The sequence below is a fragment of the Anopheles coustani genome, chromosome 3 (assembly GCF_943734705.1).
Source record: "Anopheles coustani chromosome 3, idAnoCousDA_361_x.2, whole genome shotgun sequence".
Classification (NCBI taxonomy): domain Eukaryota; kingdom Metazoa; phylum Arthropoda; class Insecta; order Diptera; family Culicidae; genus Anopheles; species Anopheles coustani.
Window position 1 is genome coordinate 19,223,915 of NC_071288.1, and position 121,896 is coordinate 19,345,810.

General features: G+C 46.0%; 5 protein-coding genes across 6 annotated transcripts; 3 read left to right on the forward strand and 2 right to left on the reverse strand.

The window, feature by feature from the left end:
• Window positions 1-43,466: 43,466 nt before the first annotated feature.
• Window positions 43,467-107,996, forward strand: LOC131272375 (protein winged eye). Its single transcript, XM_058274093.1, has 14 exons — window positions 43,467-43,815; window positions 75,246-75,376; window positions 76,343-76,468; window positions 77,712-78,695; window positions 82,149-82,746; window positions 83,291-83,449; window positions 98,656-98,769; window positions 99,377-99,591; window positions 99,663-103,244; window positions 103,312-103,534; window positions 104,704-105,497; window positions 105,567-105,752; window positions 105,834-105,995; window positions 106,082-107,996. The coding sequence occupies exons 1-14, from the start codon at window positions 43,476-43,478 to the stop codon at window positions 106,394-106,396; spliced, it is 7,929 nt and encodes a 2,642-aa protein (XP_058130076.1). The 5' UTR covers window positions 43,467-43,475; the 3' UTR covers window positions 106,397-107,996.
• A 967-nt stretch (window positions 107,997-108,963) lies between these two features.
• On the reverse strand, window positions 108,964-109,905 carry LOC131258425 (proteasome assembly chaperone 2). Its single transcript, XM_058259738.1, has one exon. It carries the CDS (start codon window positions 109,800-109,802, stop codon window positions 109,068-109,070), a length of 735 nt encoding a protein of 244 aa, XP_058115721.1. The 5' UTR covers window positions 109,803-109,905; the 3' UTR covers window positions 108,964-109,067.
• Window positions 109,906-110,233: 328 nt separating this feature from the next.
• On the forward strand, window positions 110,234-111,345 carry LOC131271721 (dnaJ homolog subfamily C member 17). The gene is made up of 2 exons (XM_058273234.1): window positions 110,234-110,330; window positions 110,402-111,345. Exons 1-2 carry the CDS (start codon window positions 110,253-110,255, stop codon window positions 111,233-111,235), a joined length of 912 nt encoding a protein of 303 aa, XP_058129217.1. The 5' UTR covers window positions 110,234-110,252; the 3' UTR covers window positions 111,236-111,345.
• LOC131271720 (conserved oligomeric Golgi complex subunit 2) lies at window positions 111,251-113,821 on the reverse strand. The gene is made up of 3 exons (XM_058273233.1): window positions 113,607-113,821; window positions 111,783-113,527; window positions 111,251-111,708 (listed from the first exon to the last, which is right to left on the reverse strand). The coding sequence occupies exons 1-3, from the start codon at window positions 113,715-113,717 to the stop codon at window positions 111,393-111,395; spliced, it is 2,172 nt and encodes a 723-aa protein (XP_058129216.1). The 5' UTR covers window positions 113,718-113,821; the 3' UTR covers window positions 111,251-111,392.
• Window positions 113,822-114,229: 408 nt separating this feature from the next.
• LOC131271643 (WD and tetratricopeptide repeats protein 1-like) lies at window positions 114,230-118,169 on the forward strand. Of its 2 annotated transcripts, none has more exons than XM_058273136.1 (8): window positions 114,230-115,292; window positions 115,371-115,760; window positions 115,822-116,082; window positions 116,157-116,404; window positions 116,474-116,765; window positions 116,833-116,945; window positions 117,025-117,331; window positions 117,405-118,169. In XM_058273136.1, the coding sequence occupies exons 1-7, from the start codon at window positions 114,984-114,986 to the stop codon at window positions 117,314-117,316; spliced, it is 1,905 nt and encodes a 634-aa protein (XP_058129119.1). In that variant the 5' UTR covers window positions 114,230-114,983; the 3' UTR covers window positions 117,317-117,331; window positions 117,405-118,169. The 2 variants fall into 2 exon arrangements, with proteins under 2 accessions (XP_058129119.1, XP_058129120.1); XM_058273137.1 differs by having other exon boundaries at window positions 115,837-116,082.
• The last annotated feature ends 3,727 nt before the right edge of the window (window positions 118,170-121,896 follow it).

Consider the following 121,896-nt stretch of genomic DNA (forward strand, 5'->3'; position numbering starts at 1 on the left):
TTGTGTTTTGGGTCTTTGCTGCGTATTAACGACGATTTCCCTTATGCCGTTTGCCCATCGGTTCCCTCGGCAGTAAACAATCGACAGGCGAAACGCTCGTTAGGCGGCTCTGCGCGCCAAACACTCCACCATCCGGCGTGGTCATAAGATTCAGCCTCTTTCAGCGGTACTATGCCGTGATCCGAAGAGTTTCTTCAAGGCGCCATGATTCCACTTGGATTCCATTTTCGCACCCACCAAAAAAAACGTGGTTCTTTACCCAATGGGAGGATCAATTGCGCACATGATTGATTTCACTCATTCACGCGATCTTCCGAATCCTGGATATCCGTACCGACAGGTTTCGAAAGTATGCTGCCTGCCTAGGCTTAGGTCGAGTCCTTTATACCTCATCCCTACCCATCTACCGCTACGGATTTTTTGCTTATAGTTCCCAAAATACCAAATTGAAATTCACAGAAACAATTTTTGTAATACATACATAGGGTTTTTTAAACCCCCAACAAAACCATCCACAGCCGCTTGGCGATGACGGTTTGAAGAATGCTTCTGGTTTGCGAGTGAAGTGTGTGCTTTTCTCAAGATGCAGTCACAAGTGCATGCTCATCGACGCCTGTCAATGGTTACTTTCTTTGTCGTAAAGGCAGAGTAAATGTTGAGAAATATACGTTTTCTTTAAAGCTTTTCTAAAACGAAATGGTTTGGATCCACGTCTGACGTAAGGAATCATACATTCTTCTCTGCTTGATGAAATAAAGTAACGAAGTGATAAAGCTAGTAGCATACACTTTATGCTTCTGTTTTTATTATTCTGAGGATATATTGGATATTAGAGAATGAACTTTGCGCATTTCCTCGTTCCTTGAAGAACATATTCAGCAATATAAGTGACTCGCTAAATGACACTGACGGACAACACGCTTGTTCCACTCTCATTTCTATTTAAAGTTGACTGCAAACAGTTCGTAATCAGCTACTCGTAGAACGAAAACAATCTCTTGACTGATAAATGGGCACATTTTACGAAAACTTAAAGGATTGAATTTGGACTAGTAAACATGTATAAATTTCGTGAAATGATGAAGTCCTCCATAATAATTACAAGACTAATCTCGACGTTGTAGGATGGTACGATAACGAAAAGTAGACTACACCAATGAACTGGACTTAACCAAGTCCTAATGTATAATTTGACTTTTTTTAGTATTTAAAACAATATTTAACGGTACTTTTGCATTCACAAATATGGGCTATTCACTGATTATTTTGAGTCGATAGCAGCATTATGTTTCAGCCGAACATACCGCTTCACTAAAAATGATGAACGTTTAGTAAAGCGTGCCGACGGCATCAGGGATAAATAGAAGTGTTTCAATATATTTTTCAAATTAAAGGTTTTCCACCAGAGCTATTCAATTTAAGTTCGATAGACGTGTCGATTGGAGAAAAAAAAACTGTGTACACAAAAAAAAGTTACCATTCTATAGCATTACGCGTTTGAGTGCAAATGTGTGAAGCATTACTGAAACGGCGAATGAATGCTCCACCGTACGCTAATATAACGCAGTGCCCCGCGGAAAGGACACAGGGTAGGGCACGGGGCCATTTTTCCGCGATTTTCGCGTCGTCCTTCGAGCTTCCTTTCGCCACCATTTTCATCATCGTCGGCATCCGCTTCTTCTGTTGGGCCCAACAATGAAAAAAGGCCGCCCCGCCACGCATACACGTTTGCCGTGGTGTGGGGCGAGCTGCAAACAAAACACTTTTCCGTCGTCCCTCGTGGAAAGCTGGTTTTTTATTCAACATTTTCCTTTTCCCCCTTCGCCATCCTTGCCGTACGCCCCTTATGCCATTCGCTAAGGTGGTTGTTTTTTAATGTTTTCCTCTCTCTCTTCTCAGCGATGGTATTTGCGTAGTCTCTTCTTCGCAGATCCGAGAGGGATAGATAACTCAAATGTGAAAGAGAGAGAGAGCAAAAAAAACCATCAACATAGCACACATCAATCATCAGCTGTTTTGTGCGTTGATGCCACTGCCTTGAGCGTGAGCGAGCGCGGCTACAACTACGCTCTTCAAACACTCACCAGAGGAGTGAAGTTCTCTTTCCATTGAAGTTCTCTTTTCATCTGCGCTCTGTAAATCCCTTTCTGTAATCGCAGGCCTTCTCGTTTTCGCCACCGTAACCGCAAATGGAGAACAAACAGTGCAGCGCTCACTGGAAGCGGCTCGTTCGTTCTCTTTCACTTCTCATGGTTTCTCTTTCTCGGCTTAGTGCGATTTCTCAGAAATGTTTCTCTCTCTCGTGTAACCGACGAAATGCTGTCGTCGAACAAGCGAATCAGTTGCAAAACAACATTGAAGCGGTGCGGATCGTCTTTCACGGACGCGTTTCAATTGGAATCGCCATACATTCAGTGTGAAATGACATTAAAGTGTTCAGAAAGTAGTAAAGTTCGAACAAACGAAAGTTGACCGGTGGGGTACTTTACCAACGCCCGTCCATTTAATCACAAGTAATACACGTTACGAGTGCGTGCGTTTAAAGTGTCCGCAATTCATCGGATTAGAGTGATGCGTAGTTTTTCGGTTGGGAAAACGCAACGATTCCTAAGGGAGCCAATGTCATAGCCTGCTGGGAAAAGTGTAGTGGCGCGCTGACCGTGAACGTCGCCATTCAACAGGAATGGTTAAAGTGCGTAAAAAGTGATTCCGCTCAAGATTTACCGGCGAGGGAATAAATGTTGCTTACTGAAATTCAAAATACCATGCAGACTTGGTAAAATTGTGTCTGTGTTTCGGCAATATGCAATCTTTATCGCCGTTGTGATTTCCTCCCACTGTTGTGGAGCATTGTGAAATAGAAGTATAAAACAAAATAAGTGGAAGGAAAACCAGCCATCCTTCAAGTGCCGTAAGAAAAGCCGGTGCTACCCAGTTGATTTTCCCTGTTCACAACACAAAGGTTCGCAAAAGTGAAATCGTAAGGAAATCCGAGCGTCGGTCGAAAAGGTCGTCAAGAGCAGATATTTCGCTTGGATTAAAGAGTGCGTGGCGCGAATGTGCAAGAAGTTTCGCTGTTTAAAGAGTGTCTACTGAAAATTTGGTGGAAATTTCGTGCCCGGGGAGAACCCGGCAGTTGGTGTCAGTGAAAAATATCTAAACCAGTTGAATTGAGAAGGATTGCGTGGCTCTGTGATGCAGAAGTATCGTGGAAAAGGTAATGTTTGTCCCAGTGTGTTCCCTACTGGTTACGCTTTGAGATGAGAATGAAGCACCAAACGGCAATATCCAAGCAAGAAGCAGTTAAGATTTATTTTATATTCAAAGTGTTCCATATTTTGCGATGAAACGTACCTGTTGTCGGAATTCTGGGGGATTTTTGTTACGTGTGTTTAGTTTTTTAATCTACTTGAAAAACTAAAAGTGTCTCCACTTTAACTCTACTCTCCAAACCTTCCTTCCTGGACGTATTAGTTGCAAACCTTCGCCGCATCTGCATGGTGGGGGCCGCTCTTGATCAAAGTGTTGCCGCCCCGTATCGAACCCGACGTCGCGTTTGTCCGACGTGGACGGCTCTTATCTCATCCGATAGGTTGATTGTTGCTACAATGCCGCCAAACGCTGGATGGCGGCATGTTGTTGCGAACCGTGTACAACGTAACACACAGCGAAAAAGTTTGAAAAGAAAAAATAAAAAAAAAACTAAACGTAAGTTGAAAAATGCCTCCGTTCGGGGGAACAAAATATGGGGAGAAAAAAAACACAACAACTTCGAATCAACGGTATCACCCAAACGGAACCAACGGCGTTGCGGCATGTTTCTTTTTTGCCTTGCTTCGGGGCAGTATGACAAGCAACACAGATGGACATTTGGAGGCCATGACTTTTAGGCGGAACTTACATACCCTACCCTGGGGCTGACGTCGCCCGCCCCTCGCCCGAGGTCATTGGCCCTCGCCCACCGCCGGGCGTTCCTTCGATTTCGTTGGACGTGGTTCAAAAACACGGTTTCGGTTTCTTTTTTTTCGCACCAACCCGTCATCAAAACACAGCCTTTACCGCGTGGCGGAAATGTTGAAAATTTGGCCGCGAAACGTTCGTCCGAGGCCGCCAATTGTGCCGCCGGATGAACGAACGCGTGAATCGCGCGCGTGTCTCACCTTTGAATCCCGTGTAGGAATTGCGCGCGCTCTCACCTGGCCGGTTTTCCACGGGAAAAACGAGAGCAATCTTTCGCTCGGGCATCGCTCTCACCTGCTGTCACAAGGCGCAGGTGGGTGTTGACGTCTGCGGCTCGGGCAGAGGTAAATTGCGGTGGATTCGGCACTGAATCAAAACAAAACCCGTTGCCTGGTTCGCCCTTGCCCGCTGCGCCGGCCCGTCTTCTTCTTTGGGGGGCGAGCAATACTAATAATAATACCGGGTGCTCACCTAATGTAGGTTAGGGACAGGAATTAGAAACCACCTGTTTTTCCGAGTGCGTCTGGTGGTGTTTTGTTTGACAAGCCTGGAATTGTTTGAGAAGATTTTGGATGATGCTTATGAATTGTAATTGCTTGCGCTTTGAAGTAGGTTTCGGTTTTTGGGTGCTTTCGAAAGTGAATTTCCCTCACAAGTTTTTGATTGTTCTTTTTTGCTTTATTTTGCACAAAGTCGGCACCGTTTGCACGTGATTAACTGCGAATAATGAAACATAACTTGTCATCGCGTTGCCATTTGAACTTGTGTTTGATTGCTTTCTGCGAAATGATGGCCTGTTTGGGTTAAATATGGTTTGATGCATTAGCGTTCCCCGAAAGCCACACTCAAATGCTTCATTTGTTTTCTTCCCTCGTAGCACATTACTGTAATTGTAAACCACCAACATTTGCATTCCCGTTTCCCTCTTGTCGTATCCTGTTGACCCAACTCGCGCGATCACTTCTTCTGATACTTGAGTTTTGATAGCATTTCCGTGCTCCATTCAGGCGCGTTCCTCAGACCGCCTCCTGCCGTCTTTGATGCGCTTCTCAGCGCCAACACTGAGGGGATATCTTTTGCATCGGATGAAGCATTTGCACTTCATGCATGCGTTTTTTTCATCGTCTTCGATTGCATGTTTTATCCATCGGCACGTTGAGTCTACCCGGGTGGATGTGCTTTGAAATTTGAGCTGCTGTGTTCTGCTGCATCGATATGTATGCATGGCGTCCCGCATTCAAATGGACTTGGGAGGGATTTTTGATCAGGGGACATTAAATGTGATGTATAAAATACTATTCCAAGAGTGTTTCATCGACACTATAGTAATAAAAATGTAATACTCTTGCGTACGGATATCAAACTGACACTTTTCCAAGGGTGTTCCCAATTTCTTTAGTAAAATACACTGTAAAGCCATGAGGGAGTCGGTTTTTTCACGATCTGTAACTTGTGTAATGTTTAAGAATTTATGACACCTGCTTTCCATTCATCCCTAAACGAAAAAAAAAACTTGTTATATTGATTTCTCTGCCGGAGAGGTTTCTTTAATCTATCTCCCAGCCCATTTTCACCGCCACTTCCCGAAAAGGGGTCGATGGGTGATTTTCGCAAAATCCCTAATTGACAGCTTAACATAACTCCCCGCACGTCGAGCGCGGCACGAAGAAGAATTTGCTGAAAATTGTCCCGCAAACGAGCAGAAGCGCTTCTTCCTTCAATCAATGTTCATTACCCTTTTTTCGCATCGCTGTGTGTGTGTGCGCGTTTTTGGGCCGTTTTTCTCGCTTTCCCGGTGACTCACCGGGAGCGCCTTCAGTCGCGCTGGCAGTCAGTCGTCGCGTCCCAAATCAATGAGGTTTTTTTTCTTCATTTTGTCTAAATCTCCGTCGAATGTCTGCCGTGCTTCCCGGGAAAAACTTCGTTCACCAGCAGGGTTTACGGGCAAAGGCTGCCGCTGTCACTTTAATATGCTCGAGTAGAGGCAGAAGACAAACATGGTGGAGTGGAATGCCGGGAGCAGGGAATTGTGTCGTTGGAGGAGGAAACTCGTCTCTGAATTTCCTCTCTTTCCAAGGGAAACGCGCTGAAAGTTCGGGAAATTCGTCTCCCTTTGCCTCAAAATTCAGAGGCTAACGGTCGAAGCCTTGGAGAGTAAGTTCATCCAAAATTGATCTCATTGCTTCGGCTCTGTTCCGCTGGTCAGTGGTGTATGTTGGTGGAAGATACTAAAAGCACTCAGAAAGTAGAAAAAAACAACACGTAAAAGATATTCATCCAAACGTGGCGGTACTGCTCATTCTGGCCGAGGAACACATTTCCCGACGGACCTGTTCATCCCGCTCGGGTCAAAACACCGTAAACCGTCGTCAACTATCCGTGGAGCGAGGAATTGGTCAGCGACGGATTTACGGAACATGCCAAACGGGGCAGTGTTTACTTCATTTTGGAAAATTTATCGCCAAATCGAATTCGCCAAACCCCCTACAGATTGCGTTATGGTGCCTGCGTGTAGGTGTTGGCCGTCGTCGCTCGATGGAATGTTGAATTTATACCCTCCCCTGGGCTGGGATTTGCAACGCTTCCAACCTCAGCCGGTAGTGCCGGGCTCGCTCTCAGCTAGGCCTGTTTTTCTAGCTGATCTCATCGGAAGCTAGCACACAAAAAATAGGCCTCCCGTTTCTGCGTCGGAACAACTCGGACACCGTTCACTCGAATAACCCAGTTGGGGCAGAGTGATATAAACTAAGTCCGCGTGCGAGAGTGGGACAACGAGCTTTGACTGCAAGGATCTAGCCAAAACTATCATCTGCATCTTCTTGGGACCAGTTTTTGCCGCAAAAGATACGGCATGATGGTGTGTCCGGTACTTTAAGGCCCTCCCGAAGCTCATGAATATTCGAGCAGGCTTCGCACCAAACGCGAAGGATCCGTTTCAGCTGATTGTGTACGCAAATCGTACCGGACTAAAATGTGAAAAACTAATCCTACTCACCACGGTCTGGAAGGAGGTCAAGCTAAGCTACCCACGAGCAAAGTGTAGTTTCGGAACCTCCGATAAAGTATAACCAAACGCTCTGAGCGGACTTGGAAAATCGTACGCACTCTGCTACTGCCAGTAAGTATCTCTTCCAACTTTCATATACTTCTTGGCCATCGTTTGCCAAAGTTAAATGGAGTGGACAAGGGTCGATAAAGATAGACGCGCAGACTAAACAAAAAATTATCCAAGAGAAATTTTTTGAACGAGTTTTCCACACTTTTTTGAAGCTGAGGCTGCATATCCTGCTGATTGATGTGCAAATTTGTATGCTAATGCCTTAGGACTGTCTGCAAAAGTTCGATTTACAACTTTTGACAACAATACTTTATTTTTTCCCATAAAACATGGCGGTTGGTCCGGAAAAAAAACAAATTTTGCTTTAGGTTGGAACTTTCTCTGCAATATTGCATTATAATAAATTTGGTGGCCACGTCCTGTATACATTATTACCGATTTTCTATTTACAAGTTCAGTATTTAATGATTTTATCGTCAGTTAGATTGAGCAAAACATTTGATCAATGTCTCCCTGATTTTTTTTACCCTTTTCTACTCTCGAAATTAAAACTTTGGTTTTTTTTGGTTTTTTAAATGAGTTTATTTTCCATTTTAAAATCTTAATTTGTATGCTTTTTAACATATTTTTAAAACTTATTGTTTTAAACCTTCCATGGCCCATTTCACCGTGAAACCGTATCCTTCGACCAAACAAATCCTCCCAATGCCCTGGGCAGGTAACACATCCCGCGAGAAAAAGATTCGGCCGAAAAGGTTTGGAAAGCCAAGCAAAACAAATTCATCAAGTGAACGAGAAGGAACGGAACCAGGCAGGGAACGAAACCAAAGGTGGGTTGAGAGGCGAAAGAGACCATAATGAAACCGGTTCCGAAGAATCAGCAACATCTGAAGAAAAGTAGGACCAAATCTGGATGTGGGAAAACGCACGCAAGAAGAAGTGTGATTAAAATCTCTTCTTATGTTTTGCTTATGTTGCCTAGCCAGTGTTTCCCTTCTTCCCTATGCCCCCTTACCTTCTCCGTTGCTTCCCAGTTTTAAGGCCGCTGTCTCAAGAGGCTTGAGATGGCATATCCTACGGTGGATGGCCGGTGGTTCCGAAGAGGAACTGAAAAGGAACACTCGAAGAGGAAATCTTAGCGAGCAGGCGAAACAAGTTAAGAGTGGGAAAAAGTGGGAACAGCAGTGTAAGAGATAAAAAAAATTGTTAGAAAAACTTACATCTATACATTATCGAAATTCTCTCCTTCGGCTTCAGTTTGCTTCGCCGTCCGCATGCAGTTCGGCTTATTTACTTTCGATGACTTGCAATAATTCACCACCCGTGGCCGCAGAACAACCGCGCTTCTTCGGCGCTAAAGGCACGGCTAGAGGATTTGGGTTTGGATCCGGGTGTTTCTTGACTGTCTTTCTACGACCATTCAGGCCCTCCCGAAGACACACGGGGCTTTGGAGTGGAGCAAAGTCTTTTGTAAGATGATTGAGCCAGTGAAATTACAATGCGAAATGCTGCACCGTCACCGGACGAAGTTGCTTAACTAATTGGATAACTTTACGAGTGTAGCCTAGCTGGTGTGGAACAACAAAGCTTAGAAAAACGCAGGGAAAAAAACAGTGCTTCACAAAAAAAAAAACAAGTCCTAACCTAATTTTATTCCACCGAACGAAAATCATGGGGAATGTTTTCACTTATGAAGCAAAGTTTAGGCAAGATACTTTCACTGTTTTTATTGCGATGGATCCAAAGAGTAGCTATAGCTGCAGATGTACATGATAAAATCTAATCCCCTGAAAAACTTGTTTATTTATGATTTGCTTATTCCCGTCTATTATGCTATTAGGATTATAATTCAGCCAACAGGATTGCTTGTTTTCTTTACGTGTTTAAACAAATAAGCAGTAGCAATTAAGTATAAACAAATAAGTTCTGATCTATCTATCTGTTGGAAGCAAATAGACAGCAGCAGTTTCGAGAGGTTCAATCTAAGTATTTCCATTTTGGCCTAACCACGAGCGGCGGTAATGTTTGTTTTTCCTCAATGTTCTTACGATTTTAAAATGATCTTTTCAATGGAGTCTAAGGAGCGAGAAGTTGAAAAAATCCTTCCTTAATCCTGATCCTTTGCGAGTTTTACTTCACGTTTTATGCTTGGATGCATCAATTTTCCTCTCAACTGTCACCTTAAGAATATATGCCGTGGTTGAAATTTGAATTTTCGACGGATTTCCATAATAAACAGTTCGTGTTTTGTCGGGTTCGTTCAAGGGACGGAATATTTCCATCTTTTACGTTGAAGATTGCACTAGCATTGGCCAAAAAAGAAGGGCTTGCAAAAAGGGAAGCAATTTCTTTTCGGTACCCTTTTCTTTTCTTTTATTCAGGAAATCGCCCCTTTCCACCCGCTATTACGCATTGGACATTGGGCTGACCGTTTAGGGAAAAGGATAAAAAAAAGGTCGAGTGTGGGGAATCAGAGTCGGGTGTAGTTTCGTTAATAAATTCTAAAACGTTTCTCGATGGAAACACGGTAAAGGGGTTACGTGCAAAAAGGGTGGTTTGCTGTTTATCCTCTTTAAAGGTTATTATTTGTGGGCGTATACCGAAGAAGGCTGTTTACAGCCGTAAGCGATCGGGTCGTACACACCCTATGAAACGTTTGGGCACATACATTTCTTACTTCCAAAAACACATTATAAAGTTAAAGGTTTATCAATTTATTTGATAATGCATATTTTTATTTCTCCACAAACGTTCGCCCAACAAAAACCTGGATTAAAATAGCTCTCGTCGAAGCGAAGCAAAGATGTTATGATGTACGCTCATACGTTCATCTGCGGCAAGGTGTGCTATACATGCTAGTGTACGCAAGCCCTACATTCGCTGCTCGTGCATGGACGGGCGCACGCACCCGACGCGACGATGACGCGACCCGGTCTTCCCTCGCTCGCTGATCGATAACGTCGTCCCCTGTTGTGTCAGGCATTATCTCAAGGGAGCGCGATGGCGTTTGTGAGCGGAATTGCCTCGGTGGTGGGGCCGGAGCTCGGGACGGAAAAGGGTCTCCCAAAGTCTCAGCAGGCGGCCAGACATCCATTAGGAAGTTGGAAGTTTGAAGCAGTGGCAGCAGAAGCACCAGCACCAGCAGCAGCAGCTATATCCCAGCAAGTGGAGTGGAATGGAATGCTGCTGCAGCCTAGGCGACGACGGAGAGCAGCGGGGCTTGGGTGGTGGGTTATGTTATGCGAAGGGTGTATGTAATCAGTAAGCCAAATAGATGCACACACAACCACACACAAACACACGCATACTCATAGTCGGCTGCGTGCAGGGGAGCACATACAGCATAACGCGCTAGAGCCGGTCTTATTTGACTTTCAAAAACTTGACACAAACCGTTCCTAGAGTGGCCTCCTAGGAGTGACAGAGAGGGGGGGAAAGAGAGCGAAAGTGTAAGAAGGGCCATCGGTTGCAAACCTGTTCCTGAAGGACCACGGGAAGTTGTTGTTGCCGCGTTGGGTTCTGCAGTTGTCGACCGGCGGTAGTAAAAAAGAGACCGAACGCAACCGACGTGGCCGATTGGAGGAGAGAGGCTTGGCTCTCCATTGCCATGGGATAACGTGGATCCAAATTGTCAGCCTACCAGAGATTGCCTAGTCCCTCGGCAAAGGCTTCCGAACTCTGCTGTCACTCGGTGCGTTTCTCTTCGGACGAGTTTGACGGCAGGACCAAAAATCTTTGCCCAGCCTTAAAGTTATGGCCGAAAGCTGAAGTCCTGAACGTGCGTCCATGAGATATTTCCATTTCTCTGAAAGTGTTAAACCGAGTGACGGAAAAGGGTTTCACACAGGGTGGTGTAGTCGCTTGACCCGCTCGAAACTTTTCCTAGTTTTACCAAGAGCCAGTGACACTGGCGAGTCAATTCTTTCTATTTTGACCCAAAGAGATGACTATTATTTTATGTTTTCATTTGTAGATTACAAAAAAAAGAATACGCCTCCAATATTGTGCAGAGGAAACCGTACCGTACCGAGGCCGTTAACACCACCGTCGTGTCAGTCCTGTTGTGAACCATCGATGATGACGTTTGAGGAGGTCAAGGGTCAGACCCGGCACTAAGGGTTCAGCCGGGTGGAAGCAAAACATAAATAAATATGTTCCACATCTTCGCATAAACATTAACGGAAACGAATGGAAGGGGCAAGTGGTGGGTAGGAGAGGAGGTGGAGGGAGCACAATACAACAGCTGATATACGTAACCCGTAGCAGTCTGCAGGGAACCTCTCTCTCTCTCTCTCTCTGCTCACCAACCGATGGTTTGGAACTTTTGCCGTCGGCTTTTCTTTTCGGCTCGCTGCTTCGTGTCGAAATGGCTGCACTTGGTCTCTTGTGAAGGGAATCAGCTAGAGGATTTATCGGCGGGTCAAAGGGCAATGTAATTCAATTTAATTTCAATTTTTATATTTAATGTACCTTTGTTTGACGGCTTCGTTTCCTTTAACATCAGATTGTAGGGTTCAATTCGATTCCATTGTTGGTTGCCCTAATTCTTCACCTGCAAAATGTCATCGTAATGTATATGTATAGAAGAAGATCCAACATGCGTACGTGGTCCAGCATTTCACTCTCCGGACGTGAATATCCCTGAGACACATCGACGACGAGCCTGGATTTTAACAGGGTTTGCTTGAGTTATGGAATCTTGTACGGGACGGATTATGCGATTCGAATGGATAATGGTATTTTTCGTTCGGTATTTGGCTTTGTTTTCGTTCACCCCCCGACCTGACCGTTGTGCCATTGCGTAATGCGATGGTGAAAATCTTTATTGATTGCGACGTTTGTTGTCGTTTGTCGGATGAGTGTGACAGGTTGTTATCCTCCGGTTTTTGCAGCAGCCGACATTGCTGAGCCACGCCACGCAGCCGTTTTAAAAGTCAACAAAGTCAACGCATCACACTGCCGTTGTTTATTCTACTTCACACCCATCCCATTGCGGGATGAGATGAAGAAAAAGAACTTCTCCCAACCCCCCCGGGGCGCGATGGGAAATGGTTAGACATTTTTCTTCCAAACATTCTGCAAACATACATACACCTACGACAGAAAATGAAACGAAAAGGTTTCAGGTCTGTTTTTGTTCCAGCCTTCCTATCTCTTCTCCGTTCCGGCTCGCTATCAAAAGGTTGCAAATCTCTGAGCAAATACTTATCGCCGTTGATTATTGTCGATAAGCATCTGATGCTTCCTTCGGCGATGTGCCGTCCCGTACAGTCCGAGCGTACAGCTGAGTGTTTGTACGCTGATAAGAAAAATGGTTTCGGTGTTCCGTGGGGTTTGGTTTGCAGAGAAATTGTACATTTGAGTGTACACAACACGGAGGACGTTTTGTGTGTTCTTTGCCATTTTCAACCCGGTTTATGTACGGCCTCAAAGGATCTGAATTTATTTTCCCCTGTGAGACTTTGTAAGGGTTTAGTTTTTTAAAGAAAATGTATCCCCTCTGCAAAAAACGAAGAACCATTTATAACCAACCTAGGATAAGGATATGCTGGCCAGGACAGTTATTGGAACTCAACCCAACACCCACACTCCGGTCTCTGGGCTCCTCCCGGGCTCTCCCGGGTTGTCGTTTGGCCCATTAAAAGATGCAGTCTCCGCCGTGCGGTGGTGGCTTTCCGTGCACTTTAAAAACCATTCATTAAACCATTAGCTTCGGCACCGACAGTGGCTTCGACACCGCGCTCGAGGAGCGAGAAAACAAAACCACCAACCGAACCGAACTCGACCACACCGATCTATCTTCCACGACGGCCTCCCCCCCCGGTCGAAGGCCACGGCGGTTGTTTTGTGTGCGAGGCGTTGTTGCGGGCGGTAAAAGCAATTAATGAGCTGCTAGCTGAAAAATGACCTTCGCCACATGCAGCGAAACCCGGGACCGGTGTGTAGTCCCAAGCAAATCGACGTGCCAGGATGATGTGCAGCAGCAGCAAGAGCAGAAGCAGCATAATAATGTTCCAAAGGAAATTAATTTACTGCACTTCGGCTTCTGTACCCAAAGCAGTGCGAGTGAATGTTTCCCTACAAAACCTAGCTACACTTCACACAGAAACGAATCCACCCGAGTTTTCCCAAGGCCCTTGGAGGTTATGTTTCGGTTGTTTATCAGGGACAATAATTTTCCTTGTACTACTCTACCCCAGCATGTACAGTGTGTGTGATGTAGATGACCGGATAATAAAGCCACTAGAGACGATACCGCACGAAAGATTATCGATGATAGAAGACTTTTTGTTCGAACGGTAGAAAATGAATATGCTCTTTAAATTGTTTCGTTCGTCTTTTGGTGACGCGCATGCATTCTAGAGACAATCGCTTTCGGTATTAAATAAAAGCTAATCTACACTTGCAGTTATAGCCGGTATTTTCGTACAGTCTCCCGCGTTTGTAACGAGGTTCTACGTTTTGCTTCGTTCGTTTCACTCTACGAGGGTTTATTTTCCCGAAAGGCGTGAGAAGATACCTGTATTTCTTTCGGGCAAGGATGGCATGTTAGTAGGAAATATGATAATAATGCAAATAATAATAATAATGATAATATTAATGATAATAACGGCCTTCGAAGTAAACATGCCGGACCCGCATCTTGAAATGGCTTGACGGGGGCCGGTTACAATAAACTTCCTCTGAGGAGGTTTCCGATCAATGGTAGGTAGAAAGAGAAGGGTTTAACTCGTTCGACGACATCGTGGGATACAAGCGGGTCACCAATCAAAGGTTATAAAACCAGATCTCTGCAAAAACTCAAATTTCCGAATACACTACAAGCAAGTCTTTTTACGTACGCCAGTTACTCTTGTTTGTAGCTTTTTTATGATGTCGTTTTTAAATTTTTGACCAGTGGTTTAATATTATCGAACACCGGAAAAGTTTGTTTAAAGATCCACGCTCATTTGGACCGATCGTAAATCGTAAAATATTTTTTTACAATTGGTTTTTACGCAACTAGCGAGCTATTTTTTTTTGTTTGTTTTTTGAGCGAGGGCACACAATTTTATTTTCGTAGTGTTATATTTAACTTTAATATCTACTACCCGTCGTTTTAACTATCCGCTTTAGAATAAGCGACGCGCATATAGATAGCAAGCTACAGCAAATTTGGTTCACATTCCGGCAATCTAAACCCCGAAGTAATAAAACCCACTTCGCCCTCGCTGAACCGTATATATTATGCAAACGTTCATCCATAGTCAATGACGATTCGAACGGCTCGAAGAGGCGACGCAACCATCCGCGGGCCAGTTTTGCTGGAATTAAGACGAAATTAAAGCGCTGCTCTCGGCGGGGTTTGCCGCCGGTGCCGGGGCAACCAACCGGATCGTCCAAACATCCGGTCGGCCCGGCCGGTTTTGAACCCGGGGCTTTCACTGCATCTGGTTATCTTCGTCCGGCACTTTAGCACCTCGTTTTTGTTCTTTCCGCCGGTGGGTCCCATAAATAAACGTAATCACTTTTCTCCTCACACTCGTACGCCACTCTTTCCAGTGGGCCAGTGCATAATATCCTGCGCCGAATGGTGTGAAGTGCATCACCTCTTCGCCGACAATCAATTCGAATTACTGCCAGTTGATGCAAAGCAATCACTTGCGGAGATGCGGAGGAATCAAACGGACTGTCTGACGACTTCATATGTCCGACCGGGGGGATGGATGCTGCGGGAAATTAACAGCTCGGGAATATTGTACCGGGAAACTATCATCATTTGCTTTAAATCCAAAGTGTAGAAAAATTCGAAGTGAGTCGTTGGCTGTCCAAATAATATTTAATTCAAGTTTAACTCTTGGAACTCAAATTTATTCGTGTTTAAGAACACCAATGTTTGTGTTAAAGAACTCTATCAACTCTTTGCTGGAAACAAGGGGCAAATAATATTACTCCAAAGTTTTTCTCCATAAGTTTTCCATCGTCTTGAGATGGGCGAGCGTTCTTTTTTCTTCGGAAACTTGCGATTTCATCCGCATTCAGTGCACATAAAGTGACAAAGAATATATGGCAGTCATTAGTTGAAACCGTCTCGTGCGCCTTTTTGTTTCCGGAAAAGAGGAAAATTTTCCCTTCGACTAAACTTGCTATTTATCCCCGCCATCCACCTCAAGCATCTCCCGCCTGGTTCTAGACACTCTGGTACACATTAAAGCACAAAAATTACGAGACAGCAGCAGCAGTGTGCCTTTAATGGTGAGCCTTCCCGCATTTCCCGCCCATTAATGGGCAAGCCTAGGTCCTGGGGGCTGGGATGGTGAATCTGCTGTGCTCGTTCGAGGGGGGCGAGCAAATACCGGCCTGTGTCAGGGATTTTCGTGACTGAGCAAGTTTGTCTTCGGAGTAGGACTTTCGCTAGCGTGACTATTCCGCGTGGGTATCCAACGGGACTCAATCCCATTTACTGAGCCTGTCCAATCTTGGACTGGGATTAGAAGCTCTACTTCGTTAAGTCTTCGGTTAAACAAAAGTGAGTTTAAAAAGAGTAGAGTAGAGTAGCAATAGTAACAATGGCAAATTCTTTCGAATAAGACAAACAAGTGAAGCGTTAGTATTGTTCAAACTAGAAAATGTATTTAAAAACATGGTCACTACGAGAAGGAAGACGGGCGGAAGCCATTTAACTCGTACCAAATCGGGTTGTAAGCAGCGAAACAACTGGCTAAGTCCTCCTCAAAAGGAAGTTGCTGGCAAATGGCTCATTCGGGGGTGGGGGCAATGCATATTTGTCACTCGTACCTCAGCGCCTAATTTCCACCGCGCGCAGGTTCCCCGTTAAACTTGGTGCATTCCAGCTGCATTACTGCAGCAAACCATTTTTCGCGGCAACGAGATCTTCGCGTGGGTCGTGATGCGGTTCGCAATGAATAATAGAAACAATCTGCATCTTTAATTCACGAGCTCATACGCGCGCCCCTCGCGAGAGAAACCTTGGGCATGAACGCGCTTGACTTTGGACTCTGGAGCGGACTAAACTATAAACGCATCACCACACTGCCACAACGATTAGACTCGAGCGAGTTCACCAGCGCAGGACGCAAGGCCAAGTCTTGTTTGTGAGCGAATAAGTGTCAAAAAAAGTGACAAACCCGGCCGCTAGGCGGTACGAAGTCGTGCCGCAATCTTATGTCGCAGGCCTGGCGTTGATTTATGTAACTTTCCGGGAGTTGGAAATCAAGTTGACCCCCTAGGAGGGACAAAACAGGGCAAGGGAAAAAAAACCTCATACAGCACCAGCTCGCACAAAACGGTGTGTTCTACAAAGAGCGCAGTCATTAAATGGGCCAGTGGGGGAGAACTTGCCGCAAATGCAACACTTATTGCTTTTATTTCGCTTCCCAGCGGATGATCTGGCGAGCGGTCTTCCCAGGACCCAGGCAGTGCTGACTTTTGCATTCCACCGAGGAGGCAAGTGGTACAATATACATGGGCACTCGATTCTTGTTCCCGCGCCACTGGAGACCGGTTGTGTGTTTCGCTCGTCATAGCTATTTTTAATGCGGGGAATTTAAAATGCAAGTGCTTCCAAAGGGAGCCAAGCAGGGGAGGTCTTCTCACATAACATGTTTTCAAGTCGCTCAGTCGCTGTTGAAGCGTTTTGTACGCAGTCCTCCAGCGTTGGCCATTGTGAAATATGCAAATTGGGACTTTTCAATAACTATTTATTATTCCAGCACAAATCGAAGACCGGTCGATCGCGTTAGGCGCTCAGGAAAAAATCTTGATTGACGTGGGTTTTCGATACATTCCGAATCGTGTTGTATGATAAATAAGTGTCTTTTAAAATTGATTTTACATCGACGTAGGAGTTGAAAAGATTTGATTAATGGTTGAACGACATATATGTTCTGTCTATTATTTCCATCGGAAGTATGACCGACAGTACGTTCTCTTGGTGATTTTGTTGATTGGTGCTTCATCCGGGGTTGCTCGCCTAGTTGGTACCAATCTAACAGTTGCTTCGTTTTATTTCTTATCATTATCTTAACAGCAAGGTTTTTTAGGTCTACATCTCACCCCTGAAAGTGTTTCGGTGAATAGTGCTACAAACAAGTGAAAGCTCAATGTATGCAGAGAAGTGTTAGAAGTGATCGTCGAGAATTGAATTCGAAGTATGGTTAAAGTGTTGTATGTGTAAAGGAAAATTATCCTACGGGGCAAAAGTGAAGCTTTTGTAGAAGTGCGTGAGATAGGTAAACATATCGAAAGTACGTTTGAATTGAGTGAATAGCGCAGTGGAAATACGAAAAACATCCGGAAAACGTGATCAGTCTTAACTGCGATAAAAGAAACAACGAGAATTAATAACACGGAGAAAAAATCGTGGGTTTGCAAGAAAAATCGCCTTGCATCTATCCGGAAAAAATAATTTGCAGCAGTCGCATCCGGCACACAATCCTCGAAAAAGCTCGTTCTTTTCCCTGGTTCCCGTTGAATCGAATCTGGAATTTAAATTCACATCGAAGCGGGTGCTACTTGAACGGAACGGAAGGCAAAATAGATAGCCGAACCCAAACAACCCACCAAACGGAACACAGATTTTCGCCCACCGGAACCGAGACAAGACAGTTTCGCTCAGCATGAACGGATACATTCGTGGCGCATCGTCTTTCGAACATCTTTCTTTTGCTGCCGGTAAGACGCTCGGACAATTTTTCTTCTAGCATTCGATATTTCGCAGGATTGTCGCCAACCTGCTACCGGTTTTCCATCGTGCTGCAACCCATGGAAAGATCGACGTTCTTTCCCGAGTGTCAAACCGTTTCCGATAGATTCAGAAGGCACTGTTGACCGGATATCAGACTTCCGTTATCGTAGAAAATGACAATATCGTAGAAAATGACAATAACCCAATGAAGATTTAGTAGTTTGTAGAGACAAATCTCTTTTCTTCGGCGTTTTGTCCGGACCCTTTTTCCGGTCTGATACTCGACGCGCAAGTCTTGAAGGTAACGATTTTCGTACAAACACCCGAAAAAAAACTCAGCTTTGATGGCGTCACCCACACGAGAACTCTTGCTTTCAATTTTCCTTCGGCGTGATACATTCAACGCTTAGAATTTATCCTCTAAAAGCCGGGAATCCTCTTTCCATTGTTTCGAGCTGTAACAAATGTGTCTTCGAAAGCCAGACACCGGGCACACAGCCCCCATCCTTTACCTTCTGTTGTCCCTCAATCAAACGGCATCATTTGCAATCAATTGCCGGGACGACATAATCCTTTTCCGGAGTGTGGAGTCAACCGCCCGTCGGCCGAATTGTCCATTTGAATGTAGGAAAAACGGTTTCGCACCAGCCGAAGGCTTCGAGCTGCTTTTCCAATATTGTCGGAACTGGGAGGAACACCTTTCACGACCTTTGCCGGCGAAGGGTTTTACTTTGTTGTCCAATCGTATGGGGTTGGATAGCCGATGGGGAGGCGAATGGGAGAGCCGTTTGAACGACGTGACAATTGAACAATCTTTTTCCAAGAATCCTACAATAAAGGCAGGGGCCGACCTTTTCGTGAAGATTCTATGTCCTTCCGGGTGGCGAATGGGGCTTAGTCCGGCATTAGTCTTGTATTTCCCGATGCTACGGTAAAGATTGCGTGCGCCGTGTTAGTTCAGGAGTTCAGGTGCGAAAGGAAAGATCTTCCTTTTTGCGGGAAAAGGCAAAGAAAACCACAAATATAACATCGTTGGTCCGCATAAGTCCTGGCCTGGGTAAATGCTTCTCTATTCAAAACCACTAACGCCGATGTGGATTATTGAAATTTGTGAGCCGTGTCGTTCGGTTGATACCCATCGATGTTTTTGTTTAGTCTCTTGCTCTCAAGATTTGAAGATTCTAATTGATCATCGTACTGTGACTGTGGTTAAATTGTTGAGGTTAGGGATGAATTAGGAGTTAGCCCATTGGGCACGATCTGTCGCTTTCTAATTTGGCACACTCATCAGCCCAGTCTGTTGGACTTTGAGTATTGGACTTCAGAAGCATGTGTCTTATTGTAACAGTGTCTGACATATCTTTTATTGACTAATTTGGTTGTACTCATTTTGAACTAAGAAGATACTCGGTTTCCAAAATTGTCTGTAGTGTTCTATTCACTTTTTGATACTTTTGGCTGTAGTGAAGAGCAGACTTAAATTAATTTGCCCTGCTTCAGTTCTATTTTGTTGTTTTACTGAAAATCACAAAATCCAATAACAATAGTCTAGCGAGGACTTTGTCCATTAGATTTACTCTTTGACTGACTCTATGCCAATGGTATCTAATAACGATTTAAGCATCTCTTGTTTGCCAGAAGACCATAATCAGTATTACAAAACCACTCTCCTCTCATGGTCAGCGTAAGAGTGTGTACAGGACGGCGGTCAGTAAAGGATCGACCGAGAGGATCGAACGATTGTCGAGTCATCCTTTCCGTCGGAATCCACCACCGCTCTACTACCGCTTGGCCACTATCGGCTTCTACCGAAGAGCAACTCGTCGACGAAAAAGAAACGCCAAACCAGCATCTTTGCGTTGGCCGCGTGGAGCAGCGCGAAACGATGGAGGAAAATACGTAGGAAAATGTGGAGAGAATTAAAAAAAACAACAAAATATAAAATTGCTAGGCAACCGTGGCTCGAATTTCGAGAGGTTAACTTTTATTGCCTCCCGCATGGATTCCATTTACACTCCTTCTCTCTGTCCTCCTCGCTGCGTTTCTCTTGCTCTCTTCCTTTATATCCCGTCTCTCCCTCCCCCCCAACCAAGCTGGACGGTGAGACCCACCGGCCGAGAACCTGTTTTATGCTGCTGCGGCTGCTTCCATCCTTCACCACAATGCTGATCCCATCCTCTTGTTCGCCTCGCAATCTTGGGTTTCTTCTTTAGATCTCCGCTTTGGTGGAGACCTCCTTCTTCGCGGCTTCCTCGGCGCACGTAACCCGTTCGCCGGCGTGCGCTGATGTTTTCGCCAGGCGACCTAGGGGAGGGTTTGCTTTTTTTTCTTCTCTAAGGCCCCGCTTCTCTACACCACCGACGAAAGGAGGAGGTCTACCCCGGTTGTGAGCTATTGCTAAGTCAGCAGCCGGTCCGTGGGTATCCTCTTTCATGGGTTGATCGCGAACATTGCATTGAACGACTCGCTTACTCTTCTGCATGGGGCGGATTTTTTGGAGTCAGTTTATCTACCCTGCTCGTTAGATGAGAGTATTCATTTCATATTAATAACGATAAGAGGTTTTACACCATTAGAATAAATTATTAATGGAAATCTAAATGTGAGATTTTTTTAACAGCTTCTCTTTTCATGATTTACAGCGTACTTTAAAATGTTGGACAATAGTTATTTTAAAATTGCACAGCAAGTTTGAGTGGTAATGTTTAGGCCACTCCGGCACGTTGGATGACATATAATGTATCAATTAAAATGATCAAAGATGTACTATAAAACATCCCATTATCAGTGGAGCTCACTACACAAAGCCAAACTTCACCATAATCCTGCAACTTCGTCATGGTCGCTGAGGGCCAATGTTTTAAAGTGTTTTGATGATTGTGGCTTTTAAACAACCTGGTATGTCCTCTGGCCATACTTTCGACCTGGGAGAACTTCCGGCTTGGACTTACCTTGCCACTCGTAGTGTTCTCGTGCTGAATTTTATTTCCCAACAGTAATCGGCTTAGAGACGAGCTCGGCTTAGGGATGTCCTGTGTCAGGTTCAACCGTTCGCTTCTCGGCTCTGGGATACCGCCTGACGTGCTGATGATGGCCAGCATTTTCTAATAATGTTTTACCCTTCCGTCTGGCGCATGACACAAGGGGTCCTGTCAGGTGCAGCAATGCGAGGACCGAGTTACGAGACCCGAGCTAATACCCGTATTATTTATCCAGTGTGAGAAGGGTGCAGTGAGTAAAAAAAACTCGGTGGTATGGTTTGAGAAATAAAGTAGAATCCCTGTCGCTCGTCGCTGCATTATTATGGCCACTCATCTTCTGCAGCGTTCCGGACAGCACGTGACAGCTATGGTCTCGTTTGAAGTTTTTACCCTACTCCCCGTTTGGGGTGGGTTTTGGAAAATCTTTACGCAAACCAGAAGGACGGTCTGTGCCCGCCAACCCCTTCCTAGAACTTGGCCACAACCGGACAAGGTCGGATTTGTCATTTTCGCCGTCGTTCTGCGGTTGTGGCGACGGAAGGCTGCATAAAATCAAGTTGTTGTTTTGACGAATTAATTAAGCTGACCCGCTGCAGTAACTTGGTTGTCCTTCGGGGGGGTTTTTTTTCCTCTTATTTTGTGTCGTGAGCTTGAGAAATGACGTTTCGTTCGGCTTAGGGTAGAAACCGGTTGAGGTTTCGGGCGAGGATTTCACCCGAGAGAGTCCGACCGTTGAAAAGGCACAAAGTAGGCTCACGATCAGCAGGGGTCTAACTTTCTATTCCCTCGACTGTAGCGTGCGTACCGCGACACCGGCTTAACGTGGTTGGTTTCTTGTCGTAAAATTGGAACCCGACGAGATAGGACTATCAGCAGCCCTAGGCCGTTTTGTATTCAGTCAGGTGCTGATTAGGGGTCATAAAATCGAAAACTGTAGTACGAAGCAGCAAAGAGAAGAGTAAGAATTCAGAAGTTGCCATAAAACATTTCCAAACGCAAAGTTCTAGTGACGTCCCACAAATGTATTGAGTGTTGGGTTTTGGGATCGAGATAAAGTGAACGAAAGTGGATCGTTAGGAAACAACAGACAGAGTAAGTTCTGAACTGTTGGAATACAGGAAAACGTATTACTGTTTAGTTTTCTTGCAATTATTTTTGTGCAGTTCGTTTTTATCTGGTGCAGATCGCAAGAATTTCCGAAGAAGTTAGGATGCATAAGATTTATGATCAGCCTTCAACAGCGTTTGAAGTGGTTCTTAATGATTTGCGAATATTATCAAACACTCCATACCCTCGGCATTCGCCGTGGCCGGTGATTGCCTCTTTTTTTGCAACCGCTAGTTGCGTGCCCCAATACATCAATCATGCTCGATGATGATGATGTATTGAGAGCACAAAAGAAACCCTCATCGAAAGCCATTGGCAGCAGCTGCCTGTGAAGGAGATGTCCTTGAACTTTTTGGTCCAATGGAGATGTTAGGCGCGGCCTCTAAATTCTGCAGTCCACGGTACGTATTCGTTGCTTCGTATTCGGCATATGCAACAAAATAAATACACCACAAGAGTTAACAAATGTTCGGTACTTGATTTGCGTTTTGAAAAGCAAGGCGTGTGAGTTGAATGCTCAGAAATTTCACCGAATCGAGAATATTAAACATGATAGTTACATAACGATTAGTTCGAATCACTTGTGCAACGGATGGTAATATTTCTGCTCTTTCCGTCGGCTTTTTCCGCGCCGCTAAGTTCAGGCACTCGATCGACATTTACACTTCCACGCTGCTCCGTTCACGAGATTGGATCTATTTAAGACGATAAAGATAAAATAAATATGATTAATTGCACACTATAAATCATTCGTCTCCGCCCGGGAAATGGCGTAGTGTACGAAGAACTAGTTCTCTGAAGATAGGGACAGCTGCGCCGGCAATGGAACTTGCGACGGATGGATGGCGTTTTTAGGGCCACTTTTCGCAGGGTCTTCTAAGGGGCGAGGCAGGTTCTGTTTATAATAGCGACGCAAGTTTGTGATAGTTGAAAGATAGGCTCTATCAAGCGCAGACTTTTAGTGAGTAATAAACGTTCTAGCATTCTATGAATTCACCTAGAACATTTTAACCAACCTACCCTTAAAACTGTTCGTCAGAACTGTTTGTCACAACTTCGAATGCACCATCTATCAAGACACTCTTTTGGCAACTGGAAAGAATACACCGTCGCCCAGGAGCTTGACGACCCGTGAGATGAATATTCAGTTTAAACAAACGATGCATGAATTACGGTACATACTCTCGGCGAAGATGAATCGATCCGGAGTGGAAGGAACCGAATAGATTTAGAGTGTATCGCAATCGTTTGTTTTAAGCGGATTTGGAGACGTTTTTTTCTCCCATTTCCCATCGTGTTTCGTTGCCAGCGAAAATAGGAGCTTCTTCGTTAGCAGGAAATCCTTCTTTTATGTTTCATCGAACGACGCCCGGAGTCTACGAGGAGTGCATAAATTTCCGCACTTTTATCGCCCCGAAAACTGCTCATGAGATAGCGAAATGAATCCTCTGCTCTCATAATGATGATAATATCGACCGGTCGTCCGCATCTTCCGTTCTCTTTCTTGCGCACCCAAGATCGGGGTCCCGTCTCGCTGGTGTGGGTTGGAAAAACAAAAGAAAATTGATGACGCCGTATTATCGGGAAAAAGCAACGGCGGGCCCATCGTTCCTTTTTTTCCATTACGCTGTCAGGCTAGCTCGGGAGCAGGGTGGGAATGGATTACTCGAAAAATGTCTGCAAGAAGTGTCTTCGGAGGAGTGAGGAAAAGGATATCTTTTCCTTTCCTAGAGCCAGAGCGGAGGATGTGGAATAGATCCTCGTTTTTTTTGGTTGCTCGCGCTCTTTGATGGATGTTTGGAATAAATCTACATCCCGTTCAACGCACGACGCTGTATACATACGGGATGGGATTTGGAGGTTGTAAAATGGAAGACAAGATGGGCCACCATGTACTGTGACACCCGCTGAAAGCTTAAACAAGTTTATAACACGTGCTGTTTGGACCGAGTGTTAAACAAGGGGAGGAGGTGGTTGTTATAACGCGAGAGAAAAATGTTATCCAGCTCTGGAGGGCTTTCCAGAGTCTCTGTTTATGGAGTGCAAAACTGGTTGGTTGTTCGTTTTTCGAAGGGGATTTTTGGCCATCGAACCGCTGTGCCCGTACCACAGAGACTTAAGTTGGAATAGAACACTCTCTCTCCCCCGCCCTCCGCCCTCCACCGTCGCTAGTAGGCCCTTTGCAAGGGTACCATCGAGCGAGCTAAATCAATGTGAACAATTTATATTAATTGATTTATCATTATCATTTTATGGCGCCATGCCATCCCGGCTGAGCTGTGAACCGCTTTCCCGTTTCGGAAAGTCGCGGGCCCTGATCACGGACTAACATCGCCCTTTCTCGTGGGACCCATTAGGCGAAGCGGATGGGGAAGCGTTTTGAACCGGGTGCTAATGGAAAGCGGCGGCAGAACGGAAGTGGAATGTGGGGATTCTAGATTCCCGCCGTTCGTGCGCGGCGCACGGGGGAAAATGGACGCCATTTTCCAAAACTAGCCGATAATGACGCACCGCATACCGCAGCGGAAATGCATGGGCTATTATGTTAGGACCCAACTGTTTTGGGGGGCGGCGTGCGGGGTCGAAGCAGCGGGGTGGCTGCTGTCAGTTAGCCAAGCTGACAGTTTTCCATCGAGTGATGGAGATTGATTTTTCGGGATGCGTGTCCGTGCCGGTTCTGTCGCCAAACAACCAACCCAAACCTCCTCCCCGGACACCCGACGGCTCTCGTCCCGCACTCGTACCCCGGATTGAACCGAAATTCTATATATGTCTCGGTTGCTTTAACGTACAAGGGCAAGCTATACCAGGCGATGGTTGGGAGTAGCGTAGGGAGTGTAATGAAATTATTTAGTCAACGAGCCTTTTAAGCCTTAACCACCAAACTTTCGTACGGGGATTTACCCTCGGGCTCGGTGAGCCCCCGTACTTGTCATCCCCGCCTGAAATTATCCCACCAGCGCGTTCCAGCTATCGGGCTAATCAATCACTTGGAAAATACGTTTGGCCGCCAAAAAACCCGACCGCTCGTTATCGCCACCCGGCCAGAGCGCAGCGGCTTAAGCCCATCATTAGGAAGGGTCGGCGTTCCCATGTCCGGACGCGGGGGTATTTTTAATACACGATTAGCAAAAGCGATGTGTGCCGGTGGGTGAGGGTTTAGATTATGGAAAATAGCAAACAAATCATGTTTAACTTTTGTAGATCAGCGTAGGTTTCCAGTTGGATCCAAAGACGGATGCTATAAATTTAACGATAAATTAGAAGGATTTTATAAAATGAGAATTCTTAAAGAGAAGATAAGAGTATTTGTAGCAAGTTCGTTATACTGTAATTTATACATGCAAAAACCTGACTCGTGTGTTTAATATCTATAATGGCATCTAAACCCTAGGCTTACGTCTAATGAAAACATTCTTATACGGAGTTCCGGTTACTAATAATGGGTGCGAATCTTGAAACCCTTTTTTTCATGCGAGGAATTGAGGACATCGACATTGGTACTAGATTCCTTTAACCCTACGGAATGTGACCGTTGAGCCAAAGAAGGAAATTATTCCTAAATGTTTCTACTAAATATGAACCCGATTTCATGTGAACCGCAAAAAGGAGTTCAATTCTGCATCGAAAGGAAGGAGTTAAAACTAAAAACTAAACGCTCGAGCCATAGAATGTAGAGTAGATCTGCTTTCGCAAGTGTAGGACGGAAGGCTCAGAGACCATGTCAAGAATGTGAACCCTCGATCTCCGCTCAGCCGTCGGTTCAGACACAGGTTGTTCTCCAATGGTGGAATAACGATTGTCTTTCCGATAGGTAACCCAATGTCCACCAAACAGCGCAAAAAGGGCCACATCAAGCCATCCGACATCCGAGAACCGGAATCCGGTTTTTGTGTTGTGTCACCCCACCGTCGGCGTCTGTGGCGGCGGCGCGCTTACGCTTGTTGGTCATTTGTTGCTGCTGGTGCCTGCCCCACATCGATATCGGATATTATTATCGTGAAGCAGGCGGGTATCTTCTGCCACGCTCGTTTTGACCCGGACCGATTCGAATTCTGGCCGGGACCGCATTTCGGCCAGTCATCAATTTAATGAAAGTCATATATTTTTATCATAGGCCCTTCCGGGCGGAACCCACGGCTAGCTGGAGGGACAGCCTCAGGGATCAGATCAGGTCAGCTGTTTGCACCGGCGCTGGCTGGGAGGCAGAGGAGCCGCATTCAACAGGCGAATCGCAATAAATCACCGGAATTTGACAGTTTCAATTTGTGTGTTGTGTCTGCGGTGTGGAGATTTTTCTCCCAGGCATCGTTTGGCAGGTCCGAAGGTCACCCTTTAGGTCTCGTTGTGAGCATTGGTCAGTAGCTTTAATGTATTTTTTTTTTGTAAATTTTCAACCGTATTCTTGTTGAAAATGTGTATTTTTTTCATAAAAAATCTATTCCAGTGTTGTGGGTATTAGCAAGCTTATACAGGTCTTCAATTTAGCATGCATCGTTTAGTTCCACAATGGAAATTACATTAGGATTTTTTTTAAACCTCAAAGGAGTCATTCATTTTTTCATTCGAAACCTTTCATAATAAAAAAACAACCACTCTTTAGGATCTCGATGACATTTGGTAAATATGCTAAAATGAAAGGACGTTCATTAAAATCGGCTTTAATGCGAGAATTTGATGGTCGTCGCGGGCGAACCATCGACCGAGCGGCATTTGCATAGAATAATTTATAATGGTTTTGAACAATTTATGGCCACTTTTGATTCCCATAAATTCACCGTTCGGCGGTCCCCGCTGTCTCATCTCTATTTTCCCACATCGACTAGTTTTCCTTGGCCCCTAGGGGGGGCAATGTGCGCCAGTAAACGTTGGCGGGGAGGCGGCATGGATTGCATCGAAAGCCGGCAAAAATTTACGATCGAAATAGGCAAAGCATTAAGCTTAAATTTACTGTCCATTTTAACGCCTGTCGGACATCGTGGTCCTCTTGTCGGTGGGGGTAGCGGCGGTAGAGGTGATGGTGGAGGTGGCAGTGGCGATAACAAATCAGATCCAACCCGAACGACATCGCTTCCCTTTTCCGCTTGCACACTTTCCTTTCCACCTTTGGTGCGATAGATTGGCGCCTTCGCCTTTTGCCCTTGCCATCATCAACATCATCACCATTGCCATCATTTCAGTTGCACTTTTCGGAAAAGCAGGGAAAATGACTTCCTTACTGTGAATTCCGTGCACTTTTACAAACTCGGAAAATAAATTACCGAAAATCTTTTCCCGTCCCGAGTTTCCCTCCACTCACTCATGCCTCGCCGTTCCGTGAGGGGCCAAATTGTCGTCCTCGAAATGCCGCCATGGCCATCACCATAACTCACCCGGCCGTAGGCGTCAAAGGGAAGAAAGACCTTTGGCTATTTTCGCATTTGCCAGCCGGGTGTGTCCGTGTGTGCGAATGTTTAGTTCTGTTGCTGGGCCTGTTTCCTAAACTCGTTTCTTCGAAACTGAGAGTGAATTTAGACTTTTGAGCTCAGCATGACGAGGAGGGGTTTGCGAGAAAACGGTTTGCAAACAACGGCTATGGGGGAGAAAGTACGTAGTAATGGGCGATTGGAAGGACATTGGAAGCTTGATACACTGCGTCCCAAAATGATAGCCTCACCCAGTTTTTTCGCTCATATGCTATTTTAAATGATCGCAAGGTAAAATAAACGACAGAAACATATTCCTTAATCTAAAAGAAATGTGTTTCATTTCTAATTTATCAGAAAAAAAAATTGATTATAAAATGTTGGTCAAAAATTTAAAAAATGGAGTGTCCCATAATGATAGCCTCACTTCAAAAATCATTCAGATTAACAAAGCAACCCAGTTCCTAGCTTCGTTATCAGTTGCCAAAAGTAATTTTTAAGTTCTCTTACTTCAATTTGTAATTTAATTTGAACATTGGAAGCAGAAAACAACTCTAGGAACGAGAAAAAAGTCAAATTGATGCTTATCGCTTTAATGGTAAGTCAAATCATGAGATTGTTGTGCTAATAAATAGATTCACAAACGTAATTAACGATTATGTAAAAGATTCCAGTTAATAAGGGCTTCAGAAGTCTCCTGGTCGTCTTCAAAATCTTTCCTCGCGTGATAATCGGAGGATTTTTTAAGTTGCTTTCAATGCAACCAAAGGTTGCCATAGGACAAAAAACGATTTCTGGTTGAATGTGCACAAAAATGCTGTAATGCGAGCTTTGAATTCATGTTCTGATATTGTAAGAGAGTCCATGAAGAAAGTTTCTGCCCTCAAACTTCACCAAAAAGTCGCTAGATTGGAGTTTGCTACAGAACATATGACATGGAAGAATGAGTGGAGAAACGTAAGTTGTCACTTTGTAGTCTTGTTGAAATTTTAAATTATTAATTCATGTTAGGTGGATTATATTGATGAAAAAAAGTTAAATATTGATGGATCGGATGGTTACATCCATTACCGGCGATATTTGAGACGAAAGCACGATTTTTCTACCGTCGCAATTTTGAGGGTGAATCAGTCATGATTTGGGCTGCGTTCAGCGGTCACAGTAGAAGTGAATTGGCCATTATACCAACACGTATGAACAGCGATATGTTTATCGACATCCTGGACAATCATTTAAAGCCTTATCTGGAAAATCACAACACTCAACAGCTCATTTTTGAGCAAGAAAATGCTGCCGTGCACGCAAGCAAGACAACAAGAACTCACCATGCACGATCTAGTATCGAAACAATGTCTTAGCCAGCCGTTTCCCCAGACCTTAATCCAATAGAAAATGTTTGTGGAAGGCTAGTTCAAGAGATTTATGCAGATTGGAGACATTACGAGACCCCAAAGGACCTTAAACTTGCTATCCGAAATGCTTGGCGTTCCTTATCAGTAAATACGTTAGAAAAATTATCGGAGAGCATACCATCAAGCAATAAATCGTAATGGAGAACCAACTGATAACTAAATCATGACTTTACCCATTTATTCTATTTTTGTTGAAAATTCGATCAAAATCCTAAGTGAGGCTATCATTTTGGGACACCACTGATTTTAGTTTTTTGGACCGAAAGGGATTGTTCATTCGTTTTTTTCAACAATATTTATGCAAAGTAGTCGTTTTATACTTACAAATATTTGTGAATTTTTTGGAAAAATTTATATGCTCGATATTTGCCCTGCACAGAAAAAACTAGGTGAGGCTATCATTTTGGGACGCAGTGTATATTTATTGACTCCGCTCGCCGCATGCCCATTTAGTGAGTATATGGTGAGCATATTTATAGTAGGCGACGGTAACATTTATTTACAAAACGTGTGCTGACTAGAGTTGTGTAAATCTGATTCAGATTCATGAATCTGAATGAATCTCTGCCTTTTTTCATGAATTTTTCGTCGAGAGATTCATGAATCCCAAAGACACACCAACTGATGAAAAGCCAAAAATCGGTTGAGGGACCCTTTTTTTTGACAGATCCATCAAAGATTCATGAAGATTCAGTAAGGTAGGGGGGACCCTTTTTTTTGACAGATCCATCAAAGATTCATGAAGATTCAGTAAGGTTTTGAAAGATTCAATAAGCTTTGAAGATTCGAATCCGCAAAGATTCGATGAATCCATCTGAATGAATCTTTGGTGAATGATTCATATGAATGAATCTCGCCGAAAGATTCATTAAGCACAACACTAGCTATGTATATGGCTTACCTTTTTGTACTTAATGTTTTCTTTGATATAGCTACCTACCGGCACTATCTCTGTAATTCTTACCCGGTTCCGATCGCCATCCGGTTCGCGGATCGTATGATGGGTATTAATCATGCTGATTAGATATCGAACCTATTGCCCGTGGACACACGCATCTACAAACTCTTGTACAACGGTTTGTTGCGAGTTTCGAGGTACATCAGCAGAGTTCGGCTGGCTTTTGGGGTTTTATCGTTTCCACGAGCTACAAAATCTCGCCGCCTAAGGCGCGACTCGAAGTTGAAGAAGCAGTTCCTCTTTGTACGATGTACGCTGTAATCATGTTGTCGGGTGGATCCCTCGGGGTAAGTCCGGCACGAAACCGAGAGCCGAAGGCTGGATGTAATATGATTCCCATACCCATGGGCGAAACGAAAGAAGTTTTTGATAGACAACCATGCCCCAATCGTTGGTGTACCGTATCTGACGGGAAGCTCTGAGGGGTCCGTCAGACAACGAGTCAAAACTTGACCGTGTCACAGGCGTTGCTTCAACACTAGCCCACACCGGATCGCTTCACGGAAGGTTCTGCCGGACCGGTTTGTCGGTCCTTCTCCGATTCCGCTCATCTCCGCCGCCGGCCAGCAGTCGACCGAATTTCGGAAAGTGGGTGGGAAAGCGGAAAATGAGTTGGCTCCTCGAACAAATTTATATATATTTCAACCGCCGATGTGTCATTGCTTGTTTAGGTCTTTTTCCAACATATGGGGTTTCCGGAGAAAAACAGACCGGCGAACAGATCCGTTTTGACAGGTGTTAGTTTCAGCAAGCCGCCCCATTTCGGGAACTGTCCTTTTGCTCTCACGGCTGTGTTTTGGTGTAGTGTTGGCCTGGTTGGTTGTTTTTTAGGCAGCACGTTTTCTTAGCTTTTTTTATGTGTTTTTTAGTAGTGCAAGCCTAGCCCGAGTGTAGAGCTCCCTGAACCGGTTGTAGTTGTGAGCAAACACAGACTTGTTGCTTTAGGGAACTGTATCTTGTTTATTTGTCGAGCACAATGTTATCACGGACGGAGAGCTGCTCTGTTTGCATATTAGGCCAAAGTTTATTTATTTGCCGATTGTTTGTCCCTCTTGGTACAAGTTAAAGTTTGCGTGTGATCAAGCGCTGCCCTCGACGTCAACAGAATAGTTTTTTACGGTTTAATTTTGTTAACTTTATTTAAGCTAATTTGTTATAAATAAACCCTTCAAGTTGAGTTAAAACAAATGGCTTATAACATAAACAGTATCACTGTGTTTGACACAAATTTATACATTGTATTTCCTTCATCTTACTTTTGAGCATGATCGAAACACATTCGGAAGCTAGATAATCGTACATTTTAACACAACATGGCAAATGATACAATTAGTGGAAAGGTTTATAAGAAACGGGTGCTTTGGCGAAGAGGAAATAATCGAAAGATAAGGTTTTTTTTCCTTTTTCCTTGACAAAGAAAGTATTAAGCTAAAGGGAAACATGTTTTTTACCCTCGTTCGAGCATATTTCATGCGACGGACGCAATTTTGTGCATCGCTCCAGTGTCGCTCAAATTACGCACTTGAAAAACTTTCAACCGTATTTTATCGTTATGTTGTTCATTGTTTCCCTCCTGCTCTTCACAGTGTATTTAATTTGATTTTTTTTATATTCGTACTCGTTACTTTTTTCCGCTTTTCTCTCTCCACCCTGCCATGAGACGCAAAAAAGTAACACCAGGCATTTTGTATACGTGCAGCCTTCTTTAAATATTCGCTTATCTTCCGCTTGCCATCCGAGATGGATGGGAGAAAAATGGTGTTTCCGATCAAGAACCTGCCTGTGGCAAAGCGCCGATGGACCGATGGGCGTTTTGTACCATGATTTACAGTTAATTTGAGTTGAGAAAACTTTTTTCGCTGTCTCATGATGACGGCAGTGGAATGTCATCTGTGTGCCTAAAAGCACGTCTCGATCATGCGCAATCGGGAAATATGCTTTGATACTACAGAGAAGAAAATGAAGCAAAATTTTGTTAACAACTGGCGCTTGTAGCACGTTGTTGGAAGAAGTTAGCTGTAAAAACCATACAAATGACCATTGCAAGAAGTAAAAATTATAAAAAGCTTGTGAAAGAAAAGCCACAATTGATTGAAAATTTAACCAGGACGAAATTTTTCTGAGCCGCGTTCCAGTGATAACTGTGACGTAAGTGAAGGAAAAGTCATTCAGTTCCGCTTTGAAAGCGTACGTTATGTCCCGAAAGGACATATGGTCCGAAGGCGGATGGAAGGAGTTGAGATGTGTATAATTAAATCAGAAACTTGTGCGATTAAATTTCTTTTCCGGACCATTAATTTTGAAGTGCGGTGCTGCCGATGTGCGGAATTTGGGGCCAATCCCGCGCGGTTCCCCCCTATACCCCGGCACACCGGCGTCCTTTGAGGCAGCTTTATGCGCACCTCGCAGCAGCAGCATGATGTTGTCCCGCCCATCGGGGTGGTTCTCTTATCTTCGCATTGCTTTCACTCGTAGCTCGGTCTTTGGCTATTCTAGCGGCGCGGAACGAATTCCATGTGTTTCGCATGGGGTTAAGCTTTAATTGATGTGACGCAGTATGACGTGGTTGCGACAAAATAAACGCCACCAACGGAGCATTAATTGGAAAATAATATTCGCTCCCTTTCATGCTCTCGCTTGATACGGTCGGAAGAAAATCGCGGGTGAGAGACTAAACCTTTAAATATATTTGTTAAACCATATGGAAACACGTTCCGAAAGTCCACGTCATTTTTTTTTTCCTATGAATGGAAAAATTCTGTACATTTTCGAACTTCAGATACGCTCCGTAAAAATAAGATAAAACATGTTGGCTTTCCGTTTGCTCTATTCGCTGCCATTATTGAAATGAACGAAAACCGCAACGCCATACTGGTATTGCACACGGAATGATTGGATTCAGTGTATCGGCTCTGAATCTTGTATCGAGTCCGCACGTGCCCACGTCTGGCCACGAGTGATGCGAAAATATTGACTGAAGGAAGACAAAAAAAAACAATGCCGCCGTATCCAACGCCCAAAGAGATAACGTTACGGGTTTTGGTACAATTTTCGTAATTGGAAAAAAACCTGAATCGTGTGCCGCTGGACGCTAGGAACAAGCGACGACAGAAACCATTCGTTGATGGTCATCATTCCCTCTTTTTTTAAGTCTTACCCGCTCGCTCCACATTTTTATCGGAAGTTTTCATTTAGTTTATATTTTTATACATAAGTATTCGCAATCCTTTGCGCGATTCTCACCGCGTTGCTATGTCTTTCCTTTTATCAGTTTGATCATGCTTTTGCCCTTGCCTTTCTTTCACCATGCCAGATGGTTGGGGAAAAAAACACGTCGGAAGCGCATTGACGATGGTCATATGCAAATATGCAAAATTGGATCGTTATTTTATTCTTCTTCAGTTTTTTGCTTTATTTTGGCGGAGTTTTTTCTTCATTTGCTTGCTTTTCATCCGGGGGAAAAGGACACTCAAAAACCCTTTTTTTATAACTGGAGGATTGAAACATCCGTTCTATGCCATCAGTCTTTTCCGGATTGTTTTTCATTCTTCATTTCATCATTTTATGATGATAAAGTTGAGTGTTTACTTTCAAAATTAAAAATTCTACCACCAAGCGGATTATGAACCCGGCACGATGTGTCGCAATGGTCGCGGACAGGCACTGAATGAATGTGACAGAGGCGCAGTATAAACAAGTAAGCGCCAACCTTCTGAATGTCTTGGACAGAGACAGGCTTAGGGTTTCTCCACATAACGTATTTTTTCGCTTCCAATGAACGAATACTGAAAGAATAGAGAAAGTGATTTGAATGATGGTTATTTGAATTTTAGGTTTGAGCATAATAATTATTAATGTGTGCATAAGGATGTTTAAAATTTTCAATTGTCCATATGAATTCAGTAAATCAGTCGTTACTTGCAACGCTTGATATGAAACATGCGGAACGGAGCTAGATGTATTGAAAATTGTGTTTGTGTAAAGTTGTCACGTAAAGCAAACAAAGTGAAAACCCCAAAACTCTGCATGGATGCATCATCGACTGCCGTAAAACAAGGATTGCTTTATGTAGCTCGAAACGAACTCCCATACGGATCGTTGCCTTGCATAAGGTACCTTACCCATACTAGATGGAAGGTGTAGGAAAAACCTCTTCTTCTCCATCCCTTGAGGCAAAACGGGCAGACACCCATACTTCCGGTGGAAACCGGCGGGTCCAGAAAACAAAATCGACCAAGGGAGCCAGCATCGGTGGCCCGTAGCTGCCCGTGACGTGGATGAATTATCTCATTCCTCTGAACGGCTCCATTGGATGAGCTTTGAGAGAGATGCTATAAAAACCAGTCGCCAAGAAGAACTAGATAAAAAAGTACGCTGTTCTCATCCGATGTGGACGGAACAACAAATGTCTGCAGCAATTTCGTCTCGCTTACCAACAACACAGACCCTCTGCGATGGTCCGTCACCCTCGCGCTACCTTCGAGGGGAAACAGCGACCAAAAGAACTGCTACTCTCTTTCATCAGATGATCCCACGGTTCACAAGACACCAAGCTGCCCATTTTCGGTACCAAAACAACAGTTTGTCCCCGCTTTCGAAGGTCTCCTCTTCCGCCCCTAGAGTGGTTCTGGAGCAGCTACAAAGTGATGAAGCAGTGTACTGTTACAAAATCAATTTGTTCGGCCTTGCAACATTTTGCCGTCGCCCTCCACGTGGAGTTAGTCCTGTCCAAAATTACCAGCTTTTAAAGCTCTGGTCCTGCCTATGAAGCCAGCACACTGGCATCGCTTGATAGTGGAGGTTGCCAGAAGTCATCGGACAACGTCGCATGATCTGTTATAGACCATTTGTTATAGTTAGCCTGGTTTACTCGGTACAATCATTATTGTCTGATGCTGCTGGTGTCATGCTTGAGCTCTTCTGTCCTAGTTGGATATAAAACCATATTCTGGTAGCCTTTCTCGCGTCGTTGGCCAAACATTGGAAAATGTAAAAATAGGTCGAAGACAATTACAAACAAAATAAACTTATTACGTTGGAAAAGATTAAACATCTCTGCCATGTTGAAATAAGAAATGGCACCGCACTCCGTGCCTGTTATTGTCACATACCCTTATATTTTGCTATGATTCAGATATATTTTCCCCATGCGCTCATATGCTCAATTTCACAAGAAAAAAATCATTAATTCTTAACAGAACATATTTGTGTCAAAAATGTGTCCAGGGTGTGAGTGTGTATTGTTTTTCTTTTTCCCCACGTCCTGTGAAAATCGGAGCCCGTATTTTGGTAACCCCCGGTGTGTCGCCGCTGTCACTGACACAGCCATTAATTTGTGATACTTTTCAGATCATTATTTTCCATCGCTTTTCCGCCGTTTATGTACCAATGTTTCACAAATGGGAGCTACCCTTGGGGGTCTTTTACTCATGTGTATACTAGTGTTTTGGCTACAGCGTACGGTGGGTTCTGCCTCTGGTGTATAGCTGTGGGAAGAAAACGAACCCATTTGGGCATTTCTCCGTTTGCTTCGGTAGGGGAAGTTCTTTTCTGGGAAAAATGAGAGAAAATTATGACTGTTGTCGATGGCAATAAAACAAGATGAATGAATCGTACTCTGCATTGCACCGAAATGAGTTTGTATTCATTTATGTCATGTGTATTTCAAGCCAATGTGTTGCTTCTTGGAATTTTGGACAGTTTGAAAAGAATGTATCATTTTGTTTTTGAATATATTCACAGTTTTATGTTTAATCCATATACTGTAACAAGCATGATACTTTCGGTCTACGTTGCAAAATCTGGTTTAAAACTATTCTTTCTTAAGTAGGTGATTCAGGCCCACATGGTCGGGATGATAAATTATGTGATGACGAACCATAAAACCATTTCGGCGCTTCGCCAGTTGTGGAACTCTATTAAAACTTAACCAATTATGCCGTCGTTCATCAGTGCATTGTTTTCATACTCGATTGTACAAAAGGGTTTCGATTCGAGGCGCCCAACATAATGGAGAGCTAAACCATAGTTGATCTGCCAAGTACAGAAACAAGACTCATTCCGCACGTTGAATTTTCTTCAGAATGCCGACTCCTGCTTCATGATGAGTGGACAGTTTTTCCGTGGGTTTCTCGATGACGTAGCACAGTTTCGTTTCCATGTGTGGTTTGGAGCAGGAGAAGTCATCTAAAATTTAACAAATTCGGGATTATTTGGGGACAAATTAATTTTTTTGTGATGACAAGTGGATATAAGTTTTCGTGGCGTGTATAATTATTTTACAAAGAGTTTTTATGTAAATAAAATAAAACATATCATGCGTTGGATACAATGAGATAAGCGTAACTTTATCGTTATCCGGTTTACGGATGTTACCATTGAGCATATACTTCGCAACGTAGGTTGAAAATTTAAAAAAAATCTTCTATTATCTTTTTTATCGAAATTTTCTATTCACATTTTTTGGTCTGTTCCTTGTTTTTAACCATACTTTAATTTTCTTCCAAATATTTTTCACAGATATTTTACGTGTTCGCGGATAAACCCTTCTGTTCTAGCTATGTAAATGCTGGTAAGCATTTTTGATTTGCTCATATTTTCTATTCTTCTGGTCTGTGACGCTCTCGAGTGACTTCTTGGTTGTTGTAGTGTTTGTTTAATACTTTTATTGGTTATCGTGATTAGTTTGCCATACACACTCTGTTACATCACTTTGTTGACTAACTTTTCTCATAGTTGATTTTTTCATTAACATCGAGCATGTTGTTGGTAGATTTATTTCCAGTAGTCGGAAGCGGATTTGGCTGACAATTCGTTAGGAACGGATTTAGCTGATAGTTTAGGAACTAAGATACAATGCATACAATTTTCAGTGATTCACTTGTTTTCAATTATTCATTCGTTTTCAGTAACTCGTCTAACATAAATCAAAACATTGTGAAAGTCGCTATTAAAAACGAATGGTATCGTTTATTTTTTATGCAAAACGTGGATATCGGAGTTCATTCGATTGTTCATCTTCATAGTCCTCAAATCTCATCAACTTATGATTCATCAATATTACGTGTTTCAGACCACTTCGTAGAAACATAATTTGAAGTTTTCCTCCTTCGAATTGCTCACCGTTTGTTGTGTGAATATTTTTATTTTTGTCTTGTTTTATATACTCCTTTTCATAGTAAATCCTAAACATTTCACGCACCGTTGACTAGCAAAGATAGAATCATGCGTGGCTAAAGCGCATCCCATTTGAATAAAACAAATGAAATGGACAATTGATGTCATTTTCCCGGTTTCTGATCGGGGATTATTCAGTTGTTCGAAAGGGTTTCGTGCGATCAATGGCAGTTGATTTCAAAGTTTAAGTGCGAATCGCGTCACGTGGAAAATGTGTGTCTGACATACTCCCGCCGGACTCCTTTCGTTCACAGTGAGAGAAAAATAAATTTAGCTAGAATTTTCAATTTTCGAAATAAACAAAACATGTTCGGAAACGTTGTTTTCGCTACGTGCAGCTTTAACACTCTCGCGTATATTCCCAGCAAGAAAGAAAATTGCATTTCAACTAGCGATGTGAGTGAGCGGTTGGCAGCAGCGAATGCACCGATAGGTTCGCCAGTTCAGGCAAGCTTGGAAAATGGCTTTTGGGGGCCATATGTGTTTGCCGAGACTGAAGTGCATGCGCTCGTTCGGGCTGCTTTTCAGTGTGCCTTCCCGCATGCTGCCAGGCTGGCTTTTTGCCAGGCGCAAATAAATAATTCATACTTCAATTCCATACCAACCGTCGCGGAGCCACGTGCTCCCGGGAAAGAATAAAAAAACGAATGGACACAGATATTGAGCGCCAGCGAAACGGCGTTATTGGGATTTAAAATGTTTATTTTGTTTTGTCTTCGAGTTTTTATTCACAAATCGTACGATGCACTTCACCATCACATGCGCTCCGTTTTGGCAGCTGAGTTTATTTAGAGAGAGAAAACAATTAATGTTGAAAATACAAAATTTTAAGTTGAAACTTTACTATTGTTGCATCAATTTTTAACCTTTCAATGTATTAATTGATTTGAATTTCTAGAATAGAAATCTATTCTTAGGTCCACGTTATCGAACAGAGAATACTTTCTTAATGTCGGATAGGGATCCGGTGGACAGTAATGTAATGTTGTCCGTCATGTCTGGTCTTCTTTCAAAAGCTCATGTGCAAAGGTGGAAACCCCTTGAGTAACGTTCCCGGTATCGTTTATTGCCGGTTGGAGTAAAACAGCGTGTCCAGTAGCGTCAACAGTAAGTTCAACACAACCGGAATGTTCATGCTTCCACCACCTTGAGGCCCTCTCACGTGAGCAGATGCAAGCAACGTAAATACCTTTAAAACGGGAAAAGTTGTCAAAACGGTGACAACGACGACGATGACGACAGGCAACTGATAAACGGTTGTTTTGGTGAAAGCAAAAACGAAAAGGTGGAATTAACGAGCGAAGACTAAAAAAAAACGCATGCACTTCTGTAGCCCTCGTTGCATGATGCAGCACGGCTTCATGCAAAATTGGCGACAACGAAGCATAACACATCGCCGCACAGCCTTTGGCTTTTCCTTTAGTGGCAAGTTGTAGTACTTTGTGCTGATTACAGTGAGGCGCATCCAGCGAAGCCGGGGAACGAAAGAGAGCAAAACGACCCGAGAGATAGAGCTCGTCAGCATCAACGTGCCATTATGTTGCGAACGTTATGTCGTTCTCGATAAAGAACCGAGCATGTGTAGCCGCCAAGGGGACGGCAGCATCGAATGTCGGAAAACGAGGAGGAGAAAAACAAGACACTCTTCTCTACGAAAAGAACCGACCAACACGACGACAGGAAGTAAACTTAGTGTCCTTTTGATGCCTCCACTATTCTGGGAGCGTATTCCTTCAGAAGGGGGTGGGGATAAAATGCGAAAGTAGTCAGGTGCATGTCTGCTGTTCCGAAGGCCCGGTACATGTTTTGCGGTTGCTGGTTGCATTTTCTGCTGACGTAGATCCACCACGTTGATCCTACGCCCACCCGAGCGGCATCATCGACAAGGAAAAGGATGTACCAAAATCACGCTTAAAAACGTCGGAGGGTCGGAACCTCCGCAGGGCAACCGGAAAGACAACCCAACCCCGTAAGAAGCCTTCGTCATTAGGCAGTTCCGATAGAGAATTGCTTTTCGAAAGGTCGTTTGGTAAACATATTGGTTTCTGATAGTGCCCGGAAATCGATGTGTAGTTCCCCAGCGATCCTATCATATGGGGTTTTTGACTATGTAAGTTCGATGTGCTCCATGGGGAGGATGTTTGCGATACGCTTCAATAGCAAAGTTGATTGTTTCCTTCTTTGCCTTCTGTTTTACCTAAGCCTAAACGTAACTTCGTCTGTATTGAATTCGTTGAGAAAATTCAACAGAAATAATAGGTAACAAAAGGGGAAAAAACATCTCATTTCCAAGAGAATAGAAGAAAGATCTTTTCGGAATAATGTATTACCTTAATAAGCAACAAATAAGTATTATTACGATGCAGTTTGCACATTGCATGATTCCCTTCGCTTCTCCGATACAATGCAAATGACCATTGCAAAAGCTGCACTGCAGGAAACTGATTAATATATCTAGTTGGGCTTGCATGTTGAACGTAAGCTTGCCTTTGAAAAAGTATAACAAATTACGTATTCACCTAAGTGCATTTGCTTAACTCTTTTCCAGCTAATGAATATTCTGATGTAAATACGATGCATCGAATGCATTTCAATGCATGCATGAATTGCAAATTTAATATGCCAACTATATGCCTTGATGGAAAGTAATGCCGTGATTGATCTGATCGTTAATTATTTCTCGATAGAAAGATTAGTGAAGAACACCCTTAAGGTGAAAGACAACCGTTGTTGGAGTTGTGGGGCATCTTTCAATGGAATACTGCCCAGCGAACTGATAAATTGTTGCATTTGAAAACTATCAGAGGTTTGCTACATTTTTCCAGCAAGTCTACTCTTCTTATCTCCTCTTTTCTACGGAGCGACAATTAACAATTTAATCTTTTCTTGATTTGCACAACTTGTCGCATGGTGGCAAATTCGTTCTAAGTTTTTGCTCCAACTTGACCGAAGGCTTGCGGTTGCGAAGGAAGAATCGTTGGGTTTTTATTCTCCAAAACAGTATTCTTCTTCGGCTAGCAACACTGCACTGGAGCTTTTTCACTCCACCGGCCGAGGGGGTCCGGGTTCAGCTAGAGACCGTACCGCACAGTTCACGAGGTGGGATTTGGAATTTGCATTTCATCCACCGATGGCCGGGCACGGTTCAGGGGCCAACTCGAAAGCCGGATGGTGGCCCAGCAACAACAATAAACCGGGGGAAAAAGGGCACTCGGCTCGACTTGTGTGTGCCGCATTGTGCCGTTTTGAAATTAAACCTGTAGCATTTTTTTTTTTTTGTATTCGAGGCCTCTTTGTTTTCCACCGCGCCGCCGCCTGGCCTGGCGGTTGCCTGGGACGAAAATTGTGCACCCACTGGAAAAGAAAGCAAACATAAATTTCAGCGCTAACCATTATGCAAAAAAAGATAACGGCCACGAATAGGGCTTGGTTGGCCCGGGCCGGGGGATAAAGGGTTGCGGCCCTCAAAGGAAGGGTGGCAGCGGGTGGAAGCAGCAAAATGAGGGTTAGTCACGATTTTCTGCATTCAATGGCGAGTCGTTGTGCCTGTATCGCAGTGTGTGTGTGTAAGTGTGGATGAAGGTTGGGAAGAGGCTGTTTTTTTAACGGGGAAGCATTAGCTACCAATGAGGGAACATATTGGCCCCAAAACCGCAAATTTCACCATCGGTTCCAGGATGAGCTGGAAAAACAAGCCTAGTTAGAACTACCTTTTTTTGTAGGTAATAGTTTTCTTTCTCCGAATACTATTTTTAGAATAAAACAGTATCATTTTATTTGCAACTGAGCGCTTGATCTTTTGGTAACTTTTAATCACCTTCAGCTTTCTCTGTATGTTCCAGCCACATCTTACTTTTGGCGCACAAGCCAAAGCACAAAAAAAGTACACCCATTGTTTTAACGCCCGTTGTTGACGTGAAGAGCCAACAGGCCGAACAACGTAATGGTACTTGCAGCGAAAGATAACATCAACCTCGGTGCCGCATCCTTAGGCGATGTCGTTTTTTCTTCCTATGGCCACTTTTTCGCTATGCACCGCTTGCAGATGATTGCAGATAATTTGCGAACAGCAACGAACCGAACACACACACACACAGCAGCAGCACACCCACGTTGATGAGCTTATCTTGTCCAATCCACTCTTCTTCGTTCACGCTACAGGGGGCGGGAAGGGGGATGCAAAGAAGTGAGGAAAGGGACGGGAAAGCATGTTTACCTCAAGGCTAAAAAATTTCCACCCAGCCTTGAATGCCTAGAGAACCCGTTTTTCCCCGAGTCCAATTAAACCTGTCCGGATACGGCCGTTAAAGGCAAGGGTGGCGTCCTGTGCTTTTCCCGCCAGACCATTGGTCGGTGTGTGTGTGTGTGTGTGTGTATGTGCTTGGCAGTTTTTCTTTGAATTTCCATTATAATCCCTAGCCTCAAACGTGACCCGTGCCTGGTTTGGAACCCAGCGTCTTGTGTGTCTAGTCGACCCACCCTCCGAGGAGGAACCACGTTGACCCGGAGGGGGTTTTCCGAAAGGCAGCCAACGGACGGTTCTTCGGCGGAGACGTCGACGGGCAAGCAGGAAATTACCGGCAACAGTTTGTTTGACTTTCTGCCGGTTTCTTTGTGGTTTGCGATTAAAAACCCGAACCCTTAATAATAAGGAGGCAGAACACACCCCACGGGCCCTCGTGAAGCGACTCCGGTCGGCAACCCGGGAAAACGTATGGAAAGTGTTCGATTAAAACTGGAAATGATTGATCGTGGGAACTGTGGCGCACGTGTCGGCTGACGAATGTTTCCTTCGGGGGGTTGATTGGCAAGTCGTTCTTTCGTATGTGGCTCAACGGAATCATAAGCTCATTGGCTTCGCTTGGGTTGTCTTAATTTTGCTTCATTACACGATCCGGGGGTGTTTCTCTACCACTTCCTACTTTTCTTTCGGCTTTTTCTTCTTTTTTTTATATTTCCACTTTCCACTGAACGTGATGTCACAATTATAACCATATTTTCCCCTTAGACTATAATTTACGTCATGCGGCATCCAGCTGTGTTTTATTGATGTTTTCTTGATTTTCTCTTTTCGTCTTTGTAGTTTAGTGTAGAAGAGTTCTTTATTATCAATTTAAAATTAGAACTAATATTACACAACCTGAAAACATACATACAGTTGCGATATAAAAATTGTCATCTACTTTTAAGTGTGTAACAAGGGAAAAAGGTGCTTTTTCAACAATTTGACAAATGATGTGCCGACTATAAACATTGTTGGTTAGATGTTTTGAAGAGCCTTTTAAGCTCTGATGTATATCTTATTCAATTTTCCAAATGGTGTTTTTATTTGCCTGCCCCCTAGTATATTTCCCTCCCGAAGCGGTGACGTTTCGTTCGGTCGATCATTACTTGAATCGATTGCTTCTCGCATTATTTTGAGTGCTTGTGTTCCCGAGGTAGCGAAGGAGATACGCTCCTCGTCAACGTGATGGCCGTAGCAAATGTCCACTCAAATGTCCACCCGGGAGTGTGCCGTCCATTTTTTTTTTGTCCATCAATGACTTGTCTCTTTTTATCTTTCTCACCTCCTCACTCGTTCATATCCTTTGCTGTTCCGCTCGTTAAGCGATCCATTACTTTAATTAAACGTAAAGTCTTCCTCTCCGGACGGAGCGCGTAACACACATAAACGCACGCGGTCGGGCCGATCCTGGGCGGTTCCTTAAGCAGCATTTTTCCACTTTAAGGCGCGCACACATTAAAGGTGCACGGCCGGGGCGAGTTTCCGGAAGCAACGCGGGTTTCACCCGGGAGCCTTGCGACCTTCGCCTCCAACCTGAAAGGGAAGAAAATGCGGAAGCAACGAAAGGGAAAAAACAACAACTTAAAATGCCCCAAAGAAGCGTGGCCCCGTACGCTTCCCGAAAGTGTTTTGGATACATTTTCTTAAGCGATCGTTATCGTGTGCAATATTCATCATACTAAAGCATAATGAACCGAATCCCCTTTCCCATCGCGCTGCCTGCACCCTTTTTACCCTTGTTCGTTGGAAAGGGCCGAAAAGTTCTAAACCCCCCCTTAAGGCTGCCCGGAAGCAAAGAATTCCTACCGTGCCGTGCTTAAGCCCAATCTGGTGGGTCCACCTTCACACCATCCTCCTCCTCCTCCGCCGTTGGTGTTGTAGCGGAGAAAATTGTGAAAAACTCACGTTCACGCGTGAAAGGAAAACTTCTTTTCTTTGCATCGCCATCGCGCGTAAAGAAGAAGGGGACGTTGTTTGTACTTGCGAAAGACATAAATTCATTCTAAAGAAAAGAATCCCATCGGTGGCCGTGCTTCACTCGGGCCGTATATGCAAACAGCTTAAATGTAAGTTCAAATATTTGCCTGGAGTATTACACATAGCCGGCACAAGAAATGCTGACAAATCTTGTTCTTAGACCCGTTAGGAAAAAGGCCGTCAGGCTGCGGAGGATTCATAGTCATTTTGAAATTTAACATGGATACGCATGGTTTGTTGGACACGAAGAACGTTACTAATCGCAGTATTTTAAAGTATGAAATGTTTTTAAGTAAATTGGTAAAATTTGAGGTAGTATTAGAAAATAAAAACATAGGATGTAGTAAAATATAATCGATTAACATTTCTGCAGAAAATTTTACTTTTAAATGTTATTTTTTATCGAAGTAGAGTTGATTCTAACGAATTGTTCTTCACTTGCTCTATTTTCAGTGTGCCTTGCAGAGGCATGTTGGGCTCTACAGCTAATGGTCGTTTAATGGGCCCCGGTGTTGGTTCATCAACGTCAAGCTCGTCCTCGTCGTCGTCGATATCTGCCGCTGCGGCCGCAGCCTCCGCCGCCGCCGCCGCTGCCGCTCTGCACTACCAGCAGCAGCAGCAGCTCGGCCCCCATCAGTTTCCGGGTCTTCCACCACCGTCCCATCAACAGCACCACCCCGCCCATCACCATCAATCGCTGCAGCAGCAACATTCCGCACTGCATCCGTACCATCATCATCGGAACATATGGCCCACGCTAACTGCATCCAGTGGCAGAAGTGCATTCGACCTGCCCACCAATGGCGAAGGTAGGCTCTCATCCTCGTTTGTTTCTTTTTTGTGGGTTGTACTATCACTTGAGGGTTGCGTTTTTTCATATAGCAATTCGTATAAATGGCTCTAAAATAGGCACTGGCGAATGAAAAGGTTAAGTTTCATCGGAAATGAGCGGGGATCAGCAGAACAATCGACTTCAAGCTTCAAGCTTGGGTGGCCGAAGGTCACATTGCATTGACAGAACGTATTAAAACCTTTTACGGCACATGCATTCCCGCGTCCCGAGCCTTGTTCCACCGGATACGCTTAGAAATTTGAATAATTGCATCGCTTATGGACGCGCCAGGTGCTAACTTTCACGCCATTCTGTTAGATTTCGATCTTAGGCGATTGGACTGTTCACGGTGGATGTTCGTTTGGGGTCGGAGAAAAAGAAGCCTCATGTGGGGTATGAGTACCACCTTCACCAACCCGATGGAACCCTGGAATGCACTCCCTTTTTTCAGGGTGGCCAACGAAACTTCCCCCGTTGCATGTGAAAGCGAGCGTTTTTATTTTTTATTTTCGTATTTGGCCATCGATCGGATTGAGCCACTCCCAGGACAGTTTCCATTCCATTTTTCACTTGATACAAGCACAAAAAGTGTGTATATTCTTTTTTTTTACCCCCACCGACAAGCCCTTCCGATGATGCAGCAGGACGTCAGGGCACTCTTGCAACGAACCGTAGCGGGTGAATGGGGTGAAGGGTGAAGTAAGATTGGTACATTTATCATCGTCTGGTTTGATGGTTGCTTTTTCGCCTGAGAATCGTCCGGTTTGGGCCAAACCGTTCCGATTCGGAACCCCAGTTGGACTCTCCGGACTGCCCGCAGGAGGAGGAGGAGGACCGGCGGCATACTAAGCTCCGGAAAATTATTTTTATCACCTAGAGGTCAGGCAGATGTTTTACCCCCGGGTCGCACGGTCCGACATCGAACATTTCCGATTGGCAATTCCGACCGAGACGTTCTAGACAGCAGCTGCCCAAACACGTCAAACGGTTATTTCAAAATGTGCATAATTTCCTACATCGTCTCATCGATTTTTAAATTTTGGCTTGTTTTTCGTCAGATTTGTGTGCAGGAAAATTTTCTGAGCAAAACAGTTTAACTGCTGATAACGTTGCATTATTTTGGAATTCATAAAACATTGTGCAATCAAACAGAAAGCTATGGAACAATACGAAATCGAAACGTATCCCAGAATGGTATTTACTGGCCATATTTTTGCTACAAACCAGTCAAACCCTGTCCTTTCTGTATGTTCGGTAAAGAAAAATCATATGAAAGGATTGTTTTGAAACATTTCACATTTTACAATGGCTAACGTATTGCAACAACACCTCATTCATCTCTGTACGCTTCCGGTAAGCAATGTGATTTGACAAATTCAAATGAAAAGTAATAAAACTCCCTTCGGATCAATTGATGGATGAGGCACTATCTTTTATCTATCACGGAGTCATTGTACTATTTGTTTCGCCTGCGATCGGAACGGAAGTTGTCCGGGAGAAAATTTGGCAGATGCCTTCGATTAGAGTGATTAGAGTGACTGTGATGTTTTCTTTTTTCCTTCTCCCAAAGCATCCATTAATCTGCTGTCGAATAAACTCCCGGGGAGATCGTCAGGCCGATGACTTCGCCTTTCTTTTGCCGGCTATCCCGGGCGGGAAAATGGTTTCGGGAAAACACCGGGAGAAAGCTTCCACCCAGCAGCCCAATACATCACGCACTTAGCAGCTCTTATACCTCGGCCGAGTGCGCTTCCGGGGCTTTTCCGTATTCAATCGGCGTAAATGTTGACGCTACCGCTCCGTGCGAGTTCATAAATCAAACTTACCCCCCCACGAATTGGGCTCAAGCGTGGACCGGATGAGATGTGCCACTGGAGACTCTTCGGGAATCCACTTACGTACGGGAATGTTGTCAGTTTTTATCTAACAAATGCTTGCTGAATTCAAAAGCAAAGCATCTGCAAGTAGCTGCAGGCTTTAGTGGAATGAATATTGATGATATGGAACGGGGAGGCACTCCGAGGGAGGCTTTTCACTCTTGTCCTTTTTTTTAAGTATAGCATTTTTTTCAGAATCGTAAAAGTACCTTCATGAAAGGACATGCAATACTTTCCGTATCGGTCCCAGTTTCAGCTGTGCTGTCTTTTTACCATTCCATTCCGTCGAAATATTTAGAGAATGGTCCCCAAAAGAGCCATCGATTACTGCTGCGAGGATTAAATTGAATGATCTGTAGCACTTCGGGGCAGCAAAATTGACGCGACCGTCCGTTTTCCCGGTCGGTGTCCGTTCGCTCCCATCGAAAGCACTTGAAAAACCGCACATTTTAATCAAAAAATTGCAACTCCTCCCCGGGGCAAGCAGCCGGTCAACCGTTTCACTCGGTGCGCCATTTTCTTTCAGGGCCATCCTATGGTTTGGGGCGTTCCACATGCAGTCGGCGTTTTTTGTCTTTCGTGCAAAAATGTTGTTTTCCCATGGGCGAGCATGTGTGAGGTAGACACACACAAACACACACACACAGGGTCTCTTCCGCGCTGGGTAAGGAAGCGACATGAACTGCTTTCCCATCTTCCATGACTCTCTCTCTATCTGGTTGTCCTCGCACACTCGTCCTCACGAAACGATGATGAAGACCCGACCACAAGTTCGATGGAAAACCACAGCCCCTCGCGACGCTTACGTCGGTTTATACGGCTTTTGAGCATCGTTCCGTGTTCAGGCAAACCGTCCGGAGGTCGCCCGAGTCCAATCGAATGTCGTGTTCGGTGTCCAGGCAACCTTACCTTACCTTTGCCGGTCGCTGCAGCAGCGTTTAAAAAAAGGCAGTGCTCCAACTCGTCCTCCAACGTACTTACACCTAACATCCGATGCTGGTATCATTGAGTTACCAGATGGCACTGCGTTCTATCTGTCCGAAGGTAGAGAACCATTGCGAAGGCGAAAGTTTTGCGAGTAAATCATCTTTGTCTATTTGATTTTAATATGATTCCGGTGGTTATTTCGAGCGGCTTTAAATGCCGCAGGAATTTTTCTACTCTGTTAGCGTCTCGTATGTTGCGGTTCTTGGTCACTTTGGGCGTTTCATTTCGCAAATGTGCCGCATGTCTACTGGCCGTGAGCCAAAATGAATTTTGGAAATAAATTCTAAGAACATTAAATAGTTTTTTTCCAGATGTTACTCATTTACTAATATGGTATTCTATAGATTGGGATATATTATTTTATTATTTCCTATCACCAATGACCACTTTATTTAGAGACCTTACGGTGGTTACTAAAAATAAAAATGTTCGTTAATTAAAATACGATTCCTCAGGAATAATTTTCACCATCCTCCATCACAACACGCTGTAAAACGAATTCCACGGGAATCGATGCAACCGTCTCCATGCTCATGTGGGCACAGACCCATTCGACTGCGGCGTTTGGAGCCAAAATTAGAAAGAATGGCCAAAAGCCGGGAGGTATTACCCGTTCGGTTTTGAGTGGATTATGCGAGATTTTCCCGTAACTTATCGTTCTGCCTGTCAAACAACACCATGTTGGATCCCGAAAGGGAGGATTAGGTAGCACCAGCATGGAAGCCATTTGGTGACAGTTTTCTAAATGATTTAACATTAATTTAGGATGGCGGTTGCGGCGAGCGAGAAGATATACTGTTGCCGAGGCAACGTTTGATGAAATTTTGTGTCGCGTGTCGAACATAACGATCTTGTTTCTATGGATGTGTCAGAGGAACCGGTCGATTTAAAATGAAACCCCTTTAGCGTGTTCACGTTAACAGGGGCTACAACATTGGATTTTGTGAAGTAAATGAATTATCGTTGGTAATGTTTTTCTTTATATTAGAATATTGTGTTATGTAAGTCTGCTCTTGTTAGCCTACACTTCATCTGAAACGGAATAATAAATATGATCGACATAACACAAGATTTGTAAATAGCCGTCAGCAGCAAATTTAAATCCAAAAATTACCTGAATCAAACCTTTTCTTTGGATATTTTCCGGATTCAACAGCTCGAGCTTTTGTTAAAATTATTAAAACGATGCATGAATCCCCTTGTTGCTGAAATCATTCACAAGCTCTAAAGCAAGTGATGCAACAGATCGATGCACTTCTTGAACCCTACAATCCCTCATTCATGGCGAAATGCTCGGGAAAAACTCTGTTGCACTTCTTCCTGGGCTGCTGACAACATGCATTTTCTGAATGCATTTTCTGGACGCTGAAAACTGCAAACAAATAACAATAACCGTTTACAGCAATAGCGAGTTTTACGCTTCATCGTGAGTGAAATTTTTTTCTGTCCATTTAATTTGGTTTGTGGTGCAATGATTTTTCCCGAAACCCAAACCGATGAAAATGCCGAACCCCCCGAATGAAGCCGATGCGCTCTCGATTTATCGCCCGAGAAAGGCACTGCAGAAGTGTATTCGCCGCAAAGTGCATCCAAATGCATCCCTGCCGGGCTGCCAATAGTTGCAAGGTGCGCCCGTGTGTATGGTTGTGTGTGTGTGTGACTGTGTGCTCAAACCATGCCTAGTAACTGGGGTTGCAATGTGCGGGCTAAATGCGAACGATTATCGTAAACTAAATAATAAACACTTTTCCACTTCAATCGTTGGCTAGCCCTTTTTTGCCCCGAAAGCCCTCTTCTGATGCGTTCCCTAGCTGGGTTCCCTTTTGCACCAAGGGCCATGTGGTCATTCTCCGGAAACTGCAGTTGCAGCTGCAGCTCGACATCTGCAATCCAGATACAGATCGCCAATGCATCACTGCACACGCTGCGGATGCACCGAATAATCGTTATTCTAATTTTATCGCGACAATTTAAAACAATCAATCGTGGCAATCGAGTGGGACACTCGAGGGAGAATGTGCAGTGGAAATTGGGAAATTTCATCTTGCGGAAGTTACCTCGAGCCCGCTTGATTCAGGATATGATGCAAGTTAAATTGAAAGATAGCAATTCAATTGGCGAGGCTTCGGTCAGGATCTATTAATGCCGCTATGGGATTATTATATGCAGTTTTTCCGTAAGCAATTTGAAATTTCATTACATTTTTAGTCTTTTGAATTGTGACAACACCATCTGGCTTAACGGAATGGTTAAACTTTCTTTATCCATCGGATTTTCGTTCGGAATATTTTAGTGGGAATTATTTGAAAATTCTATTACCTCATCCCAAGCGATACGCCATGGTGTGAAGAAGGGCGCAAATGTAATTCGCCTTAGGTTTTCACCCCGTACGGTGTTTCCTTTTTCCAAAAGAATTTCATTCGAGCAACGTTCACAGGGTGGAGAAACGATTGGGGAATACTTTTCATTCCGTTCGATGCCTTCGCACCCCGCAACACCCAAATATTCTCCCGGTTAAAAATAAAAATAGAGCCCCACTGGCATCCACTTTTGCAACGAAACCTTTCCAAACCTGCCTGAGATCCAGGCCCTTCATTTGATCTCGCCTTTCGAGACTCTCAACGGAGCAGATTCAAATCCCCCGACGGTGATGGCGGGAAAATTTAAATTTATTCGCCAACGCCGCCAAAGGAAAAGTTTTTCCCTTCTTTAACGCGTGAAAGATCGGTGTTTGACGGAAGATTTTGCGAGCGTCGATGAAAGTCACTTCAAGGGAAAGATTTTTGAACCGAACCCGGGTAGAAGTGGATGCGAAATGGAAAAGTTGTTCCGCTTCTGCTTCCATTCACGGGGGCACTACGCGTACGAGCGCCGTGGATCCTGCGGGTTGGAAAAATTACTCGTCGCCTCGTCGAGCGAGCGATGTATTTTATGTTGAAATTTTAAATCAACTCTGGAGCAGCTCCAACAAGACGGCGAGAAAGACGGCCAGAGAGTGCGAGTGAAAAAAGAGATTGATTTATGTAACGGGCTCCTGTCGGCCGTTGTTGTAGCTGCGTATCCACTTTCCCTTGGCCGGCGGGAAAGTATGCACGGATCGGGTGGAAACTTTTTTGTCGTATGAAATATTTCCACATAATGGCTTTAATTTTTCGCACCAATTTTTCTTGTCCGGGCTGTCGTTTTACGGCCCAACGTTGCGCGCACCCCGACTGCTCGTCTTACGATTTTTCGGTGAGGAAATTGGTTAAAATTTCCGTGCAATCACGTCAGACCCCGGCCGATTTTCGGGCGCTCCGGTTAAAACGGGCCATTTTGGCCCTTTTTCAGACCTCGGGAGGGTTTCGAAGTTTCAGGCGTGAAAGTTTTTCGAGTACCCGTCGCGCACGTTAGCTGACAGTTTGAAAATTGGAAATCCGGCCAGCACAAGCCACCCCTCCATCGTATGGAACGGCCTTTGTTTTGGCGCTTTCCGAAAATTTAGAATGATGGAAGACATCGTAGAACAGCTTCTAGCTCGGAAATCCGTCTCAAAGATTGAAAGAGTTCGTTTGCGAGTTCAAAGTAAAGGCTTTACAAAAGCCTCCGAGAAAGTGTACGGATCGCAATAATCGAACCAAAATACATGAATATTGATGACACCTCAATCAATCGGATCGACGTGGCATTTTCGGCAGGAGTTTCTTGAGAGTTTATTTTTACAGGAAAGTAATGTAATACTGCTTGGTAGTTTTATAATAAAACTCGCTGGACATTTATCGAGATCAGGAAGAGTTATTTAGAATGAGTATTTAGATTATCACCAGTGAAAATCACATAGTAAAATATTTTATTCTAACTTAAATCGCTTGTTGCACCATACAATTCGGTTTAATTTAGGCAAATTTACGCAGAGTCAGAACAAAAGTGAATAGTTAACATAAATTAGGTTCTATTGCAGCATAAAATACTACACCGATTTAACCCATCCGGTTCATCAAGACTTCCACTCCCGGGCCCGTCATCAAAAACCCCTTTTTCAAATCCGTGAGAGTAATTTAAAATGCTTATTCAGCGCACCCAAAAACCCGGGGCGGTTCGCTTGAGTGAAAACAATTACGTGCCATTCAAATGGAAACCACCGAAAATGATCCAAAAATGCACCACCCCCATCCCACTCTCCCACTTTTCAATCAGTTTTTTTCGCTGTGTGTGTGTGTGTGCCCTTTCGCTTTTCACTCGTCAACCGGGATGGTTTTCCATAAGCCGCCGGCCTTTTGATTTTGATTGTCGAAAACGCTAGTTCTCGGGTAGTTTTCATGTTTTTGGTTTTTGTTCGTGGACGCAGGCCCTGATGAAAGGTGGAGATGCTTTCAATGGGGGGGGGGGAGGTGTGGGTCCTATTTAAACAAATTTCACAAACGCTCGGAAAAGTGAAGCACTTCCCAGTGAAGAGCGGGGGGGGGGGGGGGGGGGGGGGAGCTTATTGCAGTTTAACGATGGTGCATTTCGTTTGATTTAATGAGATGATTTCGGTGGCGACGCGTGAGGGCCGGGGGTGTGTGTGTGTGTGTGTGAGGTTTGGTTGGCTGGTCGCACTTCCGGTGCTCGTGAAAACTTGTAGTCAATTGGCGATAACGATAACACCGCCACTAAAACAGGGAGCACTCGTTAACAGGGCTCGCACACCTTTCGAAGCCGATGCCCCTTTCCGCCCAATGTTCGGAGATTCATTAGATAAAAGGGGAACGCAATTTGCATATATCGGTTTCGATGATTATCGCGGTATCCAAAGTAGCAGCCGACGGTTTGCTGTGGGTTTCAGGCGCACTTCCGGTGGTGCGTTGTGCATTATTCCGATGCGATAGAGCGGGCAAAGGGTGTAACGTGAGCACACGTAACCATTTAAAGCTCCCCTAAGCATACCTCCTCCCATCGGCCCTTCCCCCGAAAACGAGCTGTTCCGGTAGCGAAAGGTTAATCGGGGAACCCCTTTCCGGTTTGGCCCACTTTTGCGATCGGTATTGGTTCTAAAATAACTATCCGAAATCAAATTCGGGTGAACTCATGATGAGCCTCGAACTCGGCTCGAATGCAGATTTTCGTGGTAGGTGATCGGTGGTTTTGAATACTTCAAATATTTGTCCATCGCTTAATCGCATCAAAATCGGGTTCGGGGGACGGTGATTATCGGAACCTGCCTGCTTTTGTGAACTTAACACCACTAGGGTTGGATTTAGGAGATGGTGGATTGAACCACTACTGGATTAACGTTGGTCAGTATATGATGTTTGTACTGCAATCAACGTAGGTTGCGTGTAATTGGATTCAAAACCATAGCAAAACTGTGGTTCTTTTTTTAATGTAAATTTCGGTAGAAATATGATCCGATATTACTCCTTCAAATTTTCACCTAATGTGATGGAGCTGAAATCAATCAAATGAAATAACAAAACATATTCACCGGGGTTGTGGGGAATAAGTTCAAGTTCGATCACGTATCACCATAATGACCACGTTTTCCTTTGCTGGTGTGCGGACTGGAGGGCGTAAGAGGGGACGGGAAAAAAATCAGATACCAAACAAACGAAATTTTCCACACCCCGTAAAACAGATATTGCAGCGATTTGTTCTCCTATCCCTGTGCAACTCCCACAGTTTCCGATGGCTCCTCGGAACGGATGTTAGTTGCTGTTGCTTCAGGATGCGCATTGAGCAACACAGCAAAAAACAAAACTACAGAAGAAATAATGGCAAAAACCGGACCCGAAAAACCGTGTGCGATGGTAAACCAAGTTTATTTTCATTGCTAACCATGGGATAGTAAAAAAACGTGGCGTTTCCCTGGAGGCGCTCGCTCGTCGGCCACTAAAGTCCGAAGAAAATGGTCGATAAATTCGATTTGTTATCGGGTGTGAGCTTCCACCCCGCGGCAAGGCTAGCGAAATTGAAAGGAAAATCCCGCAGCACTTTCGCCCCGCCGGCGGCTCCCCCCGCCGGTTGTTGTCCGAATGCCGAATGCTCCTCCTGTTTTCGATCACTCTTCGTGTGGTTTCGTGCTTGTTGTTTCGTGTGCCGGAGAGGGGAAGGAAAAACTCGCGTGGAAATTCAATCGCATTGGTCAGCCAGAGCCCGTACGGCATTGCTTGGTAAGATGCACGGAACCGGGCGATTTTGTCTATCATCGCACCATAATTCATCCATTCCAACGACCCAAGTTGGGTTTGGCGAGCCAAGTGCAATGGCATTAATTTTTGGGAGCGAACGAAATCCGGGGTGCGGATTTTCCTCCCCTCATTGGGTTTGGTACATGTTCTGGGGTGGTGGTGGAGGAGCGCAGGGATCGCGGAAAGCAAACAGATGTGTGTTTGTGGAAGAAGTTTTTTGTTGTTGGTTAGTTCTTTCGAATTCCGTTCTTCGGCCCGTTTTGTATTGCCTGTGTGTGTGTAATGCGTAAACAGCAAACCCCGAAATGCTTCCCCGAGCGGTTGGATTAAACCGACCAAGAGAGAGCTCGAGGCGAAAGGGAAAACTGCTTTTTAATCATGGTGTGAATTCTCCGGCCACTTCCGGCCATTGACCGATGGGGGGTCGGAAAGAAGCATAAAGAAACACACCCGCACTCGGCTACAAGTCGATCCGATGACCAGCCATATCGTCTTCAGGCCGTCGGTGTTCGCCTGTTGGTTGTACCCCATACCGCAACAGAGAACTGCCAATCGAATGAACGGAACCCATTTCCAATCATACGAAATTGGCACTGGCCGGTAGCAGAACGGATGTGTGTGATGGCAAGAAAAGTGCGGTACGGGGGCGGAAACTTTCCCAAAGTAGTTGAACAAACAGTTTTCCCACTGCCTCCGCAACTTCGTTTTGGATGAATTTTCGTTTCTTCGCGCGTGAATTGAGTGTAAATACCCTACTACCAATTTTGAATGAACTCAGGCCTATCCCCGTGGATCGGAGCGAGACGCAGCGACTGACTTATGCTCCGTCGCATTCGCGCTGCAGGGCCGACAATTTTCGACCCGCCCGCGAGCGTAACTTATATGAAGAGTGAGCAAAACTTGTATGAAGCCTGAGCACGCGTGGATACAAACAAGTGCGCAATTCGCTCCATACAATTACACGCTCTCCACCGTACGGCAGTGCAGAGAGTGTACGCGGAGACCCCGCGAGAGCCTTAAATGGCCTGCTCTTGGTTGAGGCCTACGCTAGCGATCGCTAACGATGCATGCAAACGCATGTAGCTAGATATATATTGTACATTTAGCGCGCCATTCTCAAGCAAGAGCGCCGGTCTAGTGGTTAGCGTACACAGACCGGAGTTGGAGAGGTTGGGTTCGAATCCCGCTGTGTGCTCGAGGCATGAGAGTGTTGTAGAAAGCAGAAGAGAGAAGGGGGCCCATCAGGGCTCTCCTCTTTTTCGTTTTTGCCGGCTTTGCTCCGAATGAATTATCCCGGTTTAACTGGACGATCGTTGAGAGAACCGTTGACAAAACCGGGACCCATTTTGTATGGAGAAATGTTCATTTTGTGTTGGATGGGTAAGAACGAATAACTGCCCTGCTCCGTTGCTTGACTGCTGTGGGCAGATTGATTTTCTTCTGACCGCAAGTGATAGGAATGGAAAATCACGGAAAATTACTCAATCGATTGGAAACTATTATGCTTCTGTCTGAACTGTAGATCAAATGTATCTGATTTGTAGAGAACATCTTGTTTGTTGTGAATATTTTCTGAGTTGAAAAGATATACTTGAAAAATAGAATGAAAAGTGTTTGACAAATAAGGTCCTAATTTGAAAGCTTGGAAAACTATTTTCCCACTTTCAAACACTTTTGTGTAAAAGATCGTATGAAATGAAATCATGGAAATCATCATGGAAAACCGACATGCAGCCGACTTTAAACATTCCAGGCTGGAAATAATTTCATAGGAGAAAAGGGTTGCACATGAAATGAGCAGCATTAAAGCGCCGTATTCCACTGGGAACAATGTTGCAGATGCTGCAACAAATTCCTCTTCTCCCATGGTCGAGCCTGATTCGCGATGACGTTGCGAAAAACAAAAACCAAATGGACAAATAAAACGAGCTGCAAAAAAATGGGTAGCCTTCGGGGATACAGAAAAAAGCAACCATAATAATAAATGATAACACCGCAATCAGTGTCCCGTTTTGGGGTTTCGGTAATGAACTGCAAACAACCGAACGGAATAATCGGTCGCGCAATGGTGGCGCTACGAGGGCGATAATTCCTGAGGTGAGGGCGAACGACGGAACGCGAACGAAGTGAAAACAAAACGTGTGAAAAATCAGATCCCATCATTCGCGACAGTTTGTGCGATTGCTGGCGGACAGCGCTTGTTTGTGACTGTTTGGAGTAAATTATACTTTTAAATTACCCACGATCAGGTGATTGATTGCCATCGCATTATCAGGCTAGCTTCCAAAATCTGTCCATTTTTTCACTGCTCAGCTTTGGGAGGACGTATGTCGAGGATATTTTCGAGTGAAAATTCAACCAAAATTTCGAATCAATTCTAGGCATTCAACGGGGACTATATCGCTCCGGATGGAAAACATTTGAGTTGAAAAAAGGGTTGAGTTCCCGCTTTTCCACACGTTTTCTTGTCGAAAAATAACAAAAACCGTGTGTGGAAAGATAATGAAAATCACAATGAAAATAAATATAAATAAGCATTTTTCCGATTAATAAGGCTGAGCATTATTGGCACCAGGATGCCACCAGGATGCCATTCACCAATCGGAGCTGTTGCATTCGTTCGTTTCGTCTGACAAAATGCCATGACGAAATATTTTGACAATGTCGGCGGCTGATATTGAAATGAAATTTTTGGGGAAAATTATTTCCACCCCGACGAAGGAGGGATGCCCATACTGTCGCGTCGAGAGGGCTTGGATATTGAAATGCGGTTAAGGATAGTGATTTTTATTGTTTACTTTTTGCCTGTTTTTCCCATTTATATCCGGGGAATTTTTTTTTATGAGTTATGATAATTTTATTCCACCCCATTGTTTGTGTGTGTGTTTTTTTTTCCTGCATCCGGAAGCGCAGGGTTGGAGCTCGTTTCACGGTGCTTCAATTTCAATTAATTACGAAATCCCGGGCCTATCGAGTGCAGCATCAGCGGCAAAGTAAAAACCGAGGGACCAAATAAGCTCCCGTTGTCACCAGTTTTGTTTTCATCCGTTGACGTGGAGTAGGCAGGATTTATCAGATTTCATCCCGGTTTCATTTGACTCTCTGTTTTTTTCCTTGTACGCCATTGCCGGCACGAATCATTTAAATTTCATTGCCTTTTAAATGCTTTATTATTTCCATCCCGGCCCGGACAGCGGGAAGGGAATGGGTGGTGGGATGGTGCGCCCGTAGAAAAGTGCGGCAACAATAACAATAAACAAAAAATCGACACTTTCCGGGAGTGGAGCGGGGGAAAGGAAAATAAAAACGGGCCGGTCCGCAGTCTGTCCCAAACGTGTGATAATAATTTATTAACATTTGGTCACCGCACCGGGGCCATTTTTCCTCCGATTAACCATCGCTTAATGTCTCATTGTTACACGATACATTAATTACTTTATGCGGCGCCAATGTTTGCTTCCTGCTGGTATTGTGTCAATACACTAATCCCTTGCTGCTCTTAAGATTATTTTTTTAAATAAAAAATGCGTCGCTTCAAGTCACACATGATAATCTAAGATGCTATTTCTTGGCTTAAAAATATCCTAATAATACATATCCAAACGCATGATGGTTCATCCGTTATTGATTGGGAGCAATTGATGAATTGGTTAATTCGAAACTCTTGTATCCTAGTGTGGACCATTTCCGCCCACATGGAAACATCAAGACGCCTTCCCCCACCCAGCTCAGCATCATCATGAGCGTCATCGGTTTCATCATCATCGGTCGGATGGCATGAATAATGCATTCATCTCCTCCTGGTGAGAGGTAACGGCGAATAAACTAATTTTCCATCCTTCTGACGACTCTCGCACCCGGTTCGGAAAATATTCGTACACAAACAAAATCCTTACTCTGTCTCCCTCTCACGCAGCGTCGTTGTTGTTGTTGTTGTTTGAAACTTTCCCACTGAGAAATAAATTTCCTTGGTGTCCGTCCGGCGCTGACCGACACCTCCCACCACCACGAACACATCGTGCACCAAGCCGAGTTGAATAATCGCCCAAACAATCGTTTTCGTCATTCGAAATGCGCCTCCCGGTCGGCTGGTGGTGGGGGGGGGGGGACATAATCCAGCATAATACATTATTCACGACCATGGCCAGGCACGCCATTGTTGACGTCCATCGTCATTCGGCGGCCTTCGCAGGGCCCTCGGTGAATTGTGGCATCGTTCTGGCATGCTCCTGAGGAGGAAACTTTTCAAGACTGCGTCCGACACGCCGGGCTGGAGGGTCAGTGGAACAAGCGGAGGGTGGCTGTGTCTCGGTTTGGAACATAAAATTAACCACCCGCCGGGTCATTTTGGGGACGGTGCATCAGAGGGGGAGGCGTTCGTTAGAAACAGTGCATGTCCTGGCTCGATCTTTAATGGATTGTCTGGGCATAGTTTTGCAAGGATGCATGCCCACTCACACACACACAAACATGCAGCCCCTCCCCTTCTTTCTATTAGAGAGGGATCATCCGTTTTGGACGCCCATCATGTACGGTTTTCTTGCCAATCACTCAGTGATGCTGCACGGACGCACATCACAGGACATTAATAATCACAGCCGTTCCACTTCATCCTTTACCGCCTGCAACCCACCCCTCTGTCCAGCTAGTTTAACCTTAAGGGATCTTCTCTACAAACGAGAGGGAAATGGCGTTCTGATTATTGATTCTGAGCGCGGGATGCATGATCCGTACGTGCAAGGACATGCACGCAAGGCAGCAAATCGTAGGCAATGGTCATGGCGAGGACGAAAAGACGATGTCTGCAGGCGTGTCTGCTCCTTTTTCTGTGGCCACCTCGTCACTCTACCTTCCATCATTGCTCATCAGTAGCCGACGTTCGTCCGGCAATCAACAACTCATCATCAAACATCAGCAGCGATCATCGTGCCTGCTAGGCCATCGTCCATCTGGTGATACGAACGGCAAAGTAATTTCCTTCCCGACGCACACCACCATGTCCGGCCGGAGGCTTCCTCCCCTTCCCTATCGACTCATATATCAATATTTATCATCACACTTACAAATGTGTCAGGATCAACAATTCATCTTCGAGAAACCTTTTTCACTTACCGCGTCTCGCCGTATCTCACTATCCCAGATCAAATGCGCTTTTCGTTGGAAATTTACTTCGAGGCGGGTCGCACTTACTGGACGCTAATGTACAACGTCGGTGGTAAATGGAAAAAATATGTTAACTAATGCTGGTTCCAAACCAACCTACCAAAGACTTGCCTCCCATGAAACCCTCATTGGCCATTGTTTGCCACATGAAAAATGATTTTCCATACCATATATCCAACGGTGGCAGATGAAAGTGCTGAGCCGATGCATGTCCAACTAATCGTCTTAACGTTTCTTTTCCGTATCCGCTAACTTTTTCCAAACAGAAAAGGGGGGGGTGATAAATCCTTTTATGCTAGAATACTATTTTATCGTTGAATCCCTTCATCAGTCAACTGTCAGCGGTTTGCCGAAGATGGGTTTTATTAGTTCCGTCCGTTTTCCAAAAGGGTGTTCTATTTGCGAAAAATGGTTACTTCCATCTGCACTGTGTGCAAAGTTTTTCTTACAAGCACAGTATTGGCCGTTTCATTTGAGTTTCCTTTAATATTCAGATATCCTAGAAAGTTAAATTAGTCTGTTCCTTCGACTGTCAAAAATTTGAAAAGGTTTGTCCAAAGTGTTCGGCGAAAAATGAATAAAGTGGTTTGCAAAAAATATGCTGCGAAAATTAAAAAGGGAAACGAAAACACACGAGTCTATGTCTGGTTCTATAAAAATATTCATATAAAAACTTCTTACCGCATCAAACAATGAATACTGAATACTGAAATATGAAGTGTGCAATAAATAATTGCAAATCTGGTCTGCCTCACTTTACGAACAACAATCCGACGAAATAAGTTCAAAAGATGAAACAGATGCGGCGTAACGAACGCAGGTGATAACAGTATCTCGTAAGGCTCCTCCAAAAAATGTTACAGATGAATAATTTATTCATCAGTCAAAATGACACAGAGCATACCATTCATTAAGAGGAAGTTGACTGATTTACGGCTCTGAAACGGAAGACCTCTAACCTGCCTTCGTTTCGCTTCCTTTAAGATAACGAGGATCTCCTTGATGCATTGCTTTGTTGTTAATTATAGTAACGATGACTGGAGGTCTGCTTGATTTGCTGTGTGGAATCTGTTTACATCGAATTGAGTTCAGGTTCGCTTTTTTAACTTGTTGCTACTAAGCGGCAAGCTTCGCGAAAGACACTATGACACTATGTACTACAAAGTGCTAATCGGTTTAACACACACACACACTCACGACCTCCATCCCGCCCCGCTAAAACGTGCGAGCGCTAAAATAATGCACCAACTTAATGCTTGGTTGGGCTCGAGTGCAAATGTTTACCTCGTTTCCAAGAGCGCTGAACATGCTGCGAGCTGGCAGCCCCGGACACCATATAGTGTGGTGGTAATTATTTCAGCTACAACTTCATCATAATCTACTGCTAGACCCGTCCCTCCCCACATCGTACCGCTCGAGCATTGTTGTGCCGTTGTGTGTGGCAGCAGGCAGCAGCAACCCTGCTGATGGTAAACACCGTAGGCATCGTCATAATATTCGCCTAACAGCCGGAGGGAGGAGGCTGGTAAGTTTTGTGTATGCTTTAGCTGACCATTTTAGTGGAGTATTTGCTTACATCTATTTGTACGCCTATTGTGGTAGTCTTCCGAAAAGGATGGGCCGCAAACTCATCGAGACGAAATACATGGAATGGAGTATCTCACTTTCTTCATCAAATGAGCTTCGAAAGGAAACATTAATATTACAAGTGTGCATAGGCCTAGAACAAATGCCTCATCTGCCTGATTCGTCTCGTCAGGTTGCCAGCGTATGTCGTAGGTCAACATACGAACCGGTCAGCCGATGCGCCCGAGTGTCGTCCGCTTTTCGAATCCAGCTGGAGTTGGCAGAAAAGGTGTACTATTTCTACAAATAGTTACACACACCCGGCTGGATATGGTGCACCTTTACACTGCCATTTGTCGGGCCATTTGTTTCCATAACGTTTTCTCGTCCGTATGCTACGAGGGGCTCGACGGTGGCAGGTGCACGAGGGAGGGATGAGAAGCGATCACGTGTTTATCAAGAGCCACCTGGCGCCTCCATCTGGTGTCGAAACCGATTACGGGAGCGGCAAACAACGGCATCAGTGCCATAAAGAAGGGCACAGGTGTGGTGTGTAGCAAGGAAGGCACTCAGTCGAGGTTCATGGGGACGAAAGTGAGAGGCAGAGAGAAGGAGAGAGCGAAAGAGAGACGACGGTATGAAAAGCCAAACCTGATTAGCTTCTGTTATGAGCTCCGATTACCGATGCAGGCCGCGTCCAAGCCCCCTGCTTACCCTCTTCAACCGTCGGATCCGTTCCTGGAAGGGTCGAATAAATTAAACAACAATCAAATGATCCCTTTGCACTCCCTGCCACCCCGCCGCCCGGCCGTGTCCAGCAGGTTAGTTCAATCACTCTCCGATTGTCTAAAATTATTTGCACGAATGTAGATTTTCCATCCCCCGGTGTTTTCCCGGAAGCGACTGCACTCTCCAGCGTTGGCGGATGCGTTTCATCTGCGTGTATGTGTGTGTGTGTGTGTATTCGGTCCTCATGAAGCACGATGCACCCTCGGTCACGCACCAGCAGCAGCATCGTCTTTGCATACGCATACTTGAGCACAAAAACTCCACCACAAACGTCGGGGGCATGTCAGGGGGCAGGTGGTTGCAGCTGGATACCAAATGGGAAAACTTCCCGAGCACCGACTATCTGCGCCCGTGCCTGCCCGTTCGGCAATGTTATGCTGCGGTTGGAGCATAAATACGGCCACCAGAAAAGGAAATGGCACATGGCACTGGGAACAGGAAGCTGGAAAATGAACGAAGCCGGGCGAAAGTGTAAACGGGAGGGCGATGACGATGACGATGATGCTTCCCTCTGGTATTGCGAACATTGCATACGCAGTACTAGATGCATCCGAATGTCCTCCCTTCGCACACAACCAACGAACAAACCCGTGGTAGACGTTGGTCGATTTAACAAAATGAAATATGAAACTGCCCAAAACATGGGCCGGGACTCCCTTCGCAGTCATCGGCATCATCAACGGTGGCATCATTACCATCAGCAGCATGACGAACCTGCGTCGTCGTCGTCGGCGGCGGCGGGATCATCATCACACCATCGCTCTTTGCCAAGGTTGTTATCGTCCGTTTGCCACAACGCAACGACAAACTGTATTTAACGGAACCCAAGCTGACCGAGTTGTAAATTTTCTGCCTCCCTCCGTGGTCCAAGCGAAGAATATATCGGTGCATACGGGGGTCGGTGCATACAACTGCTGCATGTTGTTGCGGTGGTGGCCATCGGGAGCTGTCTGCGGCTGCCGGAAGAAGGGGGGGTGGACTCGGGTGGGCGGACTTGTGCAAACATCGAGAGTAGATTATAAATGTAAATTAGAAGAAGAATGCATTCCTGTGACACGTCGTGCGTTTGCATGCACACACACACACACTCAACCTGGACGCATTCGCTTTCCGAGCGATCCTTGAGGGGAATGGGGGCGGGGGGAGGGATTGAGTTTTCCCCGTTTTCCCATGGTGTGCGGCGCATGCACCACCGCTTGTGTTCGGTTGTTTTCTGCCATTATTCACCCGGTTGCTGCCACCATCGGAATTCATGCCCGTTCAAACCATCCGGAGATGCATCTTTGGCAAATGCAACGCGAGACGATGCACGCTCGACGGTCGTGTGTGGTTCCAACTCCCATATCCTGCCTACATGTCCTTTCTCTCATCCGACGCCATAGGACGTTGGCCATCGTTTTTGACTATGGTTTAATATTTATCCGGAGCTGGAAAACGGCCTCACACACGGGAACGGCTTGGTGCTGCGTTTGAGTATTCCGTTTCGGTTGTACCATCCCTCCCCCTCCCCAGCGGGTGATACTATTTTCTCCTGGCGGCTCCTGCTGCAAAGGCTTTGTAGTTTTGTGCCAAATATATTTAATTTACCGAAAACTGCATCTCTGGGACCACTCGTCGTACGCTCTTTACCTTGAGCGATCCTAACGCATGGCTCGGGTTGCAGTTTACGCTGCAATTGCAATTATCGAAACACTGCCCTCTGCTCCACCCGCACCCCAGGCGAGATCCGGCCGACGTTGCGTTTGCAGAACCGTTCGGAAGGTGCATTAGTTGGCATGCAGTCGTCGTCGGTGGACCCTTGGACTCGCTTCGAGATCAAAACGCACCCATATAGTTTGTCGACATTCCGTGGTTGTCTGAGTTTTGCCATTTAATTTGTACCCAACCGGACGCCAACTAATTCGGACTGGCTTAGGTCACAGGTCACCGGCAGGCTGCGGACGATGGCGCTGATTGACCAACCAAAGTCTCAACACCGGCAAGTACGAAACGTGAAGAAGGAAGGCTGGGATCGGGAAGGCTTTGGGAATTCCGGAGCTCATGCCACCGGGTTTGAGTTCACGACACGTAACGATTATCTGACGTGTACTTGGGCACACCACCACCGGACGTTACCTATATTTTAACTGAACATTCATTGGAGGTTCCTCCGTGGACGCGAAGAAACACCGGCCACCGGAATGTGACAAACATTAGTGAGTTTGGTTGCAGCTGCATGTGCCGTCCGATGATAAGCGCCACCGGTGCACCGATATGCTGCGGCACGCCTGCACAACGTGCTCGCTGAATTCTCGATGCGTTCGGTTTGTTTGAAATTCGCTGCACCGAGATGATGTTGCTGATGCCGCAGAATCCCGAATGGTGGATGGTTGGAAGCATTCTGCAGCACCAGCTCTCTATGAGTGCAATAGACGATGCTCCCGCTGCACGCTGTTATGTTGAACGTGGCGGGATGCAACTCATCAGTAAAATAGGGGAAAAAAAGGAAAACACCTCCACATGGCCTCGATCCGTCCATTTCGCGCGTATACTATTTTTGTGACACGCGCAATTTTGCCCCGTGTGAAAGCGAAAAGAAAAAAAAACAACGAGACCCATTTCCACTGTCGAGAAGAGGAGGGGGAAAAAACAGGATACTGCTGATAGCACATTGCCTGTCTGTCATTGACAAACATTTTGCTCATCTGTTGCCTTCAAGTTTAGGCTGGTGATTTTTTTTTTTAAGACCACTTTTTTCTGCAACCCCCCGCTTTCAAACGCATTATGCTCGTCCGATGCGAGTGCAAACATTGAAGCCGGAAAATGCATACAGCCCGCCCGTAATGGCAGAACGTGGACGTGGAGCACACCCTGGGTTTGGGAACAAAATATTGAATAGCCTTTCTGGTGTCGTTTCGGCGGAGCATGCCCGAAAGAGGATAGACACGCGGCGAACGACGCATTGCACGTCGAGTGTGCGTTGCTGCAAAATGCAACGGCATAATGAAAAACAAATGGAAACTCCCCCCAACCACTACGCTCGGTCCTACACAAAAAAAAAAACTTGGGTAACGCATGTTACAAAATGGTATTTTTTAGGACTACCAGTTTTTTGTGTTGTAAGTGCAGCAAGTTTTGTTTTTTCTTATGCTCCCAGTGATGGCAATCGAGGGTCGTTGTGTGGAGGCTTCAGTGAAATTTCAAACAACGCGCGAGCTTCCAATTACATCAGCGTACGATGGACACCCTCCTAGGTCACTTCCCCTCTGGACCAACTAATCTCGCCTGTGCATGTTGCACTTTGAGTTTGAACGACATCGGTGAAGCTTTCGCAGGCCGTTCGGACTACTGATGGAAAGAGATACTAGGCGGGTTCACAATGACGGCCTGGGAACGGTGCAAGTCTCTCTCACGGAACAGAGGCGTCTGTTTGTACAGTGTAGCAAACGTTGTTCTACAAATGGCTACAAACCTATGGCGATGTGTGCAATCACCGGCGGAAGATGGGTGAAGCTTCTGGAGAGGGCTTTTTATTACGGATTCAACAGCATTTAAAATGGAATATTTAATCCCGAACACTAACGAAATGGACAGCGCTGCGGATGCAAGCGATGTACGTCCTTTCAGGGATTCGACATGCCATCGTGTATTAGAAATCATCTACTACTCGGCGCGCACCTTGAATTTGTTCCTCAAACTGCAGTTATTCATCGGACGGCAACATATCCGAACTCCGGTTTTAAGATGGCGAATGGTTTGCTCAGCAACCAACACAGTTGACTTCCGGGTGGTAATGTTTAATTCCATCCATCTTCGGGAGCCTTATCCGGTCGTACACTTGGAGATCCTCGTACGCATGGTGCAAGAGTAGGCCCTTCGTAACAACGCTTCCGTGCTTGCTCGCTAGAACTGCATCCATCCGTAGTCTAGCGTATTACCTTCATGCAAATATGGCACCGGAGCGAGGGCGAAAGTATGAATATGCAAATTAATAATAAATATTATATGTTTGTTTATGAAATGCACCGTAAAGGGTTGGCTAATCGGGGTAAATTCTCCAGAGATATGAAACAGCACATAGAAGAAAATGCATCTAGTTTCTATACCTAAAACGCTGCAAACGTCTACATACAATATTTTGCAGCCAGCGATGCATCTTGGTAGCAAACGTTGTTTAAAATCTTCAGGCAATAGTTTAAGATTCAAGTAAGCAATGTGAAAAACTCTTTTACTACAGAATCCTAATCAGTCAAGGATGAGTTAAGCTATCGTAATCCATCTTATCAATCAATCTACATGATCCATGGAATCAAATTTCTTCATTATATTTATTTTTTGTTGTTTTCTATGCTGTTAACAGTTGGTTGGTGCCCTAACCTGATTCTGTACTCATTCCTTACCCTTTTTCGGTATAAATTCCTGTCATACGCCTGGTCCAATGCCTCCGAAAGGTGTGAAAAACAATCCCCATCCAACGAAAACGGTAATTTCATAGCCTCGAACGGCAAACCTTTCGCATTCGAGACCGATGAGAATCGTCGTCGAAAATGACTCATCCAAAACCCATGTTCTCTTGCAAACACGTGCGCGCCACCCAGCGCCCCGTTTCCCTCGTCTTGGACCGTCCGTGTGGCGCTCCCTCGCTGATGAAGTTCCGGACGACGCCGCCTTTGTCGGATGGTTATTTCTTCACTAAATTTGCCCTTTCTTCCTCGGCGACCGGTTTCTTTTCGGGCTTTCTTAATTTTCGCCAATGAACTCCAGTGTCTGCCCGGGTCTAGGCAATATTCTCTCGAAGGAAGACTAATGCCAGCGCACAAACGCGGGAGAAACCCAAACCCCCCCGGTAAACGGTTGGCTTTTCGCCGAAAGATGAATCCACGGCTCCCTGCTCAGGCCCTAGGAAAGAAGTTAAGATTTAATTACACGCCTGATGGGAAGGGTTATTGCTTTCGTTTTTTTTTTTGACGTTCCTATTTTTCTAGATCACTTGCCTTTCTTCCGAGCGCACGCTCGCTGATGCCCATGTTTCTAATAGGTCTTCGTTTAACTTTGGCGTAAATTATCCGCTTCGCCGGGAGGTCAACTTTGAAGCGTGTTTCAGACTACCAATGAGGGGAGCAAGGCCAAGGATGATGCTCCTGTTTTCCGCTTTGTTCCCAGTTTAGCTTAGCCGAAGCCAAAACATATCAGTTGTAGCACCGTAATTAACTTATTTTACTAGTCTTGGTTCAACTCCTAACGGATGGAAGAACAGTGTTCCAAGTATTTCATACCTGAACACTTAGTATTTCTAAATCTTGAATTTTGTTGAACATCATGCATCTTTTCTGTAAAAATCTTGCAAATATCATCTTCCTTCCACCTTCATCCCGATCGCATCAAACCGAATTCCGTTTTCCGAACACACAACCCCCGATAGACGAGTGGCCAACCCTGTCCATTTGATTAATTCCGACCCTTTTCTCATCACCTCCGCTTATCCGATCCATCAAAACATTGTTTACATGTTTAGCTATTTAATTGTATGCAAATTGAACCTGAATTATGCTTTCGTTACGCCGCGGACACTTTCTCGGACGGCGAACCCTCAACTCTTCCGAAGTCGGTAGAAAGACGAGAAACGGTAACGCCAATTTCCACTGGCACGTCCATCGTTGTTGCAGTCGTCGCTGCCTTTCTTCTTGGGGTTTGGGGTGGTCAGCAGGGTGGATGGGAATGCATTCCACTCCCCCCCTCCGAGCTCCCGTGGGAGATGGAGGATCCTGGGGACGCCCTGTGTTTTGCGTTTTACTTATTCATAAACTGCAGCGCAGCTCCCAAAAGAGGGGCGCGCGTCGTTCATCCAAAAAACATGAACTTTCCCGGCCTTTACAACAACAACAGCAGCACTGCAGCGAGAGAATGGGTATTTGCGGTTTTCATTATGCCGCACCGTTCCCTCCCAACCGCTCCCCAAAGACTCCCACCGTACTGCTGGTGGATGGCACGAGCTTCAGTCCCGGGCCCTTCGGTGCGGCGAATGTCGATGATGCGGTACCTTAGATAATGTAGCAAAATAATAATAATAATTGCCTCCTAGCGCTCGGCCACCTCACACCTGGTACTGCAGCACTCTGGAGGGCCCGAACTGGCAATCTGGACCGACTGCACGGTTTTAAGGCTTCACTTGGCACGGCTCGACTTTTGCGCCAGAGTCGAGGCCCCTCGGGGGATTGAGCTAATTATTTATATAGTCTCTAATTATTGATGCTATTGTTATGCGGGACTGGTCGCGAGATCTCGACCGCTTTTTCACTCGCACACGCACTTTCCCTTTCCATGTTTCCCGTGCGAGATTCGAGAAGAAGGGCTGGGCTTCTAGTGATTGGAAAATCCTGTTGATGCTGGTGCTTTCCTTGCCGTCCCTTTCGTCGTGTACAACCTTCGTGATCAGGACACTTGCCCTATCCTTCCACCGTTGATTACAGGCACTGCCAGCAATTGAGCCGCACTGCAGTCCGTTTCATACGAGAGTCGAAGTCGTCGACGAGCGTTAAACAGCTCCCAATCAGGCAGAAACGATTTAATCGATTTCGCAAACAATTTGTACGCTCGTTGCTTACTTATGAAGGCTTGATTCCGAACCCGCCACACACTCTTACACACACACACACACACACACACACACACACACACACACGGTAGCTTCCGTAATGAGTGCGTGGAAATGAAATAAAAATCAACCTGCAGGAAGCGTTCCAACCCCGGTCCACATTATGTTATGGCGCTTCCGTGTAACCCGTAGAACGTTTCAATCGAGCCGCCAGCTCTCAGTGTTGAGCAAGGGCTTTACAAACCTTGCTGCTTCCTCCTACTTTGGGCCGCAGATAAACTGTTGGATGTTCTTTCCCGTCGGCGAGCGAGTTGGAAAAAAAAGAAAATATCCTGATCCAGTGAAGCGGCCGACACGCTCGCCGAAGAAGGGAGGACCAGTCGTGGGGCGGGGGGAAATAATTATGAATAATGATGATGGCGGCTGATGGTAGATGGGAAGCACTTTTATCGTTCGCAAATCGATCCCTGCCGCGGCATGCTGGTCGGCTGGGTATTCCCTGCTCCCATACCCCTCCCCATCCCAGTGAACTATCTGGTCTAGGCTCAGCATGAACTCTCGGCCTTGTTCGGGAAGCTTAGGAGGAAAATCATCGACAGGCGGTCCGGAATCGAACGTTTCAAGTAAAAGTTAGCTTTGTACTCGATGGGAGTTCGCACTCGCACTTTACCTACCGCTGCTTCCTCGGCCGGCACCCTCCACTGCGACGCTTTCCACCACGGACCAATGCCGTCGAGAATGGGCCAGAAGATTTTTCTCCATTCGTTTTGGATTTTTCTCTTTTGTTCGTGCCTGTGTTTTTTTCTTCTTTCATTTACTTCCGTCTATTTTCTTTTCTGCCGAGGAGAAAATATCTTTTTTTTTGTTCATTCGTTTATCATTCACGCGCTCTCATCTCTTCATCATCTTCGATCAGCTTTCCCTTTGCCCCGATCGTTGTCCACATTTTTCGAGCCTGAATGAAATTAATGAGGGATTAAGCTATGACTTCATTAATCAAATTGAATGTCGGGCATTGATTATCGGGCCGGGGGTTGGGGAGGGGAAAACGGCATCCGGGGTGTGTGGGTGTCCGGGTGATTTATAGAAAGATTTTTGTGCATCCCCTCTTTCGCACGTTGTTGTTTTATTATTTTTACATATTGCCGGTCATATCGCTTGTCAAGATGGAACGTGGGACCACCGTCTTTATATTGCTTGTTTTCCCGGAAACGGAAGAAAATGGGGAACAATTTTTCCTTTCGCTAATCTGAATCGCTCAAGTGACTACATTCGAACATTATGATCCTATTAGTTCCCACTCCAAACGTTGGGCAACATTTCTTCACGTGAAAAAACTCAACCAGAGTCCATCAATTGGGACAAAACAAACGACGATGGAAGTACTAATGGATGGATAGGTCACATTTTTCATCTCAATATCTTACTGTTTTCTTCGGCGGTGGTTTTACTCCGACAATGGAGTTTCATTTAACTTATCGTGTTATAGCTTTGATTTGCTGTAAACTAACCGTGAAATATTTGGACAAAACGATAACAATCTGCGTTCTAAAGCTACACTTTCTCCACCAATATCTTACACTAGCTCCGGACGGGTGGTTGTGTACCTCCCCGCCAACATATGGCCATTGGCATAGCCTCACGTTTTCCAGCTAATTCTTGTCTAATGTCTCTATCTTCACCGCGATCCTCACTGGGCCACAGTCTGTGGTTGCCTTTCATCGCCTAAATAACGTTGCCCGTAATCCACCCTTCTTCCGGACGCCCTTTCGCCACCGACAGCTACATAACAGTTGGTTGTCTCGAAATGGTGCGCCATACGCACCATCGGGTTATGTTTACGCATGTTATCCGTCAAAAGGCCACACTTTATTGACGTAAGTCGTCGCGCACACACAGGGTCTGTGTGGCCCCCCCCGGCCACGACTCGCCATAAAAGCTACTGCCCGGGGAAGCCAATCCACTGTTGTCGACTGTTTGCCGGAAGGTTAGGCGCGCTTCACGAACTGCAACACAGAAGAAAAAAAAACAACCATAGCCACAACATTACGACGTTCACAACACATAACCGAGCGAGCTGAGATACTAAACGGCGTGCACCGGCCGTGCACTCTCGCACGCTGTTGTGGTGATGGTGGCTTTGGTGTTTATGGGGCTTGGAATGCGAATCAGAAGAGGAGGAAGAAGACCCGAAAAAAAATCTGACAACGCGGGCCCTCTTCCGAACCCGTCCCTAATTGACATGCAGTGCCGTGCGTTATTCTAACGTTTTACGAGTAGAAGTTTCCATTTTACGATTAATAAATCAACCGATAAGCCGACGACGTGAAGACGTACCGCGGACGAAATTTCCTGTAGAATTATTCATAAACACATACCACTCTATCAAAAACCTAACCTCCCTCCCCCTCGTCTGGACCTAGATATAATTTCGCAGGGCTCGGCTCGGGGGTTTTTGCTGCAGCGAAGGTGCCAGCATGTCTTATCGAGCCGATCGACAGTAACAAATCGAAGCGTCGATCCACCGAGTGGCTGCTGAAAGTTCTAGGAACCCATCCTTCACCGACACTGCTTGTAATCATCTCTAATGTTTGTAGATAGATTATAGGATGCTCAGCAACTGAAAGCGTCATAAAACTAATCTCGAAAAAAGCAGCAACAAGTTAAATGCCATATCCTGAGTATTGTAAGCTACAAAAGAAATCATGCAGTTAAAAACAATCTTTGGGACGATGAACATAAAATGCTCCCGACGATCTGACGCGTACGAATAATTGATGCAATGCCTTAATGATAGATAATGGAACTGAGTGCGAATAAAACGAAGGAAAAACTATCCTGTCGTTGTGTCCATGTCCACAACATTCTTCGTAGCCGTAGAACAATCCTTTACAAGCACCAGAAACATTGGGGTACTTTCTGGAACTTTGTTGATTACCGTTCTCCATCCGGCAACCACGCAACAGTGCCTTTGTAAATGGGTGTATCGCGTCTGTGCGAAAAAGTGCAGACTCCTTAATTACAGTCGCATGCAGTCGGCAGAGAACCGCCAAACCGGAACTACACGAAGGAAACAACCCGTTACCTGTTTTTTTTTTGCTTCCTCCCATCAGGAATTCCCTCCCCAACAACTTTCCACGGAGCCGCCAAACGAGCAACATGCAATCGGGGTGCTCTCACAAATTCTGGACTTTCCAATAAATTTCCCGATGAAATTGAGTTGTACGGTAATTACGGAAGCCATTAGCGGAACGTGGAGACTTTCCTCGGTAGCGATTCGGTAGGCGCTTCAGTGCGGCTCAGGGCTTCGCTAGGTCCCCAGGACGTTCTGAAAGCCTATTCGATTACGACGCAGCTAGTTCGATTACATCGTCAGAGCCAACCATATCCGCGTTCTTAAGCATGCCAGGGCTTTCGTTTATTTCTTTTTTACTTCGGAAAATTGTCCATAGTGTCTCGCGAGCCGTGTACCACTCCTGCACACGATACGCGCTGCAATCGATGGTAATTTATGGCTTTGGAGTTTGGAAACTTTCGCTACGAACTCATGCCCTCCGCATGGGCTGGGATCACCCACCATTCCCGCGCAACTCTTCCTAATTTACCGAACCGGCCACGGCCGCTTGATGGATGAAAGGTTCTTTCATCGATAAATGGCAGTACGTGCAAAGTTTTAATGCCCTTTTTCTATGGCAATGATGATGATGGTAGGGTGGGGGAGGAAAAGGTAAGAAGGGAAAAAGGGAAAAAAGACGCTGCAAACATAAGGGCGAGGGGCGTGGTGTCGGGGGAGCAGGCAATAGAATCTATCAACCTGGCATCTATCTTCCCGGGAGCAATCTTTTATCCTCTTATCGGCACCCTTCAATCTTTAAACAGTCCGGTTTCCTTCAAAAGGCGTCCTTTTTTCGGGAAGCCTTTTTTTTTTGTTGGCCCAACTTGTTTTTTTAAGGCTTCTTTTCAATTTTCTCGGTTTTTTTTTCTTTCGTTAGGTCAAATAGGATTCCTTTGATCTGTATTTTTCTTACACGCATGGCTGACCCTGTTTGCTTTAAGGGGTTTTTTTTTCTCATTATCGTTGTCTATTGACAGTTTCATCGGCAAAGTTCGGATCGCAAAGAGAACGGAGCGAGAGTCAATTTCGGTGAAATTAAATTCATTGCCCGAAATTAAAAAGGTACGAACATGTTTGTCGATTGTTCCTGAATGTTTTGTCACCCATTCTATTCTCGTATCTCGTATATTTTCAGTGTGTTTATACACATGTAATCCTTCCCATGGCGTTCGGCATAGTCTCTCGTTTTATGTATTTTCACTTGGTACTTTAGTTTATAGAAAACCAATATTACGTCTTTCAAACTTACCCTCCTCTTTGTAACTCTCAAAGCGTCGGTTAAGAAATCAATTGAATAAACTCTCGGCAGGCCCCATTTTCAAGATAGTTCATCCGCACAGTGTGTTTAAAATAGTTCCACCCAAACCGGTGTTTCTCTGCAGGCGACGTAATCTTACGTTTCTGGACCGGCTTTAAATTATTATCTACAAGACCGAACTGACAAAAACAAACTTCCAACTTTTGACCACCGATAGAGCCATGTCATATTGGCGAACTACTCCACCGATTAGGTTCGGTTGTTCATGTTGGAGGGACTTACTGTAAGACACCGCCGGTAGCGAGGACATTTACGAAAATAAACAAGCTCCTTCACTGGCCTAGCCGGAGTTTTCTTCCCGTCTTGGTTCGATCGAAGAACGTGCTAAGGAGTGAGAAGCGACCACTGGTCAGCGCCGATGATAAGGGTCTACGGCTCGTCTTATGTTATAATTGTCTTGCCCGAGACACGGTGGCTGGAGAACCAGCGTTCAAGCACAAGCCTACGCTGGGCGATGATCGACGAACCGAAGCAATAGTTCCTTTATCGAAAGGCTGAGAATTTTATTGTTCTTGCTCGCTCAACTAGCCTCCGCTTCGTAGAGTTGGTCCGGCTCGAGAGGGTTGCGCTACCGGAACATCCTCACCGGGTTTGCTTGTTGTGTTTCAGTCTCCTCCCACCCCTCCATCCAAGCGGGAGGTATCTCAAGACAAACAAAAACCTCCCGGATTTAAGATAAATGGAGATATATTGCTTGTAGAAGAATTTCTTAGAAGCCCCTGTCGTCTGGGAGGGATCGTAAAATTTTGAACCATCATCGAGATGGACAGGCAGCATCCACAGGCTTGCTAGCTGCAGTTAAGACGAAAGCGGGGGCCAATCTACCATCATCTTTATCATCTCAGGCCCGGGGTTTCTTCAGTCGTTTTCTTTCTTGCGCCTCTATATGACGGTATCATTTTCAATTTTATTACACTCCAGGCCGTCCGAAGTCCAAAAACGGCGCAACGTGCCGGTCAGGCCGGAACGGTTAGCGTCTGGCAAGTGTGTCCACCCCGCGTTCTGCGCTCGGGTTCTATTTCATGTCCATGTTTCATCAACTGACCGACAGGGCAACCGAGAGCGGACGGTAAAGGAATACACAAAAGAACATCGGTCCACAGTGGTGGAGCTCAAAAACAAGACACGGGAACAACGGACACTAGCCCGAACCGGCTTGACGCACGTAACCGAAGACGCATCAAGGCGCATTTGCTTTGAAAGCCTTTCCGACCTGTCACATGCGCTAGTGCTCAACTTCGTTGACTTAGTAACAATGTCCCCGGGTGCGTGCCCTCTCCCGTGTTCCGATGGTAAAGCAGCTCAGGGAGTAGGATTGGCATTCTTAGGATTTCCTGTCATGTACTCTGAAGCCCACACCCGACGCCGGAAGCAATGTTCATCCCACCCCACCCCCAAACGTTGAGTCCAGATGGACAGAAAAGCCAGACACGTCAGGAAGCAGGTGCACTTTTGGCGTGGCAGGAAAGCCGAGGGGTCTTTTGCATATTTTTACGCAATTTCTTGACCAACGCTTCCTTGGAGACGTGCGGACGGAGTTGCATAATGGGTATATAAATCCATTGATTTTTCTTCAATACTTTTGATACTTTAAGACATGTTCATAGTATCGAATTGAAGTCTTAAATCTCCATCCCAATGTCTTTTAACATTTCTGTGACGTCTGTTCTTCATACATTGCAACTCCTGCTCTAGAGAACTTGAATTGCTAGATCCCCGCTTACAATCAACTCTTCCTGGCAATTCTCGAAGCGGTAGAAATGTAACAAACGATCGAGTGGCAAATCAGATTTATGGCCCCCCTTTTCTGCCCTGACAACCGATTGAGCGCAACTCCCACACTCTTCAGAACGCACACCGCTCGGAATGTACATTGCTGCATTCTTGTCCAGCAGTCAGAGGCCGCCAGGTCTGTTGCAAAACTTGCGATCGCAAATGAGATTTTCTTGGTTCCGGTTTGTTGCGCAAACAAACGAATCGAAAAACAGAAAAAAACACGTGCGAGAAACGGAAAAATAAAACCCGCCCGCAGCACACAAGAACAACCGGTAGAACTACTTGGTGGCCCTGGTTTCTCCTGTCAAACGCAACCGGGGATTTATTAGTTTACTTTTAGCCCAGCCTCCGCAAAGACTAATGAAAGTGGCGAATATGTGTGTGTGTGTTTTTGTGTGCGCCCGGATCGAAAAGCCCGCTCGGGAAACCACCCGAGTGGCAAAACTTTCCCGGTTTGACCGGTGTCGTGCCACCGGTGGTGTGATCTCACTCTACACAGACGTCAGTGACCAGACCGGGATAAGCCTCTGGGAAAACTTTGTGACATTTGTGTACAACCTCCACTCCTTCTGCACCACCGTCGACCACGGTCCCACCCTGGGACAAAAGGTGGTCCAAAGTTCCAGCCACCAGCTGCAAGAGCCATAGTAGAATGCTAATCGAAAATGTGACCAAAAACATTCCCCAAAGCGAGCAAATTTCTTTCGCACCTCAGGTCGTCGTCCTCCGTCGTCCCACACCAAGGGAGCTGGAAAGTAGCGGATGCAGAAGTTATTTACCGAATTTACCCCAAAATGGCACACGCTCTGAACCCTCTGGTATAACCTCTTCCCCCAAAAAAAGCCCGATACAAACGAACGCCTGGTGTAGGAACTCTCGAAGCCCACGGGGTCGTAAATCACCCACCGCCGGTTCAATACGCGGGCAGTCGCAAATTCATTGGATTCGACCTCCCCTCCGCCACCTTGAGGAGGTGGCCAGCAATCACCTCCCGAATGCTGCCCGAATGTTCCAGCTGCCAAGTTCCCGGGACCGTGTTCTGGGGCGCTATAACTATTTGCAGCTCGTTATAAATTATCAGAGTCCACATCGGCTCGGGGGAACAACACGGCACACACCTAGTGTCTGCACTAGTTAGTCGGTGTTGCATGAACAACGACTACCACCCTCGCCCGCAGACTTAGCGAGTCGTCCCGAGGGGGGAAGGATCGGCTTGTAACCGTTTAGCAGCTTATTTACGGCCCGCTTGTAGTACTTTTATCATCACGTGCCTCGGGCCCGACCCCGGGGCGAGGAAGTAACACGACCCACGATAAACTGGTGCACTTTATTTATAGCTGATTTTTGTCTTATTGTGCATTTCGTGTGTATTTGGGTTGTTGTTGTTTTTTAAATCTTGCTTTCAAGTGAGCCATTTCTTGATGTACGAAAGGTCCAAGGGCAGTGTGAGCCACAAGAACATAGTCCTATTCAGTCCTCTAGTAAAAGTAAGGTAAAACAAAAGATGAATTGTTAACATTCTCGAAGCCCCAGTACAACTTTCAACAACATGTTTGAGTACTTAAAATGAAAATGAAAAAAAAACTCCTTCACCTCTAACCACTACAAAGGTATGCAAAGGTGTCTACCACATATCTGTTTCTTAAGCCTCACATTCAAAGCCTTAAAACTTGAGGTTCCTGAACGAGGTTCATCTTATCTCCATCTCATTCCACACGCCTCGTTTTCGGGGTCTGTAGACTTGTTATGTTTCTTCCATTCCTTGTTTTTTTTGTTTTGGCCTACCTTTTTGGAACGTTTTGTTCATTTATTTTTTGCCCACTCCAGTGGAACGCGCGTTCTCAAGTGTTTCTTCTTTTACGTCGGAATCACTTCTTTTCACTTCGATTCCATTCACGATTTCGCAGCATCCTCGGTAGGCTGAAGTCTGTGGTAACCATCGGTTGCTACGCTGATGAAAAGAATCGTTGCCAGTATGACCATTGCGGAATTGTAGAATTTAGTTTGGAGATTTAGTTCCCGTTCCTAAAAGTACAAAATCCTTAGTTCTGTAGCAAACTAAACTTTAATTGTCTTCTCTCCTTTCTAATTCACAGTAACGGAATCGTTATTCGCGACCGGAGGGTATAACACGCCACCAGCAAGCTCTCCGTTTCTTCCCTGTTCCCCACTGGAATTGGTCGCCAAGAACTTCCACAGTTCCGGAGCTGGTCTCTCATTCAGTCAAGTAAGTATGTTTGAACAATTTCCCTAAGAAATGTGAATGGGTCATTGATTCGTTCAACTCTGGAAGTAGTAGTCCCTTAATCTGGTTTGTGTACCGGTAGTTTAGTTTATCGATTTGATTCCGTTGTTTACGGAACACTTTGATAAATCTTCAGGCACAATCTACACCTTTGATATCCCGCAGAGTTTCGCGCGTCAATCAGGGTCGCCTAAGTTCAGCCATTTTGGCAGCGGATCGTGTTCAAGTTCCCGTACTTGCCCAAGCGAGTCATACCGAAGATCGATGATGGCACGAAAAACCCCACGCTGGTTTTCGTTGTTTTTTTTTCTTATCGTATGCGTGTGTGTGTATTTCTTTACAAAAGTTTTACTTCTTTTTCCTGCTCTTGTCACTCACCGAACGTGCCACTGACTCTTCCCTCCCTCCCCACCGGTACCCGTACGGAACTCTAACTACCTCCTACTAAGGAGGAAAGGAAAAGTGTCATTAATCAAAGAGCTCGGCCCCGGCCCGGAGACTTCGATCACGTTTAGACAGACTCTCGACGTGGTGTCGAAGCGGAACGTATACACACACACACATCGCTTGCTTCCGCCCGTGGAAGACTGAGTACCAAAGGCCCACACGGGGTGGGTTCGCATCGTGAAGATTATTGATGAGCTGTGGAAACATTCTTTTCCCCGAATGCGAAGAAAGTGCCATGTTTGTTACGGCCTATTTGACTTTTTGTTTGGAGTTGTTGTGAGGCATGTTTTTTTTTCTTGCTTCCGTCATTAAATACGGCTTCGAGTCCTCTGTAGAACATTAGCGTTCTGCGCCCGAGACGCGTTTATCTTCGTTCGTTGTGGGACCTTACATAGAGTATTATCAAACCACATTTGCTAGGCTCGTTTATCTAGGTAGTGTGTTGTAGGGAAATTGTTTGAAATGATTATTCTCACACACTTTCGTCTTACTTCACCACAGGCCAACAGCAGCATCTTTGTACAATCGCAGACCGATTTCATCAATGGCACCACAGCGGTCGCGAAGAAAACCGAAACCTGCATCGGACGGTGGGAGCATGGCACCATAGAACCGTTGCAGATACAAGTGAGTACCACACCAGGCCGCAAAAACCACCGTTCTCTCGGCTTTCCCAGTTGCTTTCCTTTTGGCCCCCGTTTTTGTTTGCTCCGCGCTTATCGGTAGTGTTAGAACGCATGATAGTATCGGCCCTAACAGCGCGGGGTTGCCTAGCATTAGATAAGTTATCCGGGCGTATCTGGACGACGATGCAACCCCAAAACCCTCTACCGACCGGGGGTGCATAGTTTTCTCTAGATATCATGTGTGGAAGTTTGAGTGTTCCGCCAAAGCCGTTCGAAAAAACAAACTTAACGCAACATTTGGTGAAAGTTTTCCACAAAACGACGGGGTTTTATGTGCAGTGCAGTGCAGCTCTTATGAATGGCTTTGACGGGTGTATTTGTAAAGGCAAACCCATCGCACATCATCTCTGGAGGAAACGGGAAAGGTCAGCATTTTTATCTCGTGCTCCGCATGCATATTCTCATTCTCATTCTCATCGGTGCCGTAGTTGCACCGACATTCATGATAAGTTGTGTTTCACTTGTCGATAAAAAAAAACCTTCCATGTCGAAACGAACGAACAACGAACGCATTGGCCTGGTATATCTGTTTATGGTCAGGGGAAAGCATTCTCGGGGACCAAATCCAATTTTCCAATCGGACATTGGCATAGAAGAAGGAGAGGAGCGACAAACCGGACTTAAAAATAGTGTAATTTTGGACACCGAGAACTGCAGAGTGTTGTCGAAGTGACAAAGCTGGTGCGATGTAGTGAACTAGCTCGGGAAAAAAACCTACCGGTACATCATCACTGGTGAAGTTTCATTTTGCTTTGAACTTTCAGTAAAGTGATCGTCAATGAATGCATTTACTATCAATCCCCCATATTATCTGTATCGGATGTTCGATCAAACGCAAAACTTCTCCTTCCTTCGTTTCGACGCCCTCTGTCTGTCTGTCCCTAATGCTCTTTTTCATCCTTTGTGCTATGTTTGTGCATTTGTTTGGTTCCGTTTTTTTATTCACACATACTCATATTATTGTTTTATCCGTGCCGATGTTTTCGACTATTTGTGATGCATTCTGGCTTTTTTTCCGATGAGCCCATCCGTTTTGCCCTCGCTCTGCTCGGTGTGAGTTTGATTTTCGTTTTCCAATGTTGCTTCGCCACCAACGCGAGAGACAAAAACCCCGCGGAGTGAAAGTGAAAGCCAAACCCCTCGCAACTCGATGTCATTTGTACACGTACTTGTTTCCGATTCAGGTACCATCGAACGCACTGGTGCCAGCGACGGCGGCAGCCTCCGTTGGCAGCTTCGCACTCAACTCTCCCGAGAGCGTTAGTTCCGGCGGTCAGGTTCCGATCCCGAGCTACAAGAAGCACCACCGGTACGCCAAAGGTCCGAAGGTGAATAAGAACGGAGCGGACGAGAACGGCAATCGCGACGCGTACCGTTTTCCGGGCTACGACAGCTACAACACACCCGAGGACGGCTACGACGATCGTCTGTACGACGAAGCGTACGCCAAAAGAGACGTCCAAAATCGCAGCCTCCAACGGCTGGCCGATGACGTTAAGGCAAGCTCCTCCTCCAATAAATCATCATCCCCGTTAGAACGGCGGGGCGCTGAGGAAGAACCGGGTGCACGGCCGCGTCCGGCATCGCCCACGACACCCTCCTCCCCGTCGGCGTACGGTCGGCTGAAGCGTAAGCTTCACTCGCTGCTCCTGGAAACGACACGGCTCGAGGAGCAGACGACGTCCTCCCCGCACGTCATCAGCCACCAATCGCTACTGCACCAAACGTCACACGCTCCACGGCAGCCAACCCCGCCGGGTCACTTCCCTCGCCAGCTCGAAGCGGCCACCGCGCCCGAGTTCCGCACTGCAGAGGAACCGTCGAGGCATCACCGGACCGGGGAGAAGTACGGCACATCGCCGGCGACAAGTACGACCGTTGCGGCACGCGACAACGCGACAGCGCCCTCTAGCGAGGCCGTCAATCATAGACCACGGCGGCGCTGGGCGGCCCTCCACTCGGCGCTCGTCAAAGCCAAGGCGGAAGCGGGCGGTGAAGCCGCTCCTCCCGAAAGCTCGAGCCAAAGGCCAAAGTCACCGGACGTCCGAGCGGCGCCACCGGCTGAACAGCGACTTCCGACGAAGAAGCGCCGATTGCTAAAGTTCGATCGCACGGACGAACCACCATCCGCCACCAGCCGTGACACGGACACCAAGGCCGTTGTTCACGTAAGTTACTGAAGCCGACGATTCGATCCTCTGGTCTCTCAGTCCTTCCCGGCTGTCCTGCGCCATTTTGCAAACTAATGAGTGCTGTATAAAACAAGCAATTCCAAACCAGATCTCATTCCTCGTGGAATCACAGTTTTTTGCTGTCACGAGGGTTTTGTTATGTCAGAAGGCTTATAAACAATGGCCCGCTTATTAGCTTGACCCGTTCGGTTCGCGTGAGATCCTTTTAAGAGCTGCTGGAATGCTGAAAACTTCAACGCGTGAAAAGTTGTCCGCAAGGGAACGGAACCAGCGGAAGCATAATGAGCTTTGGGGATGTAGAAGTTGACAACGGGTGGTTGATTCTTTGTTTTTTTTTCACCTCCGACTAACCACAAAACCTAATGCAAATAAGCCCGTATAGAATTCCGCCTGATGGCTCTAATTAATGTTTGTCATTGGGTTCTTTTTCTTCTTCTTATCTCCCTCGCTCTCTTAAACAAAACATTCTTCAGTTTTTCAGTTCAGTTCGTTGTTGGGCAGTAAATAACAGAAGGGAAAATCGATCAAAGTGCAGTGAAACAGGGCAAACTCATTCCTGTTTGGCCCTTTGTCCAGCCTAGCCAGCCCCCTCCTCTTCCTCCTCTTCCTCCCCTTCTTCACGGCTGGCAGCATTTCCATTCTCAGCGCTCCCCGCGAAGGCATCCAAAGTTGGCGATCTTTAGTGGAACCATTTTTTTTTAGCCTGTTTGTGTTTTCATTTCTCTATCCTGAGGTCTGCCCGCGGAACGAGAGCCCCCTACTGCTGTTGTTGTTGTTGTTGCACCCGTGAAAATGCATTTTGTTGTTTGCGCTGGTCGCACAATTATAAATTCACAATGTGGAAATCGTGTTAAGAAAAAAGGCTAACGTAATTCCAAAGCCACAGCAACAGAAACATGCATGTCATTGTTTGTTGTTGTCTCCTAAAACCAGTTGTTGCATCCTCTCTGGCCAGGAGATGCACCTCCTTCCGCCAACCGCTCGGGGCAGCGTGTAGGAATTGTGTCACACAAAAACATAATGCCACTGGGAAGGGAGAGGGAAGTCAGTAGAGGTTTGGTGGTGTGGTGTAAGATCGTTCGCTTAAAACACGGACACCACGGAAGCCAACCCGGAGGAGGGGGGGATAACCGTTCCGGTGAATCGCAAACGAATTCTACCATCGAATCGTTACATCCCGTTGTGTGTGCTGTGCTGCGTCCTCAAGGAAACATTCCCACATTCTGCCCCGTAAACTGACCCTCGCTTCCGCTCCCGCTTCTCGAACCCCCATTCCCATTGAAAAGGGCATCTCAAGCGAATGCACTTTTGCAATCCGGCCGTTTTGGTTGCATTTTGCACAGCGTTTTCTTCTTTCCACCCCGCGCGCAGTTTCATATTTCTTGTGCCGCATTTTATATTCCGCCCCGTTATTCATACGTCCGCTTCGTGGACCGTGGCGGGCTGTTAATTTTTTAATTACGTTCCGCGAATAGTTCACCGAAAGGTTGGTGACGTTTGCTGGGGAACGCCGGGGACGGTGGAAAAGGTGGTGCAGATTTTCAAAGTTTTCCTTCGCATTTTTTTCTTTCCTTTTTTAATAACCAGAGTGCTCTTTTTTACTCCCTCCTCCGTCTCGTGCTTCTGTGTCGCACAGTTTTGTTGCTGCTACTGGTCATTTTTAAGGCGTCTCGGGAAATTATTAACAACAGCTTCGGCCATTCGTTCCGCGCGGTCACTGCTTCCTGCAAACCGAGCCGAGCCAATTGCATCTGATGCAAGGCTGACGGGTGGCATTTTGCAGTTACGTTCTTTGATGTGTTTGTTTTTTGGCTATGTTTGAAATTTTTCCCGGTTTCGGTTCTCCTCCGCTCTCTTCTGAATCGTTTTTGTTTTACTTCTTCTCTTTTGTAAACTTTGTGAGTTGAATTTGTATCCACTAGTTGCAGCAACAACAACAGAAAAAAGCCTTACGAAAGTCCCACAAGCTCTAAAAAAAACATTACTCTACCCACCCATGATGGAGTGATGATGATAATGCACTTTATAGCGTAGAGATTTAATGCAACCTGTATTGCAGTGCACCTGGTTCTCAGGGTGAGTGCATTGTAATGCCGTTTCGTGTTTCATGCTGGCTTGCGGACACTAGAGTGTTTATCCACCTCCACTCATTCCTTTGTCCGCGCTCTCTACAATTTACGCCCAAGATGGAAAGAGTCTTAAAATCTGCAAAACGTTAAAATACGAGAACCATACGGAGGTGGCCTTATTTTAGCGAAATAAAATCGAGTTGATGGTTTGGCCTTTCCAAAAGTGCATCCAATCCTAATGGGTTCAGAAAGAGTATTGTTAAGGTCACAATTTACAGCATTATCCAGTGTATAATTCCAAGATTTTGGTAAGCAACTAACAAACACCATGTTTGGGTAACAAGTCCCGAATAAAGAGACGTTCCTGACAAGGTAACAAGGTGAATAGAAAATGGTATCGTCCCGAACAACTAACTAGGAGCAGTTCAAGATGACTTCCAGCTAGTTTTCTCGGTTAATCGAACTTGAAAACTACCATCGATGTAATTTACATTCGGTAGATGCTTACCTACGAATTGAAAAGAGTTAGATATTGAATTTGAATTTGGAATGATATGGTGAAAAGTGCTGTAAAGGTGCCCCTCGACTCGGTGCTTTATTTTTTTAAGTCTGCAAGACCAAGAACCACCCGCTTGTCAACTGGGTTACGTACATCCTCGGCCCTTCCAACGTCCAAGTCCCTGCCTTTCGACGATCGTCGCGTTGGATTTTCTTAAATCTTGCACGTCCGCAGCGCCGCCGTCCGCTAACGGTGATTTTGATTAATTATTTATAAGCACACTCACTTTGACTCTGGCGCGCAGCGACGTTAAAAAAAACCCCGTTGCGTCTTCGAATGCCATCCGCGTGCGGCGGGGTCGCCGCGAACTGTAGAAGGCGTGTTTTGTTCACCCAACGGCCTGGGCGGCTTTTGGGGTCGGCTAAGACGGTCATTCCGGCTTTCACGCTTGAATTTAAGGGTTTATGGGTTACCCTTTGTTTTTTGGTTTTATGGTTATCCCTTTCTCTAACCGGAATGCGGGGGTACGTGCGCACACTGACCAGTAGAATTTTATGTTATTTTTGTTATTTTATCCTCGGGTACCATAGCGCAAGAGCGTAGTGTAATCCCCTCGTCCTCTTGAGAGGGTTTAATTTTTAAACATCGACCATAAAACCGAATCCCCTCCGTTCACTTGCACCATTCCCGGGCAAAGGCTTGCCAGCAGAAGAAAGTCTGTTTTGCGCCCCCAAAACCGAGCATAAATGATCAAATTGAAATGAAGCAACTTAGCAAAATGTTTTCGGTTGATTTTCTGTACAATTATTCATAGGTGTTTTTCTCTTTCCTATCTTCCTATTTATCGTCGACAAACAACAGATCAAACGTGAACCTTGCCAAGTGTCCGAGGTGACGACATCGAACAGCTTCGAGGCCACCACAAACGCGACGACCGCTCTGAATGCCATCATAAAGCTCGAAGCGTCCTCCCCGAAGTCGGCCGGCAGTAGCACCGGCAGTAGTAGTGGCCACTTCGTGGCGTCCAGCTCCGCCCGGACCAGCATACTGACCACCGGCGGCGGCATCCTCAGCAGCGTCGCCGTCGGAGGCAGCGGCGCAGGAGGCGGTTCGAATCCCGGCACCGGCGGGTCTCACCCGGTGCCACCACCCCCGCCACCGCCGCTCAGTGCCGCCACGATGGACCATCACCTCGGGTTAGCGTCGGCCGCCAACAACTCCGCCACCACCAGCCACCAGCATCCGTCCGTCGGCGCGACGTCGGCCGCCAGCATTCCGGTCGGCATTGCCGTCGCCCGCCAGCGCCTTCAGGAGAGCTCCGCCGGCGCGGCCTCCCCGCAGCTGCACCAAACCAAAGAGCTGAACCGGTTCGGCATCGGGCTGGCGGCAGCGGCCGCCGCTGTTGCCGCCGCCAACGGTGGCTCGATCAACGGCACCAGCAGCACACCAGCGGATCTAGGTAGGATTTTTCCCCGAATCCTAAGAGAGTTTACTTTACGTAGGTTGGAGATCAAAAGTTGCACGTTAATCGCATCGAATTTCCACACACACACATTTTCCACGACGCAACATAAAACACGGCCACTCATTGTGTTTTTCTGTTTCTGTTTTCTCTCTTTCGTTACATTTCGCCGCTCGTCGCTTCTGTTTTCCTCCACGCGCCACGTGTGACGATGATCTCTGCTGATGATGATGCTGATGCTGATGATAATGATGATGGCAATCGCGATGATAATGACGCTACATTCACGCTCATTCATATGCACCGCGCACGGCAAACGATTCATCAAACCCGAACGCCTTATCCACACGCGCGGCTTGCCCGTTTTCCCTCCGGCGCGTTTCGACGTTCCGACGGCCCACAAAACATCATCGATCAATGTAAAATGCATTTCAACCAACATGATACAAAAAAAAAAAAAACGCGCACCAACACCACGCCGCCAAACGTCACGCGATCATCATCTACACCACTGTGTGTGTGTGTGTGTGTGTTCAAGTAGGCTGCGCAACGCCGGGCTTAGGAAGCCAGAACATGTTTTTCACCGGCACCAACTCCGGCACCATGATTCCGCTTTCGTCCGACGCGGTCACGATGGGCGTGACCAACGCGGCCGTGCAGAATGCCGTCCGCACGCCACCCGCCCTCTGGCAGTATCCTGGTAAGTACCCTCCCATCGCTGGTTTCCAGTATCCCTACTCTTCCCCGCGATCGTTACTTGGTAATTTATTTTGTAACCGGTTCACACAAAATTAAGGGAGGCTTAGAAAGACGGGGGTTCTCCCCTTCTCATTCTCTCCATTTTTTTACCGCTCCCCCTCTAACTTACTGGGGCGTTGGGGAATCGTTGCTCCGCCCATCGGATCGGATCGCTGCTTCGGCCGGGGAGCCAATCACGGAGCGATCGTTTGCAAACTGAACGGTCGACTCACAAACGGGTGAAAAACCAAACAAGCTTATCGTGTTGCGATCGCCAATTGCAATGTGCCTTTCGAAGCGTTTTGCTAATTTATGGCATTAATATTAGCACTAGTAGAATGGTTCCACAATGATGGTACACCTTGAAACGAGCCTGTGGGTTACATTACAACCATTTAACGCCCCCGCCGGTTTTGCCATTCCAATCGCATGATTAATCTTCCGATAGGGATTTCCACCTCTTTGAGGCGCGGTTACACTTTAAGAGTATTTCGACAAATTAATTCGAAAACTGAGCCGCGGAGGTATTTTTACGACGTTGATCGACTGTTTAATTGAATTATTCTTACCGTGTGCCGAAGGATTTGCGATCCGAGGTTCGCATCTCTTACTTTACCGATCGTCACGGTGCAATGGTTTTGTTCATCGTCATAAAAATGCAACGCAACGCTTGGGCAATAAAGTTGCAATTAGGATCCCGAGGCTGTCCATCACCATGGAGTGGAGTGGTGTGTGCAATGCGTTTCGCGAAGAAGCCATATGAATATGCATTTGACACACTGCACCGTCGTATGCGCTGTAAAACCGATGATCGGTGAAACGTTTTCTCCGTATCTTAAATGGGTTTTATAGGTTCGCTGGAAGAAAAAGAATTAAGAAAACCCCGTCGAGATGGCGTTCGCCGCTGACTCACTCACAATTATTCCTAATGTAGTACCCCCTTGGAGGCACGAAACGCATGCTGCATTTACAACGTTGGGTGAGGGATAGAAAAATATACCCCCATTGCAGCGGACGCCATTTTCGGCAGGACCGGTTGATTCGATTCGCTCGGGCGGGAATTTATTTCTTTCTTCGTCGAAAGTCTCCCGCCTCATTGGCACACTTGTTCGAAGAATTCTGTTCGCCTTTCCGGCCTGCCAATCTACATGGCATTAACATATATTTAACACAGCAGTTAATCTGAAGGCGGCAATTAATTACATCATCGAAAGATCCGCGCTTGCATGCGGGAGGGTCCCTCGATGATGGTCAACGACGACGACGGCGGTGATGGTCGTCTTTGTGATGGTGTTCGGTAGTATTTTCTGACACCAAAAGGGTCTAAAAGAAATATACGTCGTGTATTCGTGGTGCTAAAATTCTATGACACCATTTCATCCGGTCGGTTTCATTTTTTACGCCTGAACATGCCGGTATCATTATTTAATTATGAGGAGAATGTGTGTGCCTTTTAACACCAGTGCGCGGGAATCTCATTTCGCTTCGGTTTGATTGAACAATTATGCACCGAAAACGTAAAACATGATGGCATTCGAAGGGAAAAATTGGTCCTTTAGAAATTCACGACGGAATAGCATTTCCATGACAACTTTAGAATACGGAATTATTATTACAACAATCTATTGAAATTGTAGACGCAAACATGCCACAATGTCGACAATTCTATTCCGTGAAGCCCTGATAAACTTCCCAACGCATAGTAACGCAGTATAATTTTCCAATTTTCACCACGCATCGCGTCCCGTCAACTGGAACTGGGCTTTATGGTGGTTTTAGCGCGCACCAAGGGTGACAAATAAATCCCGTTCAACAGTTTTGTTTGTCCACAAGGAGAAAACTTCTAATTGGCATGGCGAAAAACTTCCACTTCCAAAACCGAATGGCAACAATGCCGGGAATCCTTACACCGATGTAGCACACTGCACTTTGGTAAATATTGGCAGACGTGGCACAAAACAAGACTAACGAAGCAATTTTCCTCCCTCAACATTCGGTTCCCTCGGGGGTGTGTGTGTGTGTGTGTGTGTCCACCCCACCGTAACCACAGATAATAATCTTCCCGTTCCAGCCGCCGATGGGTGCCGATAAGATTGCCTTCCTTCCTCGCTCATATACCACGCTTACCCTCGGTCAAGGAGAGAGGACAAAAATTTGAAGCACAAAATACGCTTATTGACTGACAGAAAGCTGTCACTCTGACGAGATTTCATTAATTTTCTGCCATTACAAAGGAGGGCAGGAAGCCTACCAAGGCTATGGCTCCTAAATACGGCCACCGGTTCCGCCGACCATGCTTAGAAGGTTCGTGTTCATTTTATTTTCACTTTCCCTCTCCACGACGAGATGGTTACAAGTTTCCCCTTGACAAGTGCGAACCGAATTGAATGCTGGCGTGCACTTTTCATGATGGTGGTTCGAACCGTATCGAATCCTTTGATGTACGCGTCTGTCAATTGCCACCGGCACTCTCGGAATGGTTGGACAGATGTGTGGCCTTCGAATTTCATTTTAACGAGGAAAGGGGGAAAGGAATCGAACGGAAGATTCAATCCGATGCAATTATCCCCGTCATAAATGTCACACCGATTTGTGCGCTGTTTATTTTGGGTGTCCGAGTGAAGGAGATTTTCGACATTGTGGTAACGCTTGTTACTGTCATACTCTCGTTCGGTTCGGGAATTCAATAGGCAAGTTGTTAATTATTACGCTTCGCTTCCCCAAATGTGTCTTTTTCGACCGTTTATGGCATAACAAACGATGTTTTATAACAATTTTGATTTTACTCGATTCATTCTCAGAACACCAGGATAGCATAGAAAGGCGACAAAAGAATTTGAAATCAATTTATCATTACGGCTCTAAAACCAATAAATCCAATTTTTACATAGATTCACAGAAACAGAAAGAGGAAAAATACCGAACGTACGCCAGCGTAACGTTGGCTAGCCAAATGGTGTAATGTTTAATCCACCCATCGGATGACAACTTATTTAGCGCGCATCCCCCTCACCCCCCCCAAAAACCCAAGTCGTCAAATGGCAGCAAAAAGTTTTACAACACTCTCGAACCCGTCTGGCTCTAATTTCCATCTCTCCCCCACGAAGTTTCATCGAGTGGAGCTAGTGAACGGGCAGCATTCACAATTTACGAAGCATGGCAAATTAATCCTTTATTGGATTGTCGTCGGTGTGCCTGGTGCGCTTCGTTACCCTGGAAATCCTCACCGACCGGGGGAGCGAGGGACGCGACGACCGACCCCCCAGTGAGGTGGAGAGGAGGGCCGGGGTCTAATAAAAATGTTCCCATTTCGCCGAGGAAACGTCTAACCGGGTTGTCTTTTTCATGATGATCGAGTCCGAAACAATATTGCTACAATCTGCCCCGTTTCGGCTTCAAACTGCTGCCACCATTGTTGTGTCCAGTCCCATTTCATATGGGTCCCGGGGCACGTTTTCCGACCAAACTTTCGCGTCCTTTGTCCGGGATGGTACGGTCTGGGGGAAAGCAGGGTGAGCACTCGACGTAAGGCTCTCTGGCCCTCCGGTGGAAAACCTATGGCTCACTGTCAGTGAAAGAAAGGATTCACATCGAAGTAACGGAGCCAAGCATGGACGAAACTCAAATATTGTTACCAATGGTTTTTCCAATTAAAAGATTCACCATTTTAAATCGGTTTCCACCCATCCCCCGGGGCGGGGAAGAAGTTGTTCATAACTTTCCCGGCACGTTCCTGAAGAAGTGGCCAAATGTCCGGTGTAATCTGTTCGTGCTTCAGGTGCCGGTACTGTTTGATCAGTAAATTGTAGGTTCCGAGGACACATCTTTTGGATAAAAATCACGACTCTGGAACTCCTATTGCATTCCAGGTGTTAGCTCTTACATTCGAGGTAACTTTTAATCAACATTTAATTGGAAACAATCGTGTCCTGTGCAGCCGTTCCTATCTAGCTTTTGGCTCGATAGATTATTGTGTTGAGATTTTATTCCATAATTTTAACTTTCAAAGCAAATGAAGTAACGTTTCTGAATAATATTCAGTGTGGTACAACGTGTTCAGTTTTTTTTTCAACGAAATAATGAATTTCAAAATTCCCTATCAAATGCAAGAAACGATGCTATCCTTGACTAGAACTCATTTTATTTACATTTTGCAATCTCGGCACCAATTTTGTCTGGTATAATGGTATAACCGACAACCGATCAAACTTTACGGACGTTATTTCAAACCAATTCAAAGACGCACCAAAAAACTGCTATTCTTTCACCTAAACATCACAAGTTGAGGTGGTTGAGAAAAAGAAAAGACAAATGTTAACTGATGTTGCACGATTTTACATCATCGCTTCCATCTCCTCTATTCCTTCCAATCCCGTCTAAAGCCAGTTATTTCCATCCCATCTACTCAGTTTTCGTCCGCCATTGCACGTGTCGAGCCGTGTGTGTATGTTATCCTTTCGTGCTAGGATACAAATCCATCCGCTAGACATAGGACCCATCAAAAGAACATCAAACAATTGTTGCTGTCTTTTGCTAATCGGAAGGATACGCTCTGCCGGAATCGGCCGGGCTAACGTCCGAACCGAAGGCATAGAATAACCAATTAAGTGTAATTGGAGGCAGTTAGCAGCGGCCTAGGAACGGAGGGTTAAGGGTAGAGGACTTCCTCTTCGTTGTGCTGCGAGTGCGTTTAATTGCAACGAATGGACCTCGGTGCACTTTTCGCCATCACCATCGTCCATCAATTTTCCTACACAGACAGGGCCTTGTGAACTTGTTTTTTCCACACGCGATGTTCTCCGGCGTAAAACATGTTGTAAAAGGTGTGTCCTGGCTCTATGGGATGGATGAAATAGGAAGGTTTTTGTGGTGTTGAGCCCGGTGCTTTTAAGTAAAAGAAAAACTAACCAAAGTCTACGATCAAATAACGAAAGCAGCGTTTTTTGCATCTATAAAATCTGCACGTCCATTAACTTTTATCGCTCGTAGTCTTTTATTTTTGGCTCTCAAAATATCTGCCCCACGATGGACGCGAAACGTTCACAGCCACGGCTATGTTGCCAGAAGCTTGCAATGATGACATTTCTGATAACGCGGACGGCCATCGATTTTGGGCGAGGAAAAAGAAACTTGACTCGAGCTTCATTTTCCCAGCTCGATTCGATACAAAAGCGGTCGCAAATAGGCACCGGAGTCGGTGCGACATTACAGAGTCATTGACGTTTATTGGATTTTACCTTCACCGTTGCCGTGTGGAGCATGTCTATCGGCGTAAAGGCATATTTGCCGCCGAGTGGCTTCCACTTTGCTTTGCTGCCCATGGGTTTTCCTTTATTTTGTACCCGCTCGAATTCGATTGCTATCTTGCGAGGCTGAAAAATTGAGACAATTCCAGTGAAGCGATCGTTCCGAACCGGCCGATCACGGTTCCACGGATGGGAGACCGCATCGAAAGTCTACGACCGGTACACGGCAACTGTTTCGTTTCTAGCACTGCTGCGAGAGGGTTTCCCGATCTGATACGGCTGCACAATTGACTGGAAAAGTTATTATAATTCCCGCATCCCCCACGTTCATCCCGTCCCCGGCGCGAAACCTTCGGCCTAGACCGGTCGGTTTCGATTTCGATCTTCTCGCAGTCGTCGGTCGTTAAACGATAGTTTCCCGACAAAGTTCCGACCGAAGCCCTTTTCCGGAGCGGCCGACCCCGTTGGCAGGGAAGCCCTTTGAAGTGGCGTGTTTTATTTCTAGTCCCACTAATTTTTATGACCCTACCGGTCGCCGGGATTTCGAGTTGAGAGGGGGGGGGGGGGTGGGGGGGGGGGTGCGAACGGGGGGGATACATTTAGAACCGGTTGGCATTTCATAATTCCACTTGGTGAGGTGCTTTTTTGTGGGTGAAAACTTTCCGGGGGATAGCATATCGAATGATTTTCATTGTTTACGGGGGGGGGAAGGGTTTGAAAATCAAGATGCATTCAGAAATTATGACGTTAATAAAAATAAATCCACCGAAAACATATCAATACCGATCGTAATAAATGTGTCCAGCTTGACGAACCGCTCATCGTAACAAATAAAATCATAATTCCTCCAACCAACATATCCCAACACAACTTGTATGTCTTCAACTGCTCTCCCGTAACATTTCAACCGAAAGGAAGGGACTTTATGAGCGTACGGAAAGGTTTAATTATTCCTTAATAAATACTCTTTCATCCACTTCCATCTATCTCGTGTAATGGATTTCCACTTTCATTGCCTCCAAACTAGTTAGTTTACCACTAATGTGTCTCCGTCCTTTTGTCGTTTTAGAATGTTCCGATCGTACGTTGGGTTGGGGTCCTTTGAAAAAAAAAGCGAAAAGAAGTTAGCATAAATTAGACATTTATCCAATGAAATATTCATACTTCTCTGTAAAGCAAATCCCCCGCAGCCCGCTCATTCTCCATGCAGAAAACTTTATCCCAAGCCGCTCGAGGGCGTCGAATTGGTGGACACGGTTCCTCAAGGGCCCGTACTCTTTTCGACTCTCCTGCGAGGGCTTGCTAGTGCAAACCTGCCGCTCACGAAGGCACGAGGAGTTTGTTCTTTTTTCCCCGGCAACGCTCGAGATCGGTGGTGGACGGTCACACACTAAGCTCCGATTAAAAATCCCATTAAATCTCGTTTTTCTTAGTCGCACGGGTGTCGCATTGCAGTGGAATATTATTCCCTGCTAAAGGCCCCCTGAGGGGGTACTGAGGTGGCGGTGGTGCGGAATTGCCGGCAATAGACATTTCACAGTCGCGCAAAGATAACTAGCACCACAAGGACATACTGTAGGGGGCTTAAGCGCTCGCTACACGATTTGTGGATTTGTCCGGTTAAGTGAGTGGGTTTCGTGCGTGCGTGTACGGCCCCGCAGTATCACGACCCGATGGAAGCTCGGTCCGAGATAAGGTTTTAAATTTATGAATTGAATTCTAATGAATACGTTCATTCGCTACCTCCCCCGATGCCATTTGCCTTCGATTTGAATCTCCCTCCTCGCTGTACTGAGGGTTTTTTCTCGTGATGTGAAAACTATGAGACTATCATTAATTGCACGCGTTTCTATTGCTTTTTTATCGCTACCATGCAAAATAAAAAAGTGTAACCGATTTTTATTGCAAACTATTGCAAAGCTTCGTGCGTGAGAAGTGAAGGGGGCATATCATCAATAGCTTCTTATTAGCCCGAATGAATGCAATTTAGGTGCACCTTTTGCTGAGTCGTGCAGTGCACGACGGAATATCAAACTGACCCAAACCGTCCAGGTTAAAAAAAACACTTGTTACTGGTGCGTAAAAGTCAGGCTGGTTTAATGAAGGTCCACGAAAGAACAGGCTAAAGATTGAAGTGTCGGGACGAACCTACAAATGGTGAATCAATCGGGTGCATTCAACGAGAAATTGAATTATTCCCTGAAACGATGTGCAGTAGGTGTGATAATTTTTTTTGCTACTGGTGTTTGTTGATTTCGGAACGGAGGAAAAGTGTCCTTTGCGCATTGGAGTACATGCAAATAAATCTCTTTTTTAATCTAAAATACTTTTAAACAAACTAAGGTGGTACAATTGCTACAAAATGCCTTGGAATATCTCCACGCGCAAATTATGACGACGATTCTCGTATGTTCAAGCCACTCCCCAATTTGTATGGCGAATATCCTTCCTGCAGACCGTGCATACATATACATTTGGATTACAACGACTGAGCGTACGGACGAGCGATAAAAACCCTCCATTTGATTCGTAAACCAGCGCCAATATACGCTGCTGACGCTCTTTGCTGTACATGATTTTATTTCCCGCCAGTGGCCAGGGTTTTTTCCTGCCACCGGATTGGTTGTTTTGCTTCTGTACGTCATCGACCTTCTGGTTGGAACAGGAACCGGTGGAAGAAGAAGGTGCCCCACAGGAAGTGAGGACTTTACGTGTGCGTTTTTACCGCTGCACACGACATGCGTTGCATCACGATGAAATATGAATATTTTTACTATAAATAATTCATACGAACACACACACACCAACACAAATGCTACACACAGTGAAGAGGTAGATTGTGCAATAACAAGAAGACGTGCAAAAAAAAAAAGAAAAATGCACTAAAAGCAACAGAAAACAACCTCAGCGAATGCAGGTGCGTGCGTGTGTGTCTGTGTTAAGCTGCATTTTTTGCCATTCGTTCGTTTTGCTGCCCTTCTCCCAGCCGTGCCGCCCTCCACTCTTTTTGATGGAGGCGCGAGCGCGAGTAGATTTATGGCCTAACGGCGGAGTGTGTGAACATCGTAGCCGCCGAAGGCGAGGAAGAAAAAAAAAGCAAATCCTCTTTACGCACACTGCATGGCACACATTCACAACGAACATGCTTATTAGTGGCTGTGTGAAGCCGGTGAATGTGATTAGTTTTAGTTTCTTTAGTGGAAAACCAAAGATTGTAATTAGTGTTGGGTCATATGAATCTTTCGACGAGATTCATTCACATGAATCTTTTACGGAAGATTCATTCAGAATCATTCATGAATCTCTCGGGATTCATGAATCTCTCGGGACTCATGAATCTCTTGGGATTCATGAATCTCTCGGGATTCATGAATCTCTTGGGATTCATGAATCTCTCGGGATTCATGAATCTCTCGGGATTCATGAATCTCTCGGGATTCATGAATCTCTTGGGATTCATGAATCTCTTGGGATTCATGAATCTTTCGGGATTCATGAATCTTCAGATTCATGAATCTTCATGAATCTTCATTGAGAGATTCATGAATCTTCGTTGATTAATGAATCCTTAGGGATAGGAATCTTTAGGGAACAAACTAAAACAGACAACGACGATGCTTTGCCCCACCGTAGGAGGTACAGTCTGACAAGAAAGTATCCGTACAGTCATGAATTTTAACTTCAAGCCTAGTTATCTCAGCGACTACGTGACCTAGGACAACCATTTAAACGACATATCGTAGATAAACTTCTACTATATCCAATAATGTCTTAACATTTCGAAAAAGTTACTTGTAGGTGACTTTGTTTTATAGAAACCATAAAAAAGGCTCAAAATCGATGACAAAAAAGTATCCGTACATGATGAGTATTGATGATGTGCCATCGGTACCTGATGTGCCAATATGTTACAATCAATGCCACTTGCCTCAATAATGGCCAGCAAGTGCCAAGGCATCATTTTTTTTTTCGAAAGATGCTGGAAATTTGACCCGATTTCTATAATGTTTCTAAAGGGGTCTTTCGACAAATGTTGTACAGAGATCGAGTCCGTAGACTTTGGGAGTATCGTCAACACTTGTACGGTCTCATAAAGTGGTATTTCTTGGACAATACATGGTCTATTCTTGGGATCGTTATTTTACTCAGAGAGCATATTATTGAACATTTAAAGTTTAACCTAGCCCTGGCTTGTCCAAGTGACAAAATGGGCGAAGTATACTATGTCCCACAGATGATTCATATTTAATTCAATATTTCCAGTTCGATTAATGGTCTTAATGGAACACCATAACACAAACTCTCAACTACTGTGTTTTATAGTTGGAACAACGTTGCTCGTAATGATGGTTGAGTTCGACGTCTGGTGTCTATTGTTACTCGTTTTTTGGCCAAAATTGCTTAATTTTGTCTGTATATAGTGTATAAAACATTGACACGCCAATGGCATCAAAATACAGCGATTTGCAAATCCCCAGTCTTTCTTATTCTTTCCTAGGAAATGAAAAGTTTGCAACTTACAATAATGCAATGTAATTGTTATTTACAAAAAACCTTCTTAAGAGTTGAAATCCAAATCATATGATTGATGCACTAGACACTTCGTTCGTCATGTTTGAGGACTCGAAGTATGAAGAACTTAATAGCTTTTCGAGCAATCACCCTCCCATAGCGATTGAGTAACCACGAAAGGTGTCTGTTTGCAGGGTTTAGTCTAGTTGCATCCTGGTTAATTCGACGAATTATAAGTTCCTGAGACTTAGCATGAGATTTTTCACAGGGTTCATAAACTTGCCAAGTTAGGTTCCCTTTACATCACAAGAAAAAGATAGTTCTCTATCGGTTGCAGCTGTTTGCCTAGTTTCACCGGCCATTTCACGTTAAAATATAAAAATAATAGATATAAAATTGTTGCCGCCATACTTTTAGACACTTGATAACTCTAAATAATGACTAGGCTGATATTTTGACTACTAGAACCTCACCAAACCGGTGTTTTTGGTCAAGAAAGTCGGGTGTATGAATACTTTTTTGTCATCGATTTTGAGCCTTTTTTTGGGTTTCTATAGAACAAAGTGACCTACAAGTAACTTTTTCGAAATGTTAAGACCTCATTGGATAGAATAGAAGTTTATCTACGATATGTCGTTTAAATGATTGTCCTAGGTCACGTAGTCGCTGAGATAACTAGGCTTGAAGTTGAAATTGGTGACTGTACGGATACTTTCTTGTCAGACTGTATATATTTTCCCATCATCTCCTATTTTAATGTAGTGGTTGCGGTTGACAAAAATTCAAATTTTTTGCAGCTTTCATGTAGTTACGATTACCGAAGAATGCACTTGGAACGCATGATCGGTTCGCTTAGCAAGAACGCATACTCGAAACGCATACTCCAGACGTTATATATAATAATATATATATTTGATAATATATCTTTACTATTAATTATACATATTATTTATAGACATGTTAACCGTTACCCGTTCAACCGCCTACCTGGGTAGTTTTTGGATTTATGTTTTTAAATAACTCTGGATTGGATTGGCGTATCGGCATGAAACTTTTAGAATGCCTAGAAAAACTCACTTTCTATCGTTTTACTAAATAAAAAAAAATTTCCAAGGAATTTAAATAATTTTTATTCGAGTTTTTCGGTTGATACCCCTCAAACGTTCAACCGGACTACCCGGGTAGTCCATACATTTTGTATGGGAGATTCCGTTTTCCTGTACTCAGACCAAATAACTTTTTATCTAGACGTCGGGAAGATTCGAAATTTTAGAGCCCCGCTACACGACCCGAAAACTCAAAAACTTCTCGGCGAGAAGAGGGGAACAACCGAGAAGTTTACGTCAAAAACTTTTCAGCTCCGTGAGCTGAAAACTGCACCCGAGAAGTTTTTGGCAGCTAACCGAAAACTCAAATGCGTCAGAAGAAGAAGACGAAAAAGAAATAAATGTAAACATAACAAATCTCAAAAACAAAATAAACGAACATATGGTGATAAATTTAGGTGTTTCTTTTGTAGTTACGGTTAGTTAATATTTTGTTATTTTATAGCTAGAATATCAATTATAAATTCACTATAGATCAGGGGTTCGCAAAGTCCGGCCCACCAACTGATTCCAAAATCTAAAAGTTTCAAAAAGTTTAATGATAAAGATTAAAATATTTTATTCTACCACTTTTTATGTAACTTGAGAACATCAAAATCTTCCTTCTTCATGCGAAGAAAGTTAATTATAGTTTCATTTGCTTGCTCTGCTACAGTATTGTCCAGCAAACGGTTGCCATCTTCTTGCCTCCGCACAATACGCCTGTTGCGTTGTTGCAAGTTTTGGGTACTCAACTCGATGACCCGCGATAGGGTAGTTAGCCACACTTCAACAGATTATCCATCTTTTACTTTTTGTGTGAATTGAAATAAGATCTTGTTTGCTTTGAAGGAAGATTTTTGAGTTAACTGAAAAATCAAAAACAAAAACCTCGTTGCGCCGCAAAGTTTTGAGTTTGCGGCTCGTGTAGCGTGGCTCACAGAATTGGTACCACAAAACGCGGCTACACGAACCGAGAAGATTTTGACGTAAACTTATACGGTTTTTGAGTTCTCGGTTGGAGTTTTCGGTTCGTGTAGCGGCCCGGTTAAGTTTGGTAAATTAGCTCGCGAAAAACGCGACGTCGCTTTAGCTCTTGTCAAATGTCAATTCAAAACGTAAACAAACCGACAACTGGACAAAATGTAGACAAACCGAAACACAAACGCGAACAAAACGAGCAATATTCTCCACGAAACATCGGAGTTTTTGTTTTACTACTTATTTCTACTCTTCTGAAATGTAGTTCAGTTATAAAACTCCGTTTTAATTGATATTCTTACCAACGTTTTTCCGGTGCCGAAACGAAAACAAACTGGCCGGTTGACAAAAATTTAATTTTTTACTGCTATCATGTAGTTCCAGCAAGAGTCCCAGCAATCTGCCATGGAAAAACTTGCTGTTACTACATGACAGCTGCAAAAAATTTGAATTTTTGTCAACCGGGTGTACTTCATTAAAATAGGAGATGATGGGAAAATATATACCTCCTACGGTGGGGCAAAACATCGTCGTTGTCTGTTTTAGTTTGTTTTCTCAGTGAATTTCTTTTGCGCCAAACTAACCAAGGTTGAATGAAATACGTAACTAAACAAATGTGTCAAAATTCAACAAACTTTTTGGGCCGAATTTGTGCTCAAATGTAATATATATTTCCCAAAACTCCCCTACCTCTATCGCGCTTTGCTGTTCCCTAAAGATTCCTATCCCTAAGGATTCATTAATCAATGAAGATTCATTAGTCAATGAAGATTCATTAATACCGAGAGATTCATGAATCCCGAGAGATTCATGAATCCCGAGAGATTCATGAATCCTGAGAGATTCATGAATCCTGAGAGATTCATGAATCCTGAGAGATTCATGAATCCTGAGAGATTCATGAATCCTGAGAGATTCATGAATCCCGAGAGATTCATGAATCCCGAAAGATTCATGAATCCCGAGAGATTCATGAATCTTCATGAATCCCCAAAGATTCATGAATCTTTCGTTCAGCGATTCAGATTCATTAATTTTGTTGAAAGATTCATTCAGATTCATGAATCTGAATCTGAAATACACAACTCTAATTGTAATTAAAAATTCCCTTTAACAAAAATTAATCACACCATGATGCTCCCCGTTGCATTTAAGGGCCTTTAAATACTGTGCACGAAAAATGGAAAATTGGAGGGGAAGGGAGGGAAAAATAGGAGGACGCACGCACAAGCAGTGTAGAACTGATGCCTTGCAGTAACAAAGAGGCTCATCAGCCAGTGAATATAACAAAAATAGTTAAAAAAAAAACAACCTAACTGCCAACAAAAATGCGGGAGGAGTGCAGGGAAAGGATTGAGGGGTTTTTTCGATAACCAATAGAAACAGGCAGAGTGAGAAAGAGAGAGAGGTGTTTTGGTTAATTTTTCCTGCTTGTTGGTTATCCTTTCGATTACATTGGAAAAAACAACAACTGAATCCATTCATTATGCACGCACGCACATGCATATACCGGAGAGTCAAAGTATTCATCATCATCATCATCAGTACCGGAGTCATCCCCCTCTTCATATAGCTCGTAGTGCAACCTGCAACACGATGGATAATGAATATGCTAATTTTCGCGCTGAAAAGTACTACCTTCGCGCGATCGAATTTGCACAACCTCTCTCTTTCTGTCTCTCTCTTTGCTCTCCTTTTTCCCTGGCAATATATTGCCCGATGGTCTATTGATCCGACCGGCTGATGAAGGCAAGCCTGGGGACGCAGATGGGGAGCCCTAGGAAAATGGGGTACCCATTAGAGTCGGTGCAACATGGATGCAGTTGTTGGGAATGCATTTTTCGACGCGGCGTAAACAAGTGGCCACGGCACGCTTGCTCACACACCCCGCTTGCTCAAAGAACGTTCGCAGAAGACTCATTAACACATTGGGACGTTGGGACGGAGCCGCGAGGAGGAAGTGAAGTGAAAAGCGGGAGGGAAAAGTCGCGGCTCTGTCAGGTGGCCGCCGGTGGTCGTTGGCGCTAATTAAAAATTGGTTGCTGCGGTTAAGCGACCCCCAAGTTTTCACCGACAACAGGAAAGACTGTCTGCGCGTAGGTAGGCATGCACGTGCGTGTAAATGGGAGGATATAATTATTGGGGGCCACCCCTCCCTAATCATGTTGCGTTTCGGCAGGGCCGTGTTGGGCGGAAGTTAATTTTGCATAAAATCTACAGCGAGAGGGTGCTCGTTTTCACGCAACTCTGTCAGGTTGATTTTATGCAGCTTTGCTAAGCTTCCCATTTGCATGCAAAGAAAATTAATCTCTTCCGTCGACCGTTGGCTTAACAAGTGTGTATGGTGCCTGGCCTAATCCGTTCTTGTGACAAAAAACCATTCTTAGCGGCTTCCACATGTAATGAAAGAATTTTGTGGTGGAAATTTTGGGAATCAGTACGCGACGAACCTGTTCTCGCCTATCCAAAGTGCCCATTGCAAGCATTCGAAACAGCTATGAAGAGCTTATTTGTTATGTACATCATCTAGCACACGTACAACACATCGTGGTTTATTCTAACTCCATAGGAAACTGTCAAAAACAAGGCATTTCATTCGGTAAACGTCAATATTGTGTGCTTCACAACCTTTTTAACTTTATGCACCTTGGAAAATAGTAAAAAGTTGCAACTTCCATCGTCGTGACATCTAGTCGTCTCTTTTCCTCACAACGCCATTTTTTGCCGTTCAACGGCTGAAATGGGCGGAGCTTACGATGGACGAAGAGGAATCGTGAGTCAGTTGAATTAATCCTGAAGTTATTTTTTCCGAATGTAACGTTTTCGATTGAAGGCATTATTATGTCATATTTACTTAGATTTCAATTACATTTTAATTTTTTTAAAAGTGTAAATTACACCTTTTTTTTAAATGGTTGGTCGTAACGAAAAGATTTTATAATTTGGAGTTATTTAGAAGTTATCGCTTTTGAACTTTCTGTTTTCTCCTACCGAATGCCACGTACATTCTTTTCCCAAAGCCCGAAATATCTCTCTGACATAACAAGTGCCTTGACCATCCATAAAACCCCGAACGTCCTTTATTGCACCTCGTCTCAGATGGGCGCATTATCGGCCTTCGAACACCCCCTGCTGCTGGGCAGAAGAATTTATGACACTCTTTTTTATTGTCAGTTATCACCGTAACGATGGTCTTCTACCGTTCGATCCCGGGTTTTTCGTTTTTTTTTTCGAGGAAGATTATTTTAAAACCTGCCACACGGAAAAGCGCTCTGTCGATGGAGGAATATTTATGGTGTTATTGAATCCAATAATTTACGTAACGATTACTCAATCTTTTTCAGCGCCCCTGCCGATGGAATCGATGCTTCCGATGCCACCCTTGCCGCCCGTCGGCTTCCAGCTGGTGCGGGACCCGAGTGGCCAGATTTTGTTCCTCCCGGCCGCGACCACCATCGGTAAGTAGTGAGCCAACGCAGCTTAGTTACACGAAACTCTTGCATACACCACCGCAAATCATGTCAAATGGAGTGGGAAACTTGACGAATATGAACAACAGGATCGCTTGATATTAGGTGCTTAGTAGTAGTAGTAGTGGTAGAAATATTTGAGAAACATTTTTCCGACTCGATCCGTGAAAAATTAAAATGATTTCGACGGAAATTTGGTCAACGTTCGTGTTTGCCCCATCTTGTTTTAGTTACATTCGGTGATTGGGAATCTAACAACAACAAAAAAAGATTTTATTTGAATAATAATTGGTTTACTATTTAATGTGCTGATGTTAAAGAGAATATTGTTTATTTCCGCTTTGGTACCGCTTTTACTAAACAGTATGTATTTTTTCTCTTTTTTCTTTCTTTCTTTTCTTTGATTTTTCTTCCTCTTTCGATTACGTTCGCCCTATTATGAACCAACTGTTCGGTCTGGATAACCGTTTCTCGAATCAAATAAAAATCAAACAAAATTCATCAACCGCAAATAAATATCGAATCTATGCCGATGCAACAAATACATACACACACACAAATCAAATCACTCGTCAAACAATCAAACACACCAAAGCCAATCCGCCAAATCTGCTAGATAAAATCTATATTTCTTGCATAGAACCATTCCAACAAGCGCTGGTGTGGCCCTCGTACCCGCAATCGGCGGCGGCCATGCAGCCGCCCCACCTCCTCCTGCCCCAGCTTCCGCAGCAGCAACTGCAGCCGCCTCCACTGGCTCCACTGCAGGTGCTCAACTCGGACTATCTCTCCAGTACAACGCTGCACCAGGTAAGACCGGATGGCGCATATCCTTTTGGATGGTCTTTGAATGTATTTTTTTTTTTCGTTTCCACCAACAGCAACACACACAAACTCACCACAGTACACGCTATCTTGCGCTAACGTCGTCGGATTCGAGCGGTAAACGATCGTCGGTCAGCGGCGGAAAGCAATCCCAAAGCACGACCGGTTCGAGTTCCTCCACCACGTCGGGGTCCTGTGGTCAACCGACCATCCCCATGCCGATACCCGCCTCGCATGCATTTATCAAGATTGAAGACTGCTCGACGAACGCCACCTCAACGCTGGGTGCTTCGAACAGCCCGAGCCATCTGACGTCGAGTCTTTTCGGGACACTGAGTGAGCTGGACAAGACCACGTCGGGCTCGACGACAAACGCCGGAGGTCCGGGACACCATCCCCATCTGGCACTCTCCACGACGGCAGACCTAACGTCCCAGCTGTTGTTCCAACCTGGCAATCTGATCCATATCACCCCGCATCATCCCGGAAAGTCCCACCCCAGCGGTCACCCACTGTTGGACAGTTCGTCGGCAAATGGCGTGCTTGGATCAACCGTTGCGAATCCCACCCCACCCCCATCGGCACTTCCACCGCCCATGACACCGGCCCTGATCGGTTTGGGACAACTTGCACATCCGAGTAACCCGACGCCGCAACAACAACATTCATCGTCGGAGCTGCCGGCAGCGACTTGCCTAACGCCTCCACCCGACACAACCACCAACAACGTGCACAGTCAGGTCGAGGCACACGACGGCGCGGAAGGGGACACGGCCGACGGGGAAGTTCTCGAGCCGCCCGAGGTACAGGATGCCAACATCCAAACCGACACGCCAGTGATGAGTGAGGACGAGAGCACGCAACCGCCGTGCGGTACCGACTCCGAGGGGACGGTCCCTGACGCTCTGCCAATGTCGACGGAAACGACCCTCACGGCGGCGTTCCATGCGCTCGCCAGCGAGCAACCTCTGTGCCATAGTACGCTTATGAACAGCAGTGGCGATTCCGCCATCGAGCCGGACATGTCCGCGTCGTCCGCAGCGCTCAACGCTACCAGCGCTTCCAACTGTGATCAGGTCGACATGGAGCTCGAGTCGACCGGGAAAAGTCCTGTGTCAAACCAGCCGCAGGGACCGGTACAGGTTGAGCCGGAGAATCTCTCCCTCCCGATGGTCTCGCCCATTGGTAATTGTGGACCGGTGGCGATGCAACGACGGCTGCCTAAGTTGGAGCTCCACTCACCCACCCAGCCGAGCGCGCCATCGACGAACGGTGTGGAGTCGACGAGTACCGTACCGACAGCGGCGACGGTGCGAAACGACAAGGAGCAACAGTCAGCCCCACAACTTCCCGCAACTTCCAACGGGGGTCCCTCGCAACAGGAGCACCCGGTAGATCTCAGCGGACTGGAGCTGCTTTCGCACAGCATCGAGGTGTTCCAGAAGAAGTCTTCCCTGATCAAGAAGGAACCGATCTCGCCCCAGCTGCCGCTCGATCCGTCGCCAGCCAACCTTGTGCCATTGCTACCGGCCGCCGGCCCACCGGCCGTGGTTTGTAGCGAGCTTCCGCTACCTACACCTGTGCCACTAACACCCGCCCTACCACCGTCCGTCCCGGAGGCATTCCTGCGGACCGACGAACCGATGGGAGGATTAAATCTACTCTGCGCTCTGGCCGAGCAGCGCTTCCAAGAGGAGGGAATGTTCAAGAAGGACTCCCCAACGGCATCATCCGGGAGCTCGGGAAGCAGTACAAGCGGTAGTAGTAGTAGTAGTATTAGTAGTAGCAGCAGCAACACGTCAACCAGTAGCCCAAGCAGCGGGTCCTCTGCACCATCCTCGCCCAATGAGGCGCTGGAGAAGAGCATTACAAGCCCGCACGAGCTGAGCGGCGGTTCCTCGTCGCCGGCGGGTTCGCCACAGACGACGGTGATGACGGTGACCGGTGCCAACGGGACGGCGGAGTTGGTCGTTTCGCGCAAACGCAAACACCACAAACATTCCAAAGACTCGACCTCGGGCAAGAAGTCGGGCAAGAAATCGAAGCACGATAAGGAGCAACGGCGGGCGGAGAAGCGACGGAAGCACGGTGCGGATGGTAGTGGCACCACGACCGACGGTGCGGACGGTGGTGAGCTGGACGCCGAGCTCAAGGAGAGCCTGTCGCGGGTGAAGGCGAAGCTGAAGAAGTGCAACTGCAAGGATGCGGACGAGAAGGATCACCGGTGCTGCCGCACCCAGTGGCCGACGGCGAACGAGCTGTTCAGCAAGATCGAGTCGGACATGAAGGAGCGCCTGGAGCGGATCACGCGCCAGTGCGAGGAGAAAAAGCGCGAGCTGGAGCAGATGAGTACGGCGGCGGTCGCGAAGGTGAAACCGATGGCCAACAGCAGCATGGTGCGCATGCCGGAGATGGGTAAGACCTACTTCGGAAGCTTCGGAGCGGTTGCGGCCGCCGGTGGGATGTTGGGCGGTGGCGGGGGAACCGGTACCGGCGGAGGTCTACTCAGCTCGTTCGGTGGTGTTGCCGGCGGAGCCGGTATGCTTGGCCAGGGAATCGGTGGAGCAACGGCACTGGGTGGAGGGCAAAAGTTCAGCACGATCCCCGCCCTATCGCCCAACTTTTCGTCCTCCTCGAACTCGACCACGTTCGTGGAGCTGCCGAAGCTAAGCTCGGACACCGATTCGAGCGGCAAGCGGGAGGACGACGATGCCTGCTCGATGGAGCGGCTTTCCTACTCGAAGCGCAAGGGTGGTATCCCGAAGAAGCACGACGAACTGACGCTCACCGAGACGATAGTGGCGAAGAAGCCGAAGAGTCTGGTCGGCTACATTCTGGCGTCGAAGAACACGCGCGTCGCGGACAGCAACGTGAAAGACACGGCACACCAGAAGCAGCCGGAAAAGCAGCACCACAACCACTGGAGCCACGTGCTGCATCAGCAGCAGGCAGGCCCGGTGACGCTGGGACTGGCCAAGCAGCACCCGTCGCAGCAGCAGCATCCGCATCACATCAGCGAGTCCAAGTTCAAAAAGTCCCCGATTCATTCGTCCAAGTTCGAGAGCGCCACCAGCGACGACACGAGCAACCTCTCGGACAGTTCGCTGAAGGCGCAGATGAAAATGAAATCGCCCGCCGGCGGTGGGGTGTTCGCGTTCGAGGACGAAAACAGTAAGCCCTCCGAGGCGGGCTTCTCGATCTTCGGCGGCAAGCCGTCCATCTTCGACAAGGTGAAGACGGGCGTCGCCGGGGGACCGCAGGTCGGTACGCTCGTCGGCATGAAAGTATCCCCGGTCAAAGCGGCCGTCGTAACGCCGTTGATGAAGCCACACCATCTGCCGGCGTGTGGAACGCCTCCGATTGCCCACGGAAGCGTGCCGCCGATGAAGCGGAAGAAATCGCGCAGCAAGGACCGGAAGCGGCGCAGCTCGGAGAAGAAACGGATCGACCAACGGTGCCTGCTGACCAGCGAGCACCTTGGCAAGGACAAAACGCGTGTCCTCACCGCGATGGGCGGCTTGTTTTACGCCGGATGTCTAAGCGCCGTGCAACCGCCGGACATTTACGCCGTCACGCTGGACGGTGAACGTGGCAACCGGCCTCACATAATGTCGCGCGAGGAAGTTCTTCGGGATGCGGTAAGGAATGCTACGGAGAGTGGTCAGCAAAACTCAAACATACTAATCCCTTGCTTTCCGTCCATAGATCTTGGAAGTGGCACCAAAAACGGTAGATGAAATAATCCCCGGCACGCGGCTTTGCGCCTACTGGAGCCAGCAGTACCGCTGCCTCTATCCTGGTGTGGCGGCCGAACCTGCCTCTCCCGATCCGGAGAAGCGCTTCGTCAACGTCGAGTTCGATGACGGAGACAACGGCAAGATCGCCCTCGAGGACATCCGCTTTCTGATGAGCGATTATCCGATAGTCGGTAAGTACGGCACACTCTGGATGCACTCCCCGTTTTGCTACACTTTATTCCACCTCCGACCAATCACGCTACAGTCTGCCCGTATTTCCCTTTTTATTGGAGTTCCGTACCGCTCAACAGTCCACCTAACTTTCTCCAGTATGTGTGTGCGTGTGTGTCAACCTTTCAGAATGTGTCCTGTATTAGATTTTTGTCCATTAAGTTAGTCCGGTCAGTTTCACCAAACTCACCCGGTTCCGACCCTGGAACCTAACCTTAAATGTTTACTAAATGTACTACTAGGTAAACGATACTACTTTAATATTTTATCCATTTTCCGAATGAATTATTTGATTTTAAAATTGAGAAAATTACTTATACATGTTAGTACTTTCATTGCATTTTCCGGAACTCAATTTGACTCAATAACCTAGTTAAGGTCCACTATGTGAAATCCTTGCCGCATTTATGACTGCCGTGTACTTGTCCAACTGTTACCAACAGCCCCTAAGGACCATATCTGTTTTCTTCTGAATTGAATGTGTGAAAGTCTATTAGTTTGTGTCCTTCAAAACCCCAAACCGTATGCGTATGTTTGTATGTGTGTGGCACTAGTCCTGTCTCTCAGTTCTCTTCATTACACTATGTATCTCTCTCTCTTCTTCTTCTCTTTTTCTCTTTATCACGTTATATCCTTACCCTCTGATAGACCGTGTACGCGGTACGGATTGTTGATTTCGCCGGAACGATGTGTTCGTTTTGTTTACGTTTGTTTTTTCTTTTCTTCTTTTTTTCTTTTTCTCGGTTTTTGCGTTACCAACATCCAACTACCAACCAACCAACAAAACCAACCAACCAACCAACCAAACAACAAAACCAACCAACCAACCTGCCACCCACTGCGTGTCAAACTCCTTCGCCAAAAAATCCAATACTCAAAACCTAATCAACGACAATGCCTAAAACTGCAACCATGACAACGCCTACTACTACTACTACTACAACTATTACTACTACTACCACAACCAACAACTACTACTACTCGTATCCCACTATCCTGTTGCACTTTGGATGCGACCACGTGTGATTTTGTATGTGCGTGACGACAACATCCCAACCTACTTGGACCTGACTCCTGTGACTGTTTCGCCACCAAAAAACAACCGTCAAACAACAATTGAACACTCCAGAATACGATCCCAATCCTCTTCTATCGCTAGGCAAGCGTAAGCGCCAGTCAAGCCATTCCGATCCGTGCGCCCAGATCGGAACGCTCGGTCCGGCATCGATGGGAACGCACGCCGCATCGGCGGCTAGTCACTCCACCACCGGCAGTTCCCATTCCGCTGGTAGCACCGGCACCTCACCGTCGATGGCGGCAACGGCAACGGCCATCACAACGCCCTTGACGGCGACCGTAACACCGATGATTTCCCCGCTGGCCGGCGGCTCGACCATCAATAGCTTCGCCCTGGCGACGGAGCGTGCGGAAAAGCGCCTGCACGATGAAGCGTATCGCGAGGAACGGCGTCGGTTGAAGAAAATCCGCAAGGATAAGCTGCGCCGGTTGGCAGCGAACAATGCCGAACTAGCCACCGTCGTCGCGAGTGGGCCCTCCGTTGGTAGTGGTGGTGTTGGTGGTGGATCTTCGTCGTCGCACAAGCACAAGAAGTCCAAGTCGAAGTGCTACGACGAGTTCTGCAAGCACCGGAAGCACAAGAAGCGGCGAAAGCATAAAAAGCATCACCGGGAAGCGGCCAGCCCCTCGGAGGTACCTTCGTCACCGGACGGTGCAGGGATCGCCGGCTCGATGGATGATGATATTTCCCAAGGGGACAGTGCATCGCAGACCGCCGGACACTACAGCCCCCAGCCGGCCATCATCAGCGCTTCCGATACCGCCAACCCTACCGCGGAGAAAGAGGACACCCTCACGGAGGAAGAAGTGAGCTCCTCGGTGACGGAAAGCTCCGGATCGTACTACGTAAGTGTAAGAACTTGGCAGAAGCATCCTGGAGCATTGACTTACGGAGTGTTTACAACCCCTTTACAGCAACCGCAGAAAAAGTCCTCCCCTGGGGAGAGGAAGCCGTCGGCCGAGCAAAACGGAAGTAAGATCGCCGCCTTCCTGCCGGCTCGTCAGCTGTGGGCCTGGTGTGGCAAGGGCTATCGCCGTTCGGCCGGGCGCGTCAAGAAGCAGTTCTACAAATCGATCCAGCGGGGCAAGGAAACAATTTCGGTGCGTTGAGCGCTTCTCGGATCCGGTTTTCGGGCTGGAAGATGGATTCATTTTTAATTTTTTGCTCTGTTCTCCCTTTAGGTTGGTGACTCTGCGGTGTTCCTCTCCACGGGACGTCCCGACCGGCCGTACATCGGTCACATCGAGTCGATGTGGGAAACGTCCACGAACAATATGGTGGTACGGGTGAAGTGGTTCTACCATCCCGAGGAGACGCAAGATTGCCCTAATCTGAAGTATCCGGTAGGTTTGCAGACCATCAAATGCAAATCGTGGCCTTTCATTACTAAAACTAGGCTTTCTTTCCCTCTTTCTCCCCCCCCCTCCAGGGTGCTCTGTTCCAGTCGCCCCACGAGGACGAAAACGACGTGCAGACGATATCGCACAAGTGCGAGGTGTTGGCCCTGCGCGAGTACACCGCCAAGTTCGGGGCCGATCCGAAGCAGTACAGTTCGATCTACGACAACAACGATACGTACTATCTGGCCGGGTACTACGACCCGACGGTGATGACAATCAAAATGCAGCCGGAAATTGAAATACTTCCCCCGAACGAGAAGTGGATCAAGTCGGTGCCGGTGGTCGGGGGATCCAAAGGAAGCAATAGCGTCGTTGGTGGAGGCCCGAACGGTGCGTCCGCGTAAGCGTAACAAAAACCAAATCAGTGCGTGTTTGAGGGAAAAGCTATCAAGAAGCTGTCCTGCTGTTCGTTATTATCAACAGATGATCTTATAGGGGCTCTACAAGAGCGAATGTCGCAATGAATGTGGAAGAAGAGAATCCGAAAACTACAAATCAATCTAGAGGAACACTTTCGAAAAGTGGGCAGTAAGTCAACCGTAGCGATGTAAGTGTAGGTTGTGTAAGGGAACTTAACGTAAAACGGCAACGGCAACGATCTTCGAATACAATTTGAAGGCACTAGGTGTGTAGTAGGTAAGTGTAAATAAGCTGCTGTAGATTCCCCGAGGCCGCAAGGAAACGATTCCTTTCATTCGATTTAAGACAAGCAGTCCGGTTAGGATGAACTGTACAAATCTAGTAGGCGATAGGTGCATAGGGAGCTAACAAACAAATCGAACAACAACACCCAATTGTGACCGCTATATCAATCAAACCCAAGTTAGTGTCTATATTTATAACCCCCCCCCCACGTAGGACTTAAAAGTATTCGCAGCAGTTTGAAGCAGAGAGAAGTGAAAAATGTACGCGACTGAATCTAATAGTCTTACTTCGACAGACATGTTTTAACCAACTTTGAAATACCGTGCAAACTATAAAAGGTTCCTAAAAACAACGCCCCAAAATGTAAATGGGAACGATAATATTGTGCACCCAGAAGCTAAAAAGAAGAATTCGAGAAAAAAATGTGCGGAAGAGAGGAACATTATATTTTTCTACACGATTTGATATTTATACAGACACATCAATGGCCAATCTTGTGGAAACCGGTACGACGGATGAACATTGTATCCCCTACCACGAAATTAAGGTGTGTGTTTCCGGAGTTATTGTACGTGGTCGGTTGGCTGGTGGTTTTCCGGATGTAGATGATAGTTTAGGCCGAACGAAGCAAAACAAAAGAAAAACAGCAATTAAGGCAAAGTTTTTGGACGAAGAGCTTTTTTGGGAGAAATGATAAATACCTCTGCTATACACAAATTTGCAATCAACAAAAAAGGAATAATCTAAAATTATCTAAAACAAAGCAAAACTACGAGAACACTTTACTGGTCGAGACAAAATTAAACGAAAACAAAAAGAATACCCCTATACAGTAGGGCAGACAAAATTTATACCACCAATATATATATTTTTTGGCGCAATGAGTGAAGAAGTGGGCTATCAAGAACCACGTCAAAATCAAGGCTGTTGCTTAGAATAAAAGTGCAATATTTGAGATTAAGAGACTCCCCCCGGCGGAGGGGGGACCTGAAAGCAATTACGATAAAATGGGCATGGGAAGGTGCATGCGTTGGGTGTACATTTAAAGAGGCCCTGTGTTCAAATATTGACTAATACGACCAGCGTTGTTTCGGAACAATTTCGGCAATATTTAGAGTTTCGTTTATTGAGGAAAAAACAGAAGCAAAATAAGCAGAACAAAGGAAATCAAAACGGATCAACCTACAACGGAAATAGCCAGCCACAAGAAATAGAAAATCAAACGGAAACCGGTTATAAATAACAATTACATACTTCAATTACACATGCAATAGACTTTTTCAGAACTAAATAGATGCTGCTACTCTTCTTCTTCTTCTCCTTGGCGTAACGACCTCTTGGTCATGCCTGCCCGTTAAGGGCTTACGAGACTTGTTTCCCTGTTGTACGTGGATAGTCAGTCCTCTCGTACAGGGGAGGGTCCGGTCTCGGTTGGGATTCGAACCCACGCCGTCGAGGTGGTGAGCCCCGGCGCTCATGGGCCGATTTTCTAACCGGCGCTACCGCTCGGCTGTCGCGGACCCCAGATGCTGCTACTAAACTAATGGAAAATGCGTGTGGTGATGCAAACAAAATGACAGAACCCGCACTCGAAACAAATTCGTTCCTATAAGGCGCACTTTAGGAAGAGGAGTATTAAAACATAGAATTCATACAATAGTTCACCACTAACCGTTTAATGCAACAGAAAACATGAAACACTTTTAAGTAATTACCCCCAAGTACTCATTCTGAGTTACTTGCAGCTTATTTAAAATTTTAAGAGCAAGATTTCAGCCTACAACAGATCGTTAACAACTTTTCGTTGTGTTTTCATCCAAAACATCCAAACGAACGTGTACATACTCGAAAGAGCTGAGCGAAAGTGGAACAAAAGGAAGGATAGTAATTTCCCTCTGTTTCGTTTTCGATCATTTGTAAATTTTCTGTACATATTGCGAACTCTGTGAAATAGTTTTTTATGAAATGGCACCACCAGTTAGGATTGCTCATTCGAGAAAGAGAGATTGGCTGAGGACAACACTTGCGAGCTTTCATTTCATGGTCGAGATTGGTGCACGTTCTTTTGTAGTATTTAAGGCCGATATTGTATTTCGTGAAGGAGATGGAAAAAAAGCTGGAGCGTGCGACTGTAAGTTCGTTTCGTTCATTTGAATGTAATGTTTCGAATAAGATATTTCATTTTTTCAAATTCAACCTCCTCCAGTGCCGTGTTTTCTTTCGATCCGAAATTCAATTATTTTACTATTTTTCGTTTTTTTTATAATCAAGCGTTCCCGTTAAAAGCAAGCTTATTTATTTTATTTTAATTTTAATTTACATCTTCCCGTTTTACCAAGTTATAGATCCAAAACAAAGGGGTTTAATTCCTCAATATAAAGCTCTCGGGTGTCCAGTACCATAAAGATGTTTCCACGATTTCGGAACTCGCACGTCCACCTGGTCGGCCTGGACGGGCAACAACTGCTCTCCACTTACCGCGTGCAGCATCCGCGCCAACATAAGCCCTTCGGCCGTGTTGTCTCCCTCCGACACGTACATGAAGAAAACGAGTGTGGCCACCCCCCGCGAAGTTAGGGCTTCCTGAAGCTTCAAAGCATACCCTCCACCATGGATCACACCTCCCGCGTGCTTGATCCACCGTTGTCCATCCTCCAGCCGTGCCGCTGCGTCGGATTGATTATACGGTTCGTTCGAAACATACCGGAACGGTCCGGTTCGGATATCGAACTTTTCGTGCGAAAAGCAACTCGAAAGAAGGAACACGCGCGCTAGCTTACGGTCACGCACAAAGTCGGCCAACAGCTCAAAGAATTGCTTCTGCAAGGCGCCAACGAGTGGGGCACGGATCTGCAGCACCAGTAGTTTTCGTTCCTCCGAGGCGTACAGCTCGGCCGACGTGGTGATGGACGCGCTCGGTTCGTGTTCGAATGCGGCCGGTCCGACGATCGGTATGAGGGCCGGATGCCATACTTGGCCGGCGGGTTCCAGTTGGAGCGTTTCGATAACGACATCCACGGCCAGCTGCGGTACGTTGCCGACGCTGACGGACGGCACAATGAAACTGTATCCGGTGAAGTCGAATTCTCGTTTGAACGAGAACATGATGTGTCCTGGAATTGGTTTACTTTACAGCAAAATTTGTTTCACTCGAAGAAGGTAGTACCGAACGTGCCGGGTGATTTTAAACGACGGGAATGATTCGACGGTATTGTTTACGGACAACCTTTTGACGTTTATTGTGACGTTACTAGTTATGAAGCGTTATACAAAAAACAGGGATTTATTTTTCATAATATGGAGAAAATTCAATTCAAATTGATACATTTCTGATCAATATGAAAATTACTAAGATTTCAATTCAATTCGTTTAGTTAAGTTTAGTTTAATAACATTCGTGCATCAAATTGATTGCTAACCATCAGTAACGTTTTAGTAACGTGTGTAACGTCGTAACACACAAACGTCAAATGCGGTTTGTTTATGTTTACATCCATTTTAAGCCGCTCATTATTTTTGTGCAGTTTCACTTTTGCATCCACAAATCCTGCCACAATGGTGGATGTTAAAAAGTTCAGTGATATAGACATATACGGCCTGCTCGAAGTGGACATCGGAGCCACGGAGCAAGAGGTAAGTGAACGAAAAACAGACGGACCGCACAAAGATAGTAGTATTAACGCCCTGCCTCACCTTCGTTGTAGATCCGGAAAGCGTACCGCAAAAAAGCCCTACAATGCCATCCGGACAAAAACCCCGACAACCCGAAGGCGGCCCAGCTGTTCCAGGAGCTCTCGAAGGCGCTCGAGATCCTGATGGACGCATCGGCCCGGGCCGCCTACGATCGGATGCTGAACGCCAAGAAAGCCGCCCAGCTGAGGACGAAGCAGCTCGACAGCAAACGGCAAAAGCTTAAAGCCGATCTCGAAGAACGCGAACGGCAGGCCAAAGAGGCGGCAACCGGTGGTTACAAAACGGCCAGCACGAAAACCCCCGAGGAGCTGTTCCAGGAGGAGTTCGATCGGCTCCGCAAGGAGGGTTCCAAGTTGATCCAGGAGGAGCAGGAACTTATGCGAAAGCAGCTACAGGACGAACTGCGCATGATGCAGACGGCGACCGCACCGAGCTGGGATCCATCAAAGCACCGCGTAAAGATACGCTGGAAGGCGGACAAGGGCGATCCGGCGAACGGGGGGTATAGTGAGGAGACGTTACGAAAATTTCTCACCAAATACGGCGACCTTAATGCGTTGGTGATGAGCCCGCGAAAGTGCGGGAGCGCACTGGTCGAGTTTCGGGACAAGGATGCAGCGGAAATGGCCGTTACGTACGAGAAGGGTCGGTTGGACAACCCGTGCACGCTCGAGTGGGTGGGGGAGGCACCGGCACAGAGTAAACAGAAGACTTCCCGGGCCGGTGGAACCGTAACGGATCGGGACTACGAAAGTTTGGTGTTGAGGCAATTACGCCAAGCCGAGGAACGGAAACGATTGATCGAACAAATGATGAAAGAGGACGCTGAGGAAACGAGAGAGTAAACCACACATTTTCCAAGCATTTTTTGTATCTTGTTTAACAATTTATTTTGACTATATCGCGCCGAAAGGAGAAAATACAGATTTTCATACAGTTCGGGAGAAACGGTGAATAGGGAACAAGGCAATCGTTCGGAAATACTCATCAATTTTCTTCCATTCACTGATTCGATCCACCACCAACGGTTCGGGGTCCCTTGATGGCATCGTCGACAAGTTGTACCAGCTGGGGTAATCGATCGACCCGATCCCTTGGAATGGTCGCCTGTTCCTCCACGTACCGCACGAAGTGCATAACATCCGCTTGCAATTGTAGCCGAATTTTGTCATCATCGGAAGGGGCTGTCCGATCGGAGGCCGCAGCGGTCACAGCCGAGGCGCCAGTAGCCGACCGATCCCGAAGGTTCTTCAAGCGTCGAAGTGACTCTTCCGTTTTCTGTACCGAGGTTAGCACCTCGTCGATCACCTGGTAGTATCTGTGTCGGAAGAAATAGTGAGATTAAAAGGAGCCGGGGTTTGCAAACCGGTAAACGACGGTCGGATCACTTACTGCACTGTGACGTGACTGTAGACGCCCGTGAGGAACTCGCGCATCGCATCCTCTCCAATCGTCGTGCCGTAGGTCTTGCGGAATGTGTCCGTTGGTGCAAGCACTTGCTCCACGTACGGACAGCAGCGGCTCGGAAGCTCACGGTTCGTCTTCCGATACAACCGTGGGATGTCACTGACCTGCCGCAGCTGTGGCAAACTGCTCGCAATGAGCTCCTGTACGATAACCCGCTGCAACTGTGATCGCTTCTCACGAAAGCCGTTTCCACTCTCCTCGACCACTTTCTCTAGTTCGCTTTGGTCAACGCCCGGAGGACTCTTTGCCGCCACGAGGCTCACGATGGAGGGTATTTTCAGCAGAATGTTGCCCAGGTCGGAGTAAAGCGCCACGAGAAAACGTACGCGAGTCGCCTGTTCCTCCGGGGAGCTGGGTGTTCCGTCGTGTTTCTGTCCGCTTGGACGGGAGGCACTTTCACACCAAACCGTCAGCCGGGCAAGTATCTGAAGCGTGAGCTTAAGAAAACGGTGAAACAGTTGCGGTAGAAAGATGCCTTCCTGCCAACACTTCGAGATGGCCGTAAGGGCGGCGGAAAACTGCGCCACGTTAAACTGCGACGCGGAGATGGTTTGGGTAAGCTGCGGCGCGGCGGACGATTCGGTTGTACAGCTCGCCTCAATGCTAGCGCCGATCTCTTGGAACCGTATCTGGAAGTAAACCGGTAAGTTCCAGCGCACCTGAAAGCTACGGTACTGTGCGTGCGCCTTGAACTGGGCCACATCGTCCGGATCGTCGATGATCTGCTCGATGCGCTCGAGAAACTCGAGCGTACACTTGTACTTCTGATAAAACGCATCCGGATTGCCCGGTGCGAAGATGGACGACATGTTTGTCTCCATGCGTCGCTCGACCTCGGTCCAGAAGCTGTTCACGATGAAACTGTAGCCCTTTACCTTGCCGTTGCGCTTGGTAAGCTGGCAAAGTTGCTTCATGCGCATCGACACGAAATCCAGTATTTGATTGTAGATTCCCGTCAAGCCCTGGGGCGCATTTTGGAGGCTAGTTTCCGAGATGACACGGTTCATGTACGGTGCAACGATCTCCCGCCGGAACACTTCCTCGGCCGTACGGCATTCGTCGAGCGTGCAGTAAATGCGAAGGCACCTTTCAAGCTCTTTGGAGTCCCTTTCATCAAGCGCCCGAAGAAAATAACTCTTCAACCGACCCAACAGTTCACTCCACAGATCCACCGCCAGCCGTTGCTTATCCTCGTCGAGGAACTGGCGACAGAATTCGATATTGAACTGCAACTGTATCGATTCCAAGGCTGCCCGCTCCAACAGGATGGCATCGATCGGTAGGTCTTTCTTCTCGCCGAGCAGCATACTTTCCAGCTTTTCCAGCGAACCCTGCACACGCCCCAAGCTTTGAAGAGATTTTTTGTGCGCCCGGAGCATCTTTTTCTGCTCGAGACAGCGCTCGATCTCGGTCATGCTGGCCTCAAGGGCGCCCTTCACCTGGCCGACTTCGTCACGCAGCTTCTCCAGCGGGCCACCGATGGCAGCGATCTGCTGATCCAACCCGATCAGGTTAGCCGACAGGTCCACGAAGTCGGCATAGTCCTGGTTGATCAGCTCGATCATGGCCGAACGGAGCACCTTCAGATACATGCCCAGATCATCGCGTATGATTTCCAAACTGCCAGCGTTACGGTTTTCGTGCAGGAACTCGTCGACGGAGAACGTTTTCTGGAAATTGAAAGCACGGAAAGCAATCAATCGGAGATATTGCCACAGTGGGGGGAAATTGGTTTTCCGTTTAACATACCTTCATGAATTCGTTCTTGTCGAAGCACAAAGAAGCCGGACCCGCCGGCAAGCTAAACAGCTCGCCCCGGGCGGGTGTGGCGCTATTCTCCATGGTGTCAACCCCTACCATGTAGGTCACTATACGGTTAGATTAAAAAACAATCACTTAGTTAATGGAGACACTTATTAAAATGCACAAATAACACTAGACGATTCACATCGTTGCATCCGATGCGCTGATTTTTCTTGTTTTCTGACACATCATCATTCGCAAAAACGAAACATCAACAAAGTGCAGCTCTGTCATCCGGCGATGACGTTACGAACCAAGATCTGTAGAAAATAAGGAAGGATCTTTTAGACAATTCTTGAAACCGACCCATTGCAAGATTTGTGTTTTAAATCATAATGCATTTAGGAATATTGTTGTATCTTTTTAAATGAGTTCACCCCGAAAAACACAGCTGAATCTTATGTTTTTGTGCTACAACTGTTTATTCCCAATGCGTAACGGTTGTAACCGACCTCTCGATTTGATTTGTTTTGATTTGTCAGTGCAATTATGATGTTTTGTTGTCATCCGAGTGCATTCATGTTGTGGCAGCGAACGGCAGTGGTTGATAATACCGAGCGATAGGAAATCGACAGCAAAAAAGTGTTTATTTTTAAACTAATTCATGAAAGTAAGCCCCAGATACCAATAAAAATGCTGGAACCATCTGCCAGCTTTGGTGCGTAAGCTTTACGGCGATACCAATGGTGTTAATTACACCGCAATTTGATCTTGTCACCTAATTTACCTTCGGTAGATGGGACAGTTGATCGCCGGATCGTAGTAATCTGAGTTGCAGAAAACTTCGATGCAACACTAAGGCATCGTCATAGAATAGTGTGATTCATTTATACGATAGTCAGTTACTCTGAACAACCATTACGCACTATTTTCGGTTGGTCTGGTAGAGAGGCAGTTTATCGCTTCCATATCTCCCTAAGCGAGCATAAATAAACTCCCTGAACTTTCTGGAAGTAAGTTTGGTTCTGGCCCACGGGGGCAAGTGGGCACGGATATTTTCTTCATCACATCTGCGAAATTGTGACGTCGTGCGTGGGTGACAGAAAGAATAGTTAGAACGGTTGGTCCGCCTAGGGAGGCGATGCAGTGTCCGGGATGCACCGGGGGCGCATCGAAGGAAAAGCACCTGCTGTCACAGTGACGTACTGACGTCGGTACGAAATCCTGTTTTGGTTGAGTGCTGGAATCCTCCCCTAGGGGGTCACCACGAACATTCACTGGCAAGCAAAGCCGATCTGTGGAGATAAGCAACATAGGGTTGTGTGTAGGTGGTAATCTTAGACAAACAACCAGCAGCGATCATCGCTCACCGTCGCCTCCAAGATGAAGAGAAAGCAACAGTACGGATCCGTCACCAATGTGACGAAAATGCTATCGGATCGATCCTACTGGGATGTGGAGAGCATACTTCGGAACCGGCTTCGGGCGGCGCCCCAGTTTGTGGACTTTATCGACCTGGAAACGGAGCTGAAAGGTCACAATGGTTGCGTCAACTGTCTGCAGTGGAGCGACGACGGTCATATCCTTGCCTCGGCTTCCGACGATTTGCACGTTAAGCTGTGGGATCCGTTCCGGCATACGCAGCTGCACGACATACTCACCCCGCACGAGGGTAACATTTTCTCGGTGAAGGTATGGTTTCAGGATAGATCCCACCCGGATTGATGCATGTTTGGTATGTTAATTCTGTTTTGATCCATTTCCAAACAGTTCCTCCCACAACGGGGTAATTCGGTACTCGCAACCTGTGCCGGCGATTGCAAAACGTTCGTGTTTGACATCAACCGACAGACCGAGAACCCCACCAGACGGTGTGTCTGCCACCTGCATCGTGTCAAACGGTTAGCCACCTCGCCCCGCAATCCTCACCTGTTTTGGTCGGCGGCCGAAGACGGTTTGGTTTTGCAGCATGATATGCGTGTGCAGCACGCTTGCAATCAACAGGACAACAACGTCCTCATCGACCTGCGAAACTATCTGTGGGTCTCGCCGGAAGTAAAATGCATCGCAATCAACCCACAGCGCCCCGAACAGATGGCGATCGGGGCGAACGACTGCTATGCCCGGGTGTACGATCGCCGCATGATCTCGCTGTCGAGGGTGTGTATTTTTCCAGAATAGTTTGCTGATTTGTTGCCAAATATACCACAATCTTGTTTAGTTGGGTCCTTCGCAGCTGTACGATCCGCGGGAAATTGGCGATGGTTTGGTGGTGACGACGCGCATCGACAAGATCCCCAACGATGGTTGCGTCAAGTACTTCTGTCCGGGTCATCTGAATGGCGACGAGAAGGTCAACATGCAGTATAACTTTAAAACTATCACATACCTCACGTTCAGTCCGGACGGTACGGAGCTGCTGGTCAACATGGGTTCGGACCACATTTATCTGTTTGAAATCAACGGCTCCCGTCAGCCTGTGGTAGGAATTGTGCCATCAAAATCCGGCTAGGAAGTGATGAATAATCTTTCCCTTTTTTCCCTTCTCTTCCCCAGTTCCTAGAGTTGCCAAAGCTTCCACCCACAACCAATGGGGAGACGAATGGGTGCGTCGGTGGAGAAAAGACGAAACACAAATTCCCGCCCGACGTTGAGCAGCTGAAAATGGAGGGCAACGACAACCAGGAACGGTCCCAGTACCTGCAGGCGATCAACAAGTACACGCAGGCCATCCGCAAGGCGAACAATAAGGATTGCTCCATCCTTTACCTCAACCGGGCGACCGCACTGATGAGGCGCGATTGGTGGGTAAAGCTGATACTAGAGACATGGTTGCATTTGTTAACGAGCATTCCCGTGTGTATGTTTTTTAGGTATGGTGATGCTTATGCGGCCGTTCGTGACTGTCATACCGCGCTCCGTTTAGATCCGCACTACGTGAAGGCGTACTTCCGGCTGGCAAGGGCGCTACTGAAGTTGGAACAGTCCAAAGAGGCACAGCTGTGCTTGGATGAGCTTATCAAACGGTTTCCTTCGTACGCAAAGAATCAGGGTGTGCTGCTGCTCGGAAAGGACATTGGCATCGAGCTCGACAAGCAGCGTGTACGGGCGTCGGAAAGTCGGTTTTCGATCTACGAAGGAAACTACTTTCACGACAAAGAAAAAGTACGTTAGGAGCGGTCAGTGGGGGTGTATTGAAGGTTATTTTTTAATTATGTTTTGACCCCCATAGGGTTGGCGAGCAAAGGCGACCGACTATGAGAAGCGATTCGTTGGCCACTGCAACACCAAGACGGACATCAAGGAGGCAAATTACTTTGGTGATTCCAACTACATCGTTGCCGGGTAGGGCTCTTTTCTTCCCAAACTCATCAACTCATGAAATTTACTGAATCAATTTTCTTTCCACTTCCCACCCTTGCAGCTCCGATGATGGACGTTTTTATGTCTGGGACAGACACAGTGGCCTCGTCACCGCTTCGTACAAAGCGGACGAGCTTATCGTTAACTGCGTCCAGCCCCATCCGTACGTCTGCCTGCTGGCGACAAGCGGTATCGATAATGAGATAAGGCTCTGGACGCCCAAGTCACCGGAGGGTAAATTCGAGCGTAAGGAGAAACATTTGGATGCCTGCGTGAGCGAGAACCAGACCCGCATGAAGGCCGACCCATTCGAGGAGATGACCCCCGGGCAGGCGATTTGTCGGGCCAGTTAGCTTCTAGTGCAACTGGTAGGGCACGAGTGGTCTGGTGTTGATTTTGACTATCAATGGCTAATGATTGCTTTCCTTTCTTCCACCACAGATTGCCAACGTCCTATATGTGATTAAAGCTAGCATTAATAAATTATTCGCAAAGGTACGGTTTCTATAACCAACCTATGGGGAAAGCCGTAAAGCTGGGAAGACAGCGTGCTACTGCATCTAAAGATTCAGTGAAAAACAAACCACTCTTCCAACACGATCGACCATCACATTATTCGGTAGCTTGCACACGAGGGGCCGTTTTTATACGACGGATTTTATTTTCAAATTTTAAAATCATTTAGTACGAACTCACTGCGATATCAGTTTGGCGTGTAACCTTACGCCGATAGAAATATCAAATTGCCTCAATTTATTGAGATAAGGATTCAGAACTCTTAGAGTATGCCTAAGCATCATCCCGCGAACTCCCATACACCTAGCTACCTTGTTCAATGTTTAAAGGCGAAAAGCATCATCCTGGAGGTTGATGTATTTCATCTTTTCTCCAGTCTCAAATTTTAACCTTTATTTTCTAGGTTTCTTATCGTTGTTTATTAAACATCTGTTTATCTTACTGGGACAAATCGAAATGTTTGTTGGAATAATAAAAAAAAAAAACGCAGCCGTAGTCGGGAAAAACATAACTGTATGATAGTATGAATAAAAGATATATAATGCAATTATACCCACTTCCAAGTCGGCTAGAACGGTAACTGTAACACTCAGCCTATATTTAAAGTAAAAAAAACCCAGAGGCAGCATAGAAATCGTAAGGAATAAGCAAGAAATAAACCATGCAGTACTTGGTTTTACCAACCACCTCGTCGGGGTCGAGTTAACGAGTTTGATAAATGTCCTGAAATTATTAACGATACTTTTTTTCTTTCCAATTCGAAAACGAATGTGATAAAGTAACGGATATGAGTGACAAAGTATCATTTGTGTTTATTCCAGGGTCTGAGATCTTCAATCTGCAAAATTCATTCCTTCGATCGTCTAGCCCGAACTAACCGCATTAGCCACAAGGAAAGCGTAAAAATAAACCATCATTACCGGCGAAACTCACACACACACACACAATAAACCAAGAAAGGAAGTCATAAACACTCGAAGAATCTCCGTCGCACCAGGTTCGTAACGTTCTGCAAATCAATAGACTAACCGCAACGTTGGTTCTTTTTATCGTTTGTACATTAAACTCATCGCGCGACTGGGGGAAAGGATGAATTTATCAGTTGATTACTCTTTTTCTTATTCTTCTTCGGTTCCAAACTAACCACGAGTACTAGAACCATACACTAGTGGAAGCGTTTAATCTCTGTGAAAGATTCGCAACGATTCGGATGAGATGTATACCCACTACTGCTAGACACTGCTCTACCATGTCTAGTTTTCTTTCTCGGATCCAGCAAAAGTGAGCAAAAGCGGATCCCTTTCCTTGTGCTCTTTCGACGATATGAACCCGCTTGTATCCGGCTCGTTGCATCGGTTGCATTCTGTTCTTGCCCCGTGGTAGATGTAATAGATTTTAATCGCTATCGAATTAATCATTCGCCGGCAAGATTAACGGCGAGTAATGGAATATAAAACCACCATCGGGGCTTCCCGCTCTTGCCCATCAGCTCGCCCGGGTGAATCTGTTACTCGCCCATGTTTCTGCAACGACCGTACGCGTACGTCCCTTCGGTCGCGGATGTATATTTGAATGCACACATTGGCTCCACTCCGTTGGCGAACCAACGCAAAAGTATCAGTTTCTTCCCATCGGCTGTGCTGTGTGCCCTTCGATTCGCTAACCTTTTTTAAGCCGACCGCCCCCGGGGGGATGGGTGCCGTGCCAGTGTCGGGCGGTGGTGTGAAGCTAAAGCTTCCCACAAGACCCTCGGTCGACCCTGCTGTCGAACGGCAGCTGGCTTTAAGAGAGTACCTTTTGCCAGTTTCAAGTTGAAGATCACTGCAGATCGTTGGTCAATGGGTGGGTGGGGTGGACCGGGAAGAAGTAGCAATTTATCGACCGCCCGACCGTTCGTCTTTTTTCTCGAAGGAGGATGTAAACCGTTTCCAGGGACTACGGCACCGGGTGGTGGATGAATGGAGATGTTTATCGTGATGCGATTGTTCCGTTCGTGCCGTTGAGCAGCTCAGAAGCGTTGGCTCTTGGTGCAACTCTCAAGGTTATGCAGATGCAGAGATCTACTACATGAACTGTTTGGATGAGTCTTCGATTGGAGAATATAAGTAAGGAATCCTTAAGAACGTAGCTAATATTGGAGCTAGCATGAACACTGTATGGTTATAAGTGGAGTGTAACGAATATAAGGGAGGTTTTTATTATCAAACTTCTGTGCAAGATAAGTACGATCGGCAGCAAGTTTGAAAGAGAGTTTAGTTTTTTGGTCTCCTTTTTTTCGGTCGAATGATTATATATCCAGATCTTGATAAGATTTTAGCCAAGCTCCTCAAAATTTATATTTAAAAAAATGTTTGATTACAGTTCTTTAAGTGTTTAGGACTTGGTTTATTTTGTAAATTTTACGTCTTCTGTTTTCTCAACCTCACTCTTTATGGACAGCCCTAATAAGTTGAATGTTAATGTTTGCGTCTAAAATATGACTCGTTGGATTTTGAAACCATAAAAACAAAAACACGCTACAACCTTATTGCATTTTTAAATTTCAAGAAATTCTTCACTGAAATTTGAATTGCATTGCGATGCTGTAGAACGTCGAGCACGTTTTATCAACGATTTACTATTGTCTTGTTTTAAAATTGTACCATTTTGCCGAATGTAATGATACACTTTTTTTCACACCTCCTAACGGAATCGCTGGCCTTTACTTATCATTTCGCAGATAAACGTTACGTTCGCCGTTCGTGTTGTCGATGAACCAATCGACCAAGACCATGCTGTATTATTAAGCACTGTTTTGGAAGTTTTCAAAACTGTTTTTGGAAGCGTTTAACGTTGGAGGGAAACAAAATCCACCACCTTCCTTCCATGGCCTTTCGGGTGCAGGTGTTTACGTTGGATCCTTTGGAGGTTTTTCTTCTACATTTTTGGTTCCCTCTCACGCTGAAAGCGAACCCCGAGGGCAGTACTCTTTAAGGCAGCGATCGAAACCCAACCGAACGCAGTTTAATTTACATAACTATGCTAATTTGAAATACCGCAACCGTGGAGACGGGAGAGGGGCCGTGAAAAAGGGCAGAAGGATCAAACTGAACCATCGAAAAGGACGAGGAGGGAGGACCAAAGGGACGTGCTGGTTCATCATAAAGGGAAAATCAAATTTAAACAACAACGAACCTTGTTGATCGAAGGGAATGTGGAATCCCTCTGGGATGACCATCAACGTCGTTGGAAGCTGTTGAGCTGTCGCTTCTTTTTGGCGAACTTTTTTGTTTGTTGCTTTCGGTTTTTTAAGTGACGACGGACGACGTTTGTGAAAGCGCGAGCCCAGCCCTTCCTCGAAAAGGAGCTGAGGAAAGGAAAATTACTCCGAACCGATTATTTCGGCGTCTTGCGTTCTTTGCCTTACATTTCGCGGTATTCGTTCTCGTTCTTTTCGCTCCCTTTCGCCGGTTTGCGCATAATGTTGGACATCGTCGTGTCCAGCGCAAGGGCACGTTAGGCGCATAATCACACGTATACAATCATCTCGTTGTCGGAGTGACGAAAGAACGCTAGTCCAACGCTGGACGTCGGTAGCTGCGGAAACACTTACTTGACCGTTTTTAAAACCAATCCGTTTCGGAACCTTTCGCACCGAAAGAAGGTTGTCCAGCGCAGCGCAGACTTGCCACGATCAATCCGATACCGTGGAGACAAGACTCTTCGGGCTCTTCGAACACACAGGAGACCAACGCAAACGGACAACAAGGGCACGCATACCAAACGCGGCTGCCCTTTGCCCGGAGACAGGTCTATCGCTGAGTCTTTTTGTTTCGTCTCTCCTTCCGCCGAGGAAGGGAAGGACCTTCTGGAAAGGAGTAATCGAGTCCCTCCCCACACCCCACCCCTCCAGGCAAGATTGGAGCGAAACCAAAGTCAGAAACAACTGCAGCACTGGCATTTTGCGAAGGAACCGGTTTCGCAGGCAGCAAAAACAATGCGAAACGAACGAGAAGGACCAAAGGAAGGACGACGGGCTACTGCGGTTCGGGACCGGAAAGGGTGGCACAAACAAAAAAAGGGAAATCAGCGCTGAACCCGGGCCGGAGTTCCCGACTGCCCTTTTGCCCTTGTTTTCGCGACGTTCGGCTTCCAGCGAGCGCTGGTCAGGTTCTGTTGAACAGTATAATTCGATCGTCTGTCGTTTGTCAGCTTGCTTGTGTGTGTGTGTGTTTGTGTGTGGGACGTGGGACGTCGGTTTGGTAGGATCCCACGGGATGGACATCTACACGAACGGCTTTCTTGGTTTTCTGTAAAAATGTTAAGGTTGATTTTGTTTTAAAAACTAATTATTTATTTTTATTTTAAGACCCAAATGGAGATTTCTTATAATTAACTATATTAAAATACACTTTGGACACCTTTTAAACTTCCCGTT

Coding starts and splice junctions, on each gene's coding strand:
- LOC131271643 (XM_058273136.1), top strand. CDS start 114,984: ATGAAGAGAAAGCAACAGTACGGATCCGTCACCAATGTGACGAAAATG. Junction 115,293..115,370: donor GTAACATTTTCTCGGTGAAG/GTATGGTTTCAG, acceptor ATTTCCAAACAG/TTCCTCCCACAACGGGGTAA. Junction 115,761..115,821: donor GCATGATCTCGCTGTCGAGG/GTGTGTATTTTT, acceptor AATCTTGTTTAG/TTGGGTCCTTCGCAGCTGTA.
- LOC131272375 (XM_058274093.1), top strand. CDS start 43,476: ATGTTGGGCTCTACAGCTAATGGTCGTTTAATGGGCCCCGGTGTTGGT. Junction 78,696..82,148: donor ACACCAAGGCCGTTGTTCAC/GTAAGTTACTGA, acceptor GACAAACAACAG/ATCAAACGTGAACCTTGCCA. Junction 105,753..105,833: donor GGGGCAAGGAAACAATTTCG/GTGCGTTGAGCG, acceptor TTCTCCCTTTAG/GTTGGTGACTCTGCGGTGTT.
- LOC131258425 (XM_058259738.1), bottom strand. CDS start 109,802: ATGTTCTCGTTCAAACGAGAATTCGACTTCACCGGATACAGTTTCATT.
- LOC131271721 (XM_058273234.1), top strand. CDS start 110,253: ATGGTGGATGTTAAAAAGTTCAGTGATATAGACATATACGGCCTGCTC. Junction 110,331..110,401: donor TCGGAGCCACGGAGCAAGAG/GTAAGTGAACGA, acceptor CCTTCGTTGTAG/ATCCGGAAAGCGTACCGCAA.
- LOC131271720 (XM_058273233.1), bottom strand. CDS start 113,717: ATGGTAGGGGTTGACACCATGGAGAATAGCGCCACACCCGCCCGGGGC. Junction 113,528..113,606: donor ACAAGAACGAATTCATGAAG/GTATGTTAAACG, acceptor TTCAATTTCCAG/AAAACGTTCTCCGTCGACGA. Junction 111,709..111,782: donor TACAGTCACGTCACAGTGCA/GTAAGTGATCCG, acceptor CTTCCGACACAG/ATACTACCAGGTGATCGACG.